This window comes from Trachemys scripta, chromosome 9, assembly GCF_013100865.1.
Source record: "Trachemys scripta elegans isolate TJP31775 chromosome 9, CAS_Tse_1.0, whole genome shotgun sequence".
NCBI classification, from domain to species: domain Eukaryota; kingdom Metazoa; phylum Chordata; order Testudines; family Emydidae; genus Trachemys; species Trachemys scripta.
This window is the reverse complement of record NC_048306.1, coordinates 4,831,736-4,966,085: the sequence shown is the minus strand read 5'-3', so window position 1 is coordinate 4,966,085 and position 134,350 is coordinate 4,831,736. Positions and strand designations below refer to the sequence as shown.

The window sequence follows — 134,350 nt, the reverse complement described above, 5'->3', positions numbered from 1 at the left end:
CCCACTTCGTCAGACGAGTGGTATTCACCCACGAAAGCTTATGCTCCAATACATCTGTTAGTCTATAAGGTGCCACGGGACTCTTAGTCTGGATCTGTAAAAAGCAACAAACACGGCTACCCCTCTGATACAGTACAGATAAAACATTTTGATTATTCCAGACTAAGCATAACGAAGAGACTAAAGGAAAGAAAGAGTTATGATCTCTGGTTTGATGTAAAAATTAACTAACCTAGACTGTGTGCAAACTGACCGGTACTTTGTCAGTGTTTAAAGTTATCAGTCTGTTTCTGTGACTGTGATCTCTTTATGTACCAGTGCAATTACTGATGTAAGAGTTCTGGTGACTCTTACAAATGGTCTTAAGGTCTTGAGTCTTCAGCTCAGATCTGGAAGTCTTTCTTCCTCCTTTGATGCAGAAGTCAGATATGCACTCTGTGTGTGTATGTGTGTGTGTGTTGATTCCCCTTTACAGTTTTTTAAGATGAATTTAGTGCTCTTGAGTCTGATGTCTTCTGTCAAATAATTATCTTTCAAGACCTATCCACAGACTAGAGAGAGCACAGATAATAGCAACACAGCTTCACCAGCATAACCCAGTTCTGACCTGAAGGGACCTTAACTAAGAGTGAAAGGGTCACTTATTTTATAAGCCCACTTTGTTTTTGTTCTCTCTGCTGAAATTACTAATTTTTATGGCGCTTTGTGAGATGGACACTCATCTGATATAAACTAGACTGGAGACCATCAAATCTTTCCAGAGACCACGAAGCGGATGGCATCCACTCTTGTTAAGAGCTGTCTTGGACTAGATGCAGGTAACCAGAAGGGAAGGGCCATCCAGCCCCATCTCCCTTTCTAAAGTGAAGATCTTCGTTTAAAAAAAAACAAAATAAAAAGTGACACTAAAAATGACAGGGCTTGAAAAATCCTCTTCTTACTTTCCCAATAGGAGGTGAAAATTGATGGAGCAGAATCTGAATTTTAACTAAAACATATTTTAGTACTTTGGCTGCAAAGATAACTAACATGAATTAATATAGTGCTGTGTTTTTTGAGTCTGCAAACAGACAATTCCAATATGGCTTTTTCCAAGTGACCAGAGAGTGATATTGCGGAGGGTCAGTTCCAGAGCCTATATCCAGGACCATGTGGAAAGCAGTGAAATTGGCAAGAATCATAGCACTTTATTTCTGCTGTTTGGCAAAGTTGTGAGCTGCAACCAAGTCAGACACAGAAGCTATTTGCAGATGAGGACTGAAAGAAAGGAGGCTAGGAGGCTGTAGGAGCAATAGAGTAATGAAGACCCATTCCAGCATTTATACAGCAACAAAAAGGACCTCAAGAGGCTCGTTGATTGTGTGTGTGTGTGGGAATGCAGGAATGTAACTTTCTGCCTTCCAATAGACAGCAGGTTGAGGGAAGCTACAGATTTATCAAATACCTGGTAGCCAGATCCTAATATGAAGTATGGACAGCATCCTGCCAAGAAACCAAAGAGCCTCCTCTTTCCTAGTTGCTGAGATGGAGTCTAGGTTTCTTTGCAGAACATTTACTCTGGACCTTACTAGCTTCCTCTTCCATGTCTCCAGTCTTTCATAGCAACCTCTGGATGTAGGTTTAGTCTTCTTGCTGGTAGAAGTCTGGTCAGTGTTTCAAGCTCTGAAAATTGGCATTGTAGGGTTCTGCTCTTCTTATTTCTCAATCGCTTCCTTATCACATTTGCTAAGTTTAAAGTAAAGAGATGGGTTTTCTCATTCTCAACCATGCCTACTCAATCTGAGGGAAAGTGTGCTTTTTCTTCATGCATCTCCTGTAATAAAGAGGTCATGCAGGCCAAATCATGCCCTCAATGACAGATCTGCAATTCCATTGTGTTCAAGTTCTTTCATCTGTCCAGCCTATTGCCTTCAGCCAGACAGCATGAGAGCAGAATTTTGTCCTGCAAATAGAATTTGGTTAACACGTCTGTGAATGATGCCTGCCCAGGAAATGTATTAATCCTAGATCTAAAATATGATTTTATACTCATAAACAACTACATATAAATGGCACCACCTAACTCCATTGATTTGATCTCTGGATATTTTCAAAGTTATAGCCTCTTATTATGGGGACAAAAGGGTTTTATTGAAGTTTTAATTCTGTAAACACTGTTGAGCACACACAGATTTGAGAGAGGGCGTCAGTCTGTTAGAAGGCCTTTACTTCTTGAATAATATGGTAATCAGATTAATATTTGAAATTATTTTAAGTTATAATAGGCTGCTTTTACTTTTTTAGTCTTAGAGTCATGAAATGCTTTATCTTGACTGTTGTAATCTTGTTAGCAACTGGCTGTTAAATTGCAAGAACTTGGCACCATTCATAGAATCATAGAATATCAGAGTTGGAAGGGACCTCAAGAGGTCATCTAGTCCAACCCCCTGCTCAAAGCAGGACCAATTCCCAGCTAAATCATCCCAGCCAGGGCTTTGTCAAGCCGGGCCTTAAAAACCTCCAAGGAAGGAGACTCTACCACCTCCCTAGGTAACGCATTCCAGTGTTTCACCACCCTCCTAGTGAAATAGTTTTTCCTGATATCCAACCTGGACCTCCCCCACTGCAACTTGAGACCATTGCTCCTTGTTCTGTCATCTGCCACCACTGAGAACAGCCGAGCTCCATCCTCTTTGGAACCCCCCTTCAGGTAGTTGAAGGCTGCTATCAAATCCCCCCTCATTCACTTCTGCTTCATTGGGAGATGTCCCTCCGTGATGTATATCGGATCATTGTGTGCATGGGTATTAAATTGGTTTTGTGTTTGTTTTGTTTGTTTGTTTGTTTTTGTTTTTTTAAGTGCCAAATCCTACTTTTTTCAGAGATCTGTATGCTCAAGTGGGAAATCTTTGCAAATTTGAGTTAGGCCAGCAGCATGGTGCCTTCTTCCTGTGAATACATTGTGACAGATCTGCTGTGGGCATAGTTTCCATCTCTTGGCTAGTCAAGACCGATATGGTCAGAGATTATATCCACTAAAAAAATTAGTAAATTCATTCAATATCTAACCCATAAATTTGCTCCATGTGGATCTCTAATAAAATGTGAGGTTCTAATCAGAAAAGTGACTGAATAAAAATAGCATATTATTTAAAATATGCTCCATTTGTGTATTGTTATCTCTTTGTTAGTGACACAAAGATAAAGTTTATTTCCCCCCCTCCAATTACCACTGCAGAATCAGCACAGTTGGAGAATGAACAGCACAGTTGCTTCTCACCTATCAATAGAATTGCTAACCAGGGTCCTGATCCTGCAGGTTGTTCTATGTCAGGGATCAGCAACCTTTGGCACACAGCTCGCCAGGGTAAGCTGACTGAGGGATGTGCTGGCCACCACTTCCTGCCACCCCCATTGGCCTGGGACGGCGAACTGCGGCCAGTGGGAGCCGTGATCGGCCAAACCTGCGGACACAGCAGGTAAACAAACCGGCCTGGCCCGCCAGGGTGCTTACCCTGGAGAGTTGCGTGCCAGAGGTTGCTGACCCCGTTATACGTGAATGGATCCTCCATAGAAGTCGGTGGGCGCAGGAAGGGATACACCAGCATGGAACAATTTACAGACTTGGGGCCTGTGTTCAAATTGCAATTATCTGTCCAGCCCCACTGAAGGAAATTAGTTATAACTTTGCAGCTCCACTTAACCAGCACATTTTTGGTACTAGTGTAGGTGTGTGAGAAAGAAAGACACCCCATCTTAACTTTGATCTTAGGTTTAGTTTGCAGGGTAGCTAGTTTAAAAAAAAAAAAAAAAAGCTTTGAACAAATTTCCTCAGGAATCACTGACAAATATTTAACTTCACAATGTCACTTTTACATAATCCTTTTGAATAGAACTGTACTTCAGAAGCACAGAATAATGGTTTTGTTGTGTCTACCATGTGCCTGGTTTTGTCTGTCTACCTCGGAACAAACTTTCTAGTAACTTCTTCAGTAGTTATAGTGCAGATAATTGTCTGAAGGATGTATAACTAGTCTTAAAACCGCAGTGCTCAGATAGGTAGTCCAGAACACACAAGGCTATCAAATTCACTGGCCTTCCTCTGACTAACTTCAATGCCTGTCTCTGCATCTTGTCCTCTCAAAGTTACATAAAATGGAAAGTATGGGATTGAGATTTGATCCATCTCCTATTTAAAAAGGTAATATCAATAGACCACTGTGTTAGATTTATATACCACTAGTCTTGCATGTCATGTGGTGAAAGCACAGCACTGGAAATTACGACCAGTGTGTCCTATTCTTACTGCCCCATCTTTGGTAATGTGACTTGAGGTAGGTCACTTATTCTCTTTCTTAGCAAACCCATTTTTGAAATACCTACAACAGAGTGTTTGAGAGCAAATGTTCATGAATGGGATCTGAGAACTTGGATGATAAGTTCTAGGAGATGTATTGTATATGTACAGTAATATCCCTTTGCAGTCAATATTAAAGTGATATCCCTGAGTACTTAATTTTTTAAATGTGCATTTGATTAATCAGAAAGGCATTTAAAACACACGTGACACAATTCCTGTTGGGTAAAATACTGAGAATGCAGTTCAAATACAGATTGTTCCATCTAAGGTCAAACTTTATGAAGTATGCCCTCAGAATTGGGTCCCAAACACTTGGAAAACTTTGAGTAAATTTACTCAATTTCAGGTTTTTCTATAAATTAGCACATCTGTCACCATAGTATCTATTGGTGGCCAGCTTCTTCCATTGATTTCAGTAGGAGCTGCACACAGAATTAACCTGTCTAGCTAAATCTGCACCTTGCAGGCCATACTCCACCCGCTTTTGTAAGAGTATTAGTAGATTGCAGATTTGGAGATCTGGGAGGTAGGGAAAACACCAACAGCTTGCAAACTGTGCACAGATTGCTTTAAGCCCATCAATTGCTTAATTGAGTACACGTTTCAGAAATGCATGGGGTAGAATTTAGCAATGTCTACCCAGAGGCTAGATCACTTAACTATCTTTTAAATAGGACTTATTTAATTAGCAAATAAAATTTTTTTCCCTCAATTGCTCCAAATTATGAAAGGCTATTTATTTTGCCTGACCAAAAAATAGTTTCAAAATGACAGAATTCATAACATTCCACCACAGCTGAGTATAAATAAAAATAAAGGCTTAAAATAGCTCTTCAGTGACACGTGAAAATATTAACAATGTTTAAATCTTAATTTTGTTTTTCTTTAACTGATTTTCTCAAAACCACTCTGCCTTCACATTAAGGCTTCACCTATACTAGAATTTTCAGATCCATAATTTCCAGTGGGTCTCTTGGTGTTAGTACTTGATGAAGCAGTAGTGTAGATGAGACTCTGGTCTCATCTTGTCTAAACTATACAATTCTGCTGGTGTTGTCATTGGTGGATCTCTGCCTCTGTTGGTATTGGGAATTGTGGATCCAAAATAGCCTAGAATAAATAAGACTTAAATCAGTTGTGTGTTCCAGTGTTTCCATCTGCTTCTGATGCCTATCATTTACTATCTGAAAACCTCACAACATTTGGGAGGTATTTTATCCTCCCAATTTATTACATTTCTGTTTGAGAATTTAAAAGCTGTTGCAGTTGTGAGGAAAAATACCATAGAAAGCTGTGCTGGATACCATTTAAAAATATATCTGGTTTTATTCCAATTTGCAAATCTGTTGGGGTGCTACCCTTTACTAAACAAAACGTGGAATTTAACTGCCTAGCTAAGTCTAATTTAAAGTTCAGTGGGAAGTGGCAGTGAAGTACTGTTCAAGTCGTCTTTTGAGTCAATAATTTTACGCACTTCAAAACCTCATGTAAAGGTTAGTTGTCAGGTTGTTCTCAGTATGTCCTGGACTCTGATATGTTCACATCATTGATGTTTTTATGGTAAACATTTAATTAGAACTTTATACTTTCTATAACCTATTATTGGTGATGTTTACATAATAGTCAGAAGATGCCATAGTTATCACACAGCTATTGTTCTTTTTAACCTGTTTACCTGTAGCATCAATATTTATGCAGTAGCTAATGATACCCATGTAAGTAAATTAGTTGTTTGTATTGTACATTGCCAGGGGTTTGGGCTTGTGAAGTGCAGTAGTGAGATCTTGTTTTCCTGAAGTCATTACCTAAAATGAGTAAATACTAATACTTGTCAGACTTTCAGAAACCATAGGTTAAATTGTTAAAAAAAAGTCCCTGTTTATGTTTTCATAGTACAGTTCAACACCTGTCAGTCTAAAATGCGAAGCATGAAAAAAAAGTTTTTATAATATGATGGCACGTTTCATTTGGGTTTTTTTAGTACATTCATCAAGAAGTCTAAACATAAAGTAGATGCATACATTTCAATTTACCAGTTTACCACAGCTAAAATTTAAGGTTCGGTAATACTTCAGACCGGATATGAAAGATAATTTCTTAGTTTGTGGTTAGCTTTTGGTGAACTGAGACTTTGATTTATTATGCAAAACATACTCTTTTTAAGTGTTACCTTGTCCTCTTCTCCTGCCTTTACTCTGCTTGTTAGTTTTCATTTTCTTGTCGTCTTTTCACACATCCAGATTATAAATTCTCTGGGGTGGAGACCATCTCTTTATTACATGTTTGGGATCTGTAAGTGTAACTGTATTAGAAATAAGATGTGTCTGCAACCTAAACTATACCTTAACAAAGATTTTAGGGTGCAGTGATTTTCAGTTTTAATAAATGTTGGAGTTTAATTCTTTAAATTTCATACCATTCTCTTCTGCAGAAGGCAATGAAAAGCAAATGTTTTATTCTGGTGTTGCAAAAGGACAATCTAAACTATAAAAAGGTAACAGGTCAGCACGGAGGACATACTGATGCATGACTGGGTTTGAGCCCATGGGTCCTGCATGCATGGAGAAGAGTGTTGGGATCTGGCCTCTTCTTGTACATCTTGGATGCACTGCTTGTGTAGCACCCTCATGCTCACTTGCTGAGAAGGAGAAATAACGTTAACAAGTAGTGTAGTCACCCTAATAAGGAAGGAGAAGAAGGGATAAAGGTTAAAAATGCACTAGCAGTAGTTTTCACTTCTATCACATAATGGAGCCATTGTTTTCTCTTTAAAGATAGTTCAAAGTTGGGCTTTCACAGAATTTGACTTGAATCACTTGTGATTTGCAGTGCTAGGCTCTGTTGTACAGATGGCTCTTGTTTGAGTTCTGAAGTATTAAACAATAGCTAGCATACAAACAACATTTAGAAGGGGATGATCAGAACAAGAGAGGAGAAACTAGACCAGGGGTTCTCAAACTGGGGGTCGGGACCCCTTGGGGTCATGAGATTATTACATGGGGGGGTCGTGAGCTGTCAGCCTCCACCCCAAGCCCCGCTTTGCCTCCAGCATTTATAATGGTGTTAAATATATAAAGTGTTTTTAATTTATTAGGGGGGTCGCATTCAGAGGCTTGCTATGTGAAAGGGGTCATCAGTACAGAAGTTTGAGAACCACTGAACTAGACAGATGATGGAAAGGGAGAAGGTGGAAAGTGAGGAAGCTAGCCCATTTCCCTGTGCTGAAGATAATGCTATGGGGAAGAAAAATGTAAATGTATGTTACGAAGGAAAAGTAGATATGAAAAGGAGGGCAGAAGGTTATCATGGGGCTTGTCTTCACTGCACTGTTAGCTCGGGGTATAACTTGAGTATTTCCCCAGTCTGACTTGCAGCTGTATGTAAATCTCATGCTTGAGTTAAGTGGTGCTTTAAACTGGAGCTAGCTGACTTTTTTTGGTGTGTGTGTTGAGTGCTGCTGACACTTGAGCTAGTAATGCAGTTGGGATTCAGGCTACTCTTTGCTGCTAATTCAGTCATTCTGTGTGGCTCAGGTGTTTTGCATTGTGACTGCTCTCACTTGGCCTAACTCAAGTTAATTTGAGTGTAAATAACTTGAGCTCATGCTGGGCTGAAGACAAGCTCATACTGTGAGAAATATGCAAAAGAAATAGTGTTGAAAAGAGAATAAAATTAGGAGCCTGAAACATCTATAAGTGTTGGTAATAAGTGAATCTGAGTGCATACACAAGCTCCAAAAATATTAAAAATAATTCCACACTCCGAGTTGAGGTTTAAACCTCTGCAGTTTAACTTTCTGCTCCTCCTTGCACTTGTTGTTAAGTTGGTGTCTTACTGTGTCAAAGTATTGAGGGGTCTGATCCACTTCTGTGGGTATATTGCCCTTAAAGTTATTGTACTATAGGGTGTAACTTTTCATCTTTTATTTTTAAAGCAATTTGAAATGATGTAATAACGTGTGGTTTTTAGTGTATAAACTGGTTTCACACTAATTATTGAACTAGGGCATTTTAGAGTGTGCTTATTTTTGTATGTAAATGACATAAATAGTTGTAATAGTTGCAAGGATAGTAATGTTGGAATCTGGTATCTTGTTTTAAAAAGACATGTTTCAAAGTATGTAAGGTGACTATTTGATTTGTTAATTTTAGGGGGAGGTGAAAGTGGCTCTTGGTGGGGGCTTTCTAGCTAACGAGGCTTCTGTGGTTTTTGGCCCATGGAAACTGTGTGGGACAGCATCCTCTTTGGGTCAAATGTTTTATCTTTGTTAATATTGGTATGCTCTAGTGAAGAATCTCATATAGAGTACAAATATTTCTTTCACAAAGCACAATGAACAATGTCAACCTGTCCAGTTCTCCCTGCTTTCCTATAACATTGTCTAATTCACACTATGCTTTTAGACGAAGAAGAAACATTATATAGTGCATGGCCATTTGCTGTTGACACTGTTGGGATTGTAGGGCTGAGTATTCTTTTGTGGGCAACTTCAATTATAGCAGAAGGTTGGTGCATAGATAAATATGTTTGTAAACAGAATGCAATAAACAACTTAATAAAAAAATTGCCCAAGTGAGGGGAAATTAATGACTTATTTTACATATTCCCCAATCCTTTAGAAGATTTGTGTGTGGAATTGGAGAGGAAGACGTTGCCCTCTTAAAATGCTTTGTTATATATTTTATTTATTATATGCATTATTATATCAAAATACCTTAGAAAAAGCCGGTTCTTTCTAAATCAAATCTGATTAAGACGCTTGGTCTAATGTCAGAATATAGAAAAACTGTGGAGCACGTTCCAAATGCAGTATTGGAGGCAACCTCAGTGTTAAATTTGGGAAAGGCGTTGGGGTGGATGTGGCAGCAGTAGAGAGGCTGGATGGGCTGAAGCAGAGCCAAGAAGGAAATTGGGAACAACTGGAAGAGTGTCTGCTGCAGTTCCACTTCATGCAGATGGTTGCAACAATTTGCCTGAGAACCATAGTTAGTGTAGACAGGGTGCCCTTCAGTGGCTTCATACTCATATTTTGGAGAGTTTCCCCAAATATAGCTTGGTCAATTACCCTTCTGTGCTGAAAACTCTCTTGCTGGGTTCTAGCTTGTCACCTCATTGTTCAGTGTTTATATGGGACGCCTACGTGAATTAGTAAAGCAGCATGGAATTCTGGTAATTGCAGCAGATTTGGTAGCACCTACCTCTCTCTCTGTCTTGGCCCAGCCAGTGCTGGAAAATGATTTACTTGTTGTTTGGTAGAGAGGGAAGCACGCATGAGGGCTAGCTGATGCGTAATCTGAGTAAGAACGAAGTTGTGCTGGTAGGATGGAGGAGGGAATTGGAAGACGGCGCAAGAATTATATATGCTCCTTTAATTGAGAATGTTTCCCCACCATTTGTAACTAATTTCTAACCTGAAAGTGATGTTGAATCCATAGCTTCTGTTAGACCAGTGGTTCTCAAGCTTTTCACAAAGGAAGCCTCTGAATGCAACCCCTCCCTTATAAATTAAAAACACAGTTTTTTTTATATTTAACACTATTATAAATGCTGGAAGTGAAGCAAGGTTTGGGGGTGGAGGCTGACAGCTTGCAGCCCCCAAACGTAATAACTTTGCAACCCCCTAAGGAGTGTCAACCCCCAGTTTGAGAACCCCTGTGTTAGACAATCATAGCAGCATTCACCGGGATGATGTTTTTGCCACTGTTTCATTCAGATGCAAACCTTGATACTCCGATCCTTGCTTTTATAATCTCGGATAGTTTAGATTATTGCACATTTCCCAATGGGAAAAGTGGCCCTTTTGCACAGACTCACCTACCACTCCACTGATAGTAAATGGCAACATGGTTGACAACTTTGCTGAGGTGGTTTGACGCTGAATGGGTATGAAGTGGTGGCTCCAGATCATAATTGGGAGACACTTGGTGGGGCAGTGTAAGGAAATTTGTGTGGAATAGAGGGCTTTATTCCCCAGGTACCTTCACCAGCACTAAATTAAACTACACGTTTCTAAAAACAAGTGACTTAAGTTGAAATTTTAGAAATACTTTGGGAGTGTTGATAGTTTTGGAGCCGCTTGTTTATTTAGCACTAAGGAAAACTTGTTAAGACTGTTCTTAAGAGGAATTTGTACTTGTGAAAAAGCAGAATTGTCTCTAGTTCCTTCATTATTATGGATTATTGTACTGAAATGCCTTTCATACTGGGGGAAAAAAGAGGATAACCTTGGGTAGTAGTTTGCCATGGCTAAAATATGCTTAGAATACTGGTGATAGGTGCCATGGAAAAATACTAGGATAATTATTGTAAAAATTAAACAATTAAGTGTTTATTTAAAAATAACCATTTAGGGAATACATTTAATTGGATTTTTATGTAAGACTAAAAGTGCTTATCCTGTGTTCTGTATGCCCTAGTCAAACCTTTAGAAATACATGCCGAGCTGTCTCCCAAATGTAGCAGCCTGGCACCGGCCACTTAACCAGTGTTAACTAACCAGAAGAAATTAATCTAAAAGAAAATGCACAAAGAAATGAAACAAAGAAATGCACAAAGACTAGTACTTGGTCCTGCTAGTGAAGGCAGGGGGCTGGACTCGATGACCTTTCAAGGTCCCTTCCAGTTCTAGGAGATGGGATATCTCCATTTCTTTCTTTCTTTCTATTTCTAAGATACCAGTGATCAATAACTACGTTTCCTCACATTCCCCCCAAAAGCTCATGCAAATAAATTGGTGAGGTGGATAGGCTCTTAAATGTGCACATTGGAAACTTACAAATGTGGCATTACTGTAGCTAGGCCCCAAATAGTCCTCTTTAAAAGTTAAAACAGCACTTCTTGTGTCTCATGTGGAGAGAGACAAAAATACCAGCTCAAGAGATTTTTGACACAATTCACTTGCAAAGATGCAAATACAAAGATGTTGGAGAAGGTAGAACTAATGACTTTGTAATACTTATGAGAAAAGCTGGTAAAAATAGGACTACATATGTTAATTTCAGCTTCATAAAAGTTAAATTAAGTATATGAATAGATTTTATGGAAAATACTTAACATTAAAACATTTAAGATGTATCTTTAATGAGGTTTTGAAACCAAAGGCAACAGTTAATTTCATTTGCATAGTAAATCAACAAATCATGACTTTAAGTACTAAAAGTACTGCAGTATTTGCATATAGTTAATTCCATCCTCAAAATTTTATTCCAGTTTATATTACAGCTTGCATCACGCAAGAAGCATTCTGTTACAAAACACAGCAGAATGATTGTTTAAAATATATTTTGGAGTCTTGACGTAAAAATGTCAGTCTTGGTGTACGTAATCTGGCGTGACTGAAGTCATAGGATGTTTAACCTTTTGTGCCAGGGTTGAATTTGGTCTGGAGTGTTCATTTCCCATCTGTACTAATTTTGAATTCTCTTGATCTACCTCTTACAAATCGTCATACCCCCTCACCTTTGTCTCTGGAGAGATGAGGATATGTAGCTTGGTATCATTATCAAAAGGCTTTTCAATTTTATTCTTCAATTGTGTTGTAAGATTGGTCATATTCTAGTCTTCTATTCATTGAAGGCTTTTTTGTTCATTTTCACTGGTGCAGTAAGTGCTGCGTCTGTGCCTGTACTCAGATATGCCTGCTATACCCTATTTTGTGTTATGCCTCTTTCTCATGTTAGCCCTTGTGTGGTTGGAAAAATTGTGTTCTCTGTTCACTGCTTTGAGTTGGATTAATATTGTCTGCATGACAAATGCCACAATGTACAAAATTAGCTTTTTGATTTTTTAATCTTTAGTGTAAAATTGCAACGTACCCATTTTTATACTTTGCCAACTGTCCAGAATATCATATTGCAATATGTGATATCGTTTATTTATATTAAAAGACCCTCAAAGATGTAATAGAGTACATAGGTGGGATTGAAGAAGGCTGTTTGGTGCTGCAGTGAGGTATTCAAGCCATGGCAACAGCTGTGGGTGACAATTTAGAGTTGCTGAATAAGTATCGTAATCAGCATTTATCATTCATATCACATGGGATTACACACTTTGAGGTGAATGTTCCTGGGCACAGCCTTAGGAAGTATTATTACCATGACAGAACTAGTTGTCAAGGAGAAGAGAAATGTTCTTCCTTCCTTCCTTTGCATTTTATACTACCCAGTTAAAGGAAAGCCATAGACCATTGACAATGCTGTTTCTTTCAGGAAAAATACCAAATTTAATAATCATCCATCCTTAACTATAAACTTTAAATCATTTGACTAGGATAATTTTTGCTACAAATGGGTCTAGATTTTTTTTTTTTTTTTTTTTTTTTTTTTTTTTTTTTTACATTTTAGTACATATAAAGTCTTGTATGTTTTGTGTTTGGTTTCTTGGTGGTGGTTCTTGATATTGGGTTCTTTTAGGAACCAAAGATGACAAACGGTCTTCTAGCTTTGTGTTCATTACTTTGGCTGTAGGGGTTTACATGGAGGGAAGATTGGGAGTATTGTACAGATCACTCATGAAAGAGGTCTCTCCCTCTTAATTGTGTGCGGAGATATGGGGATAGGTTGTTTGTCCTTAACCTTGAATATTTCTTCCCTTGCATTTACTTTCCCATTCACAGTTGCTTCACTCTAGCGGGAAGAAGAGGGTGACTAGTTTAAGTGTAAAATGACACCATAGTGAACAGGATATCCATGCAAAATGATGGGGGAGAAAAACCTGACCAGAGATTTCAGAAATAAAATAAATAAATGAGCCCTGTTGATGACAATCTTATTGGTAGTAATTGTCTCTTTAAACTATTTTTTGTTTTTGTTTTGTTTTTTGTTTTTACAGTTGCTGCAGCCCAAGCAATAGCAGAAGAAAGAAGAAACCAAAGTGGTATTAGCCCTGTTCCAGTCCAAACTGCAATAAACCTACAGACTGCAACTAAACCAGGTGTAATCTCTGACTACTGTTGATCTTAAAAGTTTCGTTGAGTTGACAGGGTTGGATAGGACTGTTCTGAAGCGCCTTTGCTTTCTCCCTTTAGAGAACTCAGTAACTTTTGGACATCACTCAGGCTTCCACTCTTGCTCTTCCCAGGATTCAGTTAGTGCAGCTTGCCCACTCTGAGTAGGGCAGAACAGTGAAGACAAATTAATTTTTGTGCTCTGTACTCTGCTCTTGTTGCCAGTTCACTTCCAGGTGCAATTAAGGGTTTTGGTACTGTCTACAAAAGACCCACATGGTCTGGGCTCCACTCAACTGAAAGACCATTCTCCCCTTGGCTCTTCACAACATGCGGTTTTTATAACTGTAGCACTTCAGCTAATTGTATTTGTGGTAACCTTTGTGGGAGCCAGAGACAGGTCATTCTTGGTCACAGCCTCTCACCTCTGGAATTTACACCTGCCAGAAATATGGGCTGTGGTTAGAGCATAATGCAGGGCCCACCTCTTTGTTTAGGCTTTCTATTAATTTTATGGTTTGGGACATTTAATCTTATGTCTGGTATTTGCTGGTCCTCTTAAGATTGTTGGATTGGTTATGGGGTGGGGGAGTAGGAGTTCCAGAGTACGTGCTTCCTGTATCGGAGGAAAAGCTTGTTAGTACTCTTCTAACCTGCATAAAGTACATTATACCATGGTGAATGGGTGCCTTTCTCAGAATGAGTTCAATAATCATTTCAGTAATCTATATTTAAAACAGCTTGTTTCTTTTTAAATCTGTGTTCTAAATGACTGACAATTACAAACCCATTTTTTTTGACAGTGATAGATGGCTCCACTCTGAGAACAGAAGAAAGACAAAGACTAGCCCGGGAGCGAAGAGAAGAGCGGGAAAAGCAAAATGGTATATTCACGTTTAATCATATGTTAAAATCATATGTATTAATGCTTGTGGTATCAGTTACATACAATGCCACACATTAGTTCTTTCCCAAAGTCTTCTTGTCTTTGTGTATACAGGCATTCTTCTTAAACTTCCACTTCCAGCCCATGTGGGGTAGATTACATAGTGGTAAAATGTTAGTGGCCAATCTTTGCAAGCACCCAGTCCCCACTAGTACAACCCACCAATGCTGTGGTATTGGTGAGTGTGAGATTTTGAGAAAAGTATCAGGGTAGACAAAGGACCTTTGACAGATTTCTGTGTTTATATTGTGTATAGAATACCATTCAGACAATATTATTGATGATCCAAAAATGTTTGGCCATCTGAACTGCTTGATTGCCTTCAACATATCTCTTTTTTAAGATTCTAGAAAGAATAAAAGGCTCCTGGATTGAGTCCTTATCAAATACATTTATATTGCACTTCATTTTAGATAAGAACCCAGGGTCTCATCCAGGAAAAGTTGTATAAATGTGGGCCATGCATCTACAAGTTTGGTAAAGCTCAGAGATACTGCATACTAGTACAGTGACTTATCCATTTAGTTAACATCTTCCTGCTGACCTCAGGCTTCTCTGCCATTGTGTTCAATTTTGGGCTCATTTATTTTATTGTGGGCTTGCCTTTAAACTGTACAGTAATTTCCAGAAGTATGTTGTGGAAGATTCTGAACTTTTGAGAACGTACATGTAGTCTGAACTCTGATGTGTCAACTGCCATGTTTTCTCATTTTCTCATTCAGTGATTTAGAATTTTTTTTATTATTAGATATAAATGGGTGGGAAATGTGACACAGAAGCCCATATTAAGTTTTCCTCTGATGCCCAGCTTCCTAGTGAGGCTTTAATATTAAGAACATACCGGGTCAGACCAAAGGTCCATCTAGTCCAGTATCCTGTCTTCCAATAGTGGCCAATGCCAGGTGCCCCAGAGGGAATGAACAGAACAGGTGTCGCTCATTCCCAGCTTCTGGCAAACAGACTAGGGACACCATCCCTGCCCATCCTGGCTAATAGCCATTGATGGACCTATCCTCCATGTATTTATCTAGTTCTTTTATAAACATCCTCTGGCAAAGAGATCCACAGGTTGACTATGCGTTGTGTGAAGAAATACTTCCGTTTGTTTTAAACCTGCTGCCTATTAATTTCATTTAGTGACCCCAGTTTGTGTGTTTTGAGAAGGAGTAAATAACACTTCCTTATTTACTTTCTCCACACCAGTCATGATTTTTATAGATCTCTATAATATCACTTCTTAGCCATCCCTTTTCCAATCTGAAAAGTCCCAGTCTTATTAATCTCTACTCATATGGAAGCCGTTCCATACCCCAATCATTTTTGTTGCCCTTTTCTGAACCTTTTCCCATTCCAATATATCTTTTTTTGAGATGAAGCGACAACACAGTATTCAAGATGTGGCCATACCATGGATTTATATAGAGGCAATATGTTATTTTCTGTCTTATTATCTATCCCTTTCTTAATGATGCCCAGCATTCTGTTCACTTTTTTGACTGCTGCTGCACATTGAGTGGACGTTTTCAGAGAACTATCCACAATGACTCCAAGATCTCTTTCTTGAGTGGTAACAACTAATTTAGACCCCATCATTTTATATGTGTCGTTGGGATTATGTTTTCCAATGTGCATTACTTTGAAATTCAATGTTGATAAATGCATTATGACAGCACCGCAAATGCATGCATAGCATAAGGCATGTTCTCTATGAACTTACATACAGATCATAAAGTGTAAAACTTCAGAAAAAGTTCCAGTCTGTTCCCAGAGCTGGGGACACAATGGAATAGAAGGTTAGGTCACATGCAACATTATTTGATTAAGATGTAAGATTAACTATACATCTGAATTAGATCAGCTAGAATGTTATGTTGTAGAGGTGGACTAATATGCTTTTCACGTTTGTCAATTGTAGTATTTTGTGAATACTTCTTAAAGTTTGATTTAAGTTTACTTATTTAAACTTTTTTAACATGAATAGCTGCCAAAGAAACACAGATATTTGAAAAGGAAAAAAAAGCAAAACTCCAGTATGAAAAACAGATGGAAGAAAAGCAGAGAAAATTGAAAGAACAGAAACAAAAAGAAGAACAGAGAAGAGCTGCAGTAGAAGAAAAAAGAAAACAAAAAATAGAGGCGGAAAAGGTACTGTTCATGGCTATTCTGTAACATTGTGAAAACTGTCTAAATTATATCCTTATTATGAAATAGATTAGTTAAGGAGAGTATAAAGTACATTGATCAGTTGTTCTTTTGAAAGTTGTTGGAATTCCTACTCCAGTATTCAAAGCACACAAGTTACCTTTTTCAATGGTGATCCATTATTTAGTCTCACAGTTAATTCCAGTCAGTCCTAGCTCTCCCTGTACCAAAGGGAACACTAGCTAGTTATCTTAGTTTGTTCTTAATAATTTTTAATATAGAGTGTGAAAATATCCCTGACATTTTAACTTTGATTTTGTAGACAAGTTTTGCTGTGTTTTTAGTAAACTAACATGGTTTCCTAACTTGATGTGTTTTCCACTGGGTTCTGGCTGGTTCCCACTGTCTCAGTTCTCCTATGTTACTACTCATGGTGCCTTCTTTTGTGCTGCTGATCACAGACTACTCTTTCTGCCTTATATAGTTATCCTCTGCAACTTTGAACTATGTATTGGCCATCCTTTTATGACTGTCACTTTGTCCTCCCTCTGACCTAATATGGGCATTCTGCACTCTTAGAAGCATCATCCTACACTGGTTGCGCTTACATTTTGTGCCATTTTCAGTTACCCGATGTTCCTCTTGTGCATGTTTTGTGTGCAACTCTTTAACTTGAATGCTGTTACGCTCGTGTTATTTGAGGATAATTAAGTCCCAGGTGTTTCAATTTAGCAGCTAAAGAAATAATTTACATTGCTGAAAAACAAGCAAAAATATTTGTCCTGTACTGTTGGTGATTCAAAATGGAATTGCAGTCTAATGGAACTACATCTCTTGGAACACAAAAGCACTGTTTTTAGCTTCAGACTTTCTCCAAAGAAAGTTTAGCCTGAAGGCAACACCAGTGGCTATTGGTGAAACCATTTATTTGATTATCAGGGAAACAATCCCTGACAAATCAGTGTCTAACTGATATTAACCTGAGCTTTACCAGATCCTCTCCTTAGAAGAGGATCAGACGCTGACATCTACACACACAGAACCTAGCACCTGGGAGAGTATCTTCTAGTTTTGCCTAATGATGAGACTCTCAACCATACAAACGGCGTTCAACCAGGAAGTGAAGGCAGGGGCTGGATAATGAGAAATATGATCAGAAAATACTTTACTTTAAAATAAACTGATATTTACCAATAAGAACGGCCATACTGGGTCAGACCAAAGGTCCATCTAGCCCAGTATCCCGTTTTCCAAAAGTGGACAATGCCAGGTCCCCCAGAGGGAAATGAACAGAACAGGTAATCATCAAGTGATCCATCCCCTGTCATCCGTTCCCAGCTTCTGGCAAACAGAAGCTAGGGACACCATCCCTGCCCATCCTGGCTAATATCCTCCATGAATTTATTTAGTTCTTTTATGAACTCTGTTATAGTCTTGGCCTTCACAACATCCTCTGGCAAAGAGATCCACAGGTTGACTGTGTATTGTGTGAAGAAATACTTCCTTTTGTTTGTTTTGAAATCTGCTGCCTATTAATTTCATTTGGTGACCCCTAGTTCTTGTGTTATGAGAGAGAATAAATAACACTTCCTTATTTACTTTCTCCACACCAGTCATGATTTTATAGACTCTATCATATCCCCCCTTAGTCGTCTCTTTTCCAAGCTGAAAAGTCCCATTTTTATTAATCTTGCCTCATATGGCAGCCGTTCCATACCCCTAATCATTTTTGTTGCCCTCTTCTGAACCTTTTCCAATACCAATATGTCTTTTTTGAGATGGAGCGACCACATCTGCACGCAGTATTCAAGATGTGGGCGTATCAAAGATTTATATAGAGGCAATATATTTTTTTCGTCTTATTATCTATCCCTTTCTTAATGTTTCCCAACATTGTTTGCTTTTTTGACTGCCGCTGCACACTGAGTGGATGTTTTCAGAGAACTATCCACAATGATTCCAAGCTCTTTCTTGAGTGGTAACAGCTAATTTAGACCGCATCATTTTATGTATAGTTGGGATTATGTTTTCCAATGTGCATTACTTTGCATTTATCAACATTGAATTTCATCTGCCATTTTGTTGCCCAGTCACTCAGTTTTGAGAGATCCTTTTGTAGCTCTTCACAGTCTGCCTGGGACTCAACTATCTTGAATAGTTTTATATCATCTGCAAATTTTGCCTCCTCACTGTTTACCCCTTTTTCCAGATCGTTTGACATAAATCATTTAAGACCTCTTCCTCCACTTCAAGATTTACCAAGCACAATGGATGGTAAAGGACATAGCAAACCACATTTTTTCATTCTTTGTTTCATGTTTTAGCCAAATCATTTTTGATTAGTCACCTCCCACAGGTAACTTAAAAAAGGAATCACCATAGAGAGAACAGATGGAAGAATTAGTTGCGACCTGTATGAAACTAATCATGAAAGTATCATTACTAAGATTTAAAAATATTATTCTGTTTAATGACAATAATTAAGACTCAAGTGCATTGTTACCAGCTATGCAAAATATATAGGTTGCGTGTGCAACAATACTTAGATTGTAATCTTTTTGAGATACTGTCATTATGTTGATGCAATTGGCCCTGATCCCCGATTGGAACCTTTAAATTCTCCTGCAATAAAAATAATTAAAAGAATCTCAGTAACAGTGTGTTCTATAGATCCTTGTCTAGATACTTTGGTCATTGATACCTTAGAGATCTGTCCACATGGATGTGATTACAGGATAAGGATCCTAGATTGTACCAAAAGTCAGTAAAATAAACCAGATTGGAGTTGCTGTCTTATCTGTCTTTAGACATAGATAATCTACACTCCAAAGAATATTTTTCTGGAAAGCTTTGCATGGCAAACAAGACCTCCTGTTTCTTCAGAGCTTGGGGCATTTTTAACCTTTCCTTCCAAGTTTTTTGTCACAGAAGAAACTCCAAAGTGCATGCAAAGACTTTTTAGTCTGTGTTGTTATGAAATTCATGTTACGGGAGAATGGAAGCCTTCTGTCCCAAGGAGAGAAAATTGTTTGGATAACTGGTCCCTTGGTATCTTGTAGCGTGTTGGTGATAAATACTGACGAAGGAGCTCTCAACCGTAGCTATTCCAGGATATGACTCTGTTGTTGATCTTCATAGCCAGGCAGTCCCATATGCTTATAAACCCTGAGGATGGTGAAGAGGAAGTCTGTTAAAAAGTGAACTGTGTAACCCTTTTTATATGATAGGACTGGAGTTTAGTGTTCTGGGATTTGTTTTCCTTCTCCACCAATTGATACGAATACCTGAGACGGGAGAGAGCTGTACTCTAGTGCTGTTCCAGATGTTAGTCATGTCAGCAATTATTGCTGAAGTCCAGAGTTTACAAGTAAAAACACACTTTCAGCTTGTCATAAAGTTTTCCTTCTAAGTTTTACCTTCTTTTGGGTCCATTCTTGCTTCTATTGAAGTCGATGGCAAAATTCCTTCATGTTTAGAGAGATGAGTTAATGTTTGTATAGTTCTTTGAAAAGTGTCCTTAATATTTGTTAATGCAGACTTTTAAACAGTTTTTTTTAAATGTACTTTATTTAGATATTTCAATAAGCAACAGTATTTTCTGTCAGCAGTTGTGCTTTGAAGTTCATGAGTTCTCTTCTTACAAGAGAATTATTTTTCTAAAAAAAAAAAAAAAAAAAATCTTCTAGCCAACATTCTAACTTCCAGTGGGATGTTAATTAAAGGTCTTCTTTCACAGAGAAAGATCTCTACTAGTTTACTTCAAATATTTTTAAGATTGTTTAATATATGAACATTTGAAAAAAATTATAATTTATTTCAGGAGAATTCTGAAGTTTCATACCCTAATGGTTGCTTTGTTGGAAAACTAGAATTAACAGTTTAAACACTTGAGATTTTATAATCCTTCCTCCCATTTTATATTTATGCAAAAGTCTCTAATAATCAAGACACCTGTGGATAAGTGTTGTTGTTCTCTATAATATATCTGAACTGATACATAGTCGCTACAGCAGATTCTTGATCAAATGCACTTTGAATGTTAACCCTAAAAGTCTAATTTCACTTCAGTGTAGCACATCTCTGTATGAAATATTAGAGGAATATTTGTGCATTATATTAAAGTGATTAATTGGTGTCTTCAGCCTTTTTGCACATTAAATTTGTTTTAGAATTAGTTATGGTCACATGGTGCAGGTAAAACAGATGTTTTTGATAGATTTCAAGCTCTTCGGGGAAGAAAGATTGTTTTGTGTTGAACATAGTTGTGCTTAATAATGGTTTATATAGCCTTATAGAGAGATTATTTTGTACTAGGAGCGATATGAAGCAGTTGTGCATCGTACCTTGGAGCGGAGCCAACGACTGGAAACACGACAAAAGAGATGGTCATGGGGAGGGTCTGTAACTTCAAATTCAGACAGCAAGACTGGTAAGGGTAGCTAAAATTTAGTGCATTATGTTGATTTATAGTGTTGTCGCATTTATAATTAAGATGCCTTGAAGATTAATTCAAAAGTAGTATTTATAATTCTGTTTTAATTATTTCTATTTAATACTGTTATTGTTTAATATAATGAATATGCAGCTATGACATGTAAAATGCCTTGAAAATGCATCTTTTAATAGACTTGCTTTGAATACTAATTGATGATGCTCCATGTTTTAAATAGAGGTTAAATGGGTAAGATGGCACAGGGGTTAATGCTCAAACTTTTCAGCTCTGGAGTCCGCGTTGAATCCCACCTGAGGTTACACATTTTAAATGTACTTGGTCTCAAACAGGTCCTTATTAAACCATCATGTAATTTGACGTAATTAGCAGTTTCTGCTGATCAGAAGCCCAACATTAGAATAGTAGAACAGGATGACCTGCCTCCTTAATCACTTATCTATAATTTATAGGAAAAAAACTGTATGATCATGGGGGACTTGAGTTTGAATGACACATGCTGAAGGTCTCATGCTGGACGTATTAAAACATGTTTGGAATTTCTAAACATTATAGATGAAAATTTCCTAACTCAAAAAGTGTTGTGGCCAACACAGGGGAATTCTTTTAGACCTTGTCCTAGCAGATAAAGATGAACTGAACATAGAACTAAAAATTAATGGCAGTTTAGGTACAAGTGTTCATGACTAGATCACATTTATAATATACAAGCAAAATTAAGTCCAGACTAGTAGTATGTATACTTGGTCCCTTCTTAGGTCAAGTTTCACAAAGCTTGAAAATAATTATGAGCCAGATCAGCTGGGAGGAAGACTTTGATCTGGAAACTCTGAATGATAACAGGGAATCATTTAAGAACACAAAAAGCCACAATCCCATAATTGAGGAAAATGGCTGTGCTGGTTAACCAATCCGCTTTAGAAGGGAAGTGAAGACAGCTATTTAAAAAAATTAAATTAATAATATTTAACAAATGGAAGAAAGGTGAAATTGATAGTAATGCATATAAATCAGAAGTTAGGAATTGTAGAAAATTTATAAGGGAAGCAGAAGGACACAGAGGGCTTGTCTACACTGCAACATCGTTGACAAAACTTTTGTCTTTCACAAGTACTTAAAAAAAGCCCCCCCCCCCCCCCCCCCACGAAAGACAAAAGTTTTGCTGACACAAGTGACAGTGTGAATGTGGCTTTGTCGGCAGGAGCGCTCTCCTGACGACAAAGCTAATGCCACTCGCGGAGCTGGAAGTATTTTATCAGCAAAAGTGCCGACAAAATACAGAGAGAGCGTTTACACACGCTGACTTTTAGAGACAAGGCTGTGTAGTGTAGACAAGCCCAGAGAAATCTATGGCCAGCAGAGTTAAGGACAATAAGGAGTTGTTTAAATATATTAGGAACAAAAAGAATCCTGACAAAGGAACTGATAAACATAACAATAATGCAGAAAAGGCAGAAGTGTTCAATAAATATTTCTGTTCTATACTTGGGGGAGTGATAAATAATGAAGAGGACAGATCACTGATTCAGAGGAATCTGAATCGCTTTATAAGTTGGATGTAAGCAAACAACATGTGTTTTAATATGGCTAATTGTATACATTTAGAAAAAAATATATAGGCAATTCCTATGGGGTGCGGGACCTGGCAAGCAATGACTCTGAAAAATATTTAGGGGTCATGGTGGATAGTCAGCTGAACAAGAGTTCCTAGTGTGATGATGTGTGCTAAAGAGCTAATGCGATCCTGGGATGTGTAAACAGGAATCTTGAGTAGGTGTAGAGAGGTTATTGTACCTCTGTATTTGGCGATTGCTGCTGGAATACTGTGTCCACTTCCTGGGTCCACAATACAAGAAGGATATTGATAAATTAGAGAGGGTTCAGAGAAGACCCACGAGAATGATTCACGGATTAGAAAACAAACCTTACAGTGATAGACTCAAGAAGTTTGGTCTATTTTGCTTAATAAAGAGAGGCTAAAGGTTGACTTGATTGGTCTAAGTTCTACATGGGAATCAAATATTTAATAACTGGCTCTTCAATCTAGCAGAGCAAGGTGCAACACGATTCAATGGCTGGAAGTTATAAAGCTAGACAAATTCAGACTGAAAATAAGGCATACATTTTACAGTGAGGGTGGTTAACCATTGAAATAATTTACCAAGGGTTGTGGTCAATTCTTCATCACTGAGTGTTTTTAATTCAGGATTGGATGTGTGTCTGAAAAAGCTGCTCGAGGAATTATTTGGGGCAGTCCTATGGCCAGTGTTATGGAGGATGTCAGACTAAATGATCACAATGGTCCCTTCTGGCCTTGGAATCTATGACTGAAATGAATTGAAAATAATGGGAACTGAAAAGAGGTCTTCACAATGCATGGCACTAAACATGATCAGGCCCTGACTTTCCTGAGCAATAAAAACATGTTAAGGGAAAATCAAACTTGGTGTAGTGAGCTATTAATAATAATTTCTCAATTTCCAGTTGAAGAGAGGGAGGTTGTAAGGACAGAGATACATGCGAGTCAATGGGAATTTTAAAAGTGGCTGTGCAGAAATAAAAAACATACCTGAGCTCACTTTTGTTTTCTACGCTAGTGTTGGAATTGTTTCAAAAATACTCAAGGTGGAACTAATTGTGGTATTGGCTGTCAGGCTGTATCTAGAGCTTAAGTCCTATAAAGTGTGTGTTTGTTGAAATAATGATTACCTTAATTATAAGTATTATTTCCACTTTCCCCGTGTCTCTGTTATATTAATTACTGTCCAGCCTTGTGATTTATCTTACAAACCTTGTTCTTCTACAGAGCCACAGACTGCAGATGAAGGTGGAGCTGGTAGTATTGATTTCCAAAATGGCCTTTTGCTATTACTTTACGCTAACCACTAACCTTTTGAACTGGAATTCTCACTTTCACTGACTGGAGTTCAGGGGAGTTACTTTTATATAGCTCTATTGCTGGATCTGGGCCAGCAGGGCTCAGAGCACTGCAGAAGCAGCACACTTGGTCCTCTGTGGAGAGCATGCCCTACGTATTTAACAATCCCCCCCAGCCAATTAAGGTGGGCCTTTCCATTGATGAGCTCATCAGCAAATCTGAGACAGGGTATTATCTGCGGTTTAGTGCCTCAAGGATGAGGATATAAAGCATGGGAAAAATTGGGAGATCTTTCTGGCTCCGGGTATATGCTGAATGTATATTAATATGGTACTCTGTAAACCAGAATTTTATAACCAGTGATTTGTTTGCAAACAGTTTAAACCATAGCTGGAGAAACTCTCCAGTGCACGAATTTGGTACATTTCAATGATATAGTACAAACAAATATATAGGGGAGCCTTTTCCTTTAACTACATTTAATTTCTGTGGAAGGAGTTTGCAAAAATAATGAGTGACAGTTTATTCCAATGAGTGATAGTGATTCCAAACTTTTAACATTCATTTTCCATTGACTTTCTAGCACCTTCCATGGAAGAGCATGAGACACACTCATAGACTAATTTATAAGCAATTCAAATGGTTTCTAAGGCCAGGTCTACAATTGAAGGGCTTTGGTGGTATATTATACTGGCAAAAGCACTTTCAATGTGGACACCATTTACAGCAGCCAAACTTGTTTTTGCTGGTATAGTTTATTCCAGCAAAATAATTGCCTGGTAGAACTGCATCTACACTAGACACTCTTGCCGGCACATCTGCATCCATCAGGGATCATGTATCTTCATGTCCTTGAGCGACATAGCTATGCTGGGAAAGGTTTGGTGTAGACCTGGCCTATGTGTAATCAGGGATATTTATTTTTTGTAACTGAGGGCTAAAATGACAGCCCGCTCATCTGAGACCCAGCTAAGTCTATGAGCACTGAAAAATCTGTGCATGCTCGTAGCTATACTAATCTAGTCCAGCTGTCTCCTAATGCTGACAATCTGAGGCTTGAAAACTCAATGAAAGTTTAACTGAGCATGATTTAACTGCCAGAGCTCATTCTGGCAGCGAGAGCACATTTTTTCCCTCTTCTCCTGCTCCCCTCAGCATGGATTGGCAGTTTTCTCCAAAATTAACCAGTTTGATGGGATTGGTTCACTTCTATTAAACATGTCATCCTGAGGTACTTGTATTAATTCCAGTTGTTTCCCACGATCTGAAAAATGCCTAACGTTGTGGTTGCTATAGTATTATCACATTATTGATCAATAATGTTTCAATTTCTCTAACAACATCATTATAAGAGAGTTATAGAATATTTGCAATATTCTCTTCTGTCTGTCTGTTCATGTGGCATATTCAGAGATTGGTCTCCCAGCATATTTAAAAGTGGACCAACCTAAGCTATTCCAGATACTGCAGAAAAGCCTTCCGTGTTTAGTAATTCATGATCCAAGAAAATGTAGCCCAACAATCTTTCTTTCCAGGCACATTCTGTCATGATCAGAACTGGTTTCATGTGAATATAAATATTTAGAACTCTTGATCAAGCAAGGTAAATCTCTGGCTGAGATAGCAGTAGATTCACAAGTGTACTGAAAAGTAAACCATCATAATCAGACATTTCAAGAACATCCGGAAGATCAAATCCTATATACGGAAAATATTGTACATTGAGATAATGCACATGATTCAGGATTACTCCCCATTGGTGGTTAGAAATTAATAAAAAACAAACAAAAAAAACCCCACAATCAAGCATTTTACAGTAAAAGCTGTTTTATCCGGTATGTTCAGGGACTGGGGGGTGCCGGTAAGTGAAAAATGCTGGTTAACGAAGAGGCAGGGAGTTTGGGTGGGGGGTGTGTGTGTGTGCGTGCTCTGGGAGGGAGTTTGGGTGCAGGAGAAATGCCAGTTTATAGAGCTTTCCGCTTGGTGCAGGGTTAGATTCTGTTGTCAAGAAGCCTGGGAGAAATGGCAACATTGCATAATAAAATACATAGAGTATTTGACAGCAAAATCCCAGCAATTGAGAGAAGTTCCCTATCACAAAACCAGATGATGAAGTGCCTGAGAGACTAAGGTGCATGCCATTAGAGAATATGATGGTCACCAGACATGAAGTTTGATGTCACACTCTAGTATCCGTGTAGGCCCCGTGTGCACATTGAAGAAATAGCCTGGCATTATGTTGCACGCTTGTCTCAATTCTTGCAATTTTTCATATATAAATGATTTATAACTTTCTTTTTCCAAAGAAAATCCTACAAACACAGAACAAAGTCATACCAATAATTAAGAAACCATTGATTTGATACAATGAAATTTTTCTCAGATAATTCCCTAGGACCTCAGAAGCAATTCTTCATGCTAATGGCCAGACTAAATAATTGACGCCATCTTATCAAGTCATTAAAATTGTGTCAGCCAGACAGGTTAAGTAGGGTTCGTTACACCCACCGTTTAGGATTCTAACTTAAAGCTTTCTTGCAAATGGAAATGCAAATACCATGTACATATCTCTTGTTCCTAATAAGGTTTAGTTTTACAATGTTATATATCATTCATACTCAGTTGACTTTTTGATAACAAGTTCATGTGAATAGTCCGGCTATTGCTATGTGTTTTTGAAAATCCGACCCTTAGCACATATCCTATATTTAAAAAAATAATAATAATAAGGAAAGGGAATTAGCAAGGAAGTGATAGAAAATAACTATTAGTGGATGTAATTTCCTTTAGAAAATTCCTGAAATTCATCTAAAAACTCCAAAAGCCGTTGCAGCTATCCCAGTTCTCTGTCATCTTCCCTTATAAAATAACCTTTGTGTCTGCCTTAGAAAAAGTATCCCAAACTTAAATCTTCATTTCTGGCATTTATTATTCAGGTGCTAGGCCGTAGATATTTCAAATCATGCTGTGGGAGTGGAATGTCCTAAAAAAGGAAACTTCTCTTCTTTCTCATCTGCTCTTACTTTGCTGTCTTTTCGCACCTCCTTAAAAGAGTTTCTTGGTGGATCAGAGAGGGTAGCAATGTAGCAATTCTGGGGTTTGTACACTCCCATACATACATGCAGGCCAATCCAGTCAAATTCTCATATATTGGCTGATTTTAGAGGAAACAGCCATAGCATGTTGGGGAGCCTTTTGAAAAGGGAAAAGAAGCTCCTTCCAAGGTTAGTAACCCTATTTTCCCTTTAGTATGGCTTTATTTGCTAATAAGTTAACCAGCTTTGCCATTAACATTTGATATGCATGCAACATAATGTGCAGAATTTTACCATGCTGGTTTGTGCTACGTTTAGCATGCACTACCAGGAAATACTTACCTACCTCAAAGGGATTTGTGATTTATGAATTGTTTTGTAAAGCGCTTTGAGATCCTTGAGTGGGAAGTACTGTGTAAAAGAATCGGAGCAGAATTGGAAATGGCTTTTGGGAAGTAATACTTACACTTCCAAATTTATCCCCAGAGAAATATGTTAAAGGCACTTTTTCTGACTGAAGATAAATGCTAAAATAAACGTTTCTTTCTGCAGCCAGCAAACGTTCCACATCCACAGCAAACCTCAAACAAACAGAAGCTGTCATGAACAAACGTTTGTCATCTTCTGCAGCACTTCTAAACTCTCCTGATCGGAGTAAGTGTTTTGGGGTTTTTGGCGGGGGTTTCTTGGGGGTAGATAATGTGTACTGTTTCTCCAACCTGTTTGTTAATTCATTGCTCATGTGATCTCAAATGCATTTCACCCAATTTGTTAATCCAGCAAACTGTGCAGGTTTTTGACCCAATCCTTGGTTGTAATCTTTACCATTACTCTCCTGCTGTAACACAAAGATCACTTTTCATATTTCTAGGATTCAGTTTTATTAAAGCCAAATCTTGGTGAACGATTTATGAATTAACCATTTCACACCAACTCTAAGGGTTTGAATGCCTTAAATCACAGACTTAATTTTAGATAATACTAAACATAGTAATTGGGGTTTTTTTAAAATCGCACAGAAGACAACTACCGTATATACTCGTTCATAAGCTGAATTTTTTTTAGTAAAAAAGGGAAGCACCAGAGAAGGGGATCGGCTTATGAATGGGTATAGAGAGAGAGAGATGGGTCACAGCCCCTCCCCCCAACAGAGGGAGCAAGGAGAGGCAGCACAGCCAGCAGAGAAAGAAGGGAAGAGGCGGGGCCAGAGTCTCTCCACTTCTGGCCACGCTGCTCACCCCCCAGCCTCCGAAGCAGCTGCAGCTCCGGGGCTGGCAGGCCGCAGCTGTGGCCACCCAGCCCAGCCCACCGGAGCACGCTGCGGCCATGCTGCCCATCCCAATGGAGCAGCTCCAGTAGGGTTACCATACGTCCTCTTTTTCCCGGGCATGTCCGGCTTTTCGGCAGTCAAACCCCCGTCCGGGGGGAATTGCCAAAAAGCCGAACATGTCCGGGAAAATGGCGGCTCTGCTCCTCCCCGACTCTTCGGCTCTGTTTAAGAGCCGGGCTGCCCGAGCGCTACCGGCTTCGGGCAGCCCCGTGCCTCCGGACCCTGCGCCGCCGGAGCCCAGGAGGGGAAGTGCCCGGCTGGGGGCACAGGGTCCGGAGGCATAGGGGCTGCCCAAAGCCCGAGCGCTACCGGCTTCACGGTTTGCCCGGCAGCCTCTAGACCCTGCGCCCGCAGCTGGGCGCTTCCCCTCCCGGGCTCCAGCTGCGCTGGGCAAGCGCCGGCTGGGGGCGCAGGGTCTGGGGGCTGCCTAGCAAACCCTGAAGCCGGTAGCACTGGGGCAGCCCTTTCCCCCTGGCTGGGAGTGGAAGGGAGGAGGAGGCGGAGTTAGGGTGGGGAAGGGGCGGAGTTGGGGCAGGGCTGGGGGTGGGGAAATGGGCGGGGCCAGGGCCCGTGGAAGGTCCTCTTTTTTTATTTATGAGATATGGTAACCCTAGCTCCAGCCAGGTCAGAGACATCCTCCCCTGGCCCTCCCCAGATAAGGTGGGAAGGGATGGGATGGGGAGAGTGAGGGCCCTGGGCTGGGGTGAGGTCATGTGGGGGGTGGTCACAGGGGTTACTCCCCTGACTCCCAGCTTCTCCCCCCCAGTTGCTTTCCCGGCCCGTCAGGATAAGCAGCTGGCGCGCCGGGACACTTTGTTTACTTAGGTTTACCTCCTCCGCAGGCACAGTAAACAAACCATCTTGGCCCCCCAACGGCTTATCCTGATGGCCCGGGAGCAAAAGTTTGCTGACCCCTGAATTATAGGGTCGGCTTATGAACGGGTTATAAAAAAAATTTCCATTTTTACTTATCCATCTTGCGGGGAGGGGGTCAGCTTATAAACGAACCGGCTTATGATCGAGTATATACGGTATTTTCCTGAGTGAAATAGATTCAAATCTTTGGTTGCATATTCACAACAACAGAAAATTTGCATCTTGGCATTAAAATCTGTAGCATGGCCCTGAACTCATGTTCTACATATTGTAGAGCCCTGATACCTTGTAAGATGTAGAATTGTATTGTAAAACGGGCAAAAAAGTGTGAAAATTCTGCTGTTCCCTTTTTCACGTTGACCCGAGGGCATTGCGGTTTCATGGGACGTATCTTCATACTAGCCATGCAGAATGCCTATACCATTAGTTCCAATGTAGTAAACCAGTGGTTTTCAACCTTTTTTTCATTTGCAGACCCCTACAAATTTTTGAATGAAGGTGTGGACCCCTTTGGAAATCTTAGACATAGTCTTTGAAACCCCAGGGGTCTGTGGACCACAGGTTGAAAACCACTGTATTAAACTGTTGCACCTTACAAACTCTATAATGATGTACATACGTTTTTTTTTCCAGAATAGAGCATTGCTTGTTTTCTTGATGTTTATCTTTGTTCTCTCCAAAACCCTGGGGTAAACACTGCTGAGCCTACTACTGCTGAGGGACGTAATCAACCTGAAATCCAGTCAGTTTTTAAAAATTAGTTGCTGATATAACACTTGTTCCAGTGTCCCCCTGCAAATTTTTGTGGATTTACAGTCCTATTTTATATTTTTAAAAGGTTTCTCCAGTTGCTGTGTAAAATCATACCAATAGGGGAAATACTATCAAATGCATAAAGTAAACAAATGGGGGAAAATGGAATTATTTTTTCTCCTTTTTTCGTTATAGGGAACATAAGTGTTACGGGTAGCATTAAGTACGTTTTCAGACAGAAGCGATTTATTTAAAAAAAAAAAATGAACAAGCACCAGAAAATATTACCAATAATGCTATAGTTCTGTGTCTGACTGCAATCCTCTTATGAAGTACGTGTCATAATGCCTTTTCCAGACCGAAAAGTTGATAGTAACACTAGGAAGGTCGCTAATCTGCTTTTAGAGGAGAAAATTAAAAATTAATTCCACCACCACAAATAACGTCCTTTTTCTTTTATGTTCTTGAGGCTAAGAGAGATCTCTCTGAACTCTCTGCAATGCTATGCTAACACGTTTAGAAGGCAGTCGTGGTGGACTGCTTCCCTCCTTCCAGAAATTACTATCCCTTATTGTTACAAAAATCATGCATAAATTGAGGAGAAAGGATAACATTTTTTTCTGAAGCCTAACATGAAGACAGATTAAGGGCTCAATCCTGCAAACCGATATACATGTGGGTAACTTTACACGTGTGATTATCCCAGTTGAAGTCTGGGACTACTCGTAATTAGAATTATTTATATATATCTGTGTTTGCAGGATTAGGCTCTAGGTATGAACCAGAAGCAAAGAGGTTTATGAAATTCTGGTTTATATGCACTCTAACACAGAAAGGAAAACACATTTAATAAATTATCAGCCAAAAGGGATTGCTACTAAACCTACTGCCGTTCTGTAACAGAAACTCTGACAGAGCAACTTTCTCCAGTATTTTTGGGAAACCCTATTATATTAAGTGGCTTAAGAGAAATCCGAGAAATCATATAATCCTACAAATGGGCTGGAAGTCATCAATTCCAGCCCTGTGCTCTGTGGCAGGACCAAGTAAACCTAGACCAACTCTGACAGGTGTTTGTCTAACCTGTTCTTAAAAACCTCCAATGATGGGGACTCCACAGCCTTCCTTGGAGGCCTATTCCAGAGCTTAACTACCATTCTAGTTGGAAAGTTCTTCCTAGTATCTAACCTAAATCTCCCTTGCTGCAGATGAAGCCCATTACTTCTTGTCCTACCTACAGTGGACATGGAGAACAATTGATCACCATCCTCTTTATCACCACCCTTAACATATTGGAAGACTTTTATAAGGTCGCCCTTTGGTCTTCTTTTCCCAAGACTAAACATGCCCAGTTTTTTCAATCTCTCCTTAAAGGTCAGGTTTTCTAAACCTTTCATCATTTTTGTTGCTGTCCTCTGAATTTTCCCATTTGTCTACATCTTTCCTAAACTGTGGTGCCCAGAATTGGACACAGTACTCCAGCTGGGGCCTCACCAGTACCGAGTAGAGTGGGACAGTTACCTCGTGTGTCTTACATACATCCTGTTAATATACCCCAGAATCATATTTGCCTTTTTTTGCAGCTGTATCACATTAATGACTCGTATTCAGTTTGTAGACCACTATAACCCCCAGATACTTTGAAGCAGTACTACCATCTAGACAGTTATTCCCTATTTTGTAGTTGTGCATTTGATTTTTTCCTTCCCAAATGAAGTACCACAGCAGTTTCAGAAAATGAAAACAGTAGGGGCTAATTATTGCAAATCACTCAGGTTATAACACTTCCAGAGAGATATCATGTACTATGGAGGCTTGCATAGTCTGGTTCAGACTGGATTCTCCAGATATCACCAGACAAAGATAGGACTTTTAGATAAATAGCCAGTGCTTAAACTGATTCGGGGCCTTCTTTCTGGTTCTGGATCTAAGATGGATGAACTTGTAACCACAGGGAAAACCCAGTTGTGGGTTTTGAAGGACTAAAACCTACTAAAGCCCTAGGTTGGAGTTGTGGGTGACCTGTGGTAAGCTTTTTACATGCATGAAGGTTCTTGTATTGTTTTAATGTTTTCTTTGTAATGCTTTTACCTTAAGAATAAATATGAATGCCTAGAAGGAGCTGTGTAGTATCTTGTAATTGCGGGCAATACATTGGTAATAGCCATCTGAGAGAAAAGGAAAGCACAGATGCTGGCCTTTTAGGGAGTCTGGCTTGGTGGGGATATCACAGTGTAAGGTAGGGAGCTGTATAGCCTCAAAATCTCTGGTTACAAGGGAGTGAGATGTGGGTCTCTGCCCAAGAGAGGTGATGGCTGAGAGCCGGAAATCTTAAGTGGGTGCCCTTGGTGGACCACAGAGTAGGAATACCGGTTCAATTGCCTTGAAACGGTGTGAATATTCAGACTCTTTGGGGGAAATGTCCAGGGCTCACCTTTATTTTCTCTAACAACGAAGAGAGGTTTAGATCAAGACTCCAAGATTCTGCTCATACCAGCTGAACAGGTCAGAGCAATTATACACTCTTGATCTGGCTTCCAGAGAGCAGCTAGTCTTTGGGTGAATGATGCATGGAATGTGCACAGCTCTTCAGGTTCTGCTGCAGCTCTTCTGTGTCCCATCACAGCTTCAGAGAGGTGCCCACCTAGGATGGTTGTAACTTGTGTGCTGGGTCCAGTCTGATGCATTGTCATCTGAGATGCTGTTTAAAAAAAAAAAAAAAAAGTTTAATCTGATTTAACATTTTTTCTTTATTAGCTACTTTAACCATACTTATGTAGAGAAAATATGAAATACGAGATTTCAAGTTCCTCCCACCACTAGAACCCATCTGTCAAAATATAACAACCATTTTGCACATTGAGATGTGCTTTCAAAGCGGTTTTGTTCTATGTAATAGTATAATTCAGATTAACCTTGTTTTATGCCTTTAAGACCTATATGTATTTATGTAGAACTTCGGTTTTAAGCACTCTTTATATTCCTGATAATACTGGCCAGATAGATATTTTTATACTCTTAAATTGAACTGATTTAAAAACAAGTTAATCAAACACATTTTTCTTCAGTTCATCTAGAACCTTATCATATACTTCTTTATTGAATCTTGATTGATTCATGTGTCTGTCTGTCTCTTTATTTCTTGTTAACAGAAATTTGGAATATAGATTAGAAATTTAAGGATTAGAATGATTATTTGTGCACTCCAATTATTTGAGGATGCACTTTTTATTTCTTGCCACAAGGTGGTTCTGTATGGTTCATAAATCAATCAGATTTGATTACGCTGCTATGACTACTGTATGTAGAAAAGAGGGGTCCGTGGTTAAAGGAACACTTTAGGATGCTATATCAAATGTAATGACGTAATTTGCACTTTCACTTACAGGTACCACAAAGAGAAGTGCTTCATTAAACAGACTGAGTAACAAAGTTTCTCTGCAGTCTGAGCAGCCACCACCAAAAGGTTCACAGGTGGAACAGAAAGGTGCAGGAAACATTTTTTTAATAGGGGATAGCAACTTGAATATTATTTAAATTGTGTTTAAACTGAAATTTCTAAACTTTGTTTAGAAATACTTTCACTCTGAACAGCATAGACTATTGTGCATATAATATGACCATTTGGACTTTGGTAGCATTACGCACATACTAGCTATATCAAACATTGTATCCAGAATTCTGCTGTTTCTATATGCAAGTGTTTTTTCTCTGAAGCTGTACTTGGGGTGGGTGAGAAGTAAACCAATACGTACAACTTGTGTGGCCGAAGTTTTGCATAATGAGTAACAATTCTGGTTAATAGGTATTTTTGGCAAAATATAATTTTTTAAAGAAAGGGAGTGGGCAATTCAGAAAATCAACTATGCAAGTCTCTTGTTAAAAATAATATTCCTTTGCACTTGGTCTCTAGGCGGAACAGAAAAGAAGAGGAGCACGTCTTTGACTAGAATAAGTAGTAAACCTCATTCTTCTACTGAACTAGAGAAAGTGAAAAAGGAAGAAAGACCAGGTGGTTAGCTATTTATAAAACTAAATCCTAATCTTGCTATTTAAAAGCAATGCACAGTGAAATTGGATAGGATTACGTTACTTGAGTAGTTTCTTCTGGTTCCTCTACATCTGGAAACTTAGTGAGAATTCTAGTTATTTAGTAGTAAAGATTAAACTCTTTAAATTTCTTATCTCTGACAAACAAATCCTTTCGGGTTTTTGTGAATTATACTTAATCATGCTAGAAGTAGGTGAGCAAAACCATTACATATACAAGTCAAAGAGCTAAAGCTTGGAAAGATAATCTTGGTAAATTTAAGATAAAGAAATCATTTCACTTAAAACGTTAATATTTTTTCCTGTATCTTATTCTGTATGGCTTTAAAAGCTCTTAGTTTTTCAGTTTACAAGCAACTTCTCTGTTCCTGCTGGACTGAGTTTAGTGCCCCCAATTTAGGGGGAAAATCTGTTCTCATTTGTGTCTCTGTTTTTCTTTTTACATCCATCCTTAAAGTACAAGACACTTCTTCATTAAAAACTTCTTTCTAATAACTATTTTCTACTTGAAGCTAATGGATGCCAGCTTCTTTAACAAACATCTCCCTTTCAATTAACACATTTGAAATTTTCCTTCTTAACAGCTCTTGCCCTGATAAGAAACTAGAGTAGAATGCTTGGAACCCTTTTTCATATTGAGTTGACAATGATTACTATATATGTGAGCTTGTGTGTGCAAATAAGACTTAACAATAGCTAACAACTGTTGGCAATAATCTGCAAGGTTTTTCTCTAGTTTGTGCCACCAGTCTGTTGTAATATCCTCTGTTGCATCCTGACTTCCAATGAATATAACCTCTGCAAAGCTGAATCCAAAGGTTTTGACTTATTTCAGCACTCCATCTGTGTTTTCTGTTTGTTTGCATATCATTCTCTGCATGTAACAATTAGTAATAAGTCACGGACAACAAATGCAATCATATCTGATTGCAATGTTTAATCCTGCTATACTATTACTATGTATTTCCCTCTTCATTACTTCAATATTTTCTTCTGAAAATGTTATGATTTGCAACAGTACTCCCAAAGCTCCTTTTCTCTTTGATGCTTGCTTACTTCATTATATGACTTCATGTTGAATCCTTTTTGGTTTGTTCCCATCATTCAGCTCGTCGCTCTCAGATCAGTCCTCTGGAGAGTAATGTAATCAGTCGCCTCCTCGCCCCCACACAGGCCTCCTTAGCTAGGAGTAAAAGTGCTGCTACATTATCGGCTGATGGACAAGATCCCTCAGGTAACAGGAGTGCAGTAAAAGCCTGAAAGTGATAGTAGTTGCTTTCAAAGCAAGAGTTGATATGACAGTTGCTAACTATGTTACCTTTCAGCACAATTCAGACATTTAGATAACACATCACTATGTATAATAATACTTCACTAACATTTACTTTAGTAAAATAAATGCAATACATATTTTATGTTGCATGTTTATTTTGCGATTTCATAGAATAGTATTGGCTTTTAAACTACAATACCAGTTCATTCATTCTGCAGAGAATTGTATACTGGTATTTATTTTTGCACTGAGCTGTCTCTGAGATCTGCATTTGAATTTAAGTGACGGCTTAGGAGGAGGAACTGGAAAACTAGTAACATTTCAAAGGAGGCCTAAGAGACTAATAAGCATGGGGCATAAATTGACTTATCTGAGGGAGAGCAAATTTTTCAGCTAAAAAGTTGGTGGAACAAGACGACTAGGTTACTTGTGACGTTTATTGAATCTAAGAAAGTTCCAGTGAAAGTACTATGTTCAATGTAAAGTTAATGTAATGCGCACCTAGCTGGAGTTCATTCCCCCTGTTCTTTTTTTAATCTTTCAACTCGCAATCAACATATTTTTTTTTGCCTTTTATCCTTTCAAATGCATTTCTCCATCTTTATTTTTTTAGTATAACTTAAGCTAATTAACTGACCTCACTAATAGTGACGAAACTTCTACACTGCTGACCTGATATAATCAATCCTTACCTTTGCTGATTCAAAATTTATGCTCATGTTTTTGCACAGCTATTTGTGTGCATTTTATTTTTCCACAAAATGTTTTACTTCACTTCATATGAGGGAAATCTCTTGTTTTGTACTGATAGCCAGGAGGTGGCTCTGACTCAGTGTTATTCAAACAAAGGTTCAGGACTTTTGCTTTAACTATCAGCAAGCTTATCGTATTTTCAATAGCATTAACACTTAATTTCAGTAATAATCTCCTTGCCCTATTCTAGTTCAAATTATTGGTCATAAGAGTGCAGTTCTCTCTACAAGAATGCCGTAGATAAGAGTACAGTGATTAAGAGCTAGCATCTGTCATTAGATTTTTGTATCCCTAGATATTTTAAAATCTTAGATATGCTAGTTTTAATCTATTTGTAAATATCTCCATTTACATTACTATATACACTTCATAGATGAGTTGTATATTATATATGCACTACTTTGTTTAGTGAAGGATCCATACAGTGATCATATTTTCTCATCACATCTTAATATATGTGAAGAGGCTGACAGTTTTGGAGATGGTTAAGTAATTATAATTGTCTATTAACCCTTTACACTTTAATCTTGTTTTGTTAATGTGAATAAAGTATGTGGTTTGGGGGGAAAAGTAAAAATAAGCAATACTGTTATATGGCAGCTGATATAATAAGGAAGTGCATAAAACAAGGTTAAAATACTTGATATAGTAACTGCAGTTTGTCACACAATGTTTTATGAAAAATCATTCCATGTGGTTGGACGAAACAAAACATTTTATAACTAGCGCGGCATTATCTACGCATTGTGAAGCATTTGTGAGATATGCTTCTTCGCCCTGTGCAAGGGTTTGGCCGTCAGAGTTCTGTTAGTCTAGAAATAATCATGACAAGATACAGTTTGACTAAATTGGAAACTACATTTAGGTATTGAAAGTTTAATGTAGACGTTGTTTGGAAAAGCACTTTATTTTTTTTTTAAGCTACACTTGACTGCTGCTTTCGGAATGGTTTCATTCTTGGTGCTGTGGCTCTGAACTCCTAATCTTGTGGTGATGGTGTCTGGTGTCCATGACCTGTTGCAATGTGCACTTCCAGTGGTGTTTTCTCTGTTTGCGTTCTAACACACACAATCTCTCTCTCTCCCTCTCTCTCTCCCTCTGTCCTTTTTTCCCTGTTCTGATGCTGTGCACTTGGTTCTCTGTTTTTGTCTTGTCAAATTCCTAACTTTATAGAATCTCACCTCTGTCCTCGTTCAGCTTCGGCCAGTTCCATCAGTTCTCCAATCCAAACGCCTAAAGTGCCTGTGCGCAGCCGTAGCATCGACCGATTGAAGACCACTGTATCTTCATCTGACACCAGCTCTCCAGAATCCACACAGGTCTGTTGAAAAGTTCCTTTTACAAAAGGCTTGTTTTTTTCTTTTTTTGGACAGGTCAGGTTAGGGGCATGTTATAACTGTTTGCAATCCTAGTCAGCTGCACTATTTACTGCACCAGAGCACCTAAATGTTAAATTTCTTTATTTTGCATTGTAGATAAACATAGTTGGATAATATCCCAAAATACTATTGTAATGATAAGAACAAGTTGACATTTCTTTTAAAAGTTTTAATAATCTTTGGTTACTAATTATGCAAGTTAGTAAAAATAATTCCAAATGGAAGAATAGGTATACTAAAGAGTCACTTTTTTTCCTTAAAAAAGAGAGCTTTATTTTAGGGTGTCTCCAAACCAAAATTTCAAACACCCCAGAATTTCAGGGTGTTTAAAGCCAAACCTAAATCAGCCTGGATCTAGACTGTGCATTTATCTTTATATTCTACTCATCAATATCCCCAGGTTCAAACATCCTGAGACTTTGGGATGTTTGAAATCTGGATATGAATTTTGTGGAATGAGCTCCTCTGTATTTTCAGGGCATGCTGTTGATTATAAATCCTAAAGCCTCATTAATATAACATTACTAGAGCCATGTTCAGGAAGATAAAGGAAAATTCAAGCGTATCTTAATGTGACTAGTAAATATTGTGATGACAGCGCTTCTACATTTCTCTGGTGTCTTCAACATATTTTAGAAGGTGTACATTACCGCTGTTTTTGAATCCGATTAGAAATCGGCGACAGAAAAGCAGTCCTTAAGTCCTGCTGGGAGGCGCCCTCCATCGCCATCTGCGTCAGCTCGTAGAAGATCTCCGTCCCCTGCTAACTTGGCAAAACGTCCTTCATCTCCCTCTACAGTTAGGTATGTTTAAATCTGTGTTCATCCTAAACCACATTCAGAACAAAATGAGCACTACTTCCTGTGCCACAGGTTTGGTGTCCTGATACTGTCCAGTATGAATGCAGAAGGTGCATATTGTTGCTACGTATATAAAATCAGTTAATACTTCAGGCTTTCAGTGAAGCCTTAATAAGTGTTCCTTTCTCTGCAGACAAAATCAAAAGGCCCGTCCACCTTCACCTAGTGTATTGAAACAAAGGCCATCATCCCCCACTACAGTCTCCAAACCAGCACCTATTCAACGCCTGCCTCTCACACCAAGTGTTGTGAATATTACCAAAAAGAAATCTGAAATGGAATGCAAACCAAAGGACAAGTGCGAAGAAGGAGCAGGACAAGAGCATGGCACTTCTCCAACCTCTGAGAGGGAAACTGTCGCAATTGCTGCAAAGACCAAAGAAGGTAGGAGCCTTTAAGTGATCCACTTGTCTATTCCATTTATCTTGATGGTGGTCCACTACAGTTTGAAGTTTAATTATGGTAATTACCTATAAATAGCATTAAAGAGATCGATCTTTGGAAGTATGCAAAAAAAATTTAAAGCAATCTAGAAGAAACTTAAATCTTTTGGAATGGACGCAAATTATGTTCCTGACTGCTTGTAGACACTAAAGATGACTTGGCAATTCCCGAAAAAGTCCTAGCCAAGTTCCATCTCCTTCCTAAATTTCCCCTGCATCTCTGGTTTCTTACAGTATTCTTCAAAGTGAGGAAGGGGTATCTCTATGGTTGAATAAGAGCACTTGGAGTCAGGGTATCTGGTTCTATTTCTGATCTTTCCACCAAATTCTTGTGTGATCTTGCTTTATGCCTTTCTATCTGGAACGTCTCTGTGCCTTGACTTTTACATGTGTAAAATGGAGATTTATGAGTATTTGTAAAATATTTAGAACTTCTTGGAGGGAAGGAACTATAGAAGTGAAAAGTATTAATATTCAGTTCCTGTAGTTTCACTGAATACAACTGAATAGTGGTTATTCTACCCAAGAATTGACAGCATTTCAGGGATGAGTGAAACAATCCCTTTATACTGTAGTTTGTAAAACAATTTGTAGGGGATTTTGGGATGCTTAAGGTTAAAAGATGTTATTTGCAAATTGTTAATTATACAGTAGCTTTATAAATTGCTGGGTTATACCATATATAGTAGTCAGTTCGTTTGACTAGAGAGCTAAAGGTATTGACTTTTAATCTTGTTTACAGTGCAACTTCTAAACTAAATCCTATTCCGCTTTGTACATTAGAAATACTGGATTAGATTCTCAAATCCGAGACACACATGCAAAGTGATTTCAAATAGCAGGAAATGCATACAAATTAAAGCACACACTTCGAAACCTTGTTCTGTAAATCAGATACCTGTGAAATTGAGCCAGCTATCACTTTAAAAATTGCATGCATATGCCTTAGCCAGGAGGAAAAATCAACTGCTCATTCATTGTAGCATACATGAGACCTAGCTTCCAAATGGTTACAGACCTGCCTAAATTTTGATTCCAATGTATGTGCAATCGCCACAGCATCAGGAGACAATGGGCATCACTGCCACACAGAGGAGAATGAAGCAGACATACTTCTCCCAGGTTGGAAATAAATCTCCTGACCCCATTCATTGTGCCAAAAGAGCACATCCTCTACCCCCCCAACCAGGAAGAACACCCTCTACAATCTCCAGAAAAGAATCTGGGAAAGACTTCTGATGAGGTATCACATGCACTTCTCTGTGGAGAAGGTCATAGGGGAAACTTAACAGAAAAAGGAGTTTGAACAGGCAACTGGTGGCGATACTGAGGGTGAAAATCCTTCAAATACCATGGGTAAGTGGGATCATATGCCTGATGCATGTCACTGCATGTAAAGATACTTGTGTGTTCCTGAATGTGTGTAAGTTTGAGGGAATGTCTGAAAATTTCCCTGTTTAACACTTTAAACTGGGTGTGAATTATGGCAAGAAATTCTTTGGGATCCCATATGTTGTACTGTGCTTTGCACACACACATTCATGTGGAAAGATAGCTAGATGTCGAAGTCTAATTGTCAATGTCGTATGGAGTTGTACATCAATCTTAAAACAGTGTCCCTTGCTCCTGATTGTAATAAATGTGTATCTTAGACCTGTCTAAAGCATGAGAAATAGATCAGTAATCCACATCACTGATATTTGATCCCTGCTGTCTGTTCCATTCACAGGTATCTACCAGTTACTCTTTGGCTTTAGTCATGCATGTTTTCCTTTACAGAATCATCCTTGTTCTTCACAAACCCACCTGCTACATCCTCATCTACCTCTGGGCCTCTCATCTTCTGAAGCTTTACTTTCTCGTTGCCAGGACTTTGACCTACCTTCTCTGCTGCCTCTTCTAAACTGCATTTGGAACTCAACCCTGTATCTCATGTTGCCACTTCTGCTCATTACTTGGGTGCCTCTTCTCTCTCTTCCCATGCTAACTTCTAGAACTGTATTTACCCAGCTCATCTCCTTCCATCTTGCTCTGCTGCTAACCAGATTATCGCTTTCTTTGCAGTCATTGACAGTAGGAGGCTGGGAGTAGTTCTCTACCTAACTCTCTGTGGAGTTTATAAGGCCGGGAGATAGTATGGAAGTTGATCAACACAGAGGTGTTGGTTTCTCTCTTGTGAGTATGGGGTGTCCACTCCTGGCCAGATAATCCCCTTACCTGCCCTACCTGTGAACATAGAGGCAGATCCCTCTGTTCTGGAAAAGTTGCTTCACATTTTCGAAATCATCTGCTGTGGAGTTGAAATCAGAGGGCAAGAACTGAGGGCAGTGAGTGGCCATCTAGCCAGGCTAACTCACTGCGTTGGTACAATAACATACCCCAACCACCCAAAGATGCTGGCTTTCACCACTGAGTCATTCCGTGGCACCTGAGTTTCTGTCAAGTCCTGGGCTCAACCTTAATTTCAAGGTAGTTTTAAGTGTACTTGGTGTCATGGTGTCTGTACTAGCTGCACCATTGTCCCTTCTTGGGGTCTCACTGAGTGCACCTCTCACAGATGTCAGACCTCAAGCCTTTATCTCTGCTGGATAGAGTTCACCCACTTTTAGACTAGGACCTGGGTTAAAGCCCCCTAGTTACCAATTGTGACTACTTCAGCAGGTCCAACTGAGGTTTAGACCCTGGTATTGACTTCTCTCCAGCAGCTGTGACTAGCCGTTACACAGGGACCGCACAAGCTTCTCAAACAGTATTGTTTAACATAACTGTGCAACAGAGAATTCAAAGACATGCAATAAAAATAACAGAAAAGGAGACCTCACCAAAGGGACCATATCTAGCCTTTTAGCTGCTCCTGGCTCAGATGCTTACGCCCTGCTTAAGGTGAGACTGCGTACCCCGCAGCTCCTATCTCTCTCCCAGTCTGTCTCAGCCCTGTGGCCTGCTGATCAATTTCTTTTTCCCTTTCTGCTAGTGGAGCCTTTTTAAACTTCTGAACTTTATGATCGCCTTGGCAAAACAAGTCCTGTTAACTTTGCTGGCATCTGGAAGTGGCATCTCCCAGTAAAAGCCCCCATTGAACACTTAACTTGGCCTGAAAGTGTGTACCTAAGGGGCTGTCATGGGTCTTAGTCCTTGTTTTGTTTCCTGCCTCAGCCAACCCCCAGTTCCAGTTGGGTTTAAGCTTTGGAGTTAAAGACAGCCATCCAAAACTGAACAGGGAAACACATAATAGTCATAACAATAATGCAGGTATCTCCCAGTTCGTCACACTTGGATCTTCATGTCACTTTTCCCCCTATGGTGGATTTGATTGCCTGTCCAACATGCCTTGTCTTGTTTGTTTCCTTTTGTGTCTACATTGGTAAGTAGTTAAAATATGCTATTATGCAGTAAAACACATCTTATTTTTCAGTGACTTGGAGCAGTCTTACACAGCTTCTCTTCATGAGTTAAAAGGCTTGTTTCAACTTAAAAACATAAGAAATGTTCATTCATGAGAGTTGTCACCTTGTGTGCTATGATGGGTAATAAACTAGAATGTAATAATTATATGTCTGGGTTGTTGAGGAGTCCGAGGGCATAAGGATAAAACAAATAGCCCACATTGAGGTATGGGTGATGACCTTCTGTCTAATGCAGGGGTAGGCAACCTATGGCATGCGTGCCGAAGGCAGCACGCAAGCTGATTTTCAGTGGCACTCACACTGCCCAGGTCCTGGCTACCGGTCCAGGGGGCTCTGCATTTTAATTTAATTTTAAATGAAGCTTCTTAAACATTTTAAAAACTTTATTTACTTTACATACAACAATAGTTTAGTTATATATTATAGACTTATAGAAAGACCTTCTAAAAAGGTTAAAATGTATTATGGGCACGCGAAACCTTTAAATTAGAGTGAATAAATGAAGACTCGGCACACCACTTCCGAAAGATTGCCAACCCCTGGTCTAATGCCACACATCACACTGTTTCAACACAGGTACACATTATCTTAGTGGCTAGGTAAAAAACCACATTCCAGTGAGGCGATGGCAGGCTCCTCCTTAGATAGCTGTAATATGGAACATTCTTCAATCCATCATACAGGAAACAGTAGCTTCACTAGACCTAGAGTTGTAAACCACCACCAACTCTTCACAAGACAACAGTTCCACGGGCCTACTTAACACACTCCTTCCACCCCTTAACCCACACAGGTCAAGTAGTGCTGACAGTGAATCCTCAGAGAAGGAGTTGATTGAAGAAATCCTACACACAAAATGGGGCTAGAAGTGTCACAATTTCTGCTTCCTTTCAAGGAGTGCGTCTTATAATCCACAAGCTGACAGCAAGTGACACCAAACACCAACAACTGAACAGCAGTCCTGTTGGGATAATTTTAAATCATGAGCAGCTTGTTTTAAAAAGTACAGCAAAGGAATGAGACGATCCTGAGAAATGAAAGATCGTCAGGAATATCACTGTAGGAAAACTGAACAGCACACAAAGCTACAATGGGAGAACATTGCTAATGCATGTGTTCATGTTGGGAGGCCCATTCTCTAACGACTAAATCTGTCTGAAATTCTGGCTCTGAGTAGATGGAATATGTGACATAGGAACATAAAAAGTGCATCATCTTCCATCCCCACTGATACAAAGACAGAGGAGGATTATACAGGCCCTCTAAAGAAGCACTTTTCTGAGTGGGAAGATGACCTCTTTTGCTCTACAGACACAAGAAGCTCCAAGTAGCGCAGAGGGAGGAATTGAGCAAGACAAAGATCACGGAAGACTTAAATTTGCCCCAAAACTGACCACATACAATTCAGGTACCCACGTGTCTGCATACTTTACTTGTGCACCAAATGATGTTGGTACATGCATATCTGAGACTTTGGGTATTCCAAAGTTTGTACACTCACTACTTGCATGCCCAGAAATTTGTGCTCCTAATCTTGAGTGCACAGAGTTAGTCTGTGCTGAAATCCTTATGGAAAACTATAATCCACCTTCAAGAGAGAAAATATACATCTTTCACAAATTGCCTCTTCCACCCTACAGGCTTCCCATCTTCTTCCTATTTCCTTCCCCATCCTGATCTATCCCAATAATCTGCTATTCCAAACATTACTGTGACTGGTTTCCTTGATCTTTTTTGATATTGCGTACTCAGACAGCATTTTATGTGGTGACGTGTAGCTAAAATGGTATTGCCTCAAGTAGAGATTTTACACTGAGGGCCTGCATTCTTCATGGGAATATATAGTCCGGCTCAGTTTTGTGATCAGTTTGCCCAAGTTTAATGATTGATTATTGATGGCATCATTGTTTTATTGACTTGGCTTTGTGTATAAACAGAGCAGGTATAAGAATCCTGTTGGCTTAGCAGCAGCTGCTGCTATTGTTTATATTATAGTAGTGCCTAGATCAGGGCCCATTGTGCTAGGTGCTGTATAGACTTGTAGTAAGAGACAGTACCTTCCCCAGACAGCTTATGATTTCTACAGATGAGGCAGACCAAGGGTGGCAAGGGAACAGGCACAGAGTTGAAATGACTTGCCTGATGTCAGACAGCATGCTAGTGATAGAGCTGCGATTAACACCCAGGTGTCTTGACTCCCAGTCCAGTGTTCTGTACATTAGCCCACAGCAGCAGCCAGACTTCATGACCAGAAATGAACAACCCCCTACCGCTGTAGGTTTGCCTCCCCAGGACCATTTCAAAAATGTCAATGCCTGATGCAAGCAATAGCTTCTCTGTGAGGTTTAGAAAGCTAACTCTTTGCACATACATGCTGTGCTCTGTGTGTTATCAACTTAAGTTTTGTCTTTCCCAATTTTTCATACAACAAATAGCTTAAGAATGTTTGAAGGAAAAGACTTTCCCTTAGCATTGTTTTTAATTGAGTCAATCTTCCTGCTATGCACACAAAGCTTTTATTTGAGGAGGTAGATGATTGGTACCAGAACCAGTCTTTGCACCTGTCCTGACTGCCCTCCTGTGCAATTTGGGAGGTAGGTATGTGCAGAGGGATGGTCTGTGTGGTTTGGTGTTGCTTGGGGAGGTTGGGTATTTTGATATTCCTTGGACTGGCTTGTTTCTAGGTTTGGCGATGATACAGTTTTATTCTTGATTGTATGGTATGATTGCATTTCTTAAATCAAAGGTGGTAAAAGCCCTGGAGAGGCCCTGGAGATTGTATAAATCTTAAATACATAGAAAAAAAACTCTCCAGCAATGCCAGCTAGGAAATTGGAATCCTGTGTACACACTTACACCCCCTCTGTTTTGCAAGCACAATTTGTGTGCACAAACTTTGTCTTTACTCTACAGCTTTATAAGTGCTGTTGATGCTTTCACTCTACAGTTTGTGGACAATGACTTCACATTCACAGTCCATACCCAACTCTTGGAAAATCTTTCCCACTGTACTGTCTTAAACTTCTAAATAGTGTCTGAATTTCACATAAATTGGCACATTATATTGAAGTAATGTGTTTTTTCAGGCAGAAGAGAAATACTTTTGTCAGTACATTGATTTTGCTGCTCATTGAAATAAGTCTAATTTTTGTTACATTTGAAGACTTTTTCCAAATATTAATCATTTGGACTTGAAGGATTTATCAGTGTTACACCTGCAGTTATCTGCCCATCTGTAAGGATGTTAAAATAAATTAAGGGAAGAATCTCAGCTAGTATTGGCATAGGCATATTGCCTTCAGCGGAAATATGCTGATTTACAGCAACTGAAAATCAGGCCCTGAATGTTCTAAAGATCAGACATAAGTTACGTTAAAACCAGTTAAACTTCAAGAAGATGGGGATACTTCCTAAAAACAAGAGGGTTGTTAACAGTATAAATTAGTCAAGTGGCTTTTCAGAATATTTTTATGAACATGTTTCCTGTACTCAGACACCAGGGCAATGGGTGTGGGTTGTGTGTGTATATATAAAAGAGAGTTTGGCTGTGCCCTTAGGCCTTGTAATATATTATGTCTTTGGATATTCTATAAAAAAGGGCAGTAAGAGATGTTTTGATCTCCATGTAAAATGAGAATGTAGCAATGGAGTGTGTGGTGCTCTAGTTGAATTTTACTGATAAAACAAAGGCATAGGTGTTAATATTCTAAAAATATTGCTAATTTTGGAAAATGGATTTTAAAAATCGATACTTCCTCTTTTGGTCCAGAATATGTTTGTCCTGTTTTTATTATAAGGAAGACTAACAAGCTTATTGCTCATATAATAATATTTCTCCAGATTTTTTAAAAAGCGCTAATAGTATAGTCTTTGAAGGTTACGCAATTATTTTAGCTTTTGGAAATATTCTTTTAATCGTTATGATTATTACATCATTATTTGTAGCAGAGATGCCTGTAGTATTTGGGAATGGTTGCTTATGAGGTGTGGTTCCTTTAAGAAACCAGGAAGTGGAACCAGGAGGAGGAAGAGAAGACACCGCAGTGAGGGTCATGAGGAAGAGAAACCTAGAGGGGATGCCAGTCAGACCCCTGGAATAAAGTTTGTTCTTGTTTGCATTTAAACTGAGTGGTCTTCAAATTATTGGAATATCACAATGTATTTTCAGTAGTTATATTATCTGAAAACAGCCAAAGGTGTATTGTTGGAATGAGTTAGTGTAGTATGTCTGCAGTGTGAATAAGGTACTGGGCTCCTATTGTTGCTTTCTTTCAACTGTTTAGGATTTTCTTCCAGTCTCTCTGTGTTGAATACTCATGTTAATGATGGTAGGGCAGTTGGACAAAAGCAGTGTTACTTGCCTCTCATATCACAGTGGTGAAGGCATGTTTTGAAGTGGATGGCTCTATATAACAGCACCTTCTTTCAAATTACAGAATCTAGTAGCAAAAATATTCCGGGAACCACAACAGCCGAAGAAGCCGCTAAAATCTTAGCAGAGAAACGACGTCTTGCCCGGGAGCAAAGAGAACGTGAAGACCAGGAAAGAATTCAGAGAGAAGAGGAGGAAAGGTAATTTGTAAATACCGGAAAACAATACGGTCTGTGATGCAAATCTGATTGGCATGTAAACCTGGCTGGCATATATTTTAGCTACACATGCGAGAATCTGCAGAGAGGCAGGTACACATGGCAGAGTTTGCTGGAAATAAATATCCTTGTGAATGTCAGAAGTCTGTGTGAAATGGGATGTCACTTTCTAGGCAGACTGCTTCTCTTCCTTTCAAGTCTCCAGTGATTTTACTACTAAAAATATAAGAGATGCTTCTTACTCCAGTTACATTTAATTTTCTTTATAGGATATTAAAATCCTCTTAAAACTACAGTAGAACCTCAGTTATGAACGCCTCGGGAATGGAAGTTGTTCGTAACTCTGAACGAAACGTTATGGTGGTTCTTTCAAAAGTTTACAGCTGAACGATGACTTAATGCAGCTTTGAAACTTGACTATGCAGAAGAAAAATGCTGCTTTTAACAATCTTATTTTAAATGAAACAAGCACACAAACGGTTTCCCTAACTTGTCAAATCTTTTTTAAACTTCCCTTTATTCTTTTGAAGTTTACCTTTAACACAGTACTGTGCTGTACAGTATTTGCCCTTTTTTGGTCTCTGCTACTTGATTGTGTTCTTCCAGTTCCAAATGAGGTGTGTGGTTGACCAGTCAGTTCGTAATTCTTAGGTTTTACTGTATTCCTCTTAAACTCTTCTTTGGCAAACTTGGGAGACATGTTGCCTTCTAGGTTCCTAGTTTATATTCGTCCAGGGTTGATGATGACTGAGATGCCATATAATAGTTGGCAGCCTACATGCAATGCATTTCTCTTATTAGTCTAGTTCTCCGTGGACAAGTGTCCATATCACCAGAACTGGCACCCTTCTTGACAGTATCCTAGAAATGTAGGCCTGGAAGGGACCTCGATAGGTCGTGTGGTCCAGCTCTCTGTACTGAGGCAGGACTATTATCTGTTATCGGTAGTGTCCAAAGAATTAACTGTCCAGGAAGGATGAATTACCTTTCTGTACACAGATCCTTTCTGTTCCTCCAGCTCACATTTGAAAGAGACACTGGTGGGATGGCGCTATTTGTAAACTTTTACTGTTTGCTGCTTTGTTTATCTCTTCTATGGCTAGACACAGTGGATGCGGCTTAATAACAACCCTGATATTAACAACTTCCGCTTAATAGCAACATTTTGCCGGGAACCAATCCTGTCCTGTTGACTTTAATGTTAATGAGATTCAGATATTGGCAACAGCATGCCACTTATTGAAAACTTTTTTGGAAGAAAGGCCCTGGCTGCCAGCAAGGAAGCACTGGGACATGCCTTCCCTGCCTGCAGCCCTGAAAACCTGCCTGCAGCTGGACCTCAGCCCATCCCAGCACTTCCTTCCTGGGCTACAGCCCCACAAACCTATGTGCAACCCTGGACCACACAGGAGATAAGAGGCAGGGGCCTCTGCATCTTCACCCAACAGGGTAACCTCTGCTGGAGTCCCAGTTCTGTTTGCTGGGAGGGGGGCTGTGGCGGGGCAATGGGGGTGGCTGCAGCCTGGATGCCAGGGCTTTCCATGGGGAGCAGGGGTGCTGGGGGGTCTATGGAGCTGCATGTACCTCTTCCTGCTGCTGCCCTGCCCACAGCTTCCCCTCCCCAAGTCAAGTCCTGGCTTTTGGGCTGCAACCCCCTCCGGGTTGCTGCTCTGCTCACAACCAGGTTGGCAAGACATGCCCCAGTATTTCCTCCCTAGCTGCAGCCCCACAAACCTGCCTTCAGCTTATTGGTAACTGCCAATTAATGGCAACTTTTTTGCTGGCAACCCCTTGGTTGTTGGCAGTAAGTGGAATCTACTATAGCTGACTGAGTTTGGGTATGTGTACACTGCAGCTGGGAGCGTGCCTCCCAACCCAGGTAGACAGACCGGCTCTAGCTCCACTCAAAGTAGTGTGCTAAAAATAGCAGTGTGGATGTTGTGGCTCTGCTAGCTGCCCAAGAGCAAGCCCGCCTGATCCCCTGGGTCCAAGCTCGTGTTACTAGCCCTGTGGCAACGCCCACGCTGCTATGTACAGCATGCTCCCAGCTGCAGTGTAGACCTACCCTTGGCATCTTTCACAAGCTTTAAACTCTCACACTTTAAATAAATAATAGCCAGTCTGTAATCCATTTCTTGGAAATACTAGGAGCAGAGAAGAAGAAATGGTAAAGAAAATGATTGAAGATAAAGCACAAAGAGAGGAGGAGCTCCATAGACTGGAGGAAGAAAAACGACTTGATGATGAAGAACAGCAAAGACAAGCTGAAGAGAGAGCTCGCAAAGACCAGGAGGAGCAGGAAAAATTAGTAGGTTTAACAGGTTTACTTGCTAGATGTAGAACATGACTCTGTTCCTTGAAAAAGCTATGAAGTAATTCTTTTTAGATCCTGAATCAGTTCATGTTGGAAAATGCCCAGTCATAAAGGGACATAGGATACCATAGATAAAACTATTGAAATCTTCCTGAATTGTGTGGCTTTTGGGTCTGGGAAAGAAGCAAATATTTCATAACCATTTTAGTCATGTTCAGTGCACTGGTGGCTGAAAGCTGCTTGGTAGGTAAGATGCAAGGACCTCTAAAAGCCAAAGTATAATAGAGCTTCTTCATAATCTTATTGGGGCCACTTATAGAGCTTCCTGTTTTAAAAGATCAGAAGGAGTCTGGGGCACCTTGTGCGATCTAACTTCTCTAGAAAAGGTAATGTTACTAGCTAAGAAACTGATACAGCAGATTTTAAAATACACCAATATAACACGAATTCGGATATAACGCGGTAAAGCAGTGCTCCGGGGGGACGGGGCTGCGCACTCTGGCGGATCAAAACAAGTTCGATATAACGCGGTTTCACCTATAATGCGGTAAGATTTTTTGGCTCCCGAGGACAGCATTATATCGAGGTAGAGGTGTACTTCTTAGCGTATGTGTAACGTGCCTCAGGTGGCACATGATCAGGATTCATCACTGAATTTGGTCCACTGGTTGGATCATTAGCTTGCCCGGGCCAGGTGTTAGAGCGCAGTGTGACATGAATGCTCATCCATGGCCCCCAAATACTACGAATGAAAATACTACTAACCCCTAAATATAGCCTTTCATGGATAATGAATGTCTATATAACCTGGAAAAGGTATCTTTCCTAATGAATGAAAGAAATTACATTTTTTAGGCTATATGGACCTTGTTCAATGTATGATGAATTTCTAACAGCCATTTATCTATGGTATATATTTTCATTCTCAGGCTCTATCATACTTTACTGTTCTGAACAATTGTTATAAAAATAAGCTCGTGTTAAGAATCCTCTTATCTCCCCATCAAGGCTTGCAATCATAGTGAAAAACAGATTCCGTTATAATAGGAGCACTAAGATATTCAGTGCCAACTATCTTAAATACAAATATCTGACTGCAAAGGTTTTTAATTAATTTTGCTATATTTGCAATTTAACTGCTTTCTTCATGGTTTCTAAAGCATCTTCCTTAAATGGACCTTCATTCTGAAGTACAGGTTAAACTTACTCTATAACTTCAAATAGCTCTGGGGCCATCTAAAGAACTTGGATAATCATTTAACTAAATATTTTTTCTGTGAATTTCAGAATCTCTAATTCAGATTTTCAGTATTAGGATAATATGTATTTACATTTACTGCACACCATATGCTTAAGGGGTGGTATGAATCATTTCATCTACAAAATAACTAATGATAAAATAGCTCACCTTAAAATTGATTTATGTATTGGATCCCATATTCTCTGCCTTAATTTTAGAGAGAGGAAGCTGAAGCAAAAGCCCAAGAAGAAGCTGAAAAACAACGGCAGGAGCGAGAGAGGATTATGCAGCAAAATATGCAGGAGAGACTTGAAAGGAAAAAGGTGCATAGTTCTTGCTTTCAAGCCTTTAAGCGAGCTTAAAGTGTGTTGAGACTCTAATGTTAAAGCAATCTGGTGAATAAAGTTAAACGATCTGAACTGGGAACAGTCACATGTATTTGAATAAATCAAATTGTGTTTTTAAATGTATATTTTGGTTTCTATTCTAAAAAATGACAATTTAAAATGGTAGAGTAAGGAATTTTTAAATCCTTTAAATACAAAAATTAATAAAAGAAGCCAAATGATCAAAGTTCACCCTTTTCCATGTTGTGACAAATTCACTTTGTTTTGCTTTAACAGAGAATTGAAGAAATAATGAAAAGAACTCGGAAGTCAGAACAGAATGAAGCCAAGGTACTTGTTTATATGTGACATTATGTAGATTCAAGGAGTTCTCATGTTTCACTTTCAGAACCTTTCCATTAAATGCTTCACTTTCAGAAGAATAACATACATCTTTATGTTCTGTTCAACTGAAATGAAATGGCTTCCAGTCATAGCACAAGGATCCTGTGCAATGACAGATAGTAACTCTCGGTATACTCACGGCAATTCTTAGATACTCCTGAGGGTCTCTACAGCATGTAAGCTGGATGTACATCTTTTAAAATGTATTGAATCATGGCCTGTGTGATAATATGTGGGCAGTTCACGATATATATTGTGTGGTGGTGGTGGTGGTGGTGGTGTTACTTACAACAGTTTAAGTTAGCAGTAATACAGATTTCTGTTACAGAATGAAGAGAAGTCTGCTAACGAGGCTGACGAGGAAGAGGATGCTGAAGAGGAGGAAGAGTTGGGCCTTGAAAAAACATATCAACCAGGTAAACAATGTTCGGTAAATTAGGTCCAAAATGGTTAAAATCGCTTATACTCTAAAGCGGGGTAGTCATTGTCTCAATGGGATCTGAACTCCCTAATAAACGAAGGATTTTGTTTCTTCACTCATCCTCTGAAAGGCCCCACTCCATTTTCAGCAGTTGGCAATATTTACTGTAAGTTAATTTTCATGCTGATGTATGATGATTTGAGTACACCACTTCCACAATTGCCATGGAAGCGGAGTGCATAAAAATGAGAATAGATTTATTCCATTGTGTGGAAGACAAGCAAAATTGTTAACTAAAAATGTATGATTTGAGAATGACTATACAATAAAAATGTTTCAGATTTGTTTTGGCACTTTAAAAATACATGTATTATTCTATATCATTATAGCCAATTTCCCATTAGAGATGTTCATTTTATGAGACTGTATGTTCAGAACATTCCAGCTAGGAGAGAGACCAGTTAGGCATTTATTTGTGTGTTATTAATTTGAAATAGCAACTCTAATATATTGCAGCTCTCTTTCTTTCAGAAAAGATAAATGGTGTTGATCTGTCTCAAGAAATCAAGGTGCAGACACAATATAGTTCTGAGTTTGCATGTGGTTTGACTTCTACAGAATCTTCAATGCAAGATATGTCAAAAATGGAGGCGGATAAAGTACTTATGAATGGAGATGAGCAAGACATTTATCAGAAGAAGAAGAAGGAGGGGTCTTTGCATGGTATGCAGCTAAAGGATTACAGGTGAGCCTGTGTGATGGTGTCCTAATGTAAAAGTTGCATCTGATTGTAATTTATGCAATAAATCCTTAAATACACTTCATATAGTTTGTGTTTAGTACTGATTATAGGTTGCCAAAAATTTAATTTGAGGCTGTCCAGTTTTGTTGAAGTTTTGCCTAGAGCAAATCAAGTGTTTCCTGACAACTACAAGTTAGTATTTAAAAAATGATATATGCCACTTTAAATATATAAAACAATGTAACATTAAATTATAAAATAAAACATAAATTATTCCTTCTTGTAGAATTATACATTGTTGTATTTTGGAGCAGATTGAGATTCTTCTCAATCTAACGTGAGTCTGGAGTAACACTAATGAAGTCAGTGGAGATATACACAGTGTAAATCTGGTGTGAAATTGAACAGACCCACAGCTGATCAATTAATTTAATGTACAGAAACTAAATCCAGAGATTTTGTTAGTTTGCTTCAGAACTTACTAAAGCATCAGTATCTTGATAAAGAAAAATATCAGTTTAAAAGTTTCCATTATGAAGCAGGGCCCACTGCCTCAAGTGCATTACATGATCAAACTGTCAGTTTGCTCTTTAATGCATAAGCTCTTGTTTTTGATAGTGCCATGTCAATAAGTGGTAAGTGGGCTGAGATGTTGCCAAACAAACAGAAACATGCTGAATTTACTGGTAAACAAAGGCAACAACCTAAACTGTTTTCCCTGAGGTTGGATGACAGTTTGATACTAAATCCCCAAACAAGAGAATAGAGAGAAGGGAGAGTATCTACAGGATTCTCTAAGACACCTTCAATTCAGCTAAAACAATATTAAAAACTAATACTAAAATTCCCACCAAGTGAGGTTTTTAACAATACATTTCTCATTTTAATCTTTTTTTTAAGAGAGAGAATTTCCATCCAGTCCTAGGAAAAATCTCTAGATTCATGGGCAGTCCTGTTTGCTTGTCCAAATCCTAATGATGCTTTAGAATTTGCACTGTGAAAATTCTTCGATATTAAATTAAGTTTCTGTTCTTGCCAGATGTGTCTAGTGACTGAATATGAAGTGTTAATGTTTCATGACTTCTTCAAAAATGAATTGAAACTGATGGTTTGAATATAACACTTTTACAGAGTAGTCTGTGACTCAGTAAATGCATGTGTTTGTCAAAAATGAATCTGAAAACAAAGCAGAAACACAGACTATTAAAGCAGGGACACGGAGCCTGTGACTTTTTTATACCAATTCTGTGGAGTTGTGCTCTTATCTGATGGTTATTGGTGCAGAAGTGACTGAATGGATGTTGATGCAGTTGTTCCTTCTGATCTGACTTCTATAACAATCACATGGCAGGTAGGGCAGCTTATCCCCAAAAATATTCGTTGGGGAGAATATGGGGATTTCTCATTGGCTGACCTCCTTTTCTATTGGTAAGGGTCAGGTGTCCAGCACTCTTAACAAATGCGTTTGTTCTTTCTCCAGTCCTTCAGCAAAAGAAATGGTTATCCAGAATTCAGAAATATTGCACGTTAATGAAGCTGATCATACGATTGGACTTATACAGAATCTCAATGGAAAATCTAACGCATGGACTTTTGAAGAAATTATTGATCTTGGAGTACATTCCAAGTCAACCAAACTGAGTTCAGACAGCATCACTGCTGATAACTGTAATGAAAACTTGAATGATGCTGCTACAGTGCCCTCTAGTCCAAAATTGGCATTTGAGGACAATGGCACAGTGAATTCCTTGACCAAACCTATCGAGACGGCATCAGGTAATGTATGCTGATTTCCCTTCTACCTCCTGCTCCCGGTAAATTAAGGTAGCTTTGTTAAATATTTACTGTATATTTGTGCCTTTTTTTTTTTTTTTTGAGAATCGCTCATTTTCTCTAAACTAGCAACAGGCTCTTACTGTTGTGCTTGTTGTTTTCCTTTTGTCAGAGGAGTAACTAGTCGATGACTTTTGAAGGGACTTAACTACTACAGCTAGTTAACACACCCACTGAGTGCTCTTCCCAAAGTCCAGCTCAATCACTATGAAGCCTCTGTACCTCTCCCTAGGATTAAAACTTTTCTAGTTTTGGTTTGGTTTGGTTTGGTTTTTGTTTGTTCTTAAATCTCTTAAATGGTTACTGTGATTTTTTTTTTTTTTTTTTTTTTAAAGATAATTTTTGAAATGTTGCTGGTTACTATTAAAACCCTTCATGAGCTAGACCTCTCTGACTTAAGCCCTTCCACTTAAGTATATTCTTGCACTTTGCTAGGGCTGAGCTTCTGAGTCTTAAAATTACCTCTTCTAAGGCTGTAGGGCTTTTAGCTACTCGGCACTTGTGGCAGAACAATCTTCCACTTGATACCTGTTTTTTACTGTAAAATAATAATATTAATTCTTCATGTTGTGTGAGAACATAAGAACAGCCATACTGGGTCAGTCCAAAGGTCCATCTAGCCCAGTATCCTGTCTACCAAGAGTGGCCAATGCCAGGTGCCCCAGAGGGAGTGAACCTAACAGGTAATGATCAAGTGATCTCTCTCCTGCCATCCATCTCCACCCTCTGACAAACAGAGGCTAGGGACACCATTCCTTACCCATCCTGGCTAAGAGCCATTAACGGACTTAACCTCCATGAATGTATCTAGTTCTCTTTTAAACGTTGTTATAGTCCTAGCCTTCACAACCTCCTCAGGCAAGGAGTTCCACAAGTTGACTGTGCGAGCTTGAAGCTGTGCAAGCTGTGTGAGCTTGACTAGACATGACAATAGGCATACTGTTGGTGCTAGTGCTGAATGAAAGATGTTCCATTAATATGGGGATAAAATGAATAACATGTTTTCTTCTAGAGCAAATGATTATTTAATTAATATTGTGCACTTGATGCATTTCATTTAAGAATAGCCTCGTACACCTCTGAGGTAGACATTGTACTGATTTTACAGATGAGTGGACAGAAGTTGAGAGTTGCCCGTGGTCACACTGTGAATTAGTGACAGAGGTGGGAAAAGAACCCAAGAGTCCTGACTCCCAGTCCTCCCCTCTAAACACTAGACAGACAATAAGCAGTAGGGAGGAAGTGTTAACTGTATTGTGCTTTGCTGGAAAGGAACTGTGATTTCTTCCTGGTAAACTCAGTACAGAATGCATTAATTTTTAAAAGCTGTTGGTTCGAGATCTGTAATGCAGAGAACAGTATATCAAAACCAGTGTTTCATCCCGAGCAAAACTTCTGAGGTTATTGAAACAAAAATCTTAATTGCACAAGCAGGTTTACAAAAACCAAACAAGAGTCTACAGACATCAAGCTGGCAGGCCTGAGTGTGAAGTGTGAGGGAGAGAAGAATTACCAGTCTAATAGTGGGAATCCTCCAAAAGTTGTTGTCTCATCACAAATCATTTGTAGTTATCCATGTCCATGACTGATCATTATGGTGGTGGGTCAGAGACTTGAGTGAAACTAGCTGGTATAGGACTGACTTTTCTTTTCTTTTTTTTTTTTTTTACATTGGAAGTTAGGATCTCCAACACACCAGTTCAAAAACGTGCTCCTAACAAGAGATCTCCACCCACATGACAAGGACTCATGTGGACAGGTGTTCTAAATGGAGAAGCTGTGTAGTGGAAATGGGATGGTTACACTACCTGAGTCATCTCTTCAGACATGACATAAATTAGAGCATTTCAAACTCCAGACAGCTGTCTGCTCTGTCCAGTTCCCAGAGGATAGATGTCCGTGTTTGTGTGTGTGTTTCATGTACTTGTCCCATATATGCCGTTGCAGTGTGCACCCTTGTTACCACTTAAATGAAAGGCCAAAGATTGTGACTGGGTCATGGAAATGGAGCGAAGGGCTTGCTCGTGCTATGGTCCTTCCAGATTGGAGTTCAGATACAGTAGCTAGGTACACAGTGGCAGTGCTATATTGCTTCTGGGGGTAATAGGAGGACTTCAGGCTTGGGTGCTTTCACACCTCCTTCCATAGACACCAGTGAGGGTTGAAATGTTCACCCCAGATTCTTACTGCATTTTGAAAGTTAGTCTAAATAGAATGACCATATTTTTGAGCCTATTAATAACAAACGCAGTTAAACAGAAGACGAGTATATTTAGTTAGAGAAACCATAGTCTCTGGGCTGGGCTTTGGGCCTTGTTCAGCTACATATGTTTTGAGGTGTGATGTAGCAGGTATGTACATAATTTTACAAACTAATATATTTACATACTTGGCGTCTTGTATGCAGTACATATTGCACAGCATGAGAACATTAACCACCTCTTCTTTGCTCTTTGGACAGAACTGTGAACACTAGAGTCCTGGAAATAACCTGATTGCACTTCAGTAATCCAGTGTTTTATCAAGTACCGAAGGCCTTGTTTTGAAAAGCTGCTTGTTAACCTTTACCTGTCTTCAAGCTTGCAAAAAAGACCAGCAGGGAAGGGATAATAAACTTCTAAATTTGCACCTTGAAAACTTTCAGGGAGCCTTCCTTGCTGCTGTTCCTTTTCCATTTGTTTAGCGGACTGTGTGACAAGCTTTCCTTGTTAAATATCACTTGCTCTCCTTTTACAAAATCTCCGCTAACCTGTCTCCGGGTCCTTTTATTTTCATATTAGTGTGATGTACAGTCCCTGTGTGCCATTGGAAGTTTACCAGCTGGCCACTGACAAATATTTTTGCATGTTGAAGTGGCAGTTTGCAAATTTAAAATAAAAATTATGCATTCCATGCATATCAAAACCAAATCCCATCTGTTGTTTTCCTGTAACATCTCTGTACAGTTGGTGATACTAATAGGATATTTAAGAAAAGCTAAATTGGTCAGTTATCTCTTTGATCCAACACTGGGTTAAGAAACTGTTTTGGATTATTTCTAATATGAAAATATTAGTAGCTTCAAAATACAGTATTGTACAATCATTCATACATTTTAATGTTACTGGAACGTCCTAAAATTTTACAATATACACGAGTATGTATGCACTAATATACACTGCGAAAATGTTGAGTACCTAAACGTGTTTGTTATAGTGCAGTTTAACATTTGTCATGCTTTTTAAAATGTTTTCATTTGAATTACATATTTAAGTTTATCTACACTCATGTAAGTATTATGTTGTGTACATAACAGTATTAGGCCATTCAAGTCCTGGTTTTTGTTCATGTTAATTATTCTACATGTTCCTGTGCTAGCTTTATAACAATGACTGCAAATAGCATAGGTATTCCCTTTCCTAAAGGCTGCATTAAGTAATTTAATCTACAGTGACTTGCTTTTTACAGCATGAAGAGATTAACTGAGTATCTTTTGCAAAGGGCTGCTACAAAAAAGTGTAAGTGCAGTCCTGTTCGTATGCCTTTGTAAGAGATACGGGATAATTTCTTTAAAGAATTGCTTTCTCAAACCCTGCTTAAATCCTTAGCTGACACTTCAGTACCAATTAATCATCTGAATGGCAGCTGCGTTTTCAGTGTTAAAATGCAAACGTTCTTGCTGGATCTAAATGTGTTCCTTTCTTGACACCACGGTTAAAACAGGAAACCCTCATCCTTCCTTCTTTCTCAACCCTTTGCTATTCCAAGTATCGTAGAACTGTTTTAGACTTAGAGCAGTGCCTTAGGTAAAAAGAAAAATGTATTTTTGTATAATAGCTGTTTCTGGCAGAGACAATCATTCTAACAAACAAGATGCTGATATTTTTTTTCTGTGCAGATGTTATTTGTCGAATGCTCTGTTACAGCTGTATGTAAATATGTGTGCACTGTTAAATAAACTTTGCAGTTGAACAATGTGTTGGTTTTTGCAGTACTGAACATTAGGTTACTAGGACTCTCAAAACTTTTCCCCAACTGCTTTGCCTGGAGATGCAGTCAAATGTTGACCAAAACAACCACTCTAATATACAATAGACTCCATAAATGAAGTGTTGCTATTAAAATAAAATGTGAATGGTTAGAGTCTTTGTATTGGGTAGTCCTGGTGGGCCTCTTGTGCTAGGTGCTGGAAAGGCACATGTACAAAATAATTGATGCTTAAAAAAGCAAAGAATAAGTTCATGGAAGCCAGTGACTTACATTCTGACTTCCTTTTTTGCAGCACTTTATACTCAGTACAGGAAAGCAGTGACTGCTGGGAACATTACTGGACAATACATCTTGCTTTTCCAAATGGCTGTGAGATAGATAGATACACACACATAGTAGTTTGAGTAACCTCGGTTTGTTAAATGTCTCTTGTATTGCATCAGATCTACAGTCTTCATCTTGTTATACTTTTTAGTATATTAGTTATAGTTGGTATCTACTCCATAAGGCAGAAGTCCCCAAAGTGTGGGAGGGTGCAGCAGGGGCCTGGGCCAGCCCCCACGGGGGCCGGGGAGAGAGCACCACCCAGCTCCACTCGTGGGCCTGGCCTTGGCTCTGCTCCTGGTCCCTCCCCCAGCTGTGGTCCCTGCCTCGATTCCCTTACCCCTGTTCGTGTCCTCCCCCTCCCTCCGAGCCATGGCCCTGCTCCCGGCCCTATCTCTGTGGGGTGGGGGTGAGGGGGGCGAAAGGTAAAGTTTGGGGACCACTGCCATAAGGAAGAAGCAAAGAACTTGCCAAAGTGACTTAGTTTCAATTAGCATTGTAGTTTCTCCAACAGTCTATGAGAATTCTTAGTTTGTAGGAGGGTTGGACGATGTGATGCCCTAATGCTAATTATACTTTCACATGCTTCCTGTTAATGCACTCAACTCAAGCGTGTTTTTTCACACGAATCGATAGGGAAAAGCAGTTATTGGAACTGAATGTTTTTTATTTAATCATGGTTCTTGCGACTTCCAGTATTTGTGGCTGGAGCTATTCTTCTGCAATGTAGAATTAAAATATACAAGGGGATAGTCCTGCCATTAAGTTTTTCTGCCATTTTAAGTAGAAACTAACATTGACAGACTAGAAGTCTCATAGGTAAGTGATTATCAGCAACTCCCTTGCCCTAAACTATTACTAGTCTGAATGTCTGAGGTCTATTGATTGTTACCTGGATGAATAATGGCATCTTACAAATTAACACCAGTTTAATTACCAAGAGGATAAATCATTTCCTTTAATGAAGTGCCAAACAATAGGATTTGGAGAAGATAAATTTGTACCTTGTCACTGTTAAACTTGACACTCTTTCCTTTCTCCAAGTATAAATCCTGTCACAAAAACCCATCTTCAGTATTGTTTAGAGTCACTTTGTAGTGCAACACAGCTTATATTTTCTTTTTATTAGACTGTTAAATTCTGGCCTCTACATTAATCTGGTAAATTCTGAGGTGACGCTTGTCTTTCATCATAAAGTTCAGTGAACCTTATCGCTGCTGTGAAATTGAAAAAAGTTTCAAAAAACTGAGTATTTCAGGTCCATAGGGCTTTCGTTTTGTTCAAAGATCAAAGGGGCCATAGAATGGCTCTCTAATTTCCATGGTTTTTGGAGGGCTGAAGAAACTGTAATTGTGCTCCGGTTTACCTTGCCTCTGCTAATACTGATTACGCTGCTCAATACAAGGCAATGGTTTGAGCTTTGAATAAGGTCCTGTAGCAGAGCATAGAGAACAACAAAATATTCTTTTTGGACTCCAGCAGAGGAGGGAATAGTCATACCCCATCCCTGTGTGTTTGAGGCACTGCTCAGCTCCCTCCATCTCCCCACTGTAGCGGTCAGCCTCAAAACCTTGTGTTTGTTCGTCTCCTTCTATCCCCCTGAATCACAATGGGAATTCAGGGAGTTGAGATGGCTTAACGTTGCTCAGGCTGCTCCGTTTATTTAAAAATCGATTACATCTGGAAGAGGGATTTCAGAGGGACAGACACCAATTTGAGGTTAATTTTCCAGTAACTCTGTTGGCCACAGGTACAGTTAAATACGCTCTTGGCAGTGAAGGTGTTGGCACTCAGTGTTAACTGCAATGGGGGAAGGAGGGGTCCTCAAAACAGGTAAGTTCAGTTTTGCAGTGTAATGGGGAGTAGGAGCGTCTTAATGACTTTGACACACACTCCTTGATATTTGTTTCCTACAAAAACCAGTGAAGAGAAACAATCGTCCAGAGTTCATGAATCCAAACAAGCATTAATCCAATTTTTATTAGGTCTTAAAATAACATGTTGGCATGGTAGGAGAGCTCTCCTACCATGTTTGAAAAATGCATATACATTCATTGTATGTTATGCTTCAAAGAATAACTTCTTGAAGGTGGTGAATTAGTAAACCAGGTGTAGACAGTATAATTAAAGTAAAAAAGCTGGTAAGCAAAACCCTCTGACAAGCCAATTTAAACTCAGGACTAAACCTTAAGTTAAAACTGCCATAAATCTGTTTTAGCATTCTCCCTAGCTAAACCACAATAGCAAAACATTATAAACAAAGCCACACCATATACTTGCGGTAACTTGCTTTATATGATAGTATAAGCAAAGGCATTTAATGTCTGTATATAAAGTACTCATGAATGTATAATTACGAAGCACCGTGTCTATGATCCTGGGTGTGATCTTTACATCTCCTTACTGATGGTTTTGGGGTTTTTGTTTTAGTGGGTGCAGAGGTTTGTTTGTTCCTTGTCAAAAACCACTTCATTAAGCATCAAACTTCAACTTAAGTTACAAAATCAGCTTTTGTTTTACTGTGTGCTACTCATCATGCAGAAGAGGCAATATTTAAGGACCTAAAATTCTGGCACCTCAAGCTTTGTGTTAATGGTGGTCATGAAAGCAAAGTTAGTGTTGCAGCTGAGTAAGTTTTGTTACTGCAGAACCTTAAAATCTAAAATCAAACAAGCTGCGCTATGCTGGGCCTGGAGGTCCGAACCAGTCTGTAAAATGGAAGAAGGCAGGTTTAATAGGCAAGTGCCTTTAGCAGGCCTTTCTGAAGCAGCTCAAATACAAGAGCAAGGCTCCACTCCATTTTACAGCAAAGGCTGAGGCTCCTCCTCACAGTCTATGGGGACAGTCAGCGCAGTAAATTTGCTCATTATGATAGACAAAGCGCCTGTTAGCCAAAGGACGGGCACACTTGGTACACTTGAAACAATAATCATGCCAGGATTGGCCTTCATGGCTGACCACAGTGGATCCTTTTCCAAATCCTATTTAGAAAGATAGAGGGAGTTACTACAGAACGTAATTAATAACATTCCTTTCAATAGAAAGTAACTTGTTCTTAACATTTAGTGACTTAGAGAGAGAATAGAGTAGTTGGTTGCTTTCCAAGAAAGAACAATGTTCCCTCACCTGTATAAAATCAGCCAGACCTATTAAGAGCTGGACTTGGTCCCAGATGCCCTGCTCTGCTCTGTCTTGTCTACCCCAGCAAACCATTTCAAACTCTGCTGGTAAAGGACTGGTGAAAACCCCAGCAGTTGGAATGCAGCTCTTTTGGTGCAATCAGGCCCCTTTAAGTTTCAGCAGCACCTCACTGCCCACATTGTCCTGACAACTTCCATTTTTAAACCTGGTTTGTTTCAAAATAAAAAAAAAATAAAAAAAAAAAATCCTCTGCTCCCAGAGGGGTTTCCCAGACCACTTAGAGCTTGTAGGACTACACTTGAGGCAAGATCAGAATCAGACCCTGAGTGGCTTAGTCCCACCTCCTCTAGCATTGGTCTCCTGTCCAGTTTTGCCAATCCTGCAGTGAAAAGCCTTTTCTTCTGTGTCCTTCCCTCTAAACCCAGCCTTCCTCCAGCTCTTTCCAATCTCCCTGTAAAACAGCTTTTAATACATGTGCTACTCCTACGGGAATTCTGCACAAAAAAATAAAAAATTCTACACACTATTTTAAAATTCTGCATATTTTGTCAAAATAACATAATATAATCAAGCTGGTTTCAATTATTTTGCTAATTTATTTAAACTACCATACAATGGATGGAGAATGGGAGTGGGGCGCATTGGAGAAAATCACCAAACCCCCTTTGTCTAATAGTAATGTAGCTAGTATTGACCCTTTACTTCTAGTTATTAGTCAACAAATATATGCAGCCATATGCTCAGTGTTACATCACAGGCAACTGAAGAGCAAGTGAGGGCTGGGGACTCAAACTCACAATTTATACTGGCTACTGATCATCTCCAGAAAGGTCAGTAGTAAACAGTTCATGGAGACCAGTTCTAATCACTAAAGCACCAATAATCATTTATAAGGCCATATGATCCTTTAGACCACTCTAGCAATGTAAAGGAGCCTTAACATTTGTACACCTGTTTTATACTCCTGGGGGAATTCACTAAGCAAGCAGGCTGCTACATTCTGCTCTGCCTGAGGGAACAGAGCGTGACCCACACCTACATCTTTAGAAACACCCCAAAGTCCTGCCCCTCCACGCCAAGTGTGCCGCAATAGCAAGCAAGAGGGACAGAGTGTCTCTGTCTTGCGTGCGTGACTGCCCAGCCCTCCCCCGCTGGTGATTTACATCTCTACCAGCTGCTCTGGGTGCCCAAACCAACCTGCCTGTACTGCCAGGGAGGAGGGTACATGACTGCTCTTGCAGCTTCCCTGTCAGAAGTCATTTTTCTGCAGAGAAGCAAAGAAATCTGTGGGGGCCATGAATTCTGCGCAAGCGCAGTGACACAGAATTCCCTTGGGAGTAATGTGCATGCATAATGCTCCTTGCTTAATTTAAACTTAAGGAATTTGGGGACCTTAACTGTGATCCCCCCTCAGCTGGCTGTTCTGACTTATGTTCTGCTTATGAACAAGTCTTAAGGCCTCCATCAGAGTGGGTCCCAGCGTGCTAGGTGCTGTACAATGTATTTAAGACAGTCCCTGCCCCAGAGTTTGCAAGTGACCAGACATAACCGGTAGATAAGGCAAACGAGCAGGTGCAGTGAGGGAGATGGTAGAAATATAGCAGGCTGGGATCAGAGCTACTGCCTGGCTAAAAATGTACACAGCTTGCTCCCTGCGTTGCCATTCTCAGACTGCGGTTTTGTACGTGCCGTGTGGGAGACGGGAGCTGAGGAGGGATTTGGAGGATAAGGTGGTGGCTTTAGGGAAATAGTTATTTTCCAGTAAGTTCTATTCCTTTCTATGGATTTTTTTAGATCTATGAACTATCAAATCCCATGCCTGCTATAAGAATGCTCTGATAGGTCCAAAAATCACGCCCTGCTTTCCACTTCATTCCTGTATCCAATTAGCCACAAGGAAGCAAACTAGCATCGTGTTCCAGTTCTGCAGGTCTAGGTCACTTGTCACTTAAAACGGGTGTTACAGTTTGGTTTCTTGCTGCTGTTCTACATCACACACTTTGTATCCACCTACCTGCCTCCTGTTTTCTTACTATCATTTATTACACCACTTTTAGCCCAAATGAAGGCCACCTGCTTCTGTCTATTTTAAGCCTATTCTTCTGGAGACTGCCCTGGGGGTGGTCAGGGTGAAGGGGTGAGAAAGAGCCTGGACAAATCCTAAAGAGGGAGGAAGGGCTGGGTAAAACAACGCTGCCTTTGCTGAGTCTCCGTATGCACTAACTGACCAACCTACCTGTAATGGGGTTCTTGCAGCCAGCACACTTCTTGGCAACATATGTCTTGTAGCAATCAACACAGTAGAACTGATCCTCCACAGCGGTGAAGCGTTTCCCACCAATCTGCTTTGAGCAGCCAGTACAGATGAAGCACTCTGAATGCCAAGGCTGCTCCTGGTAAGTGATTCCTCCAGAAGTGATGGCCTAGGGCAGAAATGAACATAAGGGAAGCGTTCGGCTGTAACTATCACTGCCAATCATTAGAGGTAGGACAGCTGGGTTTCAGAACTGGGGTGAAGGAGCTTGCTACGGTTAGGTCTCGTGTGGGGTTGGGTTCCCCTGTCCTCAAAGGGCAACAGAGGGATTTCCCTTCTTTTGAGAGGTTTTTGCCTAAAAGACACCAGCACAAAGCTGGCTGAGTTTCTCTGTGCTGAACTCTGATCAGCCAGGAACATCCAGGAAATTTTCTCAGCCGTTAGTGTTACAGATATTTTACAGCACCAGCTTTGCACTAATGATTCCAGTAAAACACATCAGCAAGCAACAGCTGTCCACTTTTTAGCCGTGGAAGTGAGGATGTTATTTGTTATGCAGGGAAGCTTTCCTTTTGATGAAGGAGTCAAGAGACTAAGCCCAAATGCCTTTGCTTAAATACTGGCGTCTGGAAAAACGCGGACAACTGCAGTGAAATCTTTGCTCAATCTGATGATTTTCTCAATTAAAAAAAAAAAGGTTAAGGTTAGTCCAGCTCGTTCTCCTGCTCAACTCAATGCTCCCGTAGGCAAAGGGCCCCTTCCCAACCCAAGAACTGCATGGTGACTTACATTCTTGCACTTAACACACAGCTTGGCAAACTTATGTTCGTGGCAAGAGACACAGAAGATCTCCTCTCCTTTGGGGAAGAAGCTGCCGGTTCCTATCACTTGCTTGCATTGGCTGCAGGTGAAGCACTCCTTGTGCCAGAATGACTTCTTGTATTCAACATTTTGGTCTCCTGCAACAGAAAGCAATTTGTACAGCCCACGTGGGTCACTATTAGTGCTTTCAGGGTAATTCGCCGGCGGTCCGCGAGACATTTTATTTACATTGACCATCCTCAGGCACAGCTCCCGGTGGCCGCGGTTCGCCGCTCCCAGCCAATGGGAGGCGCAGGAAGTGGTGGGGGTGGGGCGCCACAATGCCAATTGGGACACTTATGGCCAGCAAAGTTCGGCATCGACCAGGCTGAGCTCGTGAAAATGTGGGTTCTGGTTCTGCTGCCTTAATGGAAGCTGAGGGCTTGCCAAAATCCTGGCTCTGGTGAGCTCCTCCAGGGAGCCATTGTCATTTTTAAGGGACCAGGATTAAAAACCAAGTGCTAGGGAAAGTATAAGCACAAGGCTAAATCACAGACAGAAAAAGGCAAGGGCTTATTTTTAATTAGACTGTGTAAAGCTGGAACTAGCTAGGCACGTGCCAGTCACCCTGCCCCTTGAGCACTGGCTTGCATAGCTCCTGACTGGGGGGTTAGGCCATGACATGGTTCTCTCTGTTTTCAAGAGCAGGTCCATCTTCCTGAGCAAGTCAGCCTGGTGCACGGCCATTAGCTGCTGGCTTCCGTGGCTTGTGCTGGATAGGACCCCTAGTCAGAGTTAGATAAGGTGACCAGCTAACAAGTGTGAAAATTGGGATAGGAGGTGGCACAGGCGCCAACTTTCCTTGGCACCAGTGGGTGCTCCCGCCCCCTCCATGTCCCTATTGGATCCCTCCCCTTCCCCAAGCGCACCGCGTTCCTTCTCCTCCCAGCTCCCTCCCAGCACTTGCCGCGCAAAACAGTTGTTTTGCGGCGCAAGCGCTGGGAGGGAGGGGGGAGAAGCAGGACGCGGCGGCGCGCTCAGGGGAGGAGGCAGAGCGGAGGTGAGCTGGGGCGAGGGGTGGATCAGGGAGCTGCCGGTGGGTGCAGAGCTGCCCCGGAGCACCCACGGAGTCAGTGCCTATGGGAGGTGGGGGTAATAGGTCCCTGTATAAGACAAAGCCCCAGATATCAGGACTGCCTCTACAAAAATCAGGCCATCTGTTTACCCTCGATTTGGACTATACACCAAGCTGGGTAACTAGCAGCAATACCTGCAATAATAGCTTTGAAGCAGCCTTTGCATTTGTTTGCACCCTCAGTGGCGCTACAGCTGCTACACCAAACTTTATTGTTTTCCTTTAGCATGAAGGGCTCGTTAACCAGAGACGTGTAGCACTTAAAGCAGCGGAAGCAGTTATCGTGCCAGTAACGGTTTTTGAAATGCAGCTCCTAGGAACAACAAGAACAAAAATGCATCATTGTACAGTGCTATAAACTGCCTGCACCTCCTAAAGCATGAACGTTCTAATGCCAAGATTTCACAATACTGTCGCACCTTTTCACTCCAAATACGTCCCCACTTTATCTACCAACACACGCACGTGTCTAGCCTGACTGAATGCAGCCAGCTCTGGGGTGGAGGACAGAAGCCAACCACAAACAGCACACCAGTGGAAGAACAAGAACTATTGGTCATGGACACCAGGATAATATTGGATTCTTTAATAGCCCTCATAATATATAGGCGCTTGGTTTTTAAGATCTCATTTGAAAGGACCACATGGGGTAGACTGCACAGTACTTCATCTATTTCTCTCTGACGCACCGAGTGGGGCCTGGCACACTTTGAAGCTAGGTTCCAGTGAGGGAAGGTGTTTCAAACCCAGTACAATATACGCCCCTTGGAGAGTGCATGGGCCTTTGCTGTCACCAAGCTCCCTGCAGTCTGAGGGGAGCTGGACTTTCCCTCTTAGTAAAATTCTAAAATTGATTTACTGGTGCTGCCTTACAGAGGAATGTGGGCAGCTAATCTTCCTTGCTAACATAAGGTTATTCTGTGCAAACCCCAGCAATAGTTGTTGCTGGGCAAATGGTGACATTTTCCTGGGCTGAATGTGGGTAAAGTATCTGTTGCGCAGTTTTGCCCCTTTTCACTGCACACACACGTACCAAAGAAAGTTACATTTAGCCCAAGCCCATCTTACTAGAACCTTGGATTGCCCAGAAAGCATCCCCAAAGTGGCAGCAGAAGGCCAGAGCTGATTGACACATGCTGAACACATGTTCCATAACAGTTTTTCAAAAAAAATTTCAGGTAAGAACAGGGAACTACAGCTGAAAGTTGTGTGTGGGGAATGGATCTTCTAGCCCTGGGGCATCTAGCACCACCTACGCTATCCCTCCAGAAGCCTGACCCTCTTTCTCCAGGCTCACTCACGTTACACGCCGTGTACCTAGCCTCTCTTCCCAACTCTATCCAAAAGGATCTATCAAGTCTGCCCCACCAACTCTCCTCCCTCCTCCCCATGCTGCTCCCTTTGCCCACTCCCAGACTGGTCCCTTCTTTCAATCCACCCCTTGCGCCGGGAACAGCCTCCCCAGCATTGTTCTCCAAGTGCCTTCCATCAGCTCCGATCCTGAGCCTCTGAAGGCATTCCTGCGCCATCCAGTGATGTCTGCACGACCAACGCCGTTCCTCCTGCCACTAGCACTGATCCCTGCCAAGCCACGGCTTCCAAACACCCCTCCCCCACTTTATTTTAAAAAGTCAGTGGAAAAAAAAGTCAAATGGGGACTGTCAAACCGCCTGCCATCTGTCCCCAGGACAGTGCCCGCCCCACACCACAATCCAGTTGGAAGCCCCTGGCCACTACTTTGGGACTGTATTGCCCTAGGGGTCATGTGGGCAGCAGCCCACTGTACCTTGGAGTCAGCGCCAATGGGTTTCTTGCACTCGATACAGGTGTTGGCACAGAATTTTTCAAAGCACTTCACGCAGCAGTGACGGCCCTCCTTCTGCACATACTTCTTCCCGTGCAGCGGGTCGCGGCAGTAGTGGCAATCAAAGCGCTCCGACATGGTGCCCACGGTGTAACTGCTGGGCCCTGCAGGGGGAAAGGAGGGTAAATTGTACTCACAGCGCCAGTCCAACACACGTCAGATGCTCCTGCCCTAGCGCTGGACCCCCGGCTGCCTGCCTCTCCATGACACACCTTCATGTGACAGCAGGACTTGTGTTGCCAGGGGCCGCCTGCCAGCAAGGCGAAGCATGTGATACAGCAGCAATTTCACCACAAGCAACGTTCTTCCAGGGCATTTAATGGCAGGTGGCACAGAGCTGTTCATGTCGGGGGCCAGCTGCTCTAAATAAAACCTGACCTAGACAGCACAAAATAGACAGGTTTGGGAGCATCTTCAACCAGCAGCAGGTCATGGTTGGGCTTTGCCAAGTAGCTGGCTCACGGCAACGCATTACAAGGCCTCGCGCCTGGCTCACAGCCTCCTCCCACCCCCACCACAACAGGCAATGGGCCGTCAGTATTGTGCTGTGCTAGTGCAGTATACTCAACAGATACGTAAACCACACCCCCAATGTTTCTTACACACCCATCATCACAAGCAAAAGCTTCGCTGAGCCGTGCAGCCAGCAGTAATGCAGTGCGCACACTCAGCCGTAGTATGAAAAAGAAAATGTTTCTTATGTGCTACAATGTGGACCAGGGTTTCTAACAGCAATGATTTCTGCAAAGTCTGCATGAGCCCCTTCACAGATGCAGGACGCTGTAGACTCAGAGCTGCCTCTATATCGTCACCGTTTTTCCCTTGCCTGTCCCTTTGGGCCACAGCCATGTTCACTGACATCATCTGCCTCCCTGGTGATGGCAGGTTGAAAATTGTGTAGGTGTGTGCACGTGTATCTATGCAGTCAGGGTAAGGTCTTGCGACTCAGGAACAACACACACACACTTACACTTTATTCCTATCACAGCTACAGGGTTCTTGAGGGAACACTGGCACACTTACCCTCTGTTACCACCAGAGGGCATCTCATACCCTGCCTGTGAGATGTTTGATACCTTCACAAGCAGGCCAATGTGCCCTACTGCATCAAGGAGCGACTGATACCCCCTCCATTGTTACTGATGGGCTTGCACACAGGGGCAGATTAAGATTTCCTGGGGCACTAGGCCACAGCAAGTGGCGGGGGGCCCTTCCACCTGCAGTCCCGCCTCCATTCCGCCCCTTCCACCTGTGGCTCCACCCTTTATGCCCCTTCACCGGGGCCTGGCCCTGTTCCATGCAGGGTTCCCCCCCACACACCATTCCGCCCACCCCACAACCCGTTTGATCTTTTCTACACTCCCCCGCCCCCACCCCACTGCAGCCCCAAGCCTGGAAAAGCTCTGTCCCCATGCCACAGCAGGGAGTGAGAGCTCCTCCAGGCCTAGGGCTGCAGGAGGGGTCCAGGTGCTGGGGCTGCCTCTGCCACCACCCCCCCACACACAATTTTGCAGGGAACCAGAGTCAGGAGGGGGGTGCTCTGCGGGGCTTCCCCTATCCCACAGCTTCTGCCAGGGACGGGGCATGGGGGCTTCCCCGCCCTGCACCCGCCTAGGGCCCCTGCACACCGACATGTGGCTAATCTGCCACTGTGTGCCTCTGCTCCAAAATTTGAATTTTGCCAGTGGGAGCAGAATCCAAAAACTTCAGTTTTATATTTGATCTTTGGGGAGCAGGGAACGGAGGGAGGAGGGGGACTAAGTTTAAGCCAATAAAAGAAAGGTACTTCACTCACAGTAACCCGAACATACACAGATTGATTTCTACAGCTTGTACCTGGTAATTTAAGAATTCAAGGAGTTCTTCACAATTTAACAATAAAAAGTGAGAGAAAAAAACACCTTGATCATCCCCCTCCTACGTTTTATATCACCCTCCAGGAACTGGCTGGGATGTGTGAGAGGTAGGATGGCCTGGCATTAAGACACAGAAGCAGGAGTCAGGCAATCTGTTAATTCCTGACTCTGTCATTATTTCAGTGAGGACTTGAGCAAGGGGTACTTGAGTATGTTTCCAGCTGCACCCTGCATTGGTCTTAGGTTTAACATGAAGAAAAAATGAGCGAGAAATTGCCCCCAAGTAAAGGAAACATGGCTCTGCTAACGTGTGACTGCTTCCTCTCTGTCCTTACAGGGATCCAGCAATAGAAATCTGGCTGCTAGCTTACATTTTGACCCTGGCCCCAGACTTGCAGGAGTCAGATGTGATGCTCTCATGACAGTAGAATTTTCCACTGGAAGTAACGTTTGCCAGCTGAGTTGCACCTTGGCTGGGAGTCAGGGCTCACCCACCATAGATGTCCAACCCTGGCTGGTGGGTCCCTGCTCAATACCCCAAGGACAACGTGTGTTCCTGTTCCCTATACTTATCCACAGGTAGGAGCCAGGGAAGGTTTCTGTCACCATGGCATATAAGCATCTGCACTGACTCCCTGTAGTCATGTGTCCAGGGTCAGCAGGGGTGTATGTGAAAATTCCTTGCAAAACAATTAGTCTTCTGACCATGGGGACGTAAAACAGTCTTTGCTAATTTATCCTGACGGGCTGCTTCCCTCAGTTACACTCAGCAGTGTTTTTTCAGCATACTGTAATGAAAGTGTGAAGTAAACAAGAACTTTCCTCCTTGGCAATAGCTGGGCAGAGAGATGAGGCTGAGTCCTGTCAACAGACAACGCCAAGAGGAAATTCAATTATTGGCTCTTGATAGCCCTAAAGCGGGGGGGGCGGCAGGAAAACAGAATTAGATTAGACAACGTAAACGCTTCCTGTTGTTGTTGCCGAAGCCTGTGCTCACTGCCTCTTCAGCTCCCCACATGCTGGCTTTTCAGGGGCCATGAAGAGCATGCTACAGGGGAAAAATAGAGAAAAATGCTACGCCCGAGCACGTGGCACTAACCCCCCCCCCCCATGGAGTTCAGCCACGTTACTCAGGATGGGGCTCCAGAAGCCCTTTGGAAGTACGGATGGCCCAGGGGCTAGGCCCCTCGCCTGAGACTCTGGCGCAATGCCCAGCTCAGCCCCCCCCCCCCAAGGAAGGCGCCTTCTGCTGAGTCTCCAGGGCCCTGTCTTATTCCCCCTCTATTATCCACCAGTCCACAGAGAGAGCCAGGTGCCCGGGCTCCACTGCCAGCTACACCCAGCTATATCTCGCCTTTCCACAGTTGCCACCGACCATCACAAGGATGTCGTGAGGCCTGCAAGAGCCCAGCAGCTAGGCGAAGAGCAGGCGGCTCAAATGAAACCCAAACAAGCCCCCTGTAATCTAGCTGCAAGAGAGAAACGCTTCACAGAACGAGCTGGGACGCTGCGTCATTCCCTCCCCCGCTTCCATCAAAGGCAGCTGCCACTCATCGACCTTATGGTGCAAAGCCTCCGGGGCCTGCTCAGTTCTTGGCTGGGGACTTGATCCTGCAGCGTGCTGCTCACGCTGGCCACGATTCAGCAAAGCATTTTGGCACATGCTACACCTGAGGTTAAAGCAAGAGCTTCGCTGGATCAGGGCTACGGTGCTCAGCATCTGCAGGACTGAGCCCTAAACCTGGGAAGGCCAAGTAGCATAAATGGTCTTCCAGCTCCAGGGTCCTTGGAAACTGCCCCTTCCTGCCAGGCAAGAACCTGGCCACTGCGGGGCTCATGTTCATCCCTTCCAGAGCTCACGCCAGCTGGGGCTGAATGTGGCTGCAACGCACAGGCTCCAGCTACTGCAAAATGTGGCTGCTTGCCTCCTCCATGGGAAAAGCCACCTGGAGCATATTACCCTTGTGCTGCAACCCCTCTGGTGGTGGTTCCCACTCTGCCTGTGTTGGCAGGTCAAGGCACTTTCTCGGGCATCACAGCCAGGACGTCAGTCATTGCAGCTCCATCCATGCCCTCTGGGCCAATGCCTCTTTCAAAGGCCCTAGGAGACACGTGAGGGCCAGACACAGTGTTCTTGGTGGCGGGAGGACAGAGGAAGTTGGACTGATTCAGAATCAGAGCAGGTTGAGGGCCTGTGGCGAAATCCCCTTCTTTGAGAAAGCTTTGCCACCATCCCCCAGACAGACAGCAGAGGGAAAAGGGAAATGATGGATGTACATCCCAAGTGGCGCCTCCTTGTAAATATGCCCTGACATGGATCAGATCCTAAATTAAAGACCTAAACTGAGCCCTAACCTGGGAGGCAGAGCGTCTCGCACCTTCCTCTGAGCACCTGGGCCCTGCTGGAGATGGGATACTGGATTAGATGGCCCCCAGGTCTGATCCAGCCTGATTATTCCTAGGTTCTTACCAGGGAAGAGAGACTCCATGAAGTTCATTAGGGAATGTCTACACCGCATCTAGGAGCAAGCCTCCCAGGCCGGATCCTCAGACTGGTGCTAGCAGAACTCACACTCACTATGGCTTGGGTTGGAGCTTGGGCTCTTGGGTCTGGGGAGGGGGAAAGGGAAGGAGGGGCTTGACAGCCCAAGCTCCAGCCCAAGCCACAATGTCAAGGCAACATCTACAGCACACTAGCATGACCCCTGCTAGCGCACGTCCCTGGACCTGGGCTGGGAGGCTGGCTCCTATATGCAGTGTAGACAGACCCTTAGGGACCCCACTATGCAGCTCTACTTTGCCTGGGAAGCCCTTACATACAATGGTGGTGGGCACCCTAGAAACCCTTAAGAGATTCAAGCTTTGAGCCTGCTAATTTACCATACTCTGAAATTACCTCTTTGAAGAAAAAGGCACCCAATACTAGAAGTTTACACTAGCGCTCCCAGTACCAGTTCTGCCACAGGTCATCTACGGAACCAATTCAAGTAGGATAGGGTTACACATAATGTGCATCAATTCAAAGAAACTGCAACAGTGCAAGGCAAATGCATTGGCTGCTATTACTGGGGTGAGCTCTGCAGCCTTCTACTACTGCGGTGTAGTGTCAGACCTTCCGAGCTGCAGTTACCCTTTGAAAAAACAGCGATTGGGCTTTGGCTGATGTTTTTGGATGCACAGCCTGCCTTATCCCTCATGAAATTCAGTGCCATGTGCAGGAACTGGGACAGACCCAGTTTCCCTTATGGCGTCTTTGCTCCTATTCTGGGTCACAGACTGGGCCCACAGGGAGGGGGCAGGACTAGGTGGGGGCAGAAAAGGTAGGCAAACCTCTCGGATTGGTGCAAGCCTTCAAGGCAGTGGAGTTTCCATGGCAATCAGGCAGCAGCGGTCACTTTGACCCTTGCTATTTATTGCTGAAGTGCTCTGAGGGCAGCAGATGACGGTGTTTTGACAGCTAGAGGACTTGTTTGTGCCCCTTTCTCTCTGGCCACTCGCCAGTCCCAAGTGACTGGTAATTTTCCACTAATTGCACTATCAGAAATGACAAGCTAAGGGCTTGAATCCTAGTCTACCGAGGTCAATGGGAGCATTGCCTTTGGTTTCGGTGGGAGCAGGAGCAGGCCCTAGCCATCAACATCAGCTTAACACCAGCAGGTCGGTTGGTCTGTTGTGTCTCATTAACTACAAACCAACCAGCAGCAAAAGTTACTTTTCTCACCAAAGGAGACAGAGCAGCGTTGAAAGGAACGCTCCTTGGCTGCCAAGCTCCGGAGGGGCCTCTCTGGAGTGAACCTGCTGTTTCCTTCATCCTTGCCTGATGCTCCCTGCTCAGGCCGCACATTCATGTAGGTGGTCATCGGGTCACACTGGATTCAATTTCTTCTGATGTTATTAACACATTGAAATATAAACGTAGGAGGCGGAGGGGGTGGGCTCGCACTCACTCGTGCGGCCTAGGTTTTCAAGAGGGAGAAACCTCCTTTTTGTCTCCTATTTGGTTTCTGGGCTCCTCCAGCTTTGGGTAACATCCTGCTCCCAGTCCCATCTGTGCAACCCCCCTGACTAACGTAGAACACACATGACGCATGCGCGGCGCGCTCCGAGAATTCCCATCAGACAGTCCCCTCCCTTGTTTGAGAGGGGAGGGGAGCTGATGCACACCGAGAGATGGGCGCTGCACAGGGAGCCAGTGGCAGCGATTACAAGAGAGCTTCCCCCGTCTCTGTTCTCTTTCCATTTTCATAAAATAAAGCCCACGTAGCTGGGCGAACAGCTTTTTATTGGGAGCAAGGCCCGTTTTCCTGGCTGGAAACACTGCCTTGCCAAGGTCAGCGGGACAGCGAACTCCTGCTGGCAATGCAGCGTCGAGCCCATGCACATCCTGGCACGGAGCCAAACCGAAACTTGTAAACCGATGAGAAATATGGGAACTATGTTGACAATGGCCAACTATGTGCGGCCTTGTCAGCCGAACAGGATTTATTTGAAAGAAATTGAATTAAGTGCAGTCCAGGGCAGGCAGCATTCGATCATTTCTTGATCTTAGTTTTATGATCCCCTTGAGCAAGACCACATAACTACAAACCTATGGCCCTTCCTTGCAACCGCGTCGCTGAACCTTACTGCATCATGTACTAACAACAGACAACAATGCTCCCGTCCCAGCTTTAGTGTCTGCAAACGACACACACGGCACCAGCTAGTCCTGGCACACAAAAGCAAAGGCACCAGCACACAACTCCTGCCAGAGTCTAGCTACCAGAGGTTCTGTTTTTTGTAAACCGAGGGACTATTTATGGCCTGGAGCATTCCCAGCCATCCCCCAACCCACATATGGAGCACATCCCCTGTGCACAGGCGTATGCGCGCACACACACACACATACACATACACAGAAAGAAACCCAGGCACCTCTGCAGAGCCTCTCTGTGTGGAACTGGGCCGATCCTGAGGCCGTATGACCTTTCCCACCGAGTCCCCATTCCCCAGGGGCCACTGTGGACCGAGGGAGTCCCCAGTAGCATGGCTCCTAGGCTGCCACGGAGCTGGCGGGCTCAGGGAGGAGGCACAATGCCACAGCATGGATGACCTGACACCCCCCACTCCCCTCCACCCAGTACTCGACTGGAGACTCGGCAGCAGCCACAGCAGTTCAGTATTTTGGAGAAGAGAGATTTGTATCCCCTTAGTCACTTGCCCCATTACAATCCCCACCATTAAAGGTGCCCGAACTTCCAGGGACTTCAACCCTGACCCTGTTGTCTGGAAAGTAATCCCATGTCATCGATCGCAAACCCCAGGCTGGATGTAGGGAAATACCAGGATTCCCTCCTCTCCTGGTCTCTGTCTTCCTTCACCTGTCTTTATTTCAGCGCACAGCTTCACAGAGTTGCATTACACAAGTTGCTCAGCGGCTCTCCAGTGTACAGTATGGACCAATGCCAGGGCAACACATATCCTATAGCAATGCAAAGTAGCTCTCCACACGTCAAAGCAAGCACTAATCACAGGATACAATAACGTCACAGGCGCAGTACATACTTCAAGAGCAAGACAGTGTGGTGCACGTGTTCATAGACTCATAGACTTTAAGGTCAGAAGGGACCATTATGATCGTCTAGTCTGACCTCCTGCACAATGCAGGCCACAGAATCTCACCCACCCACGCCTGTATCAAACCTGTGTCTGAGCCATTGAAGTCCTCAAATCATGGTTTAAAGACTTCAAAGTGCAGAGAATCTTCCAGCAAGTGACCCATGCCCCACTCTGCAGAGGAAGGCGAAAAACCCCCAGGGCCTCTGCCAATCTGCCCTGGAGGAAAATTCCTTCCCGACCCCAAATATGTTCTAGCTTGAAATAACCTCGAACGTGTCTTCTTGGGATGCAACTGTTCTACAAGCTAATTTTTTCCTGACCATGGTGTCTAGCTGAAGGGGGTTTGAGCAGCATTGTTTAACTTCAGAAGTATCACACACGCATTGTCAGAATATCTTGCAATCCATATTTTCCTTCAGCTTTACATATAAACCAATCGCTGAGGCAAGAAAATACTGATTGGGAAACAGGCACTCTCATTAGAGTGTGTATGGTAACACCCACTGTTTCATGTTCTCTGTGTATATATATATCTTCCTACTGTATTTTCCACTGCATTCATCCGATGAAGTGGGCTGTAGCCCACGAAAGCTTATGCTCAAATAAATTTGTTAGTCTCTAAGGTGCCACAAGGACTCCTGTTCTTTTTGCGGATACAGATTCACCCGGCTGCTTCTCTGAAACCTGACTTGAATGACTTTCCCACCTGGGCTGATCTCCATGAGGGGAGGGATAAGCTATGTGTAGACGTGTGGGGGTGTGAACTGCCAGAAGAGGATTTGCTACACTACCTGCCAACTCCTCAAACTCCCTTGAGAGCCTCAAGTAATAACAAGAGTCCAAGATATCCAGTGACACCTGTAATCCCCCTTTTGTTACTCTTCCAAGAGCTCAGACTTCACTGGGAGCAGCAGCAACGATTTTCCTAAAGCAGCTCCAGAAACTAACCCCGTCTTAAGCTAGGTATTGAGTTCCCAGCAGCTCTGGCAATGCAATGCCGAGCCCTCACTCCCTGGTGAGCTGGGCTACCGCTGCGGGGCAGCAGGCCACACCAATGACCTTCTCACATGTCAGCAAATTGATGTGAAAACAAGTTACAATTCAGCTGTAAATCCACCTGACCAAAAAGGTGCCAATTAGCTGATTGTGCAAAAAGAGCATCTGCTCCTTTTCCACCGCCACCCCTCATTTCATACACACCAATCCTTTTCACCCTCTAGAACGTCTTGGGCACTGTCACTGTCAGGGCCAGCTCCAGGGTTTTGGCCGCCCCAAGCAGCCAAACAAATAAAAACAAAAACAAAACAAAACAAAAAAAGCTGTGATCACAATCTGCGGTGGCAATTCGGCGGAAGGTCCTTCGCTCCGAGCAGGAGTGAGGGACCGTCCGCCGAATTGCCGCCGAACAGCTGGATGTGCCGCCCCTCTCAGAAGTGGCCGCCCCAAGCACTTGCTTGGTAAGATGGTGCCTGGAGCCAGCCCTGGTCACTGTGCTAAGCATGCCTCAGCTTCCAGGGTGAGCTTTCTGTTTGGCTTTATCATCAGCAATAATTCTACAATACAGTAAACAGCTCTGTATTTCTTAATACGTTCCCTCCAAAGGAAACAACGCCAAAAAGCATTACTTACAACGTCGTTTGAAATGGGGTGCAAGGACGATTGCAGTCCTACAAATAAACAAGCTCTATCTGCGAGCAATACACAATATCCAGGGCTGAGTAATCAACTTCTCTCTGTGAACATTAATTTCTAAACCCTTCTGCAAGGCCCTCTCTCTCCCCCCAAACATAAGAACATTCGTTTTCCTGGCTTTCCTGGCCTCCAGCTTGATTACCTGGAATTCAGTCTGGCTATATAAAGCAACACGTCATAGCAATGATTTGCAGACCACATTTAACAGATGAAACTTAAGCATAACCGATAAGCAGAGCACTTAGCATGGGAGGTGTGTTAATGTCTCCAGGGAGCATGTACACATGCGATAAAGCTTTAGACAGGAACTCAAAGGTTGGGCTGTAAAAATGAATAGGGAAACTGCGCTTAAACTTTATTAACCTGTTTGCCACTTAGGAAGGAAGATGAGACCTTAACCTACTAACCTTCTCTGGGTATGTTGATACATTACAGACATAGTCTCGGTTCTTTTATTGCCAACTTCTGTTGATGGAAGAGGCAAGTTTTCAAGCTTCACAGAGCTCTTCAGTAACAGTAGCCCAGCTCACCAGGGAGTGAGGGCTGGGCATTGCATTGCCAGAACTGCTGGGAACTCAATACCTAGCTTAAGACGGGGTTAGTTTCTGGAGCTGCTTTAGGAAAATCGGTGCTGCTGCTCCCAGTGAAGTCTGAGCTCTTGGAAGAGTAACAAGAAGGGGATTACAGGTGTCACTGGATATCTTGGACTCCTGTTATTACTTGAGGCTCTCACAGGAGGCTGAAGAAGAGCTCTGTGAAACTCAAAAGCTTCCACAACAGCAGCTGGTCCAATAAAGGATATTACCTGACCTGCCTGGGACCAACACCGCTATAACAACACTGCAAACAGTATTCTCTGGCTGCTAAGGATGTTTTCTTTCAATGCTAGTGTCAATCAGTGCAGCTTCAATGACGGCAATGGGGCCAGGCTGAGGTACGGCAGCTGAGGATCTGGTCCCTGGTGTAGGATCTCAGCTACTGTACTCTGAATCCCTTCATGCAATGCCATCTGGTTTGCTATGAACCGCAAAGGTGCCAAAAGAATACACTTGAAAGGAAGGACCCTTCCCTTCATCGGTCATGAGGCATGAAGTTAATAGCTCCTCTTGTAAAAGGGGATTGCGGGCTGGTGGTACGGACCCCTGGCAAACCGGAAAGAGAGAGAAAAGAAGCACTTAAGGTTCATTTGTGCAAGGAGATTAGCCAAAAGCAGCGTTCTTCCATTTCAAAGCTTGTGTGTGTGTGTGTGTGTGTGTGTGTTCTCACCCAGCACACTCTACAAGCTACTATGTTGATAAACAAGAGGTGCTTTTATTAAGACATGGGCTACTGCAAGTTCCTCACGCAAATTGCAATATCTATGCAGCCCCATCACCACAGGATCTGAGCACCTCACAGGTATAACATTGGTCCCTCACAACACCTCTCTGAGGTAGGGAAGTGCTAGTAACCCAGGTTTACAGATGGGGATCTGAGGCAGAGTCACTGAGGCCATAACCCTGCAAACTCTTAACTTTGGACATGTGAGAAGCCCCACTGAAGTTAATGGGGCTCCTGACATGCACAAGCACTTACAGGATCAGGACCTAAGCCGCTTGATCACAGTCATGCGGGGAATCTGTGGCAGAGCAGAAAATTGACGCCAGATCTCCTGAATCCCACACCAATGTCTCTCGTCCACAAGACCAGTAAGAAGAACCTACCATATAGTAACACATGTGGCATACTTGGAACTGTCTTCACTATTGAGTGTGTGTTTTAATAATAAATTGCTAGTTAACAAAATATAAATGTCTTGCTAAAATCTAAATGAAACAAGTGGCTCTGTTAACTCAGAGGTGCTCAAAGTGATGCCACCTACATTAATTTTTACTTTAGTATAAAAAATCCGAAGTACCAATACTTCGCTCTGTAGGAATATTGTACACGTACTACACAAAGGACAGCTGAGACTCTGGGCATGAGCTGGGCTACATTCCATACCTTTCCCCTCTAAGTTTGAAAGGATCTTATATTCTCATCGAATTAACTCTTAAAGGGCCGTGAACTCGATTTGTTCCATGTGTGCAGTTCAGATTGGTGTCAGCAGGAGCTGGGCTACTAACAGAATACAATATATTCCCAGAGCCGAGCCACTTGCGATGAGAGTCAGAATGGTAAAAGCAGTTGTCATCTTTAGACTGTGGCTGTAACAATGCACTGGACCATTAAAAAAAATCAGTTAACTTGAGGAAATTGACCAAATTATTAAAATGTCTAACACCCATCAAAATCCCAAACAGCGGCCAGCCGGTTTAGGTAGGGCATTTTCAGTGAGCTCCTCACCTCAGGCTGTAAGCCATGAAATATGTGTGTGCTAAGGGGTACACACTAAACGTACTTGCTTAACTCCCATCAGTGTACCTGGGAGCGAGAACCCTACTCTTTCTGGCTACTGCAGAGGGTCTCTCTGTTTGATCAAGGAGGCTACCACTAACACAGAGAAGAAATGCGAAGTAACCACAATCCTTCCCCTAAAGTGTAGCAACCCATCTGTGGTTATATTCTCTACCTCCCTCCATTCTCCGCTGCTGTACATTTCCCCTACTACCAATGATAATGCCAAAGCCAGCACATTCCATAGTTAATATCCACAAGCCATTCCCCTCCCTCCCGCCCCACATTTGGGGATCATTTGATAGCTTTCCTAAAATCACAGTCGAACCGCAGGCTGCCCACTGTACTGTATAGCAAAGCATTTACTATTTAAAACCATTTCAAAAGAGCTTAATCAACAATATCTTTGGCTACACAGTGTAATAACGTCTATTGTTGCAATCCTAAATGGTTATCATTAATTACAGCTTGCCAATTGTTCAAACCACTAAGAATGTACTAAATAAAGAATCACTGTTATGATACAATATCCTGCTACCAAAACAAGTTGCACAATATAAAGGTATTTTAAACACAGGACTGGCACTTATTAAATAGCCTATGATATTTCCATTTTACCTGAATGTCTGTGGTAAGCCATTATTACGGGAACAAATTCACAGGCAGCCCCTTAGACAACTGAGTTCAAGAGTTTCTCGGCTGATAAGAATGTGTCTCGTTTGATAACATACATTTAAGGGGAGGCTATTAATACAGAAAGACCCACCCGCAGTTGTCCCCTCCCCAGAGATCACAGATTAATCCCAGTCAAAAACTCTTACCATTTTAGGTGATCCAAGGGAGAAGAATAGGATCTGGTGAAAGTACCATAAACAACATATAAATACCTGCACCACTACTTCAGCATCCAAATTAGTTTTAAAGGCAGAGAAGCACTATAGGAACTTGACCTCTCTGCTAAAGTACAATTTGGCCTTGGCTTTAGAAATAGCTTACAACTGTTAGAACATGTTAACCTAATGTACAGACCCAAACGGTTTGGGGCCGTGCTGTCTCAGTTATACTAATTCTGAGTTGTTCTTTATTTAAAAAAAAAAAAAATAGGCTGACTGCAAAATATTAAAGGGCCAGCTAAAAAAACAGAATTAGTTAAAAATGCCGTTCGTAGATCCCCATTAGCTCTGCTAGGTCGAGGGGGGAAACCACAGTTAGGCATGCCAGAACCCAAGGCCCCTTAACAGTGAATAGGGCACAAAAAGGGGGAATTTACATGCACTGAAGATTTACTTCTGGTATTTAAAATCCTGCATAACTTAATGCAATTAGTTTTCATAACCACAGCTGAGGCTGGCCTGCTACTGTCTTTATAATAAGCCCCATTTCTCAAGTATTACCCACTAGTTTACAGTGGGAAGTGGCAGGAAGCTACATTAGCAGAGGCCCGAACACCACAGGAACAGCTGTTTCTTTCCAGGCATGGCAGACAGACAGGGTGATCAGTGGTCTGAGCTCGGGGCTGGAAGCCAGGAACTCCTGAATTCTAATCCTGTTTATGACACTGACTGACTGCGGGGCCGTGGGAAAGTCTGTTAACCTCTCAAGCTCAACTTTCCCCTCTCACCTACTCAGAGGGAGCTGTGAGTATCAGGGAGCTAACATGGCAATTCTTTTCAACAAGGCCCATCTCTGTGGCCCCTGCACTTTGCACAGCAATTGGACTAGAAAGTGCTAAGTATCATTGCCGGGATTGTTAGGTGTGCTGCAAATATCTGGAAAGTCTCCTATTTTAACTACAGGAAGGTTGGCCAAGCACCACACTGATGCCTACAATAGTCACACCAGTCAGCTCTCCTCTGCCGGGAGCTTCCAGGCTGCAAAGATACAGTACCATAACCAGCCTTCTTCACAACTAAATGTGTTAGTCTCTAAGGTGCCACAAGTACTCCTGTTCTTCTTTTTGCGGATACAGACTAACACGGCTGCTACTCTGAAACTTCTTCACAACTGTCATTTACGTCTAAAAGTTTCATCGGATTGCTTGAAATGACCAGGTTTGAAAACATTCATTTCCAGAATGGCAAGAAGAGTGGATCCACTTATTGTTGATCCAGCAGATTGTCCATAAGAAACTAAAATGCTCTGGCTAAGAAAATTCTCCCAGTCAACATATCAAACTCTAGCAAATTGTTCTTGTGGTTCACGACGCCGTGGGAATCAGAACAATTGGCATTTTTAACTGAGCCGGTCTCCTTCTATATAAACAGTATACAGACAGATTGTTTTGGCAAGGTGTGTGGTGTTCACATGGATAACCATTCTTATTACTGTTTTAGTAACTCTCTGGCATACCACTCCCCATAGGGTATGTGAGTGCTGGTGGTTCTTGCCACATTCCAGCTTGAGTAATTATAGCCTCCCTAAAATATCCTCTGTAATTTCAAACAGATTTGGTATTCTTCACTTCCTGGCCTAAAGAGCTGTGTAACATTCCTGTGCAATGTTAAACAGCTATCACGTTCCACCCCAGAGATGGCTGCATTTCAATGGGCGTGAAGAGATTCATGAATGGGATGGGACAAGCATTATGTACACACGGAAGTGTTCTGTGGGTATACTAGCGAGAGAGACTGTGAGGGTGTGAGAGTATTTCGCACCCAGAGACACACACACAATGGAGAGGGAGAAGAGGAGAAACAGGGAGAAAGAGACAGGCAGAGGTTCGGAGAACAGAATGGGTGGAATCCTGGCCCCACTGAAGTCAATGGGAGTTTTGCCATTCACTTCAACAGGCCATAGGATTTCATCCCAGGAGTGTAGTTTGCAACAGTGTATAATAGTAAGCCCCTAAATGTAAGGTTATCACCATGTGGCACAGAGACGGCCCATGCCTACCGATACTTGGGGATGTGGGGGGGGGCAAAGTATGCTCAATACAAACCAAGCAGCAAATCTGGGGGGGGAGGGGAGACGTGACCCCACATGACCCCTCCCCCAATGTGTTGCCTCTTATGTGGCACAATACAGAACAACATGGTCTGGAGCACAGCTCCCTCACTCTAGAGGTGGTGGCATAGCTGTTTCCCTCGTTGGTAGTCCTAGTATAACTGGGCTAGAGACAACAACATGAAATTCAACAAAGACAAACGTAAGGGGCTACGCTGAGGGAAGAAATATCAAATGCACAAATACAGAATGGGGGATAACCGGCTTGGCAGCAGCACTGCTGAGAAGGATCTGGGTGTTGTGGTGGAGCACTCAACATGAGTCAGCAATGCAATGCTGTTGCAAAAAAAGCAAATGCAATTTTAGGTTGCCTTAACAGAGGCATAGCATGCAAATCACAGCTCTATTTGGTGCTGGTCAGGCCTAACCTGGAGTTCGGTGTCTAATTTTGGTCACCAATGTATAGAAAGGATGTGGAGAAATTGGCCAGAGGCAAGCGACAAAGATGATCAATGGGATGGAATGCAAGCCATACGAGCAAAGGCTGCAGGAACTGGCTATGTTTAGCTGGAAAAGAGGAGGTTGAGGGGGGACGCGATAGCCGTCTTCAAATACTTGAAAAGCTGCCATAAAAAAGATGGAGAAAGGTTGTTCCCTCTTGCCACAGAGGGCAGGACAAGGGTTCAAATGACAGCACAGCAGATATAGATTAAATCTCAGGAAACACTTCCGAACTGTAAGAACAGCAGGACAATGGAACAGACGCCTCAGGAGACTGTGGAAGCTCCTTCACTGGAGGTTTTCAAAAGGAGGCTGGACAGAGCCACCTGTCTTGGGTGGTTTAGACACAACCAATCCTGCATCTTGGCAGGGGGTTAGACCAGACGATCCCTGCGGGCCTTAGGCAATTTAACACTTCACTCCAGACCAGTGTTTCGCCCCAGTGATCACCAGGACCCCTTTCCACCTCATTTACTGCTATTCTGGTACTTTCTGGTATTATTGTTATTATTATTGTCATGTATATTATGATAGAGCCCAGAAGGCCACATTGTACTAAGCTCCAGGGAGACACTGGCGTTTACACTGAAAAGCGGAGAAGCCAGTCCAACCTGCGTTCCCTGTCAATCCTGCCAAAGACTCAAATACCAGCAGCATTTCGAAGGGCAGTGGACGCAGGTCCTTACACCCCAAAGCAATCAGGAGCCGGAATTCATGGTACAGGAGTTCTGAGTTCACCTTCAGCCCTGGGCACTTCTTTCTCCTTCTGTGTATTAATCCTGTCTTGCTGAATTCAGGCAGAGTTGAAAACTGTAGCACTAGGCACTGGTCTGCTGGTGCAAGGATGAGGATTTGAGCTGCACCTGTGGCATTTTTAGGGTGATCAGATGTCCCAATTTTATAGGGACAGTCCCGATACTTGGGGCTTTTTCTATTACCCCCCCCCACCCCCTGTCCTGATTTTTCACACTTGCTGTCTGGGCCCCCTAGGCATTTTTAACGTTGGTAGTTTCGTCCTAAATTTCTTTATTTTTTCAACTAATACAGGAGTTACTCAAAGAGACATTCCCCCAAAGTTAACTTTTTATCAGCGTGGTGGCTGTCGAGCAGGCAGCAGGATTACGGGGTCGTGTCATGTACCTGAATAAAGAGTGATTCAACATTGTGTTTTCCAGAGTATTTTCTTGACCTGAATCATCCTGCCAGAAAAGGCCTGAGCAGCTTCAGGCTTCTCACATGTCCATCTGTCACTCGACATGACAGAAACAGCCACTTAAATAGAGACAGGAGATAGCCCGGCATTGATGAACTATTAGTCACCATCATCAGAGACAACTGAGCAGCAATAAATATAGAGAGGTGGCAGGACATCATGCCTACATTTCAGAGTAACGTTTTACTTTAATGCTCCGTGTATGTTGACTGCGCTACACAGAATTACTGCGAAGTGGCTGATAAACAAATAAGGATACACTGATGGCTTGGACTCCTGGACAAATTCAGCCTCCTCCAATCGCATATTGCCCCACAATCGTTTCTCTTCGCTCCAGCTAGTTTTTGGAATTCTGCCCCCTGATTTGGAATCATCTGTGACAGCAGAGGACAGGTGCAGTAAACGTGCCCGAGGGTTGTCATTTCAGGCAGTGAACATTTAAGAGGGAATTTAGTGCTTAACATTATGCTTCTTTATTCAGTGTATCAGGGGCCCATGCACAGTGCTTGGTGCCTCCCAAAATGTACTCTCAGAACTGAAACAAAAATATGTATCAATGCAGTGTTTTTATTCAAATTGCCAGTGCCACAAAGGCCAGTTTATACTCGCCCACAAGAGAAAACACATCTTTCAGCCAAAGATCTCCTGGGAAACATCCCTTCAGTTTTCAGTCCTTCCCTCACATCCCTTTTACGGCTGCAGTGAAAGATGAACGTTGCAGCACGCCTGGAAGGTGAAAGGACCAGGGCTCCGGAAGAGGGAAGGGTGCTCAGGGTCATGGAGCCCTCATGGGAATCGCCCTGCCAGCAGCTCCCCCTCTAGGGTGACCAGATGTCCCGATTTTATAGGGACAGTCCCGACTTTTGGGTCTTTTTCTTATATAGGCTCCTATTACCCCCCACCCCCTGTCCCGATTTTTCACATTTGCTGTCTGGTCACCCTATCCCCCTCACTCGAATGGAAGAAGCTCCAGCTAGGGCATCTCTGGTAATCTCAGCTGTGTCAGTGGGGTACCTCCCAGTCACCGGGCTCCAAACCAGTCTAGGATGTATAAGCTCACCCCCTTGAACTCCACCCAAAAGGTGAGGGGAGCAGCACAGTTCTCACAGCCAGCCCACCCTCGCCCATTCTGCAAGGCCATCAAATGCTGGGTGATTCCCTCCACAGTCCCAGCCAGTTTGGATGTGATGGACACACTGAGTGTCATCAGTCTGTTGAGCTCACTGCTAGCCAAGGGTCCGGACTGACTCTTCCTATGGCCTTGAGCTGGAGGAGGAGGAGGAGGGACAAAACCAACCTCTGCAGTGCCCCACACGGACTTCCACAGTGGAGGGAAAATTGCCCCAAACTTCCTTTTGGTGACTCCCAGAAAGGGCTGAACAGAACCACTCAAGAGTAACTTACCCAGCCCTACCAGGAACTGCAAACATCCTAACAAAATCTCATGGTCAGCAGCCACAAAGGAGGCTGACCGATCCCACAGAACCAGCAGTGACGCCTTCCCGGTTCTCATCCAGTTCTAGCAGAAGACCATCCACCCCAGCAGCCAATGCGGTGCCTACCCCAAAACCCACCAAAAGAGAAGCCAGCACCTCCCCACTGGCCTTCACCAGCCAGGAGAACATGCACCCAACTCCAAAGGGTGTGGCACAAAACACACCTAGCACTTCTGGAGCCTCAGTGAACAGACTGACGGGGGCTCTAGCACAAGAACTAGCCTTCTCCTGTCATGGTCATGGCACAATGGTGGTGTCTCCATGTGCGGTCAACATGGAAGAAGCCAGATCAATCCAGCTGTGAGTGGTGTTAGCCACAAAGTATCATGAAAACTCTTCCTGAGAATGAGGACTGGGCTCCGTAACAGACCAGAGGCAGCGCAGACTCAGCAGGCAAAAACCACCCAGTCTGAGTCCTGCTGCAGGAGACCTTGTGGATGATACAGCAAAGGCAAAAACTGCATTTCTTTGCCTCCTCCACAGCGCACTATAAACCTTATCTATGCTGCACTCAATCCGATTCAATCCTAGCTATCCACCCCAGCCATCTATTTTTCTATCTCCTAGAGCTGGAAGGGACCTTGAAAGGTCATTGAGTCCAGCCCTCTGCCTTCACTAGCAGGACCAAGTACTGATTTTGCCCCAGATCCCTACATGGTCCCCTCAAGGATTGAACTCACAACCCTGCATTTAGCAAGCCAATGCTCAAACCACTGAGCTATCCCTCTGTTCAGCCATAGAAAGCCATACATAAACCATGGTGACACCTGGGAGCAAAGCCAGCTGCAGTACAGATGTTTGTACAGCTGTACTAAACCACGAATAGAGCAGTCTGTGGGTTAGACTACATTCTTCCTCTGAGCCATCTGGAATCCCTCAGACTCCATCCAGCTAGGATAGCGTCCCTACACTACAGCTCCTTCACATCTGCAGGACAGGTGTGCTTCACCTCCCATGGCAGAAGGCAATGATCAGACCATGACACTTCCCTTGCCTCCAATCCCACTAGATCCAGAGCGTGGCCGGCTGTGTGAAGTGAGTCAGAAGGCACCCAAGACAGTCACGGAATGCTTTTAGAACCAAATCTGGGGGAGGTACCGGAAGACTATAGGGTCAGATGCCATCTAAGAACCTAGATATGAATGTGGGAGACTCCGTGCTTAAAGGGGATGGTGCAGGAGGGGTTGCAAAGGGCCGGCAAAATAAATCAATCAGTAAAAATTGAGCCGGACTGCTGGGACGCACTTTAAGCGCTGGTTCACCAACAATCTGCTACTCCTGGATTACGGTAGGACCCCCCCACACACTTTTTTCAAACTACTTGAAGCACTGGGGCGAGGGGAGAGTAAAAACGTAAGAACAAAGGAAAAGGGAGGGAAGCCGAACTGGGATGGGACGTGACTAGAAGTAAGGATGGAATGGGCCAGCGGGACATTGGAAGGATAGAGCGTGGAAAGTGGAAAAATAGCAAACATGGAAAGAGGGGGAACTGTAACATCTATCCCTCTGTCTTACTCCACTGGAATATTGTCAGGACTCTGCCCCTCAGCCAGCGGAGATAGTCCCATTTTACTTCCATGCCACCACCTGCTCTGCTCCCAAGCCCTTTCCAAGCACGCCTTCCGCCCGGCACCCATTCGCTCCACCTGTTGTGGACATTGCAAACCTTTGACTGGTTGCTGATAGCTGACTGACATAGAGATTCGGGTGGGGGCTATAAATCAGACGCTGCTTTGTGCATCCAAGTTTTTGTTCAGTCCCTCTTTTCTATTTCGGGCTTGGAGAAGAAAACCAAAGCCAGGACAGCTTCCCAAATAAAGCAGAGCATGTGTGGGGCGGAGGGAAACACTACAGCAAACCCACCCTGAATCAAGGGATGTGTAGTTACTGAGAACACTCATGTAAGACAGTGCATTTGAAACCTGTTCATTTGTATTACGGTTACTTTTCTCCCCTAAGAATTCTCCTCAGGGCAGCAGGTGGACTGTCCATCCCTGGGACCACCCACAACCCGCCCCATGGCTCTAGGCCTACATAAGACAAAGCCCAGAAAGATCAGTAAGATTTTCCTTTTAGTTGATCATCTTGATATTTTTGTCATTGTTTCCTTCCACTCAAGGATCTCAAACGGAACTGCTTGAATTGTGAACTCTCGTGAACATGCTCCTGTGGCAAAGGGCTATATTTTTACCCTTAGTGTTCAGAGCTGGACACCGAGGCAACGAGAGGCAAGTCTCTGATTTAAGTGACTTACCCAGAGTCACACAGCAAGGCTGGATCCAACACCCATTAATGTAATTCTTCACATCGGGCCCCAAGTCAGCAGTGGAACCAAGAGAGTCAAGTTCTCTTGATTTCCAGTCCACTATGTCTTTCCAGTGGCTCTTTATAAAGACTCAAACAGAACAAATAGTAGTGGTCATCTCACTCCAGCGAGGCCACTTGGTACAGCTCATGGTCGGTGTGGTGAGGATGAGTTTGCGGTATAGTACACGCTTTAAAATAGTTTATTTTTATTGCTTAAAGTGCATCGTTAGTTAATGAGCCTCAATGCCCAGTTCTGGAGCACTGAGAATGGAACTCTGCAAAGTGCTTGCCAGATACTGTGTCTGGAACAGATTCAGGACTAGCTGTGTGCCTATGGGCACCCTTTACACTTCAGGATGTAAGTCTGCAGGATGGTGCGTGAGGAGGATTCACCTGCAGGACTCGGGTACGTCAGACACAGCATTGTCAATCTCAAGCCTTAAAAATCACCCCAAATCACCACCCTAAATAAATCATGAGACTGACTGAAAAATCATGAGATTTGAAAATAAATAAATAAAGGTGGCGTTCTTTTTATTTGCCTTCTGGTTTCTGAGCCTTTAGTTTAAACTCACACCACCTTTTCAAACTTTTCTCTGCAACCGTGAGGCCTGGAAACTTACGTTTTTCAAATGAAAGCCACGATTCTTGCCTAACCCAATGCCTCCGGGAGACAGGGCTTTTAAGGAAAACACTGAGTGACATAAGAGCATGTGACAGGGCTCCCCTCTCTGCCTTTGGATACAAAGAGGCTGGATGCCTTCACGTTGAGAACCACCAGGGTGTTCTTTATTAGGTCCCCTCCATCAGGACAGCCTTGTACAGCAACATACAAGTGGACATAAACTTCTCCAGGGAGGAAGAAGAAAGTTCTCCTCACCCTGTATCCCCGGTCAGCCTTCTTCTCTTGCACTTCCTTCCTTGCCTTTACCTGTGTCCTGATGGGCTGATCATTCTCATTAGCTCAGCAGCCTCCACCCTAATTAAGCCATTGAGCACCATCTCCCAATGAAGTCCACTCCCGGGAGCATAGCTGGTCCCTTAAGGAGCTCTCGACTCCTGGCACTCTGTCACAGAGTGCAATAAAATCGCGAGCATTGGTAACATGCCCGCTGCCAGACACGCCTCACAACATGCAGGCCCAGCGTGGCCTGTTCTAATGACAACCAGAGCCCAGAATGTGCCCCGGCACTGACCGAGGGATGGGAGGAAAGGGTAAAAGGAGTCCTCCCGTCTCAGGCTCCCTGTCCCACAGTGGCTACAGCCCTGAAGGGCAGGACTACAACTCCACTTCCTTCTGCACTACACCATGGAGCTGGCTGGGCTCACAGGGGACAGCAGGCTGAACCCTTGCCAGGGCTGTAGTTGCATGCTCCCGCTGAGTCCTGGGGAGCCGCAGGAGGGGTTGTGCCTTCCGGCGCCCCAGACAGGCAGGGTGCCTGCATGCCACCCAAGGGCACCACCAAACCCTGTAGCAAACAGTAATAATAATAATAATATATGGAGATATACCTATCACCTAGAACTGGAAGGGACCTCAAAAGGTTATTGAGTCCAGTCCCCTGCCTTCACTAGCAGGACCAAGTACTGATTTTTGCCCCAGATCTCTAAGTGGCCCCCTCAAGGATTGAACTCATAATGCTGGGTTTAGCAGGCCAATGCTCAAACCACTGAGCTATCCCTCCCCCCAGTGAGTAATACACTGTGGATTTGTTCAAAGCAGCTCAGGATAGAGGCTGGCCTGCAGAAGATCTGTTACTGGGGATGATGGGCCAGGCAGAGAAAACCCAGCTTGACTTTCAGATCACAGGGTTCCAAAAGTCATGTTTTCACTAGTAACCTGAGCAAATCTGAACGAGAGTCATTTAGCAACTTGGGGTCCCCAATGATGCAATTACTGTACCTAAGTTTCTGTTTGACCAAGACATGGGATTTAACACTTTCTGCTTGAGAGAAGTGCCAGGGGATATTTGATTACCACAGTGCTCAGGACTGAAGCTTTATATCTCACCCCAAAAAATTCAGCAGCACAGCACCCCCAACCCCACGCCAAGGCACCAGCTTTGAAACGACAGAGAGAAGAAAGCCAATTTCTGTATCGCCTGCACTGTGTTCCTTAGAGCTATCCCATCCCCTGACTAAACCAACTCCACTCTGCTGAGATGTGACCACAGCACAGCTTGGTGCCTGCAGACTGTGCCCTTCATTGTTAGATATCTTCCTGCAGAGGCAACAGGCAAGTGCAGCACAGCGCCCTGCGGCTTGGCCGGGACAATGCTCCATTCTGACTCACCTCGCAGAGCTAATGCAGTAGATTACAAGGATCCTTGATTGAGTCTTAGCTGCATTAACATGTGGAAGGCTCATGAAACCCAGCCACGGGCTGAGGGACTAATCAGTTACATGTCCCCCTGGACCCAGCCACCAGCTCCACTTACCTTTGGAAATTAAAACTTCCGGGATCAGCAAAAGTGGCATGACTCCCTGTCAATCCAGTAACACACAGATCCTGGCAGGGCGACCCCCAGGGGAATCTCCTACCGGAGAAGCAGGTTTGATATGCAGCCACAGAACCACTCGTGTGCTCCCACCACACATGTTATTACTGAAACGGTCATTGAACTAATCTATCATGCCTCCCAATTCACATCCCCACACTCTTAACTGCATTCAGTTAATTTTCATAAGCATGTGTGCCTGCTGTATAAGGCTTTCCCTTTGGTGGATTTATACAGTTCACTGAAAGGGTCAATGAAGGAAGTTCAGATATGAATTTATATTCAAATAGAAAACTGGGCAAGTCAGTTTCCTTGGGAACTGACACCAGTGCAATAAGATTCAGGGATTACATCTTCTCCTAACCTCACAAACCCATGTGTCAGTACACAATGCTGCTCCTGTACCACACCAGCCGGTCAGAGTGTGATCATATGAAGGTCGAGGCGGTCAAATTGCTGATGTTGGTTATGCCCATATACAGGGCCGCCCGGGGGAGGGGGGCAAGTGGGGCAATTTCCCCCAGGCCCTGCAGGGGCCCCCATGAGTATATAGTATTCTATAGTATTGTAACTTTTTTTATGGAAGGGGCCCCTGAAATTGCTTTGCCCCAGGCCCCCTGAATCCGCTGGGCGGCCCTGCCCATATATTTCCTCCATGAGTAGGATAACACTTTGGGCTTAGGGGGGTTTCCGGTTAAACTGAGCTCTGAAGACGCAATTACTCTCTCCATAGAAGAATTGCGAACCATGCAAGTTTCCCCCACGCTGTGTCACCTCTGACATGGAGAGACCTGCTCTAGGGATGAGAAGTCTCCATGCCCATTCAATCCTTGGCCTCTACAAAGTGAAGGACACAACCACTTCTAGGTTTCTAAAATCCATTCTGGTTTTATCAGTCTGGGACCAACGGAGTTCAGCAGAGGGCTGGTTATTGCAGGTGGAGCAGGCTGCGCTACCGATAGTTCGGGTTGCCTGACATTTCTATTTATAAAACCCTATTTTGAGTTGCTAATATAATTTTGCCAGATTTTAATCGTTGGAGCTGAAATTTTCCAAGGGTGCCTCCGTCAGGCTGAATAATTTTTGGAAAATGTCAAACGCAGTCTAGTCTTTTCTCAGAATGAGGATAGGGGAAAATACACTGTTTTTCCCAATGTTAAATTGCTTTCCAACCATTTCACTGAGAAGCTCTAGTGTCCCCAGGCTTTAGAGCAGAGGCTCTGTAGAAGGCTTTTCAGCTACATTTGTAATTGTCACATAAACTGAGCGAGGGCACTGTATGCTGTTCTGCTGGTACCGTTGATCTGATGCATGTCACAGATCTATTGCACTGCTCTGAGTCACTGCACTGACCTTAGAGCCCCAAGCTAGAAAAGGCACCACAGTCTAACGACAGAATTCTCCACCATTCTTGGCTCATAGATCTACATTGATTTCAACACCGCATCATATGCCTGGTGCATCTGTGAAGTACAGCATCTGCCTCCCCCTGCTTTTGGCACCTCCCGCTCCCCAAGACACACCCCTTTGTACTTCATTATACTTATCACTGTACAGTTACAATTTACAAAAGGACTTTATCATGTACTGGGCCGAATCCTGCTGGCTTATGTGAATAATCAATAGGCAGGGACCATCTTTATGTTCTGTGTTTGCCTAGTGTCTAGCACGCTGGGGCTCTGGTCTATCATCAGGGCTGCTACCACCATATCAATAATAAATTATTGTTATTCAGACCTGGCATACGTAGGTCCCACGCCACGGTCTTTAGTGGAGCAGCACTTGAGTACTGTACTGCCAGCCTGGAACTGGCCCAATGGAACAAGCAAGGCGAAGGCAGCTAGCCCTCTGATGACTATATTTTCAGTTGTTAGGTAGCAGTGGTGACTGGAAGTTATGTCTCCACATTAAAAATAACCAGCCCCAAAGCCTCACCATATGTACCCCTGGGCTATCTTTGCTCCGATAGTCAAAAGGGATCAGCCTGGAGGGTTGACAGTGTATTTTTGGTTGCCCTAAACAATTGTCAGCATGTATGTCCTGCATTCTTTACAAGGAAAAACATAGCTGCAAAGCCCACCTTAGTGGGACCTAGTTGGGTGGATCAGACACAAAGGTCACTCCCTGGGTGGATATGGCTGCTTTCATTTCTAACTTGAGAGAAGTTTGTTTTGAAATGAACTAGGCGGTCTCCTTTTTTCACGATAAAGGACAGGCTAATATTTAGTAACAGCTTGAAGAAGGGCACTAATCCCTTTGTCACACAGCCAGCACAGGGGCTTAATTTCCATGGTGTTCGGATGGTAACTTAGAGCACACAGAACAAGATCAAATATCAATTCCCCCCGGACTTGTTGCTGTCCAAACCGAGTAATTAAACCGAAATACCAGTGTTTATTTCTACCAGCGCTAGAGCAGCCTACCGGGTCATGCATTTCATTTTCATGAATAACTCGTTATTACTAACTGAACTCATTCTCCAGACTGCACTGACACCTCAGTGCTACTCAGTGGTGCTTGCTAAGCGGCTTAGCTGAGATAATTCAGTCTTTTGTTACCGACTTGGAAGTGATAACGACTGTATTATTTAACTGCTGTATGTGAGTGAGCCACAAAAGCTTATCTCCAGTCAACAAAACGTGATTTTCTACCACAGAACTGTGCAAAGATTCCTGCACCAGGAAAAACAAGCTATGATGCCTTCAAAAAACTTGACAACAGGTAGGCCACTGGTGTACTGAGACTGCCGTCTATTATGCTGACCAATATTGTCTCACTGTTTCCTCGTACCCCCCATCTGTCTGTATGCATCTCTCATCTCATCTCATCCTTATACTTTACGCTCCTTGAGGCAGGGCCCATCTTCTTGCTCTGGGTTTGTACAGTGCCTAGGACAATGAGGGCCTGGCCTACGATCGGTTGCCCTAGGCCTTACTGGAATACAAATCAATGAATCATACATGCAGCCTGAAGACACTTCCTTTAGGCTGGTATCATCTGAGCCAGTGGTTCCTAAGCTGTGGTCTGGGTCCACCGAGACCTGATCACCTGCTGTTGGCTCCTCCCAAGTTGCAATTAAAGAAGCTAAATGTACATGAATATTTCCTTGGCATCACTCCACCACGTGAGCAGGTACTGTAGGCGCCATGGGGGTGTTCCGGCACTGCCACTAGGAGAGGAGCTGGTCCGCGTTGTCCTGAGCGGGCAGAGAGGTGGCCTATGAGTCACACATTCCCTTACAAGACGGGGTCCACCCTATGAGAACGCTTGAGAGCCACAGCCTCTGAAAAACGCTAGTGATAGCGCTGTCTGGCTCCATGGTGGGGGATGTACTCTGGAGAGGTAATGCTGCCGGTGAATTGTTTTTATTTCCCATTCACTCTATTAATACCCGCAGAAAATTACCTAACAAAATAAATTCCCAGTGCCTTGTCACACCTCCGTGTGGTTAGCAGGAACACCACACGCTGCCATGCTGGGTCTGAAGCCCGGGTCTCTCATGCCAGTCCAACGGGAGCTGGGAGGGTGGAGAGAGGTGAGCAATGCGCAGGCGGGGGTCTCGGGAAGGGGGTGGAGTGGGAGCGGGAAGAAGCAGAGTGTGGGCAGGGCCTTGGGCAGAGCAGGGATGAAGCACCCCCTCCCCCGGGGAAAAGTAAAAGTTGGCACCTATGGAGAGCTCTGGAGCCAGTACAGGAGGACCGAGGGCCTTTCCCACTCCTTACTGATCCCTCCAGCAGAGTCAGTGATGGTGAGGAGAGGCTCTGAAGGGAGCCAGGTGCAGACCCATTCACCAGGAGAACAACTGCCCAACAAGGGTTGAGAATGAGCCAAAACGGGAGGCCACAGGGCTTCAAGAGCTTGAGGGGAAATACAGCCTCACTTCAAAAGGGAAGGGTGTGCAGAACAAACAGCGAGCAATTCAGCAAGCATCGTTTGTATTGAATGTCTCTATCCTGGACAGGGGTGGGGGTGGAGGGGGAGTTCCTGTAAGAATTCCCAACCCTCCAACCACTGGAGGGTAAATGCCTATAATTCCCCTTATGGATTATCACTTGGACAACAGCAGAGACGCAAGACATCTTGTGGGTTAAAAGCCAAATGCACCGTGATGCAGACTCATTTCCTGGCTCCTTTAGTTCAGAAGAGGAACAGATTTTAAAAATAACCTGCTTTTGTTTGCAATGACAAGGAGTACGGCTGCTTTGAAAAGTTTTCATGCACAGTCACGGAGGAGACCATATTATCGCAAAAGCCTGCCATAAACCACTACATTTTTTATGAAGCATGCTTGCAGTAGCAATGGGCTGCATAGCTGGGCTGCTTGCCAGCGGCTGAGACCTTTAGAAAGGTCTCCTAGTCCAGCTACATACCTTTTTTTCCTAGTGCTGATCACACCTTCCTATCATCTCACGCCAGCTCAGATCCCCTCGACAACTTTTCCCTTTTATGGTGGTTTAAGTATATGCTCACCTGCTTTTAGACCCCTGTGCTTGTTAGCTAAAAAACAAACCTCTAAACATGTAACATATGCACATGAGTACTTGGATGAATAGGACATGGGAACTGGAATCAGAAACACAATCTTCACAATCGTGTGACACTTGGCAATTGTTGGCTACAGTGTTGAAGAGCCCCAGACCTACAGCTGTTCTTTTGCATTCAGACCCTTGCTACTGTAACCTTCCCAAAGGTTATCCCACACTTTACCCAGCTGTATGGTAACCAGATGTCTTATAGGGACAGTCCCGATATAGAATCATAGAATCATAGAATATCAGGGCTGGAAGGGACCTCAAGAGGTCATCTAGTCCAACCCCCTGCTCAAAGCACGACCAATCCCCAGACCAATACAGGATACAGGACAATGTTAAGTGAGCGAAATGCTGAAGTTTAAATTTCCAATAAAGGGGTTAAAATGCATGTGAACTTTTAGTAGAAAGTAGAAAGCACTAGGAAAAAAAGGTATTTTCAAAAGTGTCCAAGTGATTTAGGAGCCATTTCCAAAACATACTTGCATTCTTAGGAGCCTGCCTTTCAGTAAGATTTAGGCTCCTAAGCACTTAATGACTTTTGAAATGCGGATTTAAATTGCTGCAGCAGTTACGCGGTTTTGGAAATTGTACCTAGATCTGTGGTAGATAAACCATGGCATAGATGGCAGTTTCACAGAGTGCCAGAGTTTTTGACGTTGCTAAATTTAATTTGCCCGATAAGATTAAAGCATTACCCTAATCTGGATTACAAAATGAGAGAATATTTTTGCCTTCTTTATAGCTGAAAATGTTAACACAACAAACCAACATTTCACAAGTTTGACTCCGGGTGTTGAAAAGTGCCTTCGCTGCACTCTGACCCCGAGTAATAATTTTAGCTTAAATTTTATTTTAGAGCATTTTTTTCAAAACAGTTCATGCTTCATCTTTCTATTAAAAACCCCTCTAGCTCCCAACCAAAAACTACTGGCTACACCCCGCCCACCACAGAAAAACTGCGAGGCCCAGGAAACCCACTGATATTCCTACATCCGTAGCGAGACTGTCAGCATTCTCTTGGAAGGAGATGAAGCAAAGTTTGCAACTCCCTTGGCTCCAGCCCTCCCCTCCCAGCCCCCAAAATGCAAAACCCAGCGCTCACGGATCACATACATGGGCGTCCGTCAAGTCAGAGGAGAACAAAACTTGGGCAACCAGTGAAGAAAAATCTGACCTTTTATGTGCACTGGGTGAAGCACACCTACCATCCATCCCAGGGACCCAGTTCTTCTGCCTTCACCTCATGTGTGGGGCTCAATTTCCAGAGGAGAAGCACATAACAGGACTATCTCCTTCAAATATCAAAGCCAATGCTCTGCTCTGAGCTGTCAAGCCCATGGACTCCTCCAGTCGGTGAAAGAAACAGCAGAAGAGCTAAAATAGAGAACTAGTCAGTCATCCAGAGGCTGCTCTAGGGATAGGTAAGCTAGGCAGTTGTCTAGGTTGGCAAGATTTGTGGAGCGTGATGTACCCCGCTGATTGTCCATGTGCACCCTGCGCGCATGAGCCATTTCTTCATGTGCTTCGAAGTCATTCTCTTTGAAACGGGTCTAGATCAAAGCACATTAACAAACTCAGTGTGTGTCAGCAGGGTGCGCACGGTGCGTACCCTCGTGTGCATTAACATCCCTGCAGAGGCCTCAGCATGGACCATGCAACTGGAGGTCCCGGTCCAGTGGGAGCCCATAACCTGGCCACCAGCGGCCTCTCGCTGGACAAACCTGAGGACAAGGGTCCTCTGGGGTGGCTGGCGACCATGGAAGTGAGACCCCCAGCCCCCCATCTGCCCCTTGCCTAGTCTTCCTGCCCCTCTTTGTCCCCCAAATCCTACCCCACACAAGCTGTCCCTTCCCAGTGGGTTCCTGCCCCCCATCTCCCTCCTATGTCCTAGCCCATCTGCCACATGCGGTCCTGCTCCCCATCTATCTCCCACCTCATCTGCCCCTGGTCTGTCTCTTTCCCCAGTCCTCCTACCCGACCACGTCCTGCCTGCTACCCTATCTGCACCTGGGGTCCTGCCTCCACCAGTGCCACGGCTTCCCTCTCAAATGTCCTGCCCCATCTTCCCTGCTTTCCTAATCCCCTATTTCCCCCACATGTCTTAGTCCTCCCACCCTATTTGTCCCCCCACAATGTCTTGAACCTTATCCCATCCGTCCCCTGTGTCCTGGTCTCTCCCTGAGTCCTGGCCCCCATCCCCACCCTGTTTCCAATTTCCAGTCCCCTGTATAATCCCCCCCCACTGTTCCAACCAGATAGAGTATGCTTCCTTCCCCCACCTCATGTTAGGGATCCCCCACCCAGCTTGGTGCAGCTCCCCCCAGCCCCTACGATTGACACCCAGAGGGGTTTGCTTGGGATGGGGAGGGCAGAGCCCAACTGGGGGAGCAGATGGAGCCCCACGCTGCAAGTCCCAGCAGATGCTGCTCAAGGGGGTCCTTCCAGGGAAGCCTGTTAATGGAGGAACACACTGCTATATTTGCCACTCTGTCACCCCAAAGAGGGAACTGACCTGGGGGAGGAGAGGAGGAAGTCGCAGGGGGTCTCTCTTGTCTGCCTGAGGCATCCCCTTGAAATATGGGAGCTGATTTAAAAAAATCGCTCAGGTCCCTCCCATGCCGGGAGGCGGGGGGGGGGGGGTCACTTACCCACCCAGGCCAGGCCGTAGCCAAGTTTAGTGCCACAGCTGGAGCCAGTCAGTGGGATCAGACTTCAGGGGCTCCGTTTCTCCTCTGACCCCTAGGTCCCCCCAAAAATGTTACGAACCCAGTGCCTACGTGACGGAACGGTTCAGATGTGCAGGGCGCACGCTGTGCGGTAGGAGGGGGCGGCACACCGCGGTTAGACCGATGGAAGCAGATTGTCGTAAGCAGCCTCTGCTAGCACCAGTCAATATATGCTTTGTACAGAGTGTGACAGTGTACCCCATAAGGCTTTATGGGGAGGGGGTGCTTATANTAGTCTTTGCACATCGGGTGGCAGCTCCCAAGGGGGTTTCTGTGATCCAACCCGTCACACAGAGCATCTCATGCGCGCACATTATTCTCATGACTCCCTGCCAGCAATCCCCCCGGCGCTGTCACAAACCACGCGGAGACAAGACACAGGACAACCACAGGGCGTGGACAGGCTTCTGGAGAAGAGACCAGGCAGGAATGGTAGCAATTACTACATGTGATCCCTGAGCTAGAAAAGCACGGGAGCACATGCGTGACTTTATGCACAGGAGTAATCCCATTGAGGTCCATGAGACTACTCATGTGCTGAAAGTTAAACCCATTCTCCAGGGCTGGATCGGGGCCTAAATGGTAACATGACCAAAAAGTCACTAGAATGGAGAGCAGCAGGGTAGTAAATTCAGGGACAAAGAACAGGCACAGACTGGAGAGGGACATTAGGGAAACTACACAAACTCATTAAACACAACTGCAGCTAGCTCTCAAACTACTGTCCAAATCAATCTGTTAGAGTCAGCTGTGTGTGACAAAACAGCCCTGCAAGTGCCAAAGGAAACAGGCAAAAAGCTAAAACAGATATGAAATAAATAACCTAACTTACAACAATAAAAAAAAGACACTCCAACCCTATCGAAGGAGAGCTCAGAAGAGCTAGCTGTTCTCTAGAAGGCATGCACGGAACCACAGGAAAGAAGAGTGAGATTTCAGACAATCCCCAATGTATGTTATTCACCAGGATGCTTCAGGAACTCATGAAAAGACACAGCAAGGGCTGTTATTTTATTATGCCTTTTAAAGAAAACATCTTCCAAAACATCACCCCAGCTCATCAGATATAGAAGGGTGATACGCACAGGCTAGCAAATATTTTTGTTTACAATCATATCATTAATTATAATCCTTGCATGAAAATAATTTGGTAACATAAACATTCTTTATAATACAGGATATTGACAGACTTCAGGCTTATGTTCATTTCACATAACCCTCACTGTGCACTGGACGATCACTGTTCAGGCCTTTGGGTATATGAAGTTCATCGTTAACCAGGGGGTTATTGTACTGGATTATGTTGCTCATTTTGCCAAATGGTTCATTGTAGAAGGCAGCCAGCTGGAGTAATTCCAAGGTATGAGCATTATGATATTTATGAACTGTAACAAAAGACCGGCACTTCCAAAAAGCACAGCTGAAACTGCACACTTTTCATAGAAACCATCTTTGCCCCGCTGGTGCTGCTGAGAGAGAGTTTGCATGAGCTAGGCAGTTTATCCAAAGAAGTCATTTTATTTATAGACAGCGAGTGTACATTCCTTGACATCTGTTTTAAGTGTCCAGATTTTGTCCACAGCTGCACCAATGATCATTGCTGTGTGTTTTATATCACCGGGTAACTGTTTCCAGGAGTTCGGTGGAATGCACTAATGAGCCCTCTGATCTGCTTCACTGGGACAACTGTCAGTGAAGTCATGTATTGTGATGCATTGCGGTGCTCTTTACAACAAAGCATGCAATAGCAGCACACAGGGGAGTGGGGTGCCAAAACCAAGTGGGGAGGGCAACAAAGGAACTGACCACTCCTCCTGCAGCTTCTCTTTCTCCCCCTCCCAACCAAGGTCATCTCAGAGAAAACCTATCTCATAGAGCTGGAAGGGACCTAGAAAGGTCATTGAGTCCAGTCCCCTGTCTTCACTAACAGGACCAAGTACCATCCCTGACAGATTCTTTACCCCAGATCCCTAAATAGTCCCCTCAAGGATTGAGCTCACAACCCTGGGTTTAGCAGGCCAATGCTCAAACCACTGAGCTATCCCTCCCCATGAGGCCCTTACTTCTTTCTCCCCACATTATCCCAACGGGGAGGGATGAGCAATACCTCACTCTGTTCCCCACAGAGGGACCCTCTAGGTCTGTCCTGCTTTGCTCTTCTTGAGCTCAGAGTGGGGCTGGCTCTGGTAGGCAGAGCAGAAGGCAGGGCTCGGGGTATCTCAGCACAAGTGAACTAAAGCAGAGTTTGCTCCTTCCCCTCACTACTGCAGGTGCTAGTGACACCTAGTGTTGCCTGCAGGTCTATTGACAGGAGCTATCCCTGTGAACTAGTCAATGCCCTGCCCTACAGGCCTTTGCTCACTTCATGCGGCTTCCTTGCTCTAGGTGGCTGCCAAGAGGCTCAGCTGTGCCTGAAGATGTCTTTTAAATCTGTTACTATTTTGTGCATTGCTTATTGTGCATGCAACGGCAATGTCCACCTCCTAGGACAGGGGGGCCAACCTGTGGCTCCGGAGCTGCACGCGGCTCTTCAGAGGTTAATACGCGGCTCCTTGCATAGGTGCTGACTCCGGGGCTGGAGCTACAGGTGCTAACTTTCCAATGTGCTGTGGGGTGCTCACTGCTCAACCCCCTGCTGTGCCCCAGGTCCTGCCACCACTCCACCCCTTCCCCCAAGACCCCTACCCCTGCCATGCCCTCGCTCCTCCCCCCTCTCCACCAGAGCCTCCTGCGCACTGCGAAACAGCTGATTACAGCGGACGGGAGACGTGGGGAGGTGCTGATTGGTGGGGTTGCTGGTGGGCGGGAGGCGCTGGGGGCTGAGGGGGGTAGCGGATGGGGACCTGCTGACGTGTTACTGTGGCTTTTTGGCAATGTTCATTAGTAAATTCTGGCTCCTTCTCAGGCTCAGGTTGGCCACCCCTGTCCTAGGACAACATATTTCAATGAGCAGGATGATCGTGACTTTGGCAACTGCTGCTCTAGCTCCGAATTTGAGGTGAGACCCAGGCCAGGCCCAGGCCAGACAGGGATGGCAGAACCTCACCCATCCCGTAAGTGATCTCTGACAGTGCGGGAAGGATTCCGATTGCACATGCATCCTGTTAAAGGCATTTTTTAAACAGCTCCTCACTCCTCCACTGTAGCAGCTGGATGGTTCGATGAAGGGCAAATGTCTTCCCTTCCCCATGCCCTGCTGTTGTGCTTCTCCCTACTAAGATGTGTGCTAACGATCTATAGCTATTTAAATTCCCATTTTCCCCTGCTGCTCGTTGGCCTGGTCCTGTTTCGGTTCGAGTAAGTCTGCCTACATACTTCTGCCTGAAATCCACACCTAGCAAGGCGCAGGCTGCCTGCGGGTATGTCTCAGGGGTAGGCGCTACGCTCTAGCAGGACTGGGGATGGGTGTCAGAGTTCAGAGAGGGCTGGTCTGCACTCACAGTGCTGCAGCATACCGCTGAGCGCTCAGTGAAGCCGCTCACTACGCCAACGGGAGAGCCTCTCCCATCAGCACAGGTCCTCCACCTCCCTGAGAGGCAGGAGCAATGTCGAGGGGAGACGCCCTCCTGCCGACACAGCGCTGTCTACACTTGGAGCTAGGTCGGTATAACTGGGTTGCTCAAGGGTGTGGATTTACACTGGCAAAAGTTTCTAGTGTAGACCAAGCCTCAGACTTGAGAGGTCACCTGGGGAAGACTAATGCTAGCTTTGAACCAAATAGTCCCCTCTGTGTCCCACCCACCAAGGGGATGAGGGAGTGACTAGCAGGAGCTGACAATGCCAGGAGGATCAGAGGCCATGTGGAAGTGCTCCTCACCCCTTCCCCGTCCCCCGCAACACACACACAGCCTGCAGACATTCTCGTGAACATGGGCTCCATGCAGCTGGCTGTCCCACTCCCCCCATAACAAACTGTATAAACCCCAGTGGTTGGGAAAGGTGGAAAGGGGGCAGCAGAGGCAAGGGAGTGGGGCTGGGGTATGTGGCGAGAGGGGAAGACAGAGGGCTGGTAGGAAGGGGGAAGGAAAGAAAGCTAGTTGACCGTAACAAGACACACACCTAACATCAGCTCAAACCCATTTTAGCTGGGCTTTTTCCAGTCAATGGAAGCAGGGCACCTCCCTTCTTCCCTCCCAGCCTTTGCTTGGATCATTGCCTGTTTAGAGTGATAACTCCTTGGGACAGGCACTGGGCCAAAGTGAGGTAGCCACAATGGTTTGCACAGCTCTCCGAATGTCTGGTTATCGTTGTGCGTTACGGCTGGCAAGGGGCTGGCTTTTTTGTCATCCGGCCGCACTATCTCAAGCGCACTGTATTGTTAGAGAGATGAGCTCAGCGCCCAGTTCAGGTTTCAGTCAGCACTGGGAAATCACCCCGGTTACCAAAGCAAATGACCCGCTGGTTTATAATAGATATATTAGTTGTTTGTCTCAATGTGTGGAAAAATACACAGACCGTTTCACTACATTATAGCACCGACCCAGCCTAATAAATTGCACAACCTAAGACGGTGTTGAGAGTAATTGCTATGGAGATGGGACATGTTGATATTGCAGATCTAAGGCAACCAGGAGTTCAAGTCTGTGGCACAACACGACCTAGGTGACATGCAACAGCCGAAAAGCAGGTGCGAGACATGGCTTTAGTTCATATATGCTCCAAAATCCATACTGCTATGCTGCCCCATCCCAGATAAACAGAACTGGAAGGGAGAGAATCCTCTTCTAGTAAGTGTCATGATATTTTAATAATAATAAGCATTTTCACTTGTACAGCACTTTCTACCCAGGGATCTCAAAACTCTTTACAGACCCTAAGGCCCTACAAAGTAGGAAATAAATATCATACCCATTTTACAGGTGGAGAAATTATGGCACAGATCAGTTGCATGACTTCTCCAAAAATACATCAGCAGTAACACCCCTGGGGAGAGGGGGAGGGGGATCAATTGACTTACTCCAGTGTATTTAGCATGTTATAGTCTCCAACACGTGGCATTCAAAAAAGAGTCAAAAGAAATGTGTCCATTTTGCCCTGTCCCAGAAGTAGAACTGGATGAAATTTCTAATTCAAAATATTTTTTTGACAAAAATGGCTTTTCCATCAAAAGGAAATTTCTTTGGGAAATGTCCATTTTCAATAAAAAAAATTCAGGTTTTTCACCACAAAAAATAAATAAATCAGTTTTCGGCAAACTGAAAATCTTTGGCTGGTCAGATAAACATCTTCAGTAAAACCAAAAAATTTTACCCAACTTGCCTGACCTTTTAGGCTTTCAGGAACTACAAAAGCCTTCAGTTTTCAAACCAAAACCTGAAACGTTTTATAGAGAATTCCTGATAAAAAATTGTTTTTCCATCAAAATATTTGCAGGACAGAAAAACATTTCCTGACCAGCTCTATCCAGAAGTCTAAAATGAATCCCTCCAATGTGCATTTCTAAATGGAGAGGCCATTCTTATCTTTTAAATTGAAGAAAAGCTGTTGTTTCCTTTACCTCCGGCCCTGGGGCAGGTATTCAAAAAAACACTTATTCAGCAAAGCACTTAGGCATGTGCTTAAGTACCACAGATGTGTTTAAATACATGCTTAATTACTTGGCTGAATTGGGGCCAGACCTCAAAGTCAAGAGACCCGAATTCTAATTCCCAGGCCTGCCACCTATACTGGTGTTATATTGGTGTAACCCCAGTGACCACTATGGAGTTACTCATTATTTAAACTGATGTAAAGGTAAGGAGAAGCAGGCTCAAGAGGCTCCCACAATTCTAGGCAAAGCAATAGACAATAGTTGTTACAGGAACCTTGAAACGAGAAGCGAAGGTAAACCAATGCAGTGATGTTTTCCTGAATCAGAATCATTATCAATAAGAACCACGAACAGCCCCATTCATCTCAACACGGTGTTAACTCTAAAACCTAAAGATTACAATAGAAATGTCAACACTTTAGCAGGAACATACAGCTAATGGGAACAACTCCAAACTGCTTTTCATGCCTCCTCAAGTCCCAAAAACTCTCTCTGCTACTGAGCTGCCAAACCTATCACTTCACCCTTGGCAACGTCTACACAACACAGTTAATGAAGTTGCCGTGTAGTTTCACCTCAAAGGACCATGGGGGGACAACATAACACTGCCATGATCTCGTATATACAGTACCAAATAACCTATATTCAATTCATTACATTGCATTCCTTTTATCTGAACAAGATTACAGGGTAATCTTTGTGTCCGACAGCCAAAAAAGAAATGTTAAATCCTTCCGAACACAGAAGTTGGTACAATAAGAGATATTACCTCACCCATCTTGACTCTCTAAACACACAGAAGTTAATTGGCCCATATATATCCATAAATAATCTGATCTAGGACTCAAACACAGCAAACGCCTTATGCTATTGATTTATATCTCATAAGCTACCGTCAACAAGTCTGGATCCAGGCAGTGTTTGAATAGAAGACCACTAAGGGACATATAAATGGTATTGGTGAACCAGTCGTTATCATTCTTTCTTCTTGAAACAGAGAGAGCAAAATGAAAACTGAGATTTAAACAAGGAGATGCAGAAAAGAGGGTTCAAAAGAGAAGTCATAGCAGACTGCCAAAAGGCTGGAAAGATTATGAGTGGTAAGGCTCCCAGGTAAGGTCCAAAAGTGGGTCATGCTTAGTCTTTGCTCTAATGGTTATATAATCATAGAATTATAGGATTGAAAGGGACCTCAAAAGGTCATCTAGTCCAGTCCCCTGCACTCATGACAGGACTAAGTATTATCTAGACTATCCCTGACAGGTGTTTATCTAACCTGCTCTTAAAAATCTCCAATGATGGAGACTCCACAACCTCTCTAGGCAATTTATTCCAGTGCTTAACCACCCTAATGGTTAGGACATTTTTCCTAATGTCCAACCTAAACTGCCCTAGTTGCAATTTAAGCCCATTGCTTCTTGTCCTATCCTCAGAAGTTAACAGAAACATTTTTTTCATTCCTCCTTGTAAAAATCTTCTATGTACTTGAAAACTGTTATCATGTCGCCTCTCAGTCTTCTCTTCTCCAGACTAAACAAACCCAATTTTTTCAATCTTCTCTCATAGGGCCTCTTTTCTAGACCTTTAATCATTTTTGTTGCTCTCCTCTGGACTTTCCCCAATTTGTCCACATCCTTCCTGAAATGTGGCATCCAGAACTGGACACAATACTCCACTTGAGGCCTAATCAGCGCAGAGCAGAGGAATTACTTCTCGTGTCTTGCTTACAACACTCCTGCTAATACATCCCAGAATGATGATTGCTTTTTTTGGCAACAGTGTTACTCTGTTGACTCATATTTAGCTTGTGATCCACTCTGACCCCCAGATCCCTTTCCGCAGTACCGTACTCCTTCCTAGGAAGTCATTTCTGATTTTGTATGTGTGCAACTGATTGTTCCTTCCTTTACATTTGTCCTTATCAAATTTCATCTAATTTTTCATGTAAAAAACAGATAAAGAAGGCAGCTGATAGAGTACTAGTTGACAGGGACAGCCAGTCCCAAGTTAAACAAATAGTGGCTGTTTGCTGATAATCCTGCCAAGTTTGAATGGTTCCCACAACTTTGGGCTTTTCTTTAAAGGAAACTGCATTAATTCTTCCCTCCTACTCCAATCTCCCTTCATCCATGGATAAGCTACAGTGTTGGTGTCTTCTATGGCTACTCATAGTAGGAAGTGGGGGGTTGGCCTGAGACTGCTGGAAGCACCCAAAGATTGATCATTCCCAAATCAGAGTACTGGGGAAGATTCCAAAGCCAGATCCCAGCTTGGTAGCCAATCAACGAACACCATGGGGGCCTGGGGGGGAACAGGGTTGCGTTTCACTGGAGGGCAGCAAGGCCGACCGCCAGCACACTGTTTTTGAGGTAGGCACTGGGGCTCTGTTGAGTGGTTTCTAGTTTCTGCCCAGACAATTGTGCCGCAAAACACTTAACAGCAACTGGCTAGCATTCTCTGCTATTTAAACTCTTGTGTGAGGCAAACAAATCCATGCACCAACCAAGCCACTTGTCTTATTTAAGGAAAACAACAAAGCTCCCGTGAAAATGGAGTGTATCTAGATTTCTGTGCTGAATGCCCCCTTCCCTTCCTCCCTCCCCACCCCCAGCTAGACCACAGGAACATTTCAGCACAGACAGAACTTTTACATTACCTTTTTTCATTAAATCCCTTTGGTACTTCCTATCCCAGAATGCATCAGTCTAGGTATCATGGATACCAGTCACTATATCATTAGAAGCATGGTATTATGTGATGTCACAAAATGATGCGGTGAACCAGAAGGGTTTTACAAAATGAGAAAAATACTTAAAAAAAAAAATCAGCTAAAACATGCTCCTATGGGCCCTGCTCTGCCATGTCAGCAGGGAAGGTTGAGTGCAGAAGTCAGGACTGACTTCAGTCGCATTTTAGCTTTGCAGTTCACTCTGTCCACAATTCATTTGGTTGTAAAATATTTATTGTGCAAATGTGCCATTAAACACCTGCACATGTCTCTCAAGTGCCTCTCAGCTTAATCCCAAAGTCAATCTGTGGAACTCCTTGCCAGAGGATGTTGTGAAGGCTAAGATTATAACGGAGTTCAAAAAGGAACTAGATAAGTTCATGGAGGATACGTCCATTAATGGATATTGGCCAGGACGGGGAGGGATGGTATCCCTAACCTCTGTTTTACCAAAAGCTGGGAATGGGTGACAGGGGATGGATTACTTGATGATTCCCTGTTCTGTTCATTCCCTTTGGGGCATTGGACAATGTCGGAAGACAGGATACTGGGCTAGATGGACCTTTGGTCTGACCCAGTGTGGCCATTCTTATGTAAAGTTACTTAGGTTCCATGCCAGTTTGCTGTCTCCTCGCTTCTACTGTTGAAACCATTTATATTAGAAATAAACACTCATGGACGAGAGAGATCTATACACACTAAAAAGGGATGAAGTACACAGCATGATAAGTTTCTTGCTTGAATATTTTGGTGAGCCTCATTTTTGGTCTTTGTCACACGTTGTGTTCTGCACGGGGCATGGCAGGCTGAGACGCATGCATCAATATCTGATTGCCTTTTAGTCCCACACTAAATTTTAGCCCACGTTTTGATTTTCTGAACTGGATTTGAGTTTGCCCATCAGCAGATAAATGCCAGCACAAGTGTAAGTCATACACATTCAACCAGAGAGACTGCATTCTGAATACCTGCAAAGTGCATGTGCACACAGGAATACACTTTCTTCCCGCAATCTGACGCCAAGACCTCTGGCGCTTGGCAGTTCACAGCCCTGGCGCCTCTGGGCTTGGCAGTTCAGAGCCCGGCATCTCTGGCGCTTGGCAGTTCAGAGCCCGGCACCTCTGGGCTTGGCAGTTCAGAGACGGCACCTCTGGGCTTGGCACATCAGTTAGAAAGTAAAAAAACTGCTTGAGCTCTGGCACCTTTTTCATTACAAAATAAGCACTGGGTCAGATATAGCTTCTAAGGCCAATGAGCTAGACAAGTGGAGTCTGCAGAAGGGGTAAAACATTTACTAAGTGGAAACCAAGAACGAGCTGCAGATGGGGAGCTTTGCAGACAGCCTCTCTGCTCATTTAAACCCTTTTTCACCAGCTTAGCCATCCAACTAGTTAGGGCCAATATTTCTCAGAGCTTTATCTTCTGGATCTGCAAAAGGCCATTAAAGCGCCAAATCCGCCAGGGGCCATACACCCCCAAAGTGGTACTGAGCCCCCGCAACTCCTATTGAATAAATTGACTGCAATGGGATTTGCAGTGCCCAGGACTGGGCCCTTAATTCTTGGTGTTTGCATTGTTCTGGGGTCATTTAATGTCTTGCTTTTTTAATCAATGCCCACTGCCCTCAAAACAATTAGCAATCCTACAATAACGAAGCAGCATACACACAACTGGGAGTGCATGTGGAGGATGAAGGAGACTGGGTCAGGAAGTTGATTTTAACATGAGGCAGTTGGGGGGAGGGGCTCATTTTTCTCTTTAAGGAATATAGATTGATTTATTTAGATTATGGGAAAGTGCAAAGTAGCAAAATCGTTCAGTGAGTTGAAATAGCAGTAAGAGCCCATGAGAGGAAAAAATAATTGGAAAGCATAATTGTGTCATTCACTTCCCAACTGGGGCCTGATCCCTCAAACGGTTAAATTCTACAGGCGCTCTCCACATGCAGGGGTTGCAGAACAGGGCCCGGGATGTGAAAGTGAATTTCTATTAGAAGGGAAATTCCTGCAACTTTAATGAGCTCATGGCATAAATTTCCAAAGTAAAGAAAAGTAAACATTTGGCTGTTCTCAGAAAAAGTATCTGACTCGCCAAATATTAGTGTATAAACATTGGCAGCTTCCAGGTTTGCTTTTCACACTGAACCTTATGGGTGAGTGCCAAGAAGTTGGTGACCTTTGCCAAGTGATCAGAGGGTCTTTTCCCCCAGAGTTCAGATCTCTGGGGAATAGCTTATTCTCACTAACCTGCAATCTGCAAGATTTAAGCACATACTTAATGAGACAACACGTGGGGTGTAAAGTTAAGCACATGCGTAAGTCTTTGCAGGCCCAGGGCCTTAGGGAATCTGCAGTCCAAACCTGCTGGGCACCTCTATGTTCCTTCAAAGGCAATAGCAGTTGGGGGCATTCCAAGCTTTGCAGAACCTAGCTATCTTATGTACTTATCTGGCCCTTAACCCCACAGCATCTGAACACCTCACAATCTTTAATTTATCCTCACCTCTCCCCTGTGAGGTAGGGAAGTGCTATTATCCCCATCGGGGGCGGGGGCTGAGGGCCCAGAGAAGCTACATTCCTTGCCCAAGGTCTCACAGAAAGTCTTTGGTGGAACAGGTACTTGTACTCACGTCTCCCAAGACTGAGAGCAGCATCCTAACCACTAGGCAATCTTTCCTCCCACAAAAATCACACCCCCAATTGCCTGGTGACTTTTGAGAGATCTAACTCCAGGTGAAATCATATGGTGCTTTTATTGGTCCAGAAATGACATGATTTCGGTATATATGGGGTAGAAGAGTGACAACCCTTACTTGTGCAAAGCATCTAATGGCTTCAGATGCAATGGTGTGGAAGCAGGGACAGTTGGATCAAGGCTAGAATATGGCACCGCCCTCCAGAAATATGCGGTGAAAATAGAAACATGCATTTTATCTGAACATTTAATCCTTCAGAATCCTGGCATCTCAAGAGCCATCGGGTTAAAATTCCTTTCCAAATCAAAGTAATCTAAATGAAACATGAGGTGTTTCTTCCTCCCATAGTCACTCTGCCAAAATCAGAATGGGAGCGACTGAACTTAGACATTTCTGTTGTGGTTTCTCCAGCCCCTTCTTTTATAACTAGATGAAACACATCAATAACGTGAACTCAACAGTTTTGTTTGTAAAGCATAAAATGTCTCCCTTTTGCAACATCACAAGCCCCAATTTGGTAAGGTTTACAATAACAAAAGTACTTCCATTACCTTTGCAAACAAAAATGCTGCCATGTATCCAAAAGTTACATAAATACAGCGGAGAGCTACACAAAACATCACTGCTTTTAAGTTCTATACATAACTACAGTAGCTCCAGAGAAGTCTATGGGCTAGGAGCATGGCAGGATAAGGGGTATGCTTTCAAAGCTGCCAACGCACTAACTCAGGGTCACCTTAAACAAGGACAGGGGACGATGCTGCAATGTTTGCATCTCAACAGGATGCCACATGATAACTTTTCAATATCCTGGCGTGATACAAATGCTTTTCCCTAGAACTCCTGTGGCACGTAGGGTCCAGAGCTGTGGGTCCACCCTGATTCCAGCTATAAACTGTCTATTCAGTTCAGTTAGGCTCAACTTGCTGGAAGAGGCAACATGGTCTCCTTTAATGCCAGCTCTGAAATGGACTCACTGTGTGGTCTATGCCTCAGTTTCCCCACGTATGAAATGTGCATGGTAATAGGCACCTGTCTTGTGAGTTCAGTGTGTGTCCATCACGATGAGAGTGGAAAGTAGAGCAGTTTGCAGGACTGTTTTTTTAATCCCACTCCGCAATACCCACTCCCACCTGCTCCTGCATTGTTTATCCCACTTCCACCTGTAAAAACCTTAGATCCCACAAATCCCACAAGAGACACAGATTCCCCCATGTTATTTTTTAAAAAGTTTTTATAAATATATACAGAATTCAGACACAATTTTTACCACTAAAAGAATAAAACAAATCTTGCTTAAACCATGTAAAAAATACTTTAACTCCTGCTATAACAGACATTTAATCTCTTTATATTCCTCGCTTAAATGTAAGTATTAAAAACTTTATTTAAAAGAAAAAAGAAAAACTTGATTTATGTTGCTGCAATTCTATTTATGACAAACTGACCAGAGATTTAGTGTTTTCTTGCAAATTACCACCGTCTGTTGGTTTTTCCCCCCCCACTCAATCCCACCCGGAATAAAGTACATTTTACCCTCTTCTGCTATTATAGCAGTGGGTTCTGTGGGACCCGCGGGATCCCAGTCTCGCTGCAGGGCTTTAGTGGAAAGTGCTGAGAGAATAATGTACCACCCAGGATATTAAAACTTCAGCAAAGGACTGTAACTCAAGTGATTAAGGCTGGAGTTTTCAAAGGAATTTAAAGGGGAATTAAGTGCCTAAATCCCATGGAAACACCTTTGAAAATCCCAGCCTAAAAGTGCATCAGTAGCCTAAATTATTGCTGGGAGGGTACAATCTAGGCTCCAAGACCATATCCAGCCTGCAGCATTAGAGATCTATATTGCAGTATAGTCTAGAATCCACAGTCCCAGATCAGCACCCCAAGTCAGTAGGCGCACTACAAACACAGCACATTAGCAGTCCCTGTAATGATTGTTTTCAAGGGAAGGGTGTCCACAGCCTTCAGAACCCTAAAGTCCTTTCTAAAGGACACAAGTTTCTCAGCAATTCACATGTCACACAGAAACAGTGATGGGAGCTGTACACCCTAAGGGTACATCTACACTACAGCGGGGAGTCGATTTAAGATACGCAAATTCAGCTACGTGAATAGCGTAGCTGAATTCGACGTATTACAGCCGACTTACCCCGTTGTGAGGACGGCGGCAAAATCGACTTCTGCCGCTTTTTGTCGGCGGCGCTTACTACCACCTCCGCTGGTGGAGTTAGAGCGCCGATTCGGGGATCGATTGTCGCGTCCCGACGGGACGCGATAAATCGATCCCCGAGAGGTCGATTTCTACCCGCCGATTCAGGCGGGTAGTATAGACCAGGCCTAAGATGGAATAAGCCCCTTTTAACAGGAGTTTCTTGGCAAGAGAGGGAGTTTTTCAAAAGTGTACATTTGTTATAGCTTTCTACAGTCCCTAGTGCGGTAGGGGTTGGTGGATCAGCACTACCTCAAAACAGATACATGACAATTTATAAAGTACTGCCCTAAAATTCCTATCAGCATCAGTCCCAGGCAGGTCTATTCCCATAGTATCCAGCTGTTCAGTGCTACACTTAACGACACATCTCCTGAGCTTGTTCATGCCACACAGCTGGATAATGTAGGTGGGTATGGTTTAATTAAGATACAGTTTCCAAAATAAATGACAGATTTTAGTTTGTTTATTTTCAAGAGCTTGAAAACCTTACACATTATCTCTTTTCTGGACAAGTGCCAATATTTACACTCTGTGGGAGACTTGCACCAGCATATATGGATGGTTGCCATAATTCACTGCAAAAATAGCACTTCTGTAGAAACACGTAAAGAGCCCAATCCAACAGTCCTTGCTCAGCCGAATCTCCCAGTGAAGACAATGGTAGTGTGGATAAGAAATGGACTGCACCGTCAAGCCCAGAATTGGCACGTAAGCCTAAACAGATTCATGCTAAGAACTGAGCAAGGCATTCTTTGGTTCCACTGGCTTTTTTATTTTTGCATGTATGATGTTAGCTGTAGAAACCCCTTACTGCATTTTTTAGCAGTTATTGCACAAGACTGAATTTTTATTTACTGAAGTTTTTGAGCAGAAATTTGGAATTGGGCTGTATTCAGGAATGCAGACTTGGAAAAAAAAAGGCTGTTGTCTCACTTCTTTAAAAAAACAACTTAGAAGTTATAAATTCTGAAGCCATATTTGGTTACATGTATCATCTATTTACTCAGAGGTGGTTTGCACATATCACGGCTTAACAATGTAATCAATTTCCTCTTCTGTAAAAATCCATCTCTTAGTAAGAACTTTTCAGAATGAAGGTAAAAAAATAGATCGGTGAACAAACAGTTTTAGTCTGACTTGTTAATGTTCTTGTTACAGGCTAGAGTCTGATGAATTCAAATTAAGTTGGTTATATATTAACACAACCGCAAGAGCAATTTCTAGACGGCAAACATACTCATTCTTGCACTCCTGAGCAAAACATGATGCTGCAGCCATAAAATGTGAACAAGACAGAAATCATATTCATTAACACACCTTTTGCCTGCTTACTAAAGACTGGAAATAGAAGCCCCAATCCTGCAAATACATCTATGAATAATTTTACTCATGTGAGTAATCCCTTTGAAGTCATGATGACAAACCTTGTCTCTCTAATATCCGGGGACCAATACGGCTAGGACTACACTGCCTAGGTGTAAAGTTATTCTCAGGTGTGTTTGCAGGATCAAAACCATGAACATGTCTCCAATTAGCCGGACTGTGTATCTACCTCTATAATGTGGGGAGCAGAAAGGGGGGTACAACAGACATTGACTGACTTTTTAAAATTATTACCTGCATTAGCATCACAATTATATAGTCACATATATAACCAGGTCTAGTTTTCACAACTTACTTCTAGGTTTCACTCGGCTGCATTACCCTGTATCTAAAAAAACCCAATTATCATACCATCCCTGAAAAGACAATGGGTTTGGGGTTCCACACACACATATGATTAGATGTTTCAGGCAAGTCAACCACCCTTTTGCCCCTTTCCTACAGAAACGAAGGAAGCCAGCCCTGTGTGCCAGGCATTGCTGCAAAGCAGCAGGTTGAAATACTTGCTAAACACACAATTTACTGTCAAATCAAGAAAAAGCTTGATTCCCAACAAACCTGATCTTGGCTTGCAACGCTACCGCCTCGCAAGAGGCTGACCTGAGTTACGAGACAAGAAGGATGCAGCAGGAGGAGACGGGGAGAAGAGCAGCAAATGTTTGAACACTCAGTTGCCTAAACCCACCAGCACAGAGACTCTTGGAGTCACTTTCCCAGGTGCATGCAGTGGAAAATACAGTGTGTGTGTGTATCTCTCTCTCTCTCTCCCTACTGTATTTTCCACTGCATGCATCCCATGAAGTGGGCTGTAGATTATGCTCAAATAAGTTCTCCTGTTCTTTTTGCGGATACAGACTAACAGGGCTGAGGCTCTGAACCCTTTCCCAGGTGATTATTACTGTGAAGGACCTGCTTGCCCGCAAGAGTCTTTCAAGAGAAGCCCACAAAGCTCCTAGGCTTGAAACCAGCCAGCCTAGGCAGAAAACCCCCCAGCTCCCTCAGCCCCTCTGCTTTAGTCCCTTCCCCAGCGCGCCCGGCCCCCCTGCACTGCGGGGATGGGAGAGACCCGTGCACCTTCTTGCTGGCTGGCGGCAGAGCCCGGGAGCGGCGCGCGGCGGCGGCTGCCTGCAGGAGGGCGGCGGTGGGACTGAGCGCTGGGGCGCGCGGAGCCAGGGGAGGGCGGGAGGCGCGCGCGGGCCGGGTGCCGCCCCCAGGCGCGCGCGGGGAGCCCCGGGGTTTGCAAAGGGCGCGGGGCGGGGCGGGCTGGTTGCACCCCCAGGCGCAGGGCGAAGGAGGTGATTGCTCTGAGCAGGCACCCCCTGGCCGCGTGGGGTGAGGGGGTGGGGAGCGCAGGCTGCAAGCAGGAGTCAGTGATCCTTAGATGGGGGGGCAAGGAGGCCACCCCCTAGAAAGGGCACAGGGTGCTGGGTGGGAGGAGCAGGGGGCTCCTTACAGGCTTAAACTGTGAGCAGCCTCCAGGAGCAGTGACACAGGAAAGCAAGCTAGGTCTGCCTCTGTACAGCACCTGACACAGTGGGGACCAGCTCCCTGCCTAGGGGGCCTAGATGCTACCACAAGACAAATAAAGTGGCAGTCAAGCCTGGCTGCAAGTCACACGGGTTCCCTGCTGACCCATCATCGTGCCAGATCGGGGAAGTTAGCCAGTCTTGAAGCCCATCCCACCGCTGGGCGCTGCTGGGTACCTGCTTGCCACAGAATATGCCCGGGACTTGCTGGTGGTTTAGATTGTGCGTGTCTGCCCGGGCTGCTGTAACAGGCATTAAATATCATTAAACAGAGTCCGTGTATTTAACAGACACAGTCTCGGCATGTGTGCTCAGGCTGCGTGATTCTAGGTTGGTTATTCAGCAAGGTAGCACAGGCACATTGGCAATAACGCTGGGGACCATTTAGCTAATTCACTTACAGTAGGAGTCAAACCCATCGGTCCTACTAGAACTGGAATACATTAATTTTCTACTATTCCCAAGTACTTATTTTCCTAGCACTGTTTTGCAAGGAGATGCAGTGCAAACAAATAGCATATTCCCTCTCCGAGGGGAATTCATCTGTCTCAGCCATCAGCCTCCACTGCCCATCCAAACATACACTAAAGCTTTTATTGATGGTGTAGCTGCATTATGTTTCATCCTTGGATTGGTATTCAGAGTTTCCAGTACAGAGAAATATGTGTTGTTTAAATAAGAAGCCTGTAGGGAATGAACAAATCCAGACAAAAGAGAGTACAGCATAAACAAAACTCTGAGAAGAAGGGATATTATTTCAAATGGTATACTTAGCTCATTAAAAGGAACAGTATCCGGTTTAAAAAGCTTGTGTCTGTTTAAACAAATCTCCTTACCCATATTACTGACACCACCTTTGATCGTTAAATCTGAAAACATCCACATCTGCTTTTTGCTATTTATTCTGCTTGTTTTCTGCTTGCCTTTCACCCAAGTTGGGCTATAAAAATACATTTGTCACGTTCACTTTTGTGAACGCTTCCCTTTGTGGATCTCATTTTGCTGGGTGGCAGAATGCATGGAACTTAGTGTTTCATCCTTTTGAAAAAGCTTTTTCAGTGCCACAGGGAGTCATGGGCCTTCTGACAATCAAGAGGATGGCAGGGGGGCCTGTTGGCTAGGGCTGGGACCCAGGGGACCATTCAAGGATCAGGACCCAGGTTTCCCTGGAGGGATGTTTGTTCATCTAGTAAAAGGAAACTGAAACATTGCCATACTGTCAAAACACATTCCTCAGAGTCGCATTTGCATTTTCCAAGCCCTTCTTCATTTTACTATAATTCTCCATAAAAGCAGGGGACTTTCGCAGGGTCTACTAACCCACACAGTCCCGATTTAACGATGCCTAGCATGTTACAGAACATGCATTAATTGTGATGATTGATGGTTCAAGGCCAAATTATCATTGCTGACAAAAGCTTTTGTCACACATACATAAAATACGAGTATTTGAAATACCAACATTTTTCATACCATAGATTAGTTGAAATTTAATATTCTGTAGGGTCAAAAATGTGTATTTTAACTTGTAACATGGTGAAATAACTCAGCAGGAACAAAAGGAATATGTAGTCAGCAAGGGGCTTTTCTCAACGATTACTGGCTGATGAGAAGTCAAAACAAAACAAAAAGATTAACAGAAAACTCCCATAGCCTGGGGCACGATGCCATCTTATGACCCCAGCTGTCTTTGCACAGGCAAAAGGGAACATTTCCTGACAATACAAGAACAAGGGGACAATTAAATTAAACTAGCAGCTGACACACTCAAAACTACTACAAGGAATTGCTTTTTCACACAATGGACAATTACCCTGTGGAACTCACTGCCACAAGATATCACTGCGGCCAAGACCCTTGCGGAATTTTAAAAAAGGATTAAACATCTAAATGGACAACAGGAACATTCAGGGTTATAAGATAAAAAAACACCTACTCACACTGGAAGGGATATAAATGTTCAAGTTTTGGGGCATAAGCCAAACTAGCTATTGGACGGGAGTTGGGTGGCTCACTTGGTGATCACCTATTCTGTTCATTCCCTCTGAAGCACCTGGTATTGGCCACTGTGGGAAGACAGGATACTGGGCTAGATGGACCATTGGTCTGACCAGTATGGACATTCTTAGGTTCTTTCTCCATGGGCGGTTTATCCCATTACTGCCTCCACTGCTGGCAGCATTTCTTGCTCTGAACAGGTGGCACTGGCCATCATCAGTGGACAATATTGACCTCTGGTCTGATCCAATACAACAATCGCCGTGTCTCCCATGCGGCCAGTTTATAATCCTTCCCCATGGACATCTGCACAAACTGAGCTGAGGTTAACGCCTTGTTTCCCAGAGACCGGCTAGTGACCCTGCCTGAGTCACAAAGCTATGAAACATTTCGGAGTGGATACTGCATTCCTAGTGCACCCAGAATTCCTTCCGAAGTCACTGAATGTCTTGGGTGCAGAAGGAATGCAGGACCAGACCCTTAATTGAAATGGAAGGCAATGCTTTGTTATCCTTTGGTTAATGGATTTGGAAAGATATGCGATCCCCTGGCAGCAGGTGTGTCCCAGCTGCCGAGGTCAATGAGCAGACTAAGAATCAGTCTGGAACTCTTACAGGGTTACATACAGGGAAGTCCCCTACTGACTTAGCTTTTTCCATACTTACACCAAAAGATTATCTACACCAGATGCTGTACAGGAAAATTACTCGGTGGCCCGCAGTGTCTGCAGGACAATCCCATTTAGCAACAATTTTCAAGGTTTCAAAATTTGTTTTTCATTCCAATGTGGAATGAAAATAAAAACCTTTCCAACATTTTCACCGAAATGAAATTGTGTCAAAATATCTGTTTTCAGACTGACTGCTGAGTTTTTCAATTCAGGGAGGTTTTCCAGGTTTGGGTCACGTCAGACAAGAGCCCAGCCTCATTGCTAGGGTACTAGCCTGATCCAACTTCATGATTGAATCAGAGCAGAGTTTTTCCCATCCCAAATCACTCTAGATCAGGCAGGAACTTGAACCTGGGTCTTCCACATCCCAGGGTAGTGCCCTAATCACTGCACTATGGAGTCACTCTCTGGTAGATTTGGTCTGAACCTTGTCAAAACCAATACATTTAATCAAAACTTCATTGAAGATATTCGAACCTGCTCTACCGATAACGTAGAATCCCGACTGTGGGCTTGTCTAGACCCAGTGTTAACACGTGCGAAGCTGGGAGGAAGCACCCAATGAGTATTGCTGAGAAACTGCACTTCCACAACCAGACCCCTCACTTACGGAATCCAACAAGACTCAATTCTCTTTCCCACCCTTTTCAACATCTATGTACAACCACTAGCTGAACGGTTCAGACACCATGGACTCCAGGGCCAGCAATATGCCAATGACACAGAACTCTACCTATCCTTCACCACGTATGACTATATCAGTACCACCAAGATGTCCCAATGCTTGGATGAGATCAGCTTGTGGATGAAGAACAGCTGGCTCAAACTGAATCCGAGCAAGACAGAGGTGATGCTGGTGGACAAAGGAAAGCATTTTGAAGAGTCTCGCAGCCATGTTGCAGTCTCCTTTGGTTAAGGATGCACACACAGTTGAGCATAGTTTTGGGGTGCTCTTGGATTCCTTACTGACACTAAGCTCTCACATAGCAGCATTCAGTAGTAATGCTTTCTACCATCTCCCATTGGCTAGGAGACGCCGTTCCTTGCTGGCAGACAATGACCTGGCCTCGTTTATTCACTCCTTTGTCACCTCTCAGCTGGACTACAGCAATGCGATATAGCTGGGCATGAAGCCTGCAGGACTTAGGAAACTGAGTTCCCTGCAGCACATCTCCTCAGCAACACAGGCTACCATGAGCACACCAGTCCTCCTCTCTTTATGCTGGCTTCCCATAGAATATCCAATCGAGTTCACGGTCTCGGTCCTTAGCTTCAGGTCGCCCAATGACCTGGGCCAAAGCTATCTGAACGATCAGCCAGATCTCTGGTATGAAAACTCTGGTGAACAATGCCCCTCCTCTGGCACCATGGAACTCTCCACTGTAAGGGTAAAGCTTGTCTGTGTGGGAAACAGAACTTTCTCGAGGGCTGGTCCAATGAACTCCCCAAGGAATGAAGGACCATCACAAACTTCACTACCTTCCACGCCATTGCTTTGACTTTGGCTTCTCTAACATAAATACATAGCCACATGTACATGAAAAAAAAAACCATCCACAAAAACAAGAAAGTCCACTCCACACACTTCTCATCCTGGGGAAAGGATGAGAGAACAAATAATAAGTGACAGATATTAATCACTTTGCTCAATGCATGACTGGAATGCACTCAGACACTATCGTCATGAATGTGGTATAAAAACCAATATGAAACAGAATCTCATGTCTCAGTTCATTATACCCTTCCCTGCTCCCTTGCCTCCATCATCTCTGGATGGCAATCTTAAATTGTAAATGCCAAGCTGTAGACGATTCCATTCGTATCACAATGTGTCTGCTCAGCAGATATCTTCAGTATGCTCGCAACATATTCAGAGTTACCTCTGTGAGTGTGGGGGGCATAGCTGGCCTGTTGATGGGCTCTTTGCTTTATTCGGAGTATTATACATCAGATTTGTAGTTTTAGGGGAGTAAAATCCTGTCTTTAAATCGAGCAGAACTATTTCCAGATGTTTAACTTAAAATCATATTTGCTGGAGTAATGGGATAACAGATAGCTATTTTGGGGATCTACATAACATACTAGATGTTAATATCACAGCTTGCTGGTGATTACCTCTGATTGAAATGTTACTTTTGATTTATTCATTGTTCCTCACAGGTTTATGTTTAAGGCCCCAATCCTGAAATCAGATGCACATGGGTGGACCCTGATAGCTACATACTCCCATTGATTTCATTGGACAGCGTCACTGACGTGAGGGCCCACCCACACTGAAACAATTGCAAGGTCTACGAATCCAGTCCCGGAACCACCTACGCCCAGGCGTAGTACAACTGCAAGTAGCCCCACTCACTTGCTTGAGTTGGACAATTTGTGATTGTAAATGGAGGTTTGCAGGATCTGACCCTAAATCTGTAAGCTGAAATAGCTAATAGATCTGACAAGAAGAAATATTTAAATACTCATACTATAAATTAATCTATTCCTGTGATCTTAATTTGCTTTTTGACAAGACACGAATTGATTTAGCGAGAGACAGCAAACAGCTAAAATAAAGAAAAGGCAGGTAGGTGAATCATCTTTTAATTTTAAATAGGAAATATTTTCCTATTACAGTTTCACATACACTATGATGCCAGAGAAACCTCTGTAAGTGAATTATACTCGAGAGGAATAAATAGTAAAAACTGCACAGTAGATTTCAGATGTATTAAGACAGCTCTGAGTCACTCTGGTGCTATGGTGCCGAAAAATAATCATTCGTTGTGTTTACTGATTTTTGGCCAACATAATAAAAATGGAGACAAATGAATCCTTGACTTGTTAACCAAACAAGAATGAGCTCTGAGCACAGCGACTTGACACTGATTCAGTTGTTTGAGTCACTGAGGTGCTAACTGCAGGAGAACACTTTATTTGGAAATCCTGGAGCTTGGAAAGATGGCAAAGGAAGTTGCTTTTCTACAAAGTGTTACACGGAACCCCAAGTAGCAGCACATGCCACCTGGTCTCCTGAGATCTCAGAGAAACAGTCTGAACTTCCCTTTGTCTCTGCACTTCTTCAGGAATTTCACCCTTATTTCTCAGACCTCCTATAACTAGGGTGACCAGACGTCCTGATATTATCGGGACCATCCCAATATTAGGGACTTTGTCCCTCCCATACCCCCCCAAAAAGGTGATTTGATTTTTCACACTTGCTGTCTGGTCACCCTACCTATAATACCAAACCCGCCCAGGACAAAACCACAGTACCACCTTCCTTTTGGCCTGGTCGGTATCAAACACTGACCAGGCTCAAGGGACAATCAGAATAAAACCAGTGAACCCCTGAACTATCCTGCCATTTTCTTTATTGCAGGAAGAGGAGGATAGCCAACATGACAACATTTGTGGACTAAGTCACACTGCCATGGAAATACATATACAAAACTCCTAGGAGACAAACTGATTACCTTTCAGGTCATTAGCCAAATTTACCAAGCAGGCAATTTGCTGGAAAAGCTGAAAGGAAACATTTCAGAGTCATTTCTCACAGGGACCAAGGGTGGGGTTGTTTGGTTTTATGACATTGTGGTTAAAGCATCAGTGATGTAACACTTTTTCCATGGAACTTAAACACATAAGCACACTGTTTCCCAGGTTGTTCTAAGCTAGTGTATCACAGCTTGTAAATCATGTATTACTGGGATGTTAAGTATCAGAGGGGTAGCCGTGTTAGTCTGAATCTGTAAAAAGCAACAGAGAGTCCTGTGGCACCTTTAAGAGTTTCTTACCCACAAAAGCTTATGCTCCCAATACTGCTGTTAGTCTTAAAGGTGCCACAGGACCCTCTGTTGCTTTTTACTGGGATGTTGTGATCCTCAAATGAGAGGGGTTAAACTGCCTAAGTGCAAAGAACTACTATCATGAAGATTATATGGTGTCATTACCAAGACAATGTTCAGTCTTGACTGTTCAGCCTATTTAAGAGATATAGATTCACCCTGGGAAATACCCAGATGACCTCGCTATGATTTAATGACATACAGCGCCCTGTAAAACAAAGGCAATTCGGTGACATCTTTCCTGGGGATAATGCAAAGCAGAGACTGGACAGCCATATCCTGCTCTCATTTAAGTCAATGGCTAAATATGCATGGATTTCAATGGGAGCTGCTTTGGGCCCTGAATTTTAGCATAGGTAAGAGAAGCAAGATTCCATCCTCCACCCCACCCCCCTTCACCTCCCACAGTCAGCTAAGGAATCATGTCACATTTAAGTTTATAATAGAAGTTACCATGATACTGGCAGAACCTTGCTAGTTTGCAATAATGTCTGTGTGATGCACCACAAATTACAACGTTTGTGAATTAGACAGAGCTAAAATCGTCTCTTTCCCACATTCCAGTGCTAAAAATCAAGAGATTGGCTTCTTGAAAATCCTAAGAATTAAATAAACATTGGGTTTCATTTTATTTGCCTTCTGGTATCTGAACCCTTTGGATTGACATGCTCAAGCTTTTCTCTGCAACCACCAGGTACTATTTTTTTTTAAATGAAAGCTGAGAGTCTCAAGTCATCACATGACTCCAGGAGCTGGGATTTAAAAAAACAACAACACCCTGTATGTTCTCTTCAGTATGGTGTAACTGGCTGCAAATGAAAGTAGGATTTCACCCTAAGGGAGCAAACAATTATAAAAGTAAGTTTATCACATCACCAAAGCCCACCCCCATCATTTTCATAATTGTGGGTCTATTACCCCATAATTTGACATTCCTGCATGTACCCCAGAACTTGACAGTACTGCAGTCAGTCATTTTCTATGTTCAGCCACTGCCAGCTGAAAACCAAACATCACATAGCTAGGAATAATCTTCGGCCTTTGTGAGACAAAGTCAGACGGCTGCATACTTGCAGTTTGTTAATCAGAATGGGAGGATGGGACAGAAAGTTAGGGAAGAGAGTGAGTGACTAGCAACCTTGGTTTTAGGTATCCCTGATACATTATTGTTATAGCTGGAAATACTAGAAATGTTTTGAGATAATGAGTAGTTTGTTGAAATTAGGAGAATTGGTGACCCAGTAGAGGTTATTATGCTGACCCACTAGGAGTCATTATAGGTTATGTGCTTTGTTAGAGTTAGCTATAAATGAGTAGGTGAAAATAAATACCTTGGATCAGTCAGAGGAAGCTTTTCTTTGGGCAAGGAATTGACATCTAAACTGCCCATCAGCTGGATGGAAAGAGCACCCGGCTGAAAGCCCGGCTGGTGGTCACTGGAAACCATCTCAGACTGTGGGTAACTATATCTGGGATGTCCTAAACCTATTGCGTGTGTGTGTGTGTGCGTAATATCTAATAAATAGTAGTTTTAGATAAGAGCACACTTGCTTGTATCAATCACTGATTAGACAGAAGTGCTATATTCCCATTGATTTATTCCTGACACCAACTGAAGAGAAACAGTTAAGTTGGCACTGCTTTGCGTTCTGAAAAACCCTGGGTAACAGGTCAGGACAGACCTCACCTGTGAAAGTTCTCTAATTTAGTCTAGAAGAGAAGTGCCGGCCCTAACCCTGCAATGAGCTCCATGCATATGAACTCCTGCACCCTCACAGAGCCCCAGGCATCTGTCCGCATAGAGATCATTGCAGGAATGGGACATTAATAATTAATATCAAACTTCACTGCAGCGCTCTGCTTTGGAAACTCTGGCGAGAAGTGGGGAGCCAAGAAAGGATTCTGCCCAAGCTCGCAAGTGTGTAATTAGCACAGGATGAACTGATGAAGTTCCCCTGTATTTACTGGGCAAAATAAAAAGATACATGGAAAGTAAAGGTATGGTCTGCCCATAAAATAAATCAACTTCCTACCACATGATGTCAAAACACAAATGTAGTGTAGCATTATCTACACAATGCACTAAAGAGAAATCCCAGACTCCAGGGGCAAATGTTTTCCGAGCACTTGGGAAGTCACCAGCTAAAAGGATTAAGGGGGTTAGTTAATACATTGAGCTATTAATCTGATCACATCATTATGGACATTTGTATAGCAAGAAAGGATATAGTTCACACCTAAAAAACAATAGGCAGGGATTGCTCAGATTTTAGATTAATGGAAGCAGCAGTATCCTGTATGTGGCACCCTTTAGCATATGCCATAAATATTTCTCTAAGTACAAGCTGCTCTCCCTGGGCATGGAAAATTACTAAAATGACCTCCACTTATAAAGATGATGATGCATCAGACCCCCAACAAAGAGTTACTCAGCTGGTATCTTTCTTGCCTCAGCTATCCTACATTTTGAAAGGGCAACACAAACCCAGGTTTCCACCCATGCTCTCCAAGTTAATATAAATCTGCAGGGAATTTTGGCAGTCTCCCCAGCTATTCATCTCCCAACCTCCAGGAGGTTATTCAGACTCTAGATTTTCTGCAAAGGTTTGGCTTTTTGGTTTCTCTTATATGGTCATTAGAGTCCTAGCATTTCTGACCAGGTTACTGCTTAGAACAGCGGTTCTCAACCTGTGGGTCAGGACCCCAGAGTGGGTCAGGACCCCGTTTTAATGGGGTCGCCAGGGCTGGCTTATACTTGGTGGGGACAGGGCCTAAAGCCAAAGCCCAAGCCCCACTGTCTGGGGCCGAAGTCCGAGGGCTTCAGCCTTGGGCAGTGGGGCTGAGATTACAGGACCCCTGCCTGCGGCTGAAGCCCTCGGGCTTCGGTTTTGCCCTCAGCCCCGGGGCAGTGGGGCTTTGGCCCCCCCCACCCGCGGTGGCAGGGATCGGGCGGGCTCAGGCTTCAGTCCCCTCTCCTGGGGTCGTATAGTAATTTTTTTTGTCAGAAGGGGGTCGCAGAGCAATGAAGTTTGAGAACCCCTAGCTTAGAAGGAGAGATTAAGATAGCAGATACCCACAGGAGCTTGCTGGACCAAGACAATTTATACGATCCTGGGATGCCTGGCAGAACCCCACAAACTAAACCCGGGGGGGGGGGGGGCAGCAGCCAGTGTAATTAATGTCTTTAATTTAGGACCTGATCGAGCAAACTCTTAAGCACGTGAGCAGTTTTTACACACACAGGACTACCCCTGTGAATAAAGTTGCGCATCTAGGACGTGATCCATTATCTGTTGAAGTCAGCTGGAGTCTTTCTATTAACTTCAATAAGTGCTGGATCAGGCCCATGCTTAAATGTTTGCAGGATTGGGCCCTTGGTTTCAGCAAACATCTCAGTCATCTGAATAATTAAAACATTCCATAAAATATTTGAATATGCAAAGTAGACAAAGCATAAGGTCCCATGATTACCCAATCACTTCTTGATCGTTATCTGCAAAGCTATATTATTGGATGGACACCTGTCTGAAAGAGTTAAAGTAAAAGAAGAGTACTAATGATGACAAGGTAATGAAATGTTTTGAAACCAGTTTTATTAGTCTATGGTTTTACTGTTAACACAGATAAGGGATTTAAAAATCTATTCATACATTGCTTTTTAGCCTTACGGTATGATTTTACCCTAACAGCATGCCTATAAATTACTATCTATATTTCCACTCGAACTTCATTTATCTGGTTTTGAAAAGAGGACTTCCAGGCATCAAATTAAATTTAAACAGACTATTTTATTAACTTTTGCTTTAGATTTTGTTTTTGGACAACATTGCTGCAAGGTACCACCCGGGGCTAACTTATGTATAATAAATATTGGAACAAAGAAGGTTCCAAAGGATGACAAATGTATTTTTGTTTAGTCTTCAGCTAAAATCAAATCAATTCAAAAGCTGAGGATGGTGGAAAAACAAATACAACTGGGATGAAAACTGAAATGAGCAACAGGCGTGAAAGAGGAAGGCTGATCCAGCGATTAGGGTGCTTGGACTCTGCCATGGACTGCCTGGGTTATCACGGGTAAGTCACTTACTTTTGCTGTACCTCAGTTTCCCAGCTGTACAATGCGGCCACAGAGGTATTGGGAGTATAAATAAAACATGGTAATGGAGACCACATAACAATCTAGATATCTAGATAGATAGCAACAAGTTGGGAAAAGTGTCAGATTGATAGCCTTGATGGAGACACCCAACTCAGACAGGCAGATGTTCATTACTGTAGGAAGTTCTTAGGCCCTGATCCTGCAAGGAGAAGGACGGGACCTAAGCAGCAGGTCTGATTTGCCCCTGCAGCACACTGTCACTGAATTTGTGCATGGATGAACTTTAGGCACCAAGATATTTTTCAAAATCAACCACTTTACTAAGTATTCAAACTTCTTAAAACAACATTTTACTATTAATCCCAACCAACTAGGTGGCATTAGGTTGGTATTAACTATGAGGAAAGTGTTCACACTTCCACACTCAGTAATCCAAGGGTCTAGTGCCCAAATTCAGTGAGGTAGTTAAGGTAGTTGACTTAACGGGACTACTCACATAATTAAATTTGGCCGTGGGCTTAATGAAGGGACTTGTTCAGGGTCTCACGGGAGATCAGTAGCAGAGTAAGGAACACAGCTCAGGCCTCCTGACTCCCAGGCCAGCACCCTATCCACTAGACCACGCTGCCTTTTGCTAAAGTATGGAAATAGCCCCAAAGTCTTTGATGTTAGAATGATAATAAAGAAGACTACTCTTTTGTCACTCCTCCCGGTCCATGCCATCTACCTCACAATTGCCCTAACCCAAACATAAGGTAGCTGCGTGCATTAACTGAGATCACTAGTCTCTGAGGGGCAAGGTTGGTTCTGAATGCTAGTTTAAGAGACACGTGCATTGAGGAAATAGGCTCCACTGAACCGGTGTCAGATTGGCTGCAGCGTCTATGCAATTCAAAGCATTTTGTAACTCTTCTCAGGTTTTTTTCATCATTGCATGATTTTTATGGGTGACCCCCTTCCTGGAAGGGGCGTCTACCTGGGAGAAGAGAGACACAATCAGTGATTGCTAGGTTCTAAAGGGGCATAATCATCATCTTGAAAAAATCACATTTCTGTGTGTACCCAATGTAACTCCTAAGATGATTACAGCTGAAAGACGTGAGGGAAAATTCTTATTTTTTGTTGTTTACTTCTTGCATTCGACAGCACTTTGTGTCTAGTCCTTTCACTTTCCCCTGGAGTCAACATCTCCCTTGCTCAAAAAGCCTTTATTAAAAATATCAATTTACAAAAAAGAATGATTGGATTTAAAAAAAATCAAGTCTCTGACTGCACCTCCTGTAAATAATACAAATCACATAACATACATTATTTACAGAAGCCCGTAATCAGAAACTGGATTTTAAAAAAACCACACATTAGTTCCAAACAAATCAACTTGACCATGGCTCTTTAAACAGCGTGATTCATTTTAGTTTCATAGTTATGCAGAAACTAAACCTGTTTGTGCTTTTCACAGGCTTTATTTCACATACAAAAAATACATAGCCGTGGGAAAACTACAGAAGATTTGGCACAAAAGAAATTATGAATGCCATTTCCTGGCTAAAGCGTTCTTGGCGCTGTAACAATGGGCTCTGAAGGTACTTGGAGTGCAACCTTCTTTAACCTTGTGTAAGAGCTTGTCTACATGTGAAAGTTGCTCTATTTTAACTTCAGGTGTGAAGTTTTAAATTGCTTTAGTTTAACTGGAGCAAAAAGGTAAGTGGACATTCTTACATTGGTTTAAACCAGGCTCATTTTGGGAATAATTAGACTTAAACTAACCTGAAATAAGATGCTCTGGAACTGAAGTAACAGGGTCCACTCAGTGATTTGCAGTGTCTGAACTAAACCAATTAAAAAAATAATTTGAAGTTAAATTGGTGGAACTACTGCATATAGACAAGGCCAAAGAGATTGACTTCAGATCTGGCTGTGGATACAGAGAACACCTCTCCCTGCCACTTACTGGAGTAAATTGTCGCTGATAAAAATAGACAATGGTGATTTTCCTCAGGCAGTCCCACGCCAAGGTTGGGAATGTGGGCAGAGAGGAAAGAACAGAACCAACAGTGGGAAAAAGAAGATTGGCAGTGGAGGCCTGAGGCCCTCAGAAGAATGCAGGAGTTATGTACAGTCTGGTCTGATTTTGACAAATGATCGTCTGTTGGGAATGAGTAAAGCCACATGGCAAAGGATTAGCTGAAGCAGAACATGCTTCTGCCTTTGCTAACTGTGAGCCTGAGTATGGCCAGTGCAGGTAGCAGCAGGGGAAGGTTGGTGACAGGAGGATCCTGCACTGGTGAGAGTGCTGCCATGTAGCGAGTGAGTGCTTCTGACTGAGGAGATATCAGAGCCATTAGCAATTCTCTTTGAAAAGTCATGGAAGACAGGTGAAATAAGGGCAAATGTAGTGCCCACCTGTCATAAACATACAGCTATGGGTAGCATAAAATCCCTCCTTTACCTGTAAAGGGTTAAGAAGCTCAAATAACCTGGTTGGCACCTGACCAAAAGGACCAATGAGGGGAGAAGATACTTTCAAATCTGTGGGGGAAGGTTTTTGTTTTGTCTCTTTGTGTTGTTCTCTCTGGGTCAGCGAGGAAGCAGGGCAGGGAAAATACATCTCCCAAAGCCAGACCTGAACTAACGGCCTCTAAGATTACAAATTGTAAGTAATAGGAAGGAAATGCGTTAGGTTATCTTTTGTTTTAGCTTGTGAATTTTCCCTATGCGAAGAGGGAGGTTTATTCCTGTTTTTTTGTTACTTTAAAGTTTTGCCTAGAGGGGAATCCTCTGTGTTATAAATCTTATTACCCTGTAAAATTACCTTCCATCCTGATTTTACAGAGGTGCTTCTTTTACTTTTTTCTTTATGATAAAATTCTGCTTTTAAGAACCTGATTGGTTTTTAGTGTCCTAAAAACCCAAGGGTTGGTCTCTGCCCACTTTGTTAACCTATTTGGTTGGTATATTATTCTCAAGCCTCCCCAGGAAAGGGGGGAGAAGAGGCTTGGGTGGATATTTTGGGGAAACAGGAACTCCAAGTGGTTCTTTTCCTTGAATCTTTGTCTAACTCACTTGGTGGTGGCAGCAGTATTCATCCAAGGACAAGGAAGGATTTGTGCCTTGGGGAAGTTTTTAGCCTAAACTGTTAAAAATAAGCTTAGGGGGTCTTTCATGCGGGTCCCCACATCTGTACCCCAGAGTTCAGAGTAGGGAGGGAACCCTGACACCACCTATAAAAAGGGGAATAAAGGCAACCCAGGGAATTACAGACCAGTCAGTTTAACTTCTGTACCCAGAAAAATAATGGAGCAAATAATTAAGCAATCCATTTGCAGACACCTGGAAGATAATAAGGTGATAAGTAACAGTCAGCATGGATTTCTTGAGAACGAATCACGTCAAACCAACTTAATAGCTTTCTTTGACAGGGTAACAAGCCTTTTGGATGGGGGGGAGCGTTAGATGGGGTATATCTTGACTTTAGTAAGGCTTTTGATACATGACCTTCTCATAAACAAACTAGGGAAATACACCCTAGATGGAGCTACGATAAGGTGGGTGCATAACTGGTTGGAAAACCATTCCCAGAGACTAGGTATCGGTGGTTCTCTCAAGCTGGATGGGCATATCGAGTGGGGTCTCACAGGGATTCGTTCTGGGTCAGGTTCTGTTCAATATCTTCATCAATGATTTAGATAATGGCATACACTTATAAGTTTGAGGACAATACCAAGCTGGGAGGGGTTGCAAGTGCTTTGGAGAATTGGATTAAAATTATCTGGACAAACTGGAGAAATGGTCTGAAGTAAATAGGATGAAATTCAATAAGGACAAATGCAAAGTGCTCCAGTTAGGAAGGAACAATCAGTTGCACACATACAAAATGGGAAATGACTGCCTAGGAAGGAGAACTGCGGGAAGGGATCTGGGGGTCAGAGTGGATCACAAGCTAAATATGAGTCAACAGTGTAACCCTGTTGCAAAAAAAACAAGCATAATTCTGGGATGTATTAGCAGAGTGTTGTAAGCAAGACACGAGAAGTAATTCATCCGTTCTACTCCGCGCTGATTAGGCCTCAGCTGGAGTATTGTGTCCAGTTCTGGGCGCCACATTTCAGGAAGAATTTGGACAAATTGGAGAAAGTCCAGAGAAAAGAAACAAAAAATATTAAAGGTTTAGAAAAAATGCCCTATGGGGAAAGATTGAAAAAATTGGGTTTGTTTAGTCTAGAGATGAGAAGACTGCAGGGAGGCCGGGGGGAGAGAATTATAACAGTTTTCAAGTACATAAAAGTTGTTACAAGGAGGAGGGAGAAAAATGGTTCTCGTTAACCTCTGAGGATAGGGCAAGAAGCAATGGGCTTAAATTGCAGCAAGGGCGGGTTAGGTTGGACATTAGGAAAAACTCCGTCAGGGTGGTTAAGCACAGGAATAAATTGCTTAGGGAGGTTGTGGAATCTCCATCATTGGAGATTTTTAAGAGCAGGTTAGACAAACACCTGTCGGGGATGGTCTAGATAATACTTAGTCCTGCCATGAGTGCAGGGGACTGGACTAGATGACCTCTCGAGGTCCAGTCCTAAAGATTCTGTGAGTCTAATAATATGATTCTGCCTAACTGCAGGAGTAGGGCTTGAAGCTGGGCCTACACATTTTCTGAACTTCTCCCACCATTGCACTGCTTGTGGGCACAGCCCTAGTGGGAGCACCGGGGTAGACTGCCAGCTAGTGTAGCATAGGTGAGGCTGAAGTGGAGCGCATCTAGCGGAGGCCTCTCTGTTGAGATGAGAATTGCACTTCGGCTGTGCCTGTCTCCTCAGATCGACCCCTTCCCTGCCCCCCTCTTTTGCGAGTAAGGGAGCAGGTGTGCAGGGCGCTGAGGACTCTGCCAGGTCTTAACCCCTCTCACACCCACACACAGGCCAGCTGGACTACTAGAGCTGATCATTGGGGCTGGTCTCCCTTCCACCCCCCACCTCCCAGAGGAAAGGACCCTAGAGGCAGAGAGGGAGGGCAGAAGGGGTGGGAGGCTACAACCAAAGACTGACTGACTACTGGTCAGAACAGAGCACAGGGCACGGAAATTCATGCCAGCACATCCCTCTGGGTTCTGGTGCACACAGGTCTCAGTTGTACACCCAGAACAACCTCCAACTGTGACTCTTCGGCCAGGTGCTAATGGCAGCAACAAGGGCCTGGTTCAGTCGGTTTAAGGGCCCACGTCTACAATAAATAAAACAATGGCTCAAGCCCCCGTGCAGAGCCAAACTCCGACTTCTGCCTCTGGGGAACTAAAAGAGAACCTCCCTGGTCCCCGATCAAGATGGTTCTTCCCTGTTCACCAGCACCCAGAGTCCTTGGGAACACAGAACCACACATCTCTTCGGCTAGAAGGAAAAGGAAAAAACAAACAAGAAACATGTGAGAACCACACTGCCAATATTTACATACACCAGCACGAGCAAACCCTGTTAGTGTACAAGCAGAGTGAGCAACCCCAGGGCCAGGTAGGAATTGTCTGGTTTGTTGAGGTCCAGAACTCTTAATGGCACAATAATCGCCACCCACCGAAAAGCCAACTCACAGCTCTGAGTCATCTCCTCCAGTCTAGACACAGCCGCACCACTAGGTCCTGCTCCGCTAAGCAGCTACCTGGCTGGTTCTGCACCACTGCTGCTGGTCCAGTTGAACCTTGCTACAAAAGCAGCTGTCAAGTGGACAGGAGGGCCTCACTGCACAGACAGCAGTGTATTACTGCTGCAGGTCCAATCACCTCCACCCTCTGAAGCCATCTGTCCATTACTGGTGGCCCACCCTCCCCATCAGAATCATTCCACACAGGCTTCAGAACCTTCCGGGGGCAGAACAGGACACCGAGCTAGCCTCTTTGCTCCCTGAGCCAAGAGCTCCTGCTCTTTAAAGCAGACCTCGCTACTCTCTTCTGTTGAGTTTGAATCCCATTCCCAAACCAGGGTCCACTTCCTATAAAGTCAGGGGGACCCACTTACTCTGGATGTATCTTCCACAATTCCAATGCCCTTTCACAAATATATTCATAGTAACAATCTATTATTAGCGGTGCAATTGGAACCCTGACAAATCCCAGCTAATGCAGCAAAATACAGTGTGTGGAACTCTGGGTAACCACCAGTATAATTCATGTCAATGGTGCTGGCCAGAGCTGGTTTTTCACTGCTTCCCTATAGAGGGAGCTGAGAGTTCCATCCCGCTAAGCCTTCTAGTTTTGAGTCTTACACAATTCTCTTATGTACCCTACTACAGGATCAAGGCTTGTGTTTCCCGCATCAGAGAAACTGGGAGATACTGGCCACAGAGAATGAAGACCCTGGAAGTCCTGAGCCAGGTTTATCCCTGGTGTAATTCTACTGAAGGCTTCCTGACTGCATCTTCGTAGGATCCACCCAGCACTAATTCTGGAAAAACCCAGTTTGTGAACAACTCTGTGTGATACAGCAGGACTGTGACTCAAAGCAGCAGCAAAGTCATCAGGGAATTAATTCCTCTTCCATAGCGAGCAGTTCAACCTCTGACATCTGCATGGGGTGCTGCAGATGCTGATCTAGTCTCACCGGACTTCAAATGTTTCATCTGCGTGCACCTTGCAAGTTCGTAGCTTCTTCGCCGGACAGTCTGCACAAATCTCCTGAGCAGCCACGCTTCTGTCCTGGAGAAATTCTGTCTCCACCTCTCACAGCAGAGACCAGGGCAAATATGTGTTGATGAAACAGTTATTTTAAACTGCTCAAAGACACAAATAATTTAACTGCACAACTTATTTGAGTTTTCAGGGGTATTTGTTTAAACAAAAAAATTCCTGCAGGTTTTCCAGAAGTGTCCATAAAATCTGAGGAGGAGGGGAAAATTTCCATTACATCTGGCAACCTTCTGCACAGATATCCAGTGGCCCATGCCAGCCGTTTTTTCAATTCTCTCTTACTACAGATTGCAGAGGGACCTACAAAGTATAGGAAGATTTGCACAAGATGTCCTGAAAATGTCAATGATCTCCCTGCAACTGTCTGGGTGGAAACCACCTGCACCCCCAAAGACATTGCATTTAAAATGCCCCTCATCTGTTCTAGCTCATCCAGTATTAACTAGAAGTTATAACAACAACAAAAATAACTGGTCTAGCCATCCATGATCATATTACATAAAAACACCCCCAACATGCTGTGCAGAACAAGGGGCCTGCAGGCCAGGAGGGAAGTGCATTTGCAGAGCTGCGTTGGGAAGCCCACAAATGGAGCAGCAGGAAGTTCTACTAGGCAGACATGAGGTGCCTTGGGACAGCTGGTGTCCCCAAAACGGGAAGAGCAAAGGAGATGCACATGCAGAACTGGGCTGGGGGCTCGTTGGGACAGCAGGGGGGATAGGCCATGACTGAGCTGTGCGAGGGGCCCAAGACTGGAACAGCACAGGGTGCTGCATGGCAGGGTTGATGTGCACTGACCCAACAGGAGGCTAGGATGGGCACAGCACTCAATCCAACAGGCCTCCAATGCATGCGTCTAAGAGTTGGCAAAAAGTCGGCCTCATACAGTATTGGTGGGGGGAATTCCACAACTATTACTGTCTTCTACTGTCTAAGACTGGGCTCCATTTCTATGCTGACCCAATTCAGTAGTCAGAGCAGGTTGATTTTCTCTTCTTCATAACACTGACATTTTATCCTCAGCATTGCTCTGCCCTTCCAGTTGGATGTAATACATAGTAATAGCAAAGAATAAAGAACCTAGTCACAGCCATTAATAAAGCTGACATGATGCACAAAGATGACAACTTTAATTTATACATTTTAAGATTTTGAATTCTACATTCCCGAGTGCTTAGGCAGACATAAAGGGAAGAAATATTCACCCACAACCTTAAAAGTGGATGTGACCAATGACCATACTATTCTATGAAACACCCAGGGGATTATGACCATATATGGCACTCCAGATTGTTGGCTGCATCTTCCTACCTCTCTTGTAACGGAAGAGGCTAGTGGAATTTCTTACAAAAGGGTGATTAAGAAACACAAAATTCCCTGTATAAACGTCTGTCTAAATATTTGATGATGCATTAAAAAGACTTTACTTTCTAAAGGGCCTCATCCTGAGAGGTTCTTCCAGAGACGTTAATGGGAATTGCAGAAATTTAGCATATCACAGGATCATGCCCTCAATGCCCAAGAATTACTAAAACTCCAGGACAAATTAAAGTATTGAATTGTCTCTGTTCATGAGGATGACCAGCTATCAACTATAGGAGGCACTATATACCATGGGCCTCAGTTACACTCCTGAACCTCCAGGGGCAGAACTTACCCCATGGTGAAATCACTTCCCCAAACTCTTATTTATAGATTAGAAGGTCTTTGGAGCTAGATCTGGAAAGAACCCAGGAACAAATTTGATGCTATTCTGGTGCTATTCAAACAGGGACAAGCTCTGATTTTGTCTCCCAGGCTTTAGCTAGTTTTCTCAATCCACTGAAGGATCCCATGGTTCAGGGTTACTTGTGGGGTTTCACCTCTCTGAAGCAGCCAGGTTGCCGAGAGCCTACTTCATTTCTCATCAGGCTCCTCTGACACGGGAGGGACTTTCCAGAGGTCATAGAATCATAGGGGATAGAAGGGACCTCAGGAGGTCATCTAGTCCAACCCCCTGCTCAAAGCAGGACCGATCCCCAGACATTTTTTACCCCAGTTCCCTAAATGGCCCCCTCAAGGATTGAACCCACCACTGTGGGTTTAGCAGGCCAATGCTCAAACCACTGAGCTATCCCTTCCCCCCAGAAATTCACAGCAGCGCTGCATTGCTTATTTTTTGCCATAAGCAAACCAGAACTGGGGCACTGTAATAGAGAAGGGTGGAGGGTCAATGGGAAAAGTCTTCTTGCAGAGTCACTTACGGCTTAGAACAGGAGATGGGGAGTCCAGAACATTCCTAATGTTGCCACCAAGTTGCTCAATGACCTTGATCAAGTCCCCTAGTCTCCATGTCCTTATCTACCTGATGTACATAGAAGCTTAATTACTTAATGTTTGTCAAGCACTTTGAGATCCTCAGCTGAAAGGTGCTATGCTAGTGGCCACAGCGCTGTTCAGGGCTCACACAGGAAGCTGAAGGAATCCTGTCAAGTAATGGCCAATCTGCACATCTGGGAAATGTGGTGTTTCTGGGTCTAACCAAATGCAGGCCTGTTACTATGCATTGTTGCTATGTCAGCACTGGACACACAGAATACACAAATATTCCCAGCTTGTCTGCACTATCTCACTCGCCTGACAGATTTCATTACAGCACTTAGTGAGAATTCAGTCTCTTCATTTTTCTCCCATCATCTCATGGTCCAATTATTTCCTAGTTACAGATAGATGAAACTAGACATTCCTGCAGTTTATATTTACAAATACACTCAGCACCCTAAATATCTGAAACGGTATCACATTTCCCCCCACTGCTGTGTTAGAGAGACACTGTCAAGATGTTTCCTCCCAAATATTCCCCATCTCTGTGACAAACACTGATTTGCCCAAGAGCTTAGGGGAGCGAGGGGAAGCAACCTTAAAACAGAACCAACACAGCCCCTCCAACCACGAAAGGGGAGAGGCCATGCTTGATTTAGTCCTAAGTGAAGCACAGGGTCTGGTCCAAGAGGTGACTCAGTAACAGTGACCATAATGGAATTCAGTTGAACATCCTCACAGGAGGGATAATACCAAAAACCAACCAAACAAACAACCCCACCATGGTGAGATTTAGCTTTAAAAAAGGGAATGGCACAAAAATGAGGACACTTGTTAGATGGAGATTAAAAGGAGCTGTCACAAGGGTTAGTGCCTGCAAGCAGCCTGGGGACTATTAGAAACACCATAAGAGAGTCTCACACGAAATGTAAATCAGAAAAGACAATAAGGGGTCACGGTGGCTGAACAGCAGAATGATGGAGGCCGGTAAAAGGGAAAAATGCATCTTTTAAAATTTGGAAGTCAGATCCTCGTGAGGATAAGAGGAAGGAGCACAACCTTGGCAGGTTAAGTGTAAATGTATAATAAGGCAGGCCCAGAAAGAATCTGAGAAGCCATTTGCTAAAGATGCAAAATCCCACAGTAAGAAATGTTTTAAGTACATCTGAAGCAGGAAGCCTGCCCACCAGGCAGTGGGGCCACTAGACGACCAAGGTGGTAAAGGAGCACTCAGGGAACACAAGGCCGTGGCAGAGAAGCTAAATGAATTCTTTGCATCAGTCTTCACTGCAGAGGATGTGAGGGCAATACTCACACCTGAGCTATTCTTTCTGGGTGACCAATCTAAAACACTGTCCCACACTGAGGTGTCAATAGAGGAGGTTTTAGAACAAATGGATAAATTAAACAGTAATAAGGCACCAGGACCAGATGGTATTCACCCAAGAGTCCCGAAGGAACTCAGGTATGAAATTATGGAACTCCTATTGCTGAACTCAGCCTCTCTAGCACATGACTGGAGGGTAGCTAATGCAACACAATTTTTTAAAAAGGGCTCCAGAGGTGATCCTGCCAATTACAGGGTGGTGAGCCTGACTTCAGTACCGGACAAATTGGTAGAAACTATAGTAAAGAACAGACTTATCAGACTTATCACATAGATAAACACCATTTGTTGGGGAAGAGTCAACATGGCTTTTGTAAAGGGAAGTCATAGCTCACCAATCTATTAGAATTCTTTGAGGGTACCAAC

The 134,350-nt window shown here is 43.3% G+C and overlaps 2 protein-coding genes across 8 annotated transcripts; one reads left to right on the top strand and one right to left on the bottom strand.

Annotated features, from left to right (window-relative positions):
- The first annotated feature begins 13,173 nt into the window (after positions 1–13,173).
- Positions 13,174–57,685, top strand: MAP7D3 (MAP7 domain containing 3). 4 transcript variants are annotated; one of them, XM_034781351.1, is made up of 20 exons: positions 13,174–13,270; positions 14,087–14,167; positions 16,211–16,374; positions 20,686–20,800; positions 23,628–23,657; positions 27,287–27,388; positions 33,082–33,180; positions 33,607–33,705; positions 34,852–34,977; positions 36,943–37,088; positions 37,821–37,951; positions 38,142–38,392; positions 46,295–46,430; positions 48,597–48,756; positions 50,221–50,325; positions 50,626–50,679; positions 51,062–51,149; positions 51,686–51,899; positions 53,377–53,672; positions 55,408–55,469. In XM_034781351.1, exons 3-20 carry the CDS (start codon positions 16,273–16,275, stop codon positions 55,467–55,469), a joined length of 2,316 nt encoding a protein of 771 aa, XP_034637242.1. In that variant the 5' UTR covers positions 13,174–13,270; positions 14,087–14,167; positions 16,211–16,272. The 4 variants fall into 4 exon arrangements, with proteins under 4 accessions (XP_034637242.1, XP_034637241.1, XP_034637240.1 ...); XM_034781350.1 differs by lacking the exon at positions 13,174–13,270 and having other exon boundaries at positions 14,093–14,167; positions 51,773–51,899; positions 55,408–57,685; XM_034781349.1 differs by lacking the exons at positions 13,174–13,270; positions 55,408–55,469 and adding an exon at positions 56,191–57,685 and having other exon boundaries at positions 14,093–14,167.
- Positions 57,686–59,968: 2,283 nt separating this feature from the next.
- On the bottom strand, positions 59,969–112,674 carry FHL1 (four and a half LIM domains 1). 4 transcript variants are annotated; one of them, XM_034781354.1, is made up of 6 exons: positions 112,581–112,674; positions 67,140–67,321; positions 65,489–65,666; positions 64,207–64,376; positions 63,400–63,586; positions 59,969–61,003 (listed from the first exon to the last, which is right to left on the bottom strand). In XM_034781354.1, exons 2-6 carry the CDS (start codon positions 67,293–67,295, stop codon positions 60,849–60,851), a joined length of 846 nt encoding a protein of 281 aa, XP_034637245.1. In that variant the 5' UTR covers positions 67,296–67,321; positions 112,581–112,674; the 3' UTR covers positions 59,969–60,848. The 4 variants fall into 4 exon arrangements, with proteins under 4 accessions (XP_034637245.1, XP_034637244.1, XP_034637243.1 ...); XM_034781353.1 differs by having other exon boundaries at positions 112,589–112,665; XM_034781352.1 differs by lacking the exon at positions 112,581–112,674 and adding an exon at positions 79,358–79,465.
- Positions 112,675–134,350: the final 21,676 nt, after the last annotated feature.

Bases quoted from the DNA above. Each gene is read 5' to 3' on its own strand.
- MAP7D3 (XM_034781348.1), top strand. From the start codon at position 16,273: ATGGAAGAAAAGCAGAGAAAATTGAAAGAACAGAAACAAAAAGAAGAA. The intron at 23,658-27,286 runs GTAGTATTGATT...TTCTTTCTGCAG, and splicing joins TGCAGATGAAGGTGGAGCTG to CCAGCAAACGTTCCACATCC. The intron at 50,680-51,061 runs GTACTTGTTTAT...TTTCTGTTACAG, and splicing joins CAGAACAGAATGAAGCCAAG to AATGAAGAGAAGTCTGCTAA.
- FHL1 (XM_034781352.1), bottom strand. From the start codon at position 79,379: ATGGCTTACCACAGACATTCAG. The intron at 67,322-79,357 runs GTAAAATGGAAA...TTCCCCCTGCAG, and splicing joins GGCTTACCACAGACATTCAG to GGCCCAGCAGTTACACCGTG. The intron at 63,587-64,206 runs GTAAGTCACCAT...TTTCTGCCCTAG, and splicing joins TGTGTGTTAAGTGCAAGAAT to GCCATCACTTCTGGAGGAAT.